General features: G+C 43.8%; 6 protein-coding genes across 14 annotated transcripts in view; 1 reads left to right on the forward strand and 5 right to left on the reverse strand.

The window, feature by feature from the left end:
* Positions 1–3,835: 3,835 nt before the first annotated feature.
* CLEC3B (C-type lectin domain family 3 member B) lies at positions 3,836–10,820 on the reverse strand. The gene is made up of 3 exons (XM_048075869.2): positions 10,528–10,820; positions 6,910–7,008; positions 3,836–5,638 (listed from the first exon to the last, which is right to left on the reverse strand). The coding sequence occupies exons 1-3, from the start codon at positions 10,631–10,633 to the stop codon at positions 5,238–5,240; spliced, it is 606 nt and encodes a 201-aa protein (XP_047931826.1). The 5' UTR covers positions 10,634–10,820; the 3' UTR covers positions 3,836–5,237.
* Positions 10,821–18,860: 8,040 nt separating this feature from the next.
* EXOSC7 (exosome component 7) lies at positions 18,861–40,240 on the reverse strand. Of its 2 annotated transcripts, none has more exons than XM_048075867.2 (8): positions 40,149–40,240; positions 37,564–37,665; positions 36,783–36,877; positions 33,220–33,385; positions 28,862–28,932; positions 23,054–23,177; positions 21,976–22,131; positions 18,861–18,996 (listed from the first exon to the last, which is right to left on the reverse strand). In XM_048075867.2, the coding sequence occupies exons 1-8, from the start codon at positions 40,206–40,208 to the stop codon at positions 18,892–18,894; spliced, it is 879 nt and encodes a 292-aa protein (XP_047931824.2). In that variant the 5' UTR covers positions 40,209–40,240; the 3' UTR covers positions 18,861–18,891. The 2 variants fall into 2 exon arrangements, with proteins under 2 accessions (XP_047931824.2, XP_066848111.1); XM_066992010.1 differs by lacking the exon at positions 40,149–40,240 and adding an exon at positions 39,439–39,601.
* A 584-nt stretch (positions 40,241–40,824) lies between these two features.
* On the forward strand, positions 40,825–73,091 carry ZDHHC3 (zinc finger DHHC-type palmitoyltransferase 3). 6 transcript variants are annotated; one of them, XM_066992007.1, is made up of 8 exons: positions 41,950–42,162; positions 51,342–51,404; positions 52,297–52,626; positions 55,233–55,357; positions 58,692–58,788; positions 60,667–60,748; positions 62,568–62,698; positions 70,143–73,091. In XM_066992007.1, the coding sequence occupies exons 3-8, from the start codon at positions 52,321–52,323 to the stop codon at positions 70,386–70,388; spliced, it is 987 nt and encodes a 328-aa protein (XP_066848108.1). In that variant the 5' UTR covers positions 41,950–42,162; positions 51,342–51,404; positions 52,297–52,320; the 3' UTR covers positions 70,389–73,091. The 6 variants fall into 6 exon arrangements, with proteins under 6 accessions (XP_013040219.2, XP_066848108.1, XP_066848107.1 ...); XM_013184765.3 differs by lacking the exons at positions 41,950–42,162; positions 51,342–51,404 and adding an exon at positions 40,825–40,849; XM_066992006.1 differs by lacking the exon at positions 51,342–51,404 and having other exon boundaries at positions 41,951–42,162.
* A 1,181-nt stretch (positions 73,092–74,272) lies between these two features.
* TGM4 (transglutaminase 4) lies at positions 74,273–86,531 on the reverse strand. Of its 2 annotated transcripts, XM_013184859.3 has the most exons (15): positions 86,443–86,531; positions 86,170–86,357; positions 82,149–82,328; positions 81,961–82,067; positions 81,616–81,745; positions 81,134–81,252; positions 80,061–80,168; positions 79,427–79,601; positions 78,784–78,922; positions 78,414–78,517; positions 77,519–77,770; positions 76,507–76,866; positions 75,447–75,616; positions 74,993–75,129; positions 74,273–74,619 (listed from the first exon to the last, which is right to left on the reverse strand). In XM_013184859.3, exons 1-15 carry the CDS (start codon positions 86,508–86,510, stop codon positions 74,478–74,480), a joined length of 2,379 nt encoding a protein of 792 aa, XP_013040313.2. In that variant the 5' UTR covers positions 86,511–86,531; the 3' UTR covers positions 74,273–74,477. The 2 variants fall into 2 exon arrangements, with proteins under 2 accessions (XP_013040313.2, XP_013040314.3); XM_013184860.3 differs by lacking the exons at positions 86,170–86,357; positions 86,443–86,531 and adding an exon at positions 83,129–84,720.
* A 10,242-nt stretch (positions 86,532–96,773) lies between these two features.
* TMEM42 (transmembrane protein 42) lies at positions 96,774–103,760 on the reverse strand. Of its 2 annotated transcripts, none has more exons than XM_048075870.2 (3): positions 103,602–103,760; positions 98,861–99,007; positions 96,774–98,062 (listed from the first exon to the last, which is right to left on the reverse strand). In XM_048075870.2, the coding sequence occupies exons 1-3, from the start codon at positions 103,707–103,709 to the stop codon at positions 97,919–97,921; spliced, it is 399 nt and encodes a 132-aa protein (XP_047931827.1). In that variant the 5' UTR covers positions 103,710–103,760; the 3' UTR covers positions 96,774–97,918. The 2 variants fall into 2 exon arrangements, with proteins under 2 accessions (XP_047931827.1, XP_066848116.1); XM_066992015.1 differs by lacking the exon at positions 103,602–103,760 and adding an exon at positions 103,105–103,356.
* A 1,124-nt stretch (positions 103,761–104,884) lies between these two features.
* KIF15 (kinesin family member 15) overlaps positions 104,885–140,626 on the reverse strand; it is a 36,943-nt gene continuing 1,201 nt past the window's right edge. Inside the window, exons 2-35 of the mRNA XM_048075829.2 lie at positions 139,081–139,120; positions 137,563–137,746; positions 136,020–136,096; positions 134,898–134,935; positions 133,850–133,947; positions 133,295–133,474; positions 132,339–132,548; positions 132,115–132,240; positions 131,078–131,200; positions 130,190–130,313; positions 128,513–128,604; positions 127,561–127,770; positions 126,263–126,440; positions 125,820–125,961; positions 123,330–123,471; positions 122,814–123,008; positions 121,813–121,920; positions 120,084–120,189; positions 119,379–119,544; positions 117,886–118,036; positions 116,803–116,888; positions 116,289–116,364; positions 115,953–116,039; positions 114,617–114,721; positions 113,698–113,820; positions 112,090–112,236; positions 111,116–111,223; positions 110,652–110,816; positions 110,081–110,190; positions 108,953–109,025; positions 108,318–108,355; positions 106,491–106,656; positions 105,920–106,051; positions 104,885–105,608 (exon numbers count right to left, since the gene is read on the reverse strand). Of these exons, the coding sequence (XP_047931786.2) occupies positions 105,546–105,608; positions 105,920–106,051; positions 106,491–106,656; positions 108,318–108,355; positions 108,953–109,025; positions 110,081–110,190; positions 110,652–110,816; positions 111,116–111,223; positions 112,090–112,236; positions 113,698–113,820; positions 114,617–114,721; positions 115,953–116,039; positions 116,289–116,364; positions 116,803–116,888; positions 117,886–118,036; positions 119,379–119,544; positions 120,084–120,189; positions 121,813–121,920; positions 122,814–123,008; positions 123,330–123,471; positions 125,820–125,961; positions 126,263–126,440; positions 127,561–127,770; positions 128,513–128,604; positions 130,190–130,313; positions 131,078–131,200; positions 132,115–132,240; positions 132,339–132,548; positions 133,295–133,474; positions 133,850–133,947; positions 134,898–134,935; positions 136,020–136,096; positions 137,563–137,746; positions 139,081–139,120 (4,169 nt within the window). The 3' untranslated portion in view covers positions 104,885–105,545. The remainder of the gene's footprint in view (positions 105,609–105,919; positions 106,052–106,490; positions 106,657–108,317; positions 108,356–108,952; positions 109,026–110,080; positions 110,191–110,651; positions 110,817–111,115; positions 111,224–112,089; positions 112,237–113,697; positions 113,821–114,616; positions 114,722–115,952; positions 116,040–116,288; positions 116,365–116,802; positions 116,889–117,885; positions 118,037–119,378; positions 119,545–120,083; positions 120,190–121,812; positions 121,921–122,813; positions 123,009–123,329; positions 123,472–125,819; positions 125,962–126,262; positions 126,441–127,560; positions 127,771–128,512; positions 128,605–130,189; positions 130,314–131,077; positions 131,201–132,114; positions 132,241–132,338; positions 132,549–133,294; positions 133,475–133,849; positions 133,948–134,897; positions 134,936–136,019; positions 136,097–137,562; positions 137,747–139,080; positions 139,121–140,626) is intronic.

A 140,626-nucleotide genomic window follows, 5' to 3' on the forward strand; every position in this document is an offset into this window, starting at 1 on the left:
AAGCCAGGAGGTGGTTTTGCATCTGGCTGTGGGTGCTACCTATATCTGCAACTCCAGCAGGTTTAGAAAACAGACTACTCATACAGGCTGGCAAAACAATTCCTGTAAATGTTTAAGTTATAGAAAAAATTTCAATAATGATTATTTTTGCCTGCTTTCATGCTTTTCACATTTCATATGTAAGGCTTTTTTTCCTTGGCACCATGCTTTCAGGTTTGCTTACCTTTTTCCTGTGGTACACTACAATTGCTTGCTGTGTTTGCATCCCTTTTTGTTGTGTACAGTTTAATTTAGGAGTGAGAAGCACTGGTGGTTGTTCTGCTTCATTTCTGAAAGCACACTGAGTGTAGGCTGTGTAGAAAGCTGTCAGTCACTCACTGTAGGTACACAGTACCCCACCCACAAAGCTCCTTCCAAGTCCTTGCTCTTCAGTGGAGCCAATTGTTTCACCGTGTTTATAACCAGTGCTATTTCTGGACCATTTCCTAAAACCTGACTGTTTTAAGGCCTACCCACTTGGCGGTTTGGCTTTCTGCTCTGACATATTACAGAATAAAGTACAAGAGCCAATTTCCATGGGTGTATGTTGCAGCCACTAGTGCACAGGCAGGTGGGACCTGGGACACCTCCCGTAGTGTGGGGCTCAGATCCCCCATGTTGGGTTGGCTTTGGAGCTCAAGGGGTGTGGGTTTGGATGCAAACCTTCCAGCAGTGGAGGTAGCATCCAGGCTGTATGTGAATCTGTATGAAATTCAAGCTGCCCCAAATGCAAAGCAGTATATCACTGCTGTTGGGCTGATCCACAGCTGCATCTACCCCCTTGCTAATTGTGCTTGAGGAGCGATCATTTAACATAAAATGTACCTTGTTTGCTTCCTGGGGCTTTGGCGGAGTTGTTTCAGATTTGTATTGGCTGAATTGTTGTATGAAGGTTCAGCTCTTGTCTTCTGATCGCAAGTAGCAATGCAGCAAGACCTGCTGTCTAAAGCTATGGCAACATCACAGTCCAAAAATCATAACCCATAAGAGAATATTTTATCAGCTTCCCTGTTAACTTTTTTCTGTAGGAGGACTTTTACGTGACATCTCGTCCCTCAGGTGTCCGAGGTCATCAGTCGCACCCTGAAATGCCTGTTTCTCTGCTCTGCCTGTAGAAGAGAACCCACCTCACACAACAGATGCCCCAATCCCTCCACCATCTTCGTGGCCCCATCACTGTGCTGTTAGGTCCATGTCCCCTCCCCGTGCTGAAGAGCCGCAGACTGGCCCCGACCCTCCAGATGTGGCCCCACCAGTGCTGAGAATCACAGAAACAGGGTACAAGAGTGAGTGACAGAGACCTTGCTTTTGGGCTCCCCGTGATTCTCTGCCGATGTCACAGAAATAAGGAGCATCCTTGTTGCTGCAGTGGGACACTCAGGTGCCCTGAGGGTATTTCTGCAAAGCAGGAGGTGCTGTGGGTGTTGTTACCCGCGTTGCATTTTCTGTTAGAAGACACAGTGCTTCCAAAACTGCTTTTGTAAGCATTGCTTCTTCAGGCCTGTCCTTCACTGCCAGCCTGTAGGGCTGCTGCTTCGTGCTGCCCTTTTCAATAGGCTCGGGGCTGGCTCCCTGACGGGGCTGAGCAAAGCACAGCTGCACTGCGACCAGCTCTCTGGCTGCAGGCACGGGTGGTCCAGGCCCCCAGCGTGAAGGTGGCACAGCCACCATCCTGTCCGTGTGGCACAGTGAGGCTGACGGACGCTGTGGGTAGGATGTTGGAGAGTTTCTCTGGCTGCATTTGCAGCAGGCCCCAGCCATTACCCACACACTCCCCCTGGGTGCTCCCCTCCCTGAGATAATTTGGGGTGCTGTTAGGTCAATAAAGCACCGCGTTTTTTTTTCACTCTGTACACCACAGTTTGATATTCTCTCTCCTCTGCTTTATCTTCTACCCCCAAGGTGATGACTTTTATGCTCTCAGTGTAGTGACCCCCCAGCCGTTTTATATTTTTGCTCCCAGCAGTTGTTTGGCTTACTCTTGTTTGCTGATCTTCACAGATCTGTGACTCTTCCCCGCATGCAGCGGCTACCGAGATTGAGAGTTGTGTCTCTATCTGTTATTTTATTTGCAAAAGGAGAGACTGAGAGGTCAGATACTGAAGTGGGGTTCAGTACTTAAGTAGGAGCTGGACCAAAGAGCAAACCCCATAAAAATAACAAGGCTTGGTGGTGCAGGGGTGGAGGTGCTCCTTCCCTTTGAGGGTTGCCAGTGCACCCTGCCAATGGTCTTATCCCCCAGACTGAGGTGGGGAGTGCTTTCTTTTCTTGGCAGGCCTGAGCAGAGGTGTTTGGGAGCAGTTCCTTGCTGCTGTTGTACATCCTCTCCTCTTTCCTCCCAGCCATCACATCTCCATCTAGCTCTGATGTTGGGTTTGGGGATGTCAGAGCAGCCTCGATGGGCTGTGCTGCCCCAGTCCTGAGAAAGGAGGAGGTGGAGCAAGGACAGAGGGAAAATATGGACTTTGGCCTTCAGAAGGCCAAAGAAACAAAGAGGAGTACTGTGATAAGCAAGGATGAGGAATCTTCCAGAGATTGATGCAAACTCTGATGCAAACCCTCAGCTCCTCCCTCTGCTAAGAACAGTGCTTCTTTTTCTTTGGCTTCTAGAAGGAAATCCATAACTCATATGTTGTGTACAGTAAAGAGAAATGTTAAACACAACCCTGAAACTGCAAGGTCAGGTGTGGCATCCTGGGTCCAACAATGATGTCAGGAGCAAAGTTGCCTTTCCCTGTGCTCCTCCCAGCTTCAGGAGAGCAAATGGTCTGTGAAGAATGGTGCCTGGCAGGAGAGGAGTGGTGTGAAAATAGAGAGCAAGATAGATATGAGCGAGAAATCTGCTGAGAGCAACTTGTTGTTCTCTAGATTTTGACAGATCTACTCCTTAATGTTCTCATGGGGAACATCCTTCAGAAATGATCTCCACAGCTGTTTTTCAGATTTGCACTCCGTGCAGAGAGCTGGTCCAGCTAGGGCACCTGCATTTTCTCCAAAGCTCAGCATCACCAGGACCTGAGACATTCACATCACCACCCTGTAGTTCCTGGCCTCCCCTAAAAGACCACTATTTATTTCTTTGACCACACAGTTGCATTTTAAAACCTTGTGGTTTATGATCAGTCAGGATTAAAAGCCAGCAAGCTTCAGTTTTTGCTAGTTTGGCTTCATATGTATCTCAAAAAATTGAGAGATTGTCTACCAAGGGAACTAGAGGGTACATATTGAGACAAGCTGGCTTGTGGGGTATAGCCTTGACCTGTTGTCAAGCACTGTCTTCCGTGGAGATGTGTTGGCTTTTCTTTGGAGGATGCTGAGGAGGAGAGGGAGGAAGAGGAGGAGGAGGGAGAAGTCCCCATCACCTCAGTGAGGGAAGGAGGGGGATGCTCGGTGTCGTGCTGTGGCATGTCTGCTGGTTGTGAAGGAGGTGGGAGGCAGCCTGGCAAGTGCTGGCTCTAGGCTGGGGCCTGAGGCACTGCCACTGCTGCCAGATGTGAGCGAGGGAAGGACCTTTCTTCTGGGCTGGCTCCTACGTCAGAGTGAAATTTCCCAGCAGCAATGGGAAGGGAGAAAGGAAATCTTATTTACCAATCAAAGGATTCCCTGCCTGTCTTTCACTTGTGACTGGGATGATAAGAGCAAGGACAATCCTACAAACAGTGTCACAGAGCCGGGGACTCTCGCTTCCTGCTCTTCCCCTCTGCCTCCAGTGCCTCCCACCATCAGACAGATCCCTGGAGCTGCTCTGAAGAGAAACGCAAGGAGTGGGAGAAGGAAGCAGTCTGACCACATTGACTCAGCTCCATTCCTTCAGCAAGCTATATATATATTTATTTTATATTCATTTGAACAGCAGAAAGTTTGGCAATAATGACAGCCTGGGAAGTATGCACTGTGTTTGTGCTTTTGACCCCTCCGGCTTGGCTCTCCCACACGATGTTTTGAAGACCCACCACTGTGCTGTTTTTAAGCAAAGCAACAAAACAAAATTTGTCTCACTATGAGGCTGGGTCCTGTAGGGATGCCCTCTGTCTGGCTATGCTAGGGACGTGAAGCCTGAAGGGCAGGGCCAGTACCAAGCGCTGGACTTCAAGGAACCGCTGATGCATTTCAGCCAGCAGTCAGCAAATCAATGTCAACGAGGCTGTGTTAAGCTGTCAGGGTGCTTTGCAAGCCTTTCCCATTGTTCCTATTTCTTTCTTTCTTTTTTTTAACCCTTTTCTCAGCAAAAATTTACCGAGGCCAGATCTTCAGCTGGGGGCAACTCTACGGGCACAAACTGTACTCAGCAGGTTTGTGTTTACCAAGCATTTCAGCTGGGTTTCCATCACTAAAACAAGCTATATGATTCCTAAAGTGGCTGAAGTCAGATTTCTCAGGATTCATTTTTGATAGACAGTTGTCTTTTATATGGCAGCATATTCCCTAGTAGCTTTACATTTTTGTTATTTACCTAATTACTTTCACCTTCTACTTCCAATAATGCATTTGACTGAGTATGCTGCAAGTAATCACTGCTTCCTCCATTGTACAGGAGTGTAAATAAATCTTGTGATGGGATTTTTTTTTTTTTTAAAAAGGTGAGATGCTGGGGCTAGCTCCCCTACTGAAGTCAGTGAAATGTTTTCTTCTGACTGGTGAGAAAAGGGTCAACAAAATGGGGGATGCTTTTGGGAAGGACACCCTTCTTCTCAGCATATCAGCCCATTAAGCAGAATGGTACTGGGCCAACAAGCCCAACAGCATCTCAGCATAAGGCAGAAATTAACACCCTCTGCTCTCTGAAACAGGACCTGATCCCCAAATTGGGCTTGCAGGAGAGCAAAGCCGGAGGAGAAGGCACAGACTGGCATTGCCGGTGTCCCAGCAAGGTTCAGCGAGGTGGGAATGGAGACTGCAGAGTAACAGCCCGGGCCTCTGAAGTGGCTGTTGGCGAGGCCGGGCTGTCACGCTGGTTCTTCGCAGAAACCACCTCATAAATTCCCTGTGTACAAAAATATATCTATGGATCATGCCTTAGGGGGAAGGATGCGAACGGGGCTGGATGCGGCCGAGTGAAAGGCAGCACAGCTCTGACCCGAAGCCGGGCTGTGGTGGCTGCCCAGGCCGTGGTGCTACGTGAAGGTGCGTGTGGGCCCACGCGTGTGCGTGCACACCGGCGTGTGCACGTAGCCACCCTATAGCTCTATACAGCCCTGCTACACGATCATGAACTGGCAGACGTACGGCAGCTGCTCCTTGCACCTCTTGTCAAACCACTTGCCCACCGCCGCCCCCGACAGGGCCGCGCAGTTTTCCAGCTTGCCACCGTCGGGCTGGGTGGTGATCTCGGTCTCCCAGTTCTTGTAGCGGATGGGGCCGCCCGCCATGTCGACCCACTTGCCCTCGGCCGCCATGTCGTTGAGGCCCAGCCAGATCTCCGCCTCGGCCCCGATGCTCTTGCGCATGTAGTCGTAGAGCGCGTCGTTCTCCTCCCCGTTCTGCGGCGTGCCGAGCGTGCCGCCCTGCGAGATGCAGTGCTCGCTGGCCTCGTGGTACGTCTTGCTCTCAGAGAACGCCAGGTAGCATTTTAGGTGAATTTTGGTGCCTTTCAGGCAGACTGAGAGGTCGCCGCACGGATGGGACAGAGAGAGAAGAAGGGAATTGGTTTTAAAATCGGCACTCATTTCTTGGGCAAGCCGTGGTGCTGCTGCCAGCAGCACAAGCATCCCTAGGGGGCCCCTCACACCTATGTCCCATGTGGGAAGGATGTGGCCTCCACGTTTGGAACCCCCCCCAAAGAGGATCTGAGGGTGCCCATGTCTCTGTCTGTCTTCAGTGTCCCCTCTCCCTGTCTGTTCTCTTTCCGAAATGGAGCTGTGCTTTCTCGCCTAGGGAGGCAACATTTGTCTCTGCTGGGGGCTGGAGTGTTTTGGAAAAAACAGCCTGCAATTCCAATTCAACCATCTTGATTATGCAAGCGTGGAAAAAAAATCTTTTTTTTTAATAGGTTTTGATCAGAAGTGTTGTGCTTGCATAGCTTGAGGTCTTCAGAGGAAATATCTACTTGCCTCTGATTTTAATGTTAAGAGCAGCGATTTTTAAAAATTTTTAAGCTTTAAACCCTGAGAGTGCAGGGTACTCTATCCAAACAATAGCTAATCAGAGCCATTCGTTAATATCCAGACCAATTACATCTCAGTGAATGTGAGCTTGGATCTAAAGCCTTGATTTTGCTTGTGTTTCTTTCTTTTAGGGAGGAAATTCTCCCTAACTTGCATTTTTAGCACATTTCTGTAGCATGTTCTGCAAGTCCCTCTCCTACTGATGTCATGGAGTTTGCAGAGAATAACCATGGAGCAGGTCTGGAAAATGAACATTTTGAGACCATACTCTGTGCGTGTCACACAAGGCATGGTGGGACCGACCCCCAGCGAGGTTCCCTGGGCAAGACCACGGTATGTATGAGGGATCAGGTAACAGTCTCATTGGGCTTCAGCCAAAAGACTGCAGCAAACAAAGAGTAAACTGTGTTTGACTGAAGTGCAAAATAATCTATTAACCATCCCGCTGATTCATGGAGGAAAATGAACATCTGGCTTAGTGTCATGGAAATATCAATAGCTTTAGAAATGGGAAGCTCTAGCACATAAAGAAGGGGGCCATATGCTGCACAACTCATGTCATTAACTGCCTGAGGAGCTTCCTCTGCCTGAAGGAACTGCAACGAGGCCATGCATTGCTTTGATCCCCAGCTCTCTCCCTGTGATGGACACCTCATTACAGAGTGCTTGGGCATCCCTTGTCGATATGTATGGAGCAATGGTAACTGCTTTATAAGCAGCTCATCTCTCAAAGTGAAAGCCATGCCTTCTTCAAGGACTCCTTTACCTGTCTGAAGTGCTTGCTTTTCCTTCAGTAGAGCAACCTCCTGAGAGATGTTGTCAATCATGGCCTTCAGGTCTTCAATCATTTTGAGGCTTACACCATCTGTTGGAGAAATCAAGGGAGGAGCATAAACATCCACTGCATCCCCAAGGGAGGCAGCTGAAGCTGTTCCTATAATCAAAAATCCCCATTTCCCTGCCTGCAGAGAAAGACAAATAAAAAGCATCCACAAAGCTAACGTCTGTCCCCTAGCACACCCATCAGAGAGGATATTTGCTCTCTAGCCTGGTTGCACCAGCAGCCTGGATTCCTACACTGGCAGGCACGCCATCACAGCTACCTCTTCCCCCTCCCTGCCTGGGGACAGGTACCAAAAAAAGAGCCAGAGCTGGTCTTCTGCCATGAGAAGATGCTTCCTTGGCTGGGGAGTTGGTTGTGGCCTCCTACCAAAGCCTGTATCTTGCTAGGTGTGTTGCCTCTGGCATTGTAGATGCTCTTACCCAGCAGACAAAGTGCTACTAGGGGAACAAGGAGATCACAGAGATGCTTTCTTACGGAAATGCGTCTTGGTCTTAAATAACAAAGACTTCTGAAGACAGCTTCCTCCTGGAACATAAAGGACAAAACCTTCTTTGCAATGAGGACCCACCCTGTTTTCCTTGCAGCCTCCTTTGTAAAGCTAGTCAGGCTCACACACTCCCTGCTGCAAGCCACCATAATGTCTCCTAAGACAAGGAGATGCGAAGGAGCTGAAAAAACCTTTGGTAAGATTTTGCTAGCCTTGATCAGCAACCTGTGGCTTAGCACCAGCTGGTCATCAGACCCTGGTTTCTCCTGCATAGGAGCAGAAGAGCCAGTTATGGCATGGAGGTGGGAGATCAGACACTAGGGAATTTGTATCATTGCACTGTCCCTGCTCAGGTGCTGCTGCTTCATCTCTCCTGGTGTAAGCAGCTGGGAGTCAGAGGGATCAGGAGGAGGGCTTTAAGCTGCTTTACTCCTTGCTCAATTAACTTTAACGGGTCCGGTTAATACTAAGGCACTAGCTATTATTTTGGTGCCTTCAATGAAACGCTTTGTGGGAAACAGCTAATTAACTAACAGTCTTGTTCATCCATGTCTCTTGCAGCACAACAAATGTCCCCCAGGTTTAAGTAACATCCGAAGGCCATGGTGAGATATCCTTAGTGAGCCTTGGGGCAGCTCCAGCTGGGTTTGCTGTGCCAGTCTCATGCTGGAGGGTCCCTGACACACTGGAAGGTGGACACATCTCTTTGATAACTACCCTGTCCTGCTCACTGCCAGGTTTCCAAGTCATTGGCTTCCAAGTCATTCCTGCAGCAGTAACTTCGCCTGGGGAGAAGAGGGATCCAGCAACAAAATCATTAATTTTTTTTTTGGTGAAAAAGGATTCATATTTCTGGCAACTCCTTTCCACTGGTTGATTTGCACTTCAGCCAAAAAGCAAGTGCCATGGCTATGTCAGCAAATGCTGATTTTTCTATTTTTTATTCTTTTTTTTGCGAGCCATATTTTCCTGTGTACTTCTATGTCCTCAAGGCCCAGCCTGTCCCTGGAGCACAGGAGGGGCCGGAGCACCCCCGCACAGGTTTTGTATTGCTGGAAATGTTCACAGGCACTTTCTGAGGTCCCTTCCTTACTAACAAGAAGCTATGGGATCACACAAGAATTTGGGGCAGATTCAGGAGCCCAACTCAGCCTCTACTCACTGATTTAAGAATCTGGACTCCAAATACCTTTAAAATACATGTGAGAGCTACACAGAGGTGCTCCCCCTGTGCCCTCATGGCCCCTGTCATGGCCGTGATGAGGGGTCCCCAGCCTGGACCCCGGAGGCATCGCCCCAGGCAGGGCTCAGGGGGAGTTCACTGAACTGCTGTGGCTGGAAAAATTACCGGGCAGCAATCTGAGGGGGGAGGGAAACACAGGCAAAGCGAACGTGTTATTTCAGCATTTTCGAAATGCTGTGTTTTGGCTTTTTCACATTGAAATGGCACCATTTTTGTTCTGAAGCGGATCCAAATGTAAGCGATAATTACATCATGTAAAAAGAAGAAAAAGCCCAAGAAAAGAAAAGAAAAAAAGAGAACTGAAGAAGCTTGGCTCGAAGCATCATTTTCTTTTCTAACACTCGTGGCTTGGCCCTGCAGATTAAAGAGCTCGAACCCAACAAAAAGCCTGACCCCGTGATGGCCTCACCCTGCCCAAACCACCCGGGAGAAGGGCTGGGGACAGGAAGGTGACATCCTGCCCTTGTCACGGGTGGGCTTGGAGGTGGCAAGGGGTTGGGGCCAAGAGGAGTCCCTCCAGGGATTATGAGTGCTTTCCTCACTCCTTCTGCACCCCCCTGGTGCTTGTCAAAGTTGGAAATCTGTTAACCCAGCAGTGCCGAGCACTTCCAGTAAAGGCAGGGTGCCTAACCCACCACGGGGCTGGATGCAGCCAGCCAAAAAATGCCAGGCTAGTGCGGATTCTTCTTTTCCCCACAGAAAACTTGACCTCTCCTGTGGTGAGAAACCCTGAGGAAAAACAATGCCTCCAGCTCTTTCATATGGCTTGATTTCCAGGGGGGGAAAAAAAAATTGGCCCCTCAAAAAAGTGGCTTAGGTTGGAGATCGTTTTTCCTGTCCCAAAGGTGATGTTTCTCCCATCACGTTTGGTTTTTTTTTTTTTTTCCTCCCACCTTCCTGTCACCCGTTGGTTACAGTCAGCATTTCCAGTGATATGGAGAGAAAGATAAGGTTTCCCTAAGAAATGAGCTGCTCTCCTGGCACATCCCAGCAGTGCAATGCAGACAAATGCCCCGCACCAGTCCAGGCGGGCACTTCTGCTGCAGAAGGCAGGCACAAGGCACCGACGTGGGCTCAGCAGATACGGAGCGCTTTCATAGAAAGATCCGCTGGGAGAAAATGGAAAAGTTTCTCAAGGACAGGACCCGACAAAAATAGCCGCCGGGAGAGCGTGCGGGGCAGCCCGGCCAAACAAAATTCCTGGGATGCTTCCTCCTTGCTCTCGGGTCTGCTCCAAAGGGCAAAGCCAAGCGCAGGCGACTGCAGCCGGACCCAGCAGCGGGCAGGATCGCACGCCACGGGCTGCAGCACCGGCCGCCTGCTTACCTGCCCTGTCCTCTGCGCTGTGCCACGGGGAGGAAGGACTTTAAATGCTTTAAAACAAAGAGCCCTGCTGCTGTTTAATGAGTGATACAGCGCTGCTTTTGCCTGCCTGCTCCTGGCTGCAAATCTGCAACAGCTGTCTGGCATCCAGCGCTTAATGTCTTCCGAAAAATGAATGAGTAGAGGTAGGGGTCGTAGAAACGGAGACTTTAGTAAGGGGAAAGTCTGGGGAGAACCTTAGAACATGGGAAATAGGGTGCCCTACAACACTCAAAACGAATGTAGTCAGGGCAGCAATGTGCCCAAACCATTTCAGTATCCTTGCTAATTTACAGAAGGACTACACAAGCACTCCCGCGGGAGGTAGAAAAAAGACACCCGATTAAGTTTTAAATGCTTTTTTTAAAAGCTTCATCACAACACTCTTAAACAACCAGACTAATTGCATCCCCCCCAAGCCAGGAAGGGTCCCCGAGGCTCTGCTCACCTTTCTTGGCTGCTGCCGGCTTCTGCCGCCCCTTGCCGTTTTGCTGGCCGGAGACCTGGGCGAGGGAGACGAGGCAGAGGAGCAGGCAGGCTCCCCGCAGCACCATGCCGCTGCCGTCCGGAGCCGAGAGGAGCTGGAGTGAGGCTGCTCTGCCCCTGGACAGCCTGCTTAGCACCGGCTTTAATCAAAACTGTCTGGCCAAGAAAGAAGTCTCCAGGCTTCCAGCAGCCGCCCGGCCGCAGGGAGGGTTCAGGCGGCTCCGGCCAATGCTGAGAATGGCCCAGCCAGCTTTCGTTTCTCAGCCCGCTGCTTGTTTTTGTTATAAAACAAAACAAAACAAAATAAACCGAACGCAAAACGCCACAAGCCTGCTGAGAGGCGACTCGGCTAAACATAAGGGAAAGGCTGGGAATATAGCTGGGGTGGTTTCCTATGGGTTTCTGCACAGGGATTGAGCTCACGTTTCAGTGATGGAGATGGCGACATGAAGCACAAAAAATGGGGTTTGGGTGGCAGAGAGAACACAGCCCCTCTGCGGGGCTGCCTGCAAGGGGTGCTGCCAGTGCCCAAGCACCCAGCTCCTGCCACGGTGCCACCCCAAGCACCCCAGGGAAATTTTGGGCTACCACCCTGCAAAGGGCTGCTGTGGACCCCCTGCTTGAGTGCAGACAAATAGGGCTGTAGGGCTTGCTTTTCTAGCTCACAGTAGCTTCTGTAACTTTATTTTTGGGCCCCTCTCCCAAAGGGGGATGCTGCGCACAGCATTCTTTTGGTGCATGTGCCCCCCATGTTTCTCCCTTCACTTCCCTCAGAAGCTGTAGCATCAGTGCTTGTTCTCCTGGGGATTAAACAAAGGCATCCACACAAGTGTTCTTCCCACAGCTAACAAAAAATAAGACCAAGCCAGCTTCCCTTGCTCGCCAGGCCGGGCAGCAGAGGCTGATGATAATGCAGGATAAGGAGGCGCTGGCTCTGTGCTGTGCCCTTGCTGGTGGCTTGGTGCCCGGCGTCTGGGACCTGCCTGGGGCTGACCTTGTTACCAGCACTGCTGTTCTTTGTACCCGTGAGGCTGGGGACAGAGCTCTGGGCTTTTGGATCTCGGTATTAACCCCTGTGTGCCACCACGGGGAGAGCTGCCGGCTTTGTCACTGCCTTTATTGCTTTTCCCCCCTCTGGCGATGCTTGTGCTGTTCAGAATCAAAATCTAAGAGTGCTCTTTGCACTTAAAAAAAATGGTATGTGCCATTGTAGAGCACCCAAAGCATCTCTTTGCCAGGTCTGCAAAAGCACTGAGATGCTTGGTAAGGCTCAGGGGCTGTGAAACCCCAGCTGATGCTTTACACCCACTGCGCTGGGATCAAAATGAGCACCTGGGGGTCTTCCCTGTGGCCACCCTCATGGTAGGTGACAGAATACACTTTGAAACTTGTGTATTCACTCAGTATAGGGAATGTTTAGTCTTCTAAATAACCCTGAGCTGTAGCAGACAAATGGGCTGCGCTTGACTTTGGGTGGTGGCAACGTGGCCCACAGAAAGATGCTTTGCCCTTGCAGGGTCCCAGGTGACTTCAGAGCAACCTTAACTGAAATCCCTGCCTGATTTTTCAGGTGCTGCAGTGGCAGCACAAGCAGGCAAGTCCTTCCTGCAGCAGGAACAGGATTCTCTGAGCAAGTGGAAGAAATTCGTGTGAGGAGATGAGAGGGAGCGCAGACACGTAGGAGAACAAAGCGCGCTCTGTATCCGTCATTAACCGTAAATCCTTTCCGAAGAAGGAAGGCAAGATGCTGCCCAGCACACTGTGAACCACTGGAGCTGCTTGAGCATAAAAGGCCTGAGATAAACAGGGGTGTGCCTGGAAAAAGAGCTGCTGTGGATTTAGTTTGGCTACCGCCATGTTACACTCCCCAGCGCTTGTGTTGAATAAGCAAAACCCTGCCCTGACATCCCACCTGAACAGAGCTCAGCTGCAGTCCAAATTTCGAAGCCAAGGAAGTGGGTTTGGTTTCCATTCCCTGTCACCACACACAAAATCCTACTCAGACTTAAACAGGAGAACAAATATTTGGGGGGATTTGCCGTCCTCTCTCCTGGACTACCCCGAAGTAGGATGGAGCCCGACACCTACGCACACATGCACGTTCCCTTCCCTTGACACCCAAGCAGCATCTCTCTTTCCAAAAGTACTTTGGTCAGCTCAGCACCTCCTGGTTTTCCTTGGCTCCAGGTTTGCTCGCTTGTCATTTCTTTGATTAATGTCCTGCCACATGGGGGAAAACTGAATTGCTCTTTGTTGCTGCCTGTGAAACTGACAGCTCTGATGTGGAGGCACCTGAACCCTAACTGCAGGTTTTTGGGTGGCTGTGGTTTCCAAAAGGAGGCGTTGACTCAATCCGTAGCTGCTGTACGGTGGCCTGCTTATATGGACTGAAAAAAGAAATGCTTGGCCCCGTAAACCTCCTAAACCCACAGGAACTCACCCAACAGGACCGAGCTGCTGTGCTGCTGCAGCAGGTCCAGAACAGGGGATGCTTTGGGGGAAGGGACGTGTAAAAAGCCAGAGGGCCCCTGCCTCAACCACACACCCACCCTGTCCGGGCTTCTGCTGAAGCCAGAGGCCGTGGTCCAGCTGAATGACACGAGTATCAGTGGTCTTCTGCGAGCCGGCACTTTGGCCACAAGTCCTGCTTTTGGATCCGGGTGACTCACACATACTGTGTAAGCGAGGCGTGGGAGGTGGGTAGAGGTAATCCTTCTCGTTAGATGAACTAATATAAATGGGAGACATCGGTGAGGTTTTGGCCACTGTAACGTTTCCCCTTGGGGGCTGAAAGAGAAGCAGCAAAGTCCAGAGCTGAAGAGCAGCAGCTGGGAGCTTCATTAAGCACGGCCCACCCAAGGGAAGGGAGCGGGGGCCTGGGGAAAGAGAGGGGCAGGTAACTCACAGCAGGGCTCACAAGAGTGAGGAAGGTGACAACGTGCCAAGAAACCAATTTTTGATCGCAATTAAAAATAAAGATCTGTGCAGCTATGAATTTTCCAGTAAAAGCACTTTACTCCCTTATTTCAAGCCAGGTCTCCCAGTCAGACAGCAACTCCCGTCAGCTGTAAGGAAACTGGTCTGAGATGAAAAAAGAGGGCAAAGGAAAGCACGCTGAGGGAACCTGTCCCAGGGCTGTGAGGAGCTGGGGGGAAGCAGTCAGAAAAGTTGACGTGGCTCTGGGAAACCCAGTAAGCAGGCTGGGATGCTGGGCTTGAAGGGATTTCAGTTCGCAAAACAGTGGTTGGAAAAGGCCCATGGAAGGAAGCTGGATGCTCCTGGCAGTGATGCAAAGCTGTGATGTCGTGCCCGGCTGGGCAAGGAAACGGGCAGTGAGATCAGAGGTAATTTTGATTCAGCTCCTAGGAAATGAGCGGGGATTGCCAAGGCAAGAAGTGCGCGAGTGCCGCCGCACAATGGCTGGAAGGTGGGAGGGTGGACGAGGGAAGGTAACAGGTTTCACACGGTTATCATCGAGGTGGGCAATTCCCAGCCCGGGCTTTTCAAGGCTAAGACATCAGTTCAAAGCAGCCTCAAAGGAACAGGAGAGAAGCAGTGGTGGACAGTAAAAAAGCACGCCCCGAGGACATGGGGATAACAGGAGAAAGTCTCTGGTGCTGGCCACCTCGTGAACTCGTGCTGGCATTGCTCCTGATTTCCACCAGCACAAACAACATCAGAACAGGTTCAAATGGAAAGAGCTGAATCTATGGATCATTGTTTGTAAGACCAATAGAGAAGGAACGCGATAATAGTTCAGGAAAGGGTGGTTTTCATGAGGACAATGATGGGGAAAATCAGGGAGTCAGCACTTTGCCAAAATGTTCTCCCTAGCACCAACACTAGGAAACTGGCTCCGAGCCTGGGGAGGGAGCTTTCCCATCCCATGCCACAGCAGGCATGGCTCACTTCCCTACCCTGTGCTCTCCAAGGGTCACAGGACAGAAGGATCTGTGCAAAAAGACATCCTCGGGCCTTAAACTGAATCGTTTAAACCAAACACGGAGAGCTTGAGTGCCAGCAGCTGCTCAAAATGCCCCTGTTTCCAGCAGGAGCAGCACCAAAGGACTTAACCTCCCTTCTGCCTGGAGCACGCAGACCCCGCTGGGCTAGGGGCAGACCTGGCTGTCTTCACTGCTGTTATTTGCTGCCCATCATCCATACCCCAAAGTCTGACCGGCCTCAGCAACTGTGATCTTTTGAGTCTAAATCAAGGAAGTTGGATCTGATCTGCAAGTGGTGTGACAAGAACTTGGGTGCCTGCATCGCTGATCCCACTCTCGTCTGGAGAGCAGGATGACAAGAGATGTTTATGGAGCTCGTAAGATAACCTTAGCCTTATTAAAGCGTTCCAGTGGATAAAACTGAGGCTGAAACCATCACTGGGGAGTCATTAACAACAGCACGCCTATGAGCCAAGTGCTGTTGTGCAGGAACAGCAAAAACACGTTAGCGGACAGCGAGAAATGCAGCTAATTAAAGAAAGAGCAGAGGGGCCATGGTCTCTCTGCAGAGATAGGTGCCCAAGTGCCCAGCCTTTAGCCTGGCTTTGTTCTATTTGCAGCTCCATGAAACACACGGGAACTGCAGATGGCTGGGAAATCAGGCCACCGTGACTTAGACTGCTGGCTTGCAGGCTGAAGCACGTCAGCGTGGATGCTGACATTGGCCAACAGACCTAGGAAGGAACACCAACTCCTGCTGTCACAGGACGTGGGCTCTGGAGGCAGAAGAGGCACTTCCATGGGGATAGCCATGGTCCTGGATTTTACCTGGTTTTGGTTGGTCATTATAGAGAGACCGGCTCAGAGAGTAAGCAGCAGCAAATCCCCATTTATTTCACCAGTCACTGAGCGTGCAGCAGTGTGTGGTCAGGCCTCTCGATGAGACTCTGGGACTCCAAGGCACCACAAAAAGAAACAGGCTGGAGGGACTGGGCGTTCAGAGCACCCGCCTGAAACCTGCACCACGCAGCTGCCTCCCTGACAGCGATGCCGGTGAAGGCTGCCTGCGCGAGGCACAGCCAACAGGAGCACCCACATCTTGTCTTCGTGGCAGCAGCTGGCTCATGCGGGAGTGTGAACGGGCAGGAGCCTAGCAGGAGACGAGGGGTCTGGGAGCAGGATCAGCCAGTGCTGAAAGAAGTTTTCATAAAGCCTGACTGCGGGCAGGATGGCCCCTCGCCTCCCCGTCGCCTCGCTCCCCCCTAAGGGGAGAAGCAGCTCTGCTCCCTCCCAGACTAAACGCTTGCAATGCTGAACCCCTGCTGTTGTTGCAAAACGTTGGCTGGTCGGGTTTCCCAGGCTCGGAGAGCCTGCTGGGTGTCACCCCGACTGCAAGCACAGATCAGAGGAACACAAGCAGCAAACCAGCCACATCTGCTGACGACAGCCTAGCCATCTTCTGCCTCCAGCAGCCTGTGTCAGACCTTTGGGATACACAGGGGAGGTGGGGGGACACACAAAAACCAAGCTAACGAAAAGGTAAACTGCAGCTGGGTGCTTTTTGGGCAACACAAGCAGAAACCTAGCTGGAGTCACCATCTCCAGCACACAGCTTTCAGCTTCTCGACACTCCCAGCAGAAGCAATTAATTCCTGGGACAAACACAGAGCTATCCTGCTCCACAGATGTTTCCTCTTAGTCCTACTGGACTCAAGTCAATGAAAACGTGGCAGTATCTGCACAGCAACACATGGAACTTTCCACCAGCCCAAATGGGAACAGGAGCAGGCTCAGTTGAAGCCTTTATGAAAAATCTCCAACTGCTATTTTTGTTTGGGGTGGAAGGGAGGAGTTAAAGAGAGCTAAGAAAATAGAAACGGGCAGCAGAGGCCTTTGCATGCCTGAGAACCACGGTCTCAGAGATTTCTTGGCAGATGTTGTATCAACTGGGAGAGCTGCAGGCCCTTTTACCCCTATCTGCGCTTTGTTTACCCATTTGGGACAGGAGTTGGTAGCAGCAAGTCCCCAGGGGCAGCTGAGACGAACCAGCAGCTGTGCAATACTTCTGGCTGGGCTCATTATTTACATCTCAGGGGTAGAAGCAACCCCGGGCTGAACCGGGGTCACACTCCGCCCCGCTGCTTTTCAGTGCCGTTAGGTGGGAGGTAGGGAGCTTGTGGACGGAGCAGGACCCTTTGAAGACCCCCAATTCATCCTGTGCCTGCTTACACACCTACAGAACCACGGGGAGGAGGACACGCGTGGTTAGAGGTGCTGCTGTGGACATTTGCACCACGTTAGTTTACACTGACACTCTCGGGAATTGCTTGGAAGCATTTTATGACCAAGGTGGGCATTTTGGTACACACATCTGCTCCACAGGTGTCCCTGTGTTGGAAGCAGACACAGATGCTCAGGTAGCAAGAATTTGCTTTTAGGTATGTGAGCACAAAGCCCAGATCTCAGCCGGGCTAAGTATTTGCTTTCCCTACTAAGAAGTGGGTCAGTTAACACACCTGAAACATGGTGAGGTGAGGTTTCTTGTTTCTTTTTTCCCCAGCTCCCATAGCAATTAATTTAAAATAAAAAAGTCCTGGAGAGGGGAGCAGGAAGCATCCTACCACCACCAGTAGAGCCCCACTATCATCAGTAGTTTGCAAAAAATTTGAGGTTCCCTCAGCTGGAAGGCTACATAGATACATACTATTACTACCATGTTACAAAATTCACCCTGGAAATAACTCTAGGCAGCCTTCTGGTACCAAATCAGAAATCTATAATAAACCAAGCAACAGTTATTCAGAGAACAGCTGTGGTTTAAGACTCGCAATCGTCATATAGATTAACCGTTTTCTGAAGCATTAAACAATACACAACTAAACAAAAACTACCCGTGATATGTTTAAGGTACTGTAAATGTTTTTTCTCCCTTCGGTTTTCTTTCTTCCTGCATTCTTAGAAGTATTTTAGGACCTGAAGGGATTTTAAGACCCGAAGTACATCATATACTTTAATACGAGCATGATTGCTTTCTCTTCTATCTACAGCTCTTCTTCAGCAAAACCCTTCCCCTTCTCCCCACCAAACATGCACCAGTCAAGAGATTTTATTTATCTGGCATTAAGAAATTAAAACAGGATATTGAACAAACACTTTTTGATTAAGAGGTAAAGGATTTCTGGATTATTATTGTAGCTTTTATCAAAATGTGTATTCAAAAGGAACCTTCTAATACAGCTGAAACACCTTGATAATTTTTTCCTGCAACTTCTCCAGTCTGATGCTTCTTCCTGTCCTGCAGGAAAAACAGCTCTTACTCTTTGCTGCACCAGCCAACTGATGTAGGTATCCACGGCTTTGAAGACCTGGTGATACAACTTGATTGCATCTTATCTGTCACCTTCTCCTGTCTTTTTCAGCTTTGATGAAATCCATTTCCAATCTTAGTGAAAGTGTAGAAGGACAAAGGTTCTCCTCTTGTTTGAACCTCTACAACTGTCTCCGTGTTCATTCCAGCTCCAGCCCAGCGAACCCAAGACCTGCATTCTCTCAGATGTCTCCTTTGGTATTACAAATTAAGATCTAGCAGGACAACAGTGGAAGTGAGGCCTTAGCCCTGTGCCACTGCTGCCCAGCACAGCACGTAGAGGATCTTTACTGAAAGCCATTATTCTTTTCCAGCTGAACTACCAAACTCAGCAAAATTAACTTATTTTCCCTTCTACGCTAGTCATGCCCCTCCTCCTTAGCCACTGTAAGAGGTTTCAGCTAGGCTACTGTATCTGTTGGGAAAAGGGACAGAGAGAGCTCTATTAAACAAAGACATTTTGGTTTAAAATATGATTTATAAACTTGGGGCCATGTTGTATTTATAGTAAAATCTAACTGCATTTTATTCAAAGAAAAGTAAGATAATTTGAAGGAAGACTTCCAGTAAGTGCTGCTTTCTTCCTCCCATTAAGAAGAATTATCTGGATGATGAACAAAAGTGTTTTAGAGACCCAAAATCTGGCTTGTGCTGTACCAAGGACTCCCCCATATACGTTCTACAGGACAGCAGCTGGCCCGCAGAAGTGGAACACATGCAAACAGAATTAAGTGAAACCCACACCCGTCACTCTTTAAAACAGACTTGAACATTTCTCAGGCAATTCCACCAATTGCTGCTGGTGTGCCTCCTAGGTGCAGGCAGCTACCCATATGGAGAACGATCCATATTTTCTCATTGACATTTAACTACAGCTTTCTTTCAGCTTAGTAACATTTTAAAAGCTTTTAGCTGGAAGAGTGTATGTACTGCAACAAGAAATACCCCTTTTCTATATACAAACTGACACAATTGCACAATCAGTTAAAAACAGCTTTGAGCATTTAATAAAAACTCATCCTAGAAATCCAACTTTCTGCCGTGTGGTCCCCAAACTTTCTTCTTCATCCAAAATCTTCTGAAGGGATATGTGCAATGACTTTCCTACTCTCTTTCCTGTCTGCAAAGTAAAGAAAGCAAAACAAGTCTGAGACATATGCTTATTAACAGGAAGACAACTCTCATGGATCACTTTCTTTTGACAAATATTTTCCCTTTAATGATTAATGTATACCAGCTGGTGTAATAAAAACATGTTTTTAATTAAGAAAAATAATGGTGGTGAAAGTTTCATCTTAATTTGATTAAGTTTTGGAAAAAACTATGCATAAAGGCAGCACTCCAGTTCATCAGAGAAGCATTCCACGATCATCAGCACCCGATCCATGCAATGCTGGATCACCCAAGGGTACAAATTAAACTCACATCAGGTACAAGCACACATTCAAATCAGCCAGCACATGCAATACGAAGTGGCATGCTTTCTGCATAACACACTACATGTAGCCAGATGTTCTGGTCCAGTATTAAAAGCCCCAAATGCACATTAGCTGCAACACCAAAGCAATTTGTGGGCCAGATTCTTCATTATGCTGCACAATTCTGTACTGTCCAAGGGCCCTGAAGGAGTCAGCAGAAGGCTTTCTACGCAGAAATAAACTCCAGCAGTGGAAAACCACCGCGGTTAGCTCTGATAGCAGCCCCCACCCTCCCCACAGGCACAAGTGTACTGCAGAAGCTGCAGGAATGAGGAGCATTGGGCAGTGCTGAAATAAAGATCTTAAAGCAGCAGTGACCATTAGCGTTCTCCTGGGGTTCCTCTAGATGACCTGAAATACCGACCCCATACACAGCTGAACAGAGCCCACCGGTCCCTAAATAGCCAAAGCCAGGCTGTATTAAACTGAGTTTATCAGTTCCTGATCTCTGCAATGAAGCCTACGCCTGCCATACAGCTGAAACACCACAAAGTTCTCTTTCATTTGCTGGTGACAATTCCCAACGCTGTGGGTGCACAAACCTTAAAGTAAGGTACGTTTCTGACTGAAGAACCAGGTGACAGAACATGGTCCGTGATACCAAAGCAAATCTGGGATGAGCTCTGAGGCAGCAAGGTGGCTGTCAATCCTAAACAGTAAGAGTCATGCTAAATAAAAGACAGCACGCAAGAACTGCTGCTGCTCTGCACTGGGACGAAGACCACAGCAGCACTCCGGAGTCTAGAGGGGTGATGTACTTTGCTCACTCTTCTCCTCAAATGTAGGATAACATCACCCACACCTGGTCAAAGTGAACGGGAACTCTGCAAAGCTCTGGTGTTGATAAAACACACAATACTGTGGCCATCCTATACCTGCTTGCCTCCCTTATGGACCATAAACTCAGCAAAAAGCCTAACGCTGACAGCTTCCCAAAACTTCCCCATGCAACTTCCTTCCTAAGAGACATGTCCTAGGCACATCTGTTCTCTACCAGGCAGGGAAAGCTGAACACACCTTCTGACCTGCTGTTAAATCTCACTAGGGACAGGAAGTGTCAAGGAAGGATTATGCAGCTCCTCTGCTGGACATTCCCAGTCCCCTCCTCTTTTTTTTTCCCTTGGCACTCTAATCAGTCTGCTATGTTTGAGTCAGTCTCAAACAAAACAGAACCTCTCACCTCCCAGAAAACATATTTGTTTCTTCTTGTCAGTTTTCTCCCTCACACCCTCCAACTGCTCACCACCCAAGAGAGAACACTTCTTCCAAAGCAAGTGAGAGCACAATTCACCAGGCGTTCAGCATAAGCTTCAACTCCTTCCACCAACACGAAGGGACAAGGAACTCTTAAGTAGAGTAAGACAGTTGGAAGGTTTCCAAACACATCTCCTCAGGTCTTAGGTAAGCACTGGATAGTCTCAAGCATGGCCTGATAGTAGACTATACAATGGAACCACCGAAGTTCATTTCCTAGTTAGGGCTCAACGTAGAGCAAAGTTGGTGATGAATGTTTTCTGCATTTGGACACCAAAAAATGCGTGGGGGCTGGCTTCTACCATGAGCCTGTAGCTGACTTAAACACCCATCTCTCTGTAGCAGCCCTATACCCAAAACTTTAAGTCTTGTGACATTTAGTTAGAATTGGACTCAAAATCCACCCAGGAAGACACATCAGATGTCCATACAAAGTTTGGTTTCTTTAGAATGCCAGATTAAAGATAAACCCTGTGCACATCTACCCAGCCAACAAGGGGGTTAAGCGACCTCCCTGGATGCAAATAAGCAGACCACTGGTACCGCCACGATTAGCACTCTGGACTGACATCACGATGCACTGAACTTCCATCCATATATATTCGGCATGTAATTTCCACTTGAGACCAACTGCTTTCAAACCTGGCTCCAACTTCTGCATTCCTCACTTTCACTTTAGCCATGCTAAAATTAGTTCTGGATCTCTAGGAAACTGAGCCAGTTTTAAGTATTTAATTTTCATTCTGACTCAAAAGTTCAAAACTCATTTCTGTCTGATGCTCAAGGCCAAATCCAGGCATGAGAATTTATATGGGAAGACAGTTTCAAGAAAAGCCTAAAGAAAAGTTTAAAATGGAATTCTCATGTGGATGTGAAAAACACCCTGATAATAGTACTTTCATGGAGTAGGGGCAGATCAAAAACTCAATAAAGGAGCCAAGAAAAAACAACAGTAAAGCAAGAACAGAAGTTTATGACAAAACAAATGAGTTGTGCTAGAAGAGAACACCACGTACCAGCCCTTCAAACTACTACCTCTACTTCTGTGGAAACATTACCATGTTAGAGGTTTCACTCTTTCAGTCTTCAGGGGAAATAATGAGATAGGAAACATCTTATAGCTCTGAGTTACTTGACTGAAACAAATGTGAGTACAATACATTTCAGGGATATTAAAGTTTTAGATGACTTCCACTCATATGAGATTCTGTTTCAAAGGAACTGTCTGTGACCTTCAACAGCTCCCTTATTCACCTAATAAAAGCAACAAGGTCTCTGCTTTTAATGTCCTTACTCTAGCTTCTCATATACTCAAGTTCCAGTTCATCCATTATCATGCAAGATAGTAACTGCTCGAAACTCCTTACCTCCATCATTTCAAAAATGCTCTCAGGATCAAGGCTACCTTTCCCTATTTTCTTCATGCAAGTTAGGGCACCCTTACTGGTCACAGCAATAAGCAGGCTGGCCAAAGAACAGGCTTCTTCCTGAAGGGTAGCATCCACCACATGCCTATATCCAATCTGTAAGTTAATGACAAAACAACATATTAGTTTGCAGTTGTCCAGGTTCTTTATTAAAAAATTTAACTGTACGGGTAGCTCAGTTAGTTGTCTACAGCCTCCCATCCTAATCTCATGTAATCTTTGGTAGAGTTTAGAGACTGAGTTGATAGTACAGTACTTCAACAGCTTCTGACCCCAAATCTCATGTACATACAACAGAAGTGAGATAAGCATGTCTCTACTTCAACTTGTTTTCCTCCCTGACCATCCTTTCACTTATATGAAACTCCTTATTTTCCTTTCACCTCACCTCCAAGGACTGGCTCCCCTACCACCCAGGTGAAAATAATCTTGGTGCTTAGGTGAGGTCCCACTTCAGTGATGGACTTTCTTCTGTTTATGCTACTTGCTTAAAAAATATGTCAAACTTCCCAGTAACCAAGCAGATCAGTAACAGATGCTATGGAAAACACATCATCCAGGAAAACAACTGTTAGTTGAGTGCTACATATGGAAAAGAAAAGGAAAAACCCACTTGAAAGGACAGTATTACCCCCATGAAAACAGAATTCTGTCCCCAGCAACAAATTCCAGGCAGACCACTCAACTTTTGAGCCTTGCAACGATGCCCATTTGTTTTAACATATTGGAGTATCTACTGCTCTGGATGTTGAGCAATGAGTAGCTGAAAAATAAAGATTTCTCCTTGCATGATAGTTTACAAGAATGCATTGAAGGGAAATCTCTAAGCTGGAGGTGGAAAAAATGCCTTATTCAGTAAAAGCTTCCCCTTAATCAGAGTAATTCCAAGGATAAACAAATGCATACAGAGTGACCACTTCTGCAGCACAAGTTTTATCTCTAGGGAAAAATAAACAGTGGGTGAAGTTAACAGAAACTGAAGTCTCTAGGAAGAAGGTCAGAAATTTGCCAGGCTTACTTTGCTTAACGTGACAATGCAGGGCACATCATCCACGTTAAGTCGAATACAATCATAAGGGTCATCAGAGAGCTCAATTTCTTTAGAGCCTTCTTCATCCTCCAGAACACGCACTTTGGGTATTCTGCAGAAACAAAAGCGTGTGCAAAATCATTGTCAGAACGGATAATGAGTACAGGCGTCATACAGACTCGACTCCAAGAAGTGCCCTTTCCTCTAAATGAGGCTACATGTTTAGAAAAAAGATCCAAAATGTTATCAGAGTATTAACAACTCACTCACTGAAAAAAAAAAAATCTTCAATAAGAAGATATTCAGGATAAGACTCCGTGTATCATTCAAACTATTAGCATTTAATCTAATTTCTACACTAATACATGAGGAGAGATTCAGTGCTGTCTTTTTGAATTTGCACATTTGAATTCTGAACCATTCTTTGCACCATCTGCCTGGCAAAGCAGGAGAGAAATTGCCAAGACTGAACCAGTTCATATTGTGGCACCCAACCTCGCACACAAACGTTAAGTTGTCGGAATTACAGCAATTGCATTGCCTAGGAAAGCCATGACATCAGTAGAAAATATAAGCAGTTCAAGAAAGAATGACATCAGCTAAGGAGAGGTGGGGAAAGGGATGACAGTAAAATCCTCTCTCTTTAGCAGGTTGAGAAGATTGACAAGATCTTCTCATTCTTTAAGAAGCAAGAAGACTCTACTGCTCTAAGGACAAATATACAAAAGCAATGGCCAGGGATAAAATCTCACGTAGGAGTCCTAGAAATGCTTTCTTCTTAATTGTGAATGACAAGATTTCTCACAAAGGAGCTAGATAGGCTCCTTATCAATGGTATACACAAAGTATTTGTTATAGCCATTTAATGGGAGTTTCAGAGTATAATCTAATGCAGCTTTCTTAGCGTAATGAATAAAATCATTTAAAATAACTTAGTAGAAGGTGGTATAGAAGGGCTTGGGTTGGAAGGAACCTTAAAGATCATCTAGTTCCAACCCTCCAAATTCTCAAAAACTTCAGCATCTTCAATATCCTCATTTATCCAGGTGTCCACTAAAATGGAGCACTGACTGAAAGACTTCGCTTTGCTGGCCAGCAAAACCCCCCCACAGCTCAGCTAAACTGCTCCCATTTTTACATACTCGCACGTGAAAACATAAAATATTTCAAGATATCCCTGGAAAGCTAACTTCAGTAGCCATGTGGATCGTAACCGCAGTCTGTTTTTATGTTAGCACTTTTACAGTAGCATTGCTTGTCATGGTTAGACTCCTGAGGTTACATTCTTTAATGCATTCTGTACCAAATCTCTTTTAAAGGAAGAGATAGAGACTGACTTTTTTTCCAGGAAAGCAAAGTGATTTTTGTTGCTCCCTAGACAAATGTTTTAGTTACTCGTGGCTAGGAATCTGAGAGCCAAGTACTTCATAACAGCTCACTCTGCTTTAGTAAGATTTCTTACAAGAATGAACCACGCTAAAACTAAAACTTTCAGTAAGCAGACAACTACGATGTGTACTTTTTCAGGAAATTCAACTCAAAATGCTTTGCAGTTATGTAACAACCCAGTGGAAATGCATCAAAGCCTATTTTCAAACTAAAAATATTCCATTAAAAATTGATGGAATAAAATCACAAGGTGTCTATTCCTCGAGCTACACAGGACAATGGACAACACTGGATATCAGCCTAGACAAGAAGTTTACATGCCAAAACAGTGTTTAAAAAAGAAGGAAGATCAAAAAAAAACAGTCTATAAGATTGATTAAGCAATTTTAACTCCATCCTAAAATAGCTACGAAGCCACAGCAATGTCTGGTCTGCAACAAGAAGCCGACAGAATTAATACCTGAAAATCCCTGCAAGGAGCTGTATTGGCCAAGAACAGACAAGACATATAGATGAATTAGAAATACTGCAAAGGCAAAGAGAGCACTGATCAGATGCAAGCATCACAGTAGGAGGAAAAAAAGGGTATACACACTCAAAAACTACGGATCCAAATGGGCATAGAGCGTGTTTGTAACACAAAGAGAATTCCAAGAAAATTTGATATTTCCTCTCCCAGCTTATGAAGATTTATCTTAAGAACTAGCTGTACATGTTTACTTTGTAACTTTTATTCTTCTGTTTTGATTCCTGTAAGTAATCAGCGCAGAAATCTGTACCGCAGGACTTAGTCACATAATGAACAATGCTCTTGTCTGCGTGCTGGAGACCCAGATTTAACAACTGCAAAACCTGTTCTACCCTCGCATGCAGGCATCAGTTCTGCCCCTACCACTCTGCCCAGCAAAAAATAATTTAAAAAAATAGGACATCTACAAGGCTACTGTGTTATAAACTCTGTAGCTTTTGTCATGTGCCTAGTTTTTGTTGCCTCAGTTGCAATGAGGCACATTCCACAAGACTGGGTTTAATGCTGAGTCCTGACATGGTGGATACTTGCACATTTTGCAGTATCTACTTCAATCATGGATAAATCCGGCCTTAAGCACTTCGGAGACACGGTTAAGAATAAAGTTAGATATCAGCTATCTTTCACACATGATCTTGATTTAGTTTTTAAAACACAATGGACAATGCAAAACTCCAAGGAGTAAATATTCCCCCACGACAGTCATATTGTCATTGTTCCATGCCTGAAGGGGATACAGTGAGTCAGGCCAGACATAAAAAGGATTGAAATCCCATAATTCTTGCACAAAATTCCTGACGTTACTACTATGGATTTACTCAGCCCTAAAGAAAAGTGTGCCATAGCTATTATAAACAAAATAAATGGTTAGGAGCAAGATTTTAAGGACGAAGCTGAGCTTTTCAAATGCCTATCTGAACATCTGAACAAAAAATCTGTGGCTTCAAAGAAGAAAACAGCATCCTGAGCTTCCTGCTCTTGGTTTTAAGGCTGAAGTCAAAGGCAAACAAAGATCTGAGAACACTTGCAACAAAAACCTGTAAACAGATTATGAAAGGCAAGTAAGACTCAATGAGGGACACGTATGTCTAGCGAAGTTCAAAACACTTAATCTGAAATGATCTTCGAATTGACATCTTGTCTTACTCAGACATCAATGTTTCAAGGAGACTGGGCTGCTACTCTAAACAACCTTTGTATCAATCCAAAGAAAATTCAGTATATATGGAGGGAAAGAGGAAAATAGCAGATAAGGACAACAGCTTTTCACTTTGTATTTCAGCTCTGACTTTCTGAGCTCTGATTAGATGAGATGTACTCGTGTTCCCTGCACAAGTCAATAAACAGGGTTTTCACAGGTCAAAATCAGCACGCTTTGTGTCATATCATATTGTACCACGTTTTGGTCGGATATCCTGCTTCCACAAGACTGAGGATGACTGCCCACAGATTGTATGAAGGATACAGTTTCCAGAATAATGAAAACAAAGCAGAATCATCAAAATAATTACACCCTCCACATTGTCCATTTTCTTTTTATTTTTTATTATTTTTATACAATGTTCTCTCTTTACTCAAAACTAGAACTCTAGTTGAAATAAGAAAAAAGGCCATTATGCTGCAAATAAAGTATGCATCTTGGATCTGCAGAACAACCCACATGGGAGCAACTGTTTTAACTACACAACTTTCTCATCCTGGCAGCCCCCACACGGAGACATAGGCGTTTCTTCCCTTTAGTGTACTGTCAAGTCTTTGTGAGCTATTGCATTTGCGACAGTATTTCTTAATGCTGCAAAAACAATCTACAGTTAAAAGGTACCACTGAGAGCTTGATTAAGATGGGAAATTTCTCAGCCACGTATACAAGTCGCAGTCTCAGATGGGCTCTCCCCTCCTCCCAACTTTAAAGTGTGTATAACGTGATACATTGCCTCCGTCTTCAAAAGCTTAATTTCTTCTTCTTGTGGGTACTTTTCCAGTTCTAGTACTGTGCACTGGTTCCCTGATGAATAAACAAGAACTGTGCCACTGACTTCAGCAGATCTCTGATTTACAGAGAAAACAATTTGAGATTTACTTTAAAGCATTTGTGCCTGTAAGACTCAAATTTTTGCACCTCTTCCAGCTTTTTTTTTTTTGCTATGTAAGATTTTTTAAGCAAAGCCATTCACTAGTTTCTTTCTCCAGAGTGGTACAAAACTCTATATTCCCTTTCATCTATAGATAATGAAGATAAAAATTAGAAAAATATTTAATATTATCAAACGCATTCAAAAAGCATTTGTATCAATGATTCTACTAGATTTTATTTTTCCATTCTTTGAACTAAAATGCATGGGTGTCCTGGTTTCAGCTAGGATAGAGTTAATTTTCCTCCTAGTAGCTGGTATGGTGCCATGTTTTGGATTTAGGATGACAATAATGTTGATAACAAACTTATGTTTTAGTTGTTGCAGAGCAGTGCTTACAGTAAGCCCAGGACATTTCAGCTTCTTGTGCTGCCCTGCCAGTGAGGGGTCGGGGGGTGCACAAAAAGCTGAGAGGGGACAGAACCAGGACAGCTGGCCCAAACTGGCCAAAGGGGGATTCCATACCTTGTGGTGTCATGCTGAACAATTAATATGGGGTGGCTGGCCAGGGTGGGAGGGACTGCTGCTCAGGGACAGGCAGCAGTCAGCACCGGGTGGTGAGCAATTGCATTGTGCATCACCTACTTTGTGCATATTATTATTATTACCATTATTATTTCTCTTCCTTTTCTATCCTATTAAACTGTCTTTATCTCAACCCGCAAGCTTTTACTTTTTTTCCCCCGCAATTGTCTCCCCACTATGTGTGTGTGTGTGTGAGCAAACAGCTGCATGGTGCTGAGCAGCCTGCCACAACAGTGACACCCAACATGAGATTTGAAAGGGTTGAGATAATGACAGATCTGACTATAGCATGTTAAAACAAAATTGTTATAAGCATTAGATCAGTTTAATCACAATGTTGCTAATCACAATGCTGATTTTTTCGATCTCCAGTCTGCTGTGCCTGTTTTCTGAACTGTGCTATCTAGCACATTGCTTACTGTGCGTGTTCCCTGTCGTGCTGTTTATCATTTCTGGGGGCTGGTTTAAGGTTATTATTTTGCTGTACTGTGTAACACTGGCGTATGATATGATAAAATGAGACTAATTTGGTATTTGTACAGAGCATTGCCGTCACCTCCATCCTTCAAAAACCGTATCTCAGAAACTATTAATAATTACACCTTTTACCTTTTCTTCTCCAGAAGCCAATCAGGGGCGGGGGAGAAAGGGGATACTTTTCCCCACTTCTTCACACTCCCTTTCTTCTTCACCTTCCCCTTCTCCTCCAGCCTAGTTACCATAGCTCTCTAGTTACCACAGGTCGTCAAAACTTTGAATATCATTGGGACGTTCAAACCAGCACATTCCTATTGTTACGTCTCCTGAATGCGTTTCAGGTTTTGTTTAAAGGTTAAACAACTAATTAAGAATGCCATCCAGATATCTGGACGTCAGCAAGCACTTCGTATTTTAAACTCACATGACATCAACACAAAGGCCTCCAACTACTTGCAACAAAACCATATGGTCAATACATTTTTCTTCTGGATCTGGCTACAGAACAAGAGTTACATTGAGAGCCCCGTTGTGCGTATAATGCAACTCAACACTGGATTATTAGAAATGTGTAAAGACATTACTTCACATTACATGCTTGCAAACAGACCATCTTTTATCCAAATTTAAGTTGCCTTACATTTTTCTTACTCAAATATATTAAGCATAAAGATGCCTAGCTCACAGAAAGAATTTCTCTTCCCACACCACTTCCACTCACATGAAAGAAGAGCTGTGCTTTACCTTGTGTTAAAGAGAGCTGCCTTCACCGCAATAGAGATTGCATCAAAGAGGTTCCCACCACACTCCAATAACTGGGGAGGAAAAGAAGAATCTCTTTAAAAGGTACTAAACTAATTTTTCTTTAACTCAAGTCTTTATTTTACTTAACCTATTGTTCTTAATTTTGTGCTTTTTCAGGTAAGTTTAAAAACTTGTCTTTAAAGCCTATCTATGAAAAATAAACTCCAAATACAAAACTAAGATTTCAGTTGACTGTATTATGCATGAAAAATAGAAGAGCTAAAGCACTTCATAATAAAATTAATAACATCTAGTAATAGAAGCTGAAATGAAATCGCTGTTCTTACTCTTCTCATGTTAAATCTCTGAACTAGACTACGAACAGAATATTTCTGATAATACTCAGCACATTTGTTCTTTCATGTTAAAACAAGACAAACCACCTTCTATACTTTATTTCAATGGGGAATCTTTTTAAAATAGTTTTCAAACAAGCAATGCCAATTCTCACCCAGAACACTGTATGAAATTATATAATAAAGTTATAAAGGAAGCTAATTACACAAAGCATAGTTTCAAAGGTACATCTTGATTTATTCTCTATTCTTTATGGAAAAGGAGTCATCTACGAGTTTCTCTTGTAGATGAAAAAGATTTAAGGAAATCCTGATTTCAAAGTCTACTTGTTGATAATACTATCACTTGAATCAAAGCCTACGGAGGGAACCTAGCTTAGTTTCTTCCCACTGAGATCAGGAGAACAACCAAATAGAAGATCAGCACTGCACACAATATAAAAAGGCAGGACTCCCGTAACCACTACTCCTCACAGGCTGACAGACAACTCAGAGATGTATTTGGTGACAGCCTAGTGATAGTTCTCTGACAAGCTCCATCCTGAGCTTGTCCTCAGCCAGCACTATTCTACGAACACACACATCCCCAGCAAGCACTGGAAACCACACCGATAAGAACATACGTATGCTTCTCCGTTACATCCATCTATGCTGGACAATGAGAGCAAAACAAGTTTTACAACACTGATTGTATTGATTGTTCCTCAAAATTTATTTAAGAAGGAGATAAACTCCCACGCTAGGAACAAATCATTAATCAGATATTCTAGAAAGACAGCTTATTTTTATGAAGACAAACTGAATTGTGTAAAAGGAATGACAAAAGTTGGGAGAGAAAGCTAATACAAAGGTGATCAAATTATTTCTTTCCAAACAGCTGCTGGATACAGAGAGGTTAACTTGCCACTTTCAGTCATTATTGGATTTTACTGGATAACACAATAAGCTCACAATACCTTTGTTATTAAAACACAATAATGGGATGTGCCTGTACTGTTGCCAGGGTTATGTTCAGGCTGCTTTTCTAAAGCCTTATCTATATTACAGTGGCACCTACAGGCTAGGAACAAAGTCTGTATCGAGCACAGTACAACAATTCCTCCAAATATAAACGAAGGCTGAAGCATGTTGTGCAGAGATTCCCCCGCACCCACTCCATTTTTACTTTTCAGGGGTTTCGTTTGTTTTGTTTTTAAAGGATTGAAGAAAGTCTGCTCAACTGTGTGTTTTTGGAACAGATTTATAAGTTGTTGGCTTTCTTTCCTCCTAACAGTGCTGAGGCAACGTGGGGATAGAAAAGATGAAGGAATCCTCTGAAGGATGCTCAGCAGTGAACCAGCAGAATTTCAACAGAACCTAATGCACCCTCCCTAACACCCAAGCACACAATGTAGCGCGTTGAGGTAGGGAATGAAAAGAGATCGCACAACTTCAGTTCTCCTTGCTCAGTACGGCAGGCTGCTGGTGCAAACTATGTGAAGGAAGCTATGCAAGTACCAAAAACAACCCCCTAAAAAACTCCTAAAAGCTTATTTCAGATATCAGTAACTTGGAAGGGGAGGAAAAAAAGACAGAAAGAGAGGGTGAGAACAGGCTATAGCTTTGCAGTACTGTATAACTCACACTTCCAAAGAGTAGCTCATGAATGCAAACATCTACTGTTATTAAGAATGCGTGTATTTTGAAAAGTCAAAGTACATCTTATTGACCTTTAATTCACGTGTGTGCAGAATGGTGGTGATGGGCAATCAGTCTGCATCTTCACAGCGTGTCTGGTTGAAGTTTCCTTTTTCCCGTCTGACTATACACAATTGTAGCTCTTCTCAACTACACTGACCACCAGAAAAATCAAATATGAGAGATGTTTTCAATCTACAAGCCGCATGGCTGTGCAAAATATCACTATTTTCTCTTTTGAGCTTGCATATCTCAAATTTTATTTACACACAGGAGCTCAATATAGATGCTTTGATCAATGTGTGCATGGCTAAATCGCATAGCAACAGAGTACCTCCAGCTTCGTAACTCTTTTTAGGGGTTCTTGTCTGTCAGAATAAGAGGCTTGGAAACAAGAACTTTTCCATCTGCCCACAAGGTACCAGTATTTTGAATCTTAAGACAGATTTATGACTTATTTTTCCTCCTACTTAGCTATGTAACACAAACACTTCCATGAATTCTGAAGTACAACATTATGCAAAGGACTCTCAATGGTCAGTTATTAGATATAGAACCTGCCTCCCTCAAAAGATGAATACTAAGACAAAATATTTTATATTAGCACAAGTCTCACACTTCTACCATCAAAATAGAGCTCTAGAGCAATCACTCAGCAAGAAGAGCTTCATGAAAACCTGTAGGTATCAAGCGCCTACATCAAGTATAAACTATCACAAATGTGATATGTACATCTTCTACTTGGAAAAGGAATTAGTACAAATACCTCACAAATGTTAAAATACAGATGCTGGGGGCAGGGGGGGGAAATGGAAGAGTTCTGTTAAAAGTATCTGTTTTATCTAACACAGCAGCTCTTCAATTGCTCTCACAAAAAAATCTGCAGGTGACATCATCAACTTTTGAGTCCTAGTTATGAACCTACAACAGATTCTTTGCTGATACTGTAAACACAGCTAAACAAAATATAACGCATACCATAGGCCTCGCTGTTCTGATACAACTAGCAGCGTGTAAACACCAGGGCTATTTTCCTCTGTAGCTGTGGACAATCAACAGATTTGTCCAGGACAAATCAGATAACGACCAGTTATATTTCACACAACAGTTACACAGAACTTTATCTGCAGCAGTCAGCTTTATTAGAAGTCCTTGTTTATGCTGCAGAAACGGTATGTTGCTTAAATAAGCACTGCATTTAATATTCTGTACCTCTGCTTGTAATAACCAAGCAACTCAAGGTCACGGTGTGATTTCTCAGAACTAGCACTTCATCCTCTATAAACTGTGCCAAGCTCCAATAAGCTGGTGACTAGGATTGTTAACGCACTCAGCAGTGGTACATATCTGATCATGCTGTATTTGGACTGTCACGTCAAGTACCATGCCTATTGTAACTAGGCTAACGTATTGCTCTTTAAAAACTTAAGGGACTCATTTTTACATTTAAGTCTCAGTCTACATGTTCCTGTTTTGTTTAATAAAACCGTGTTTTTTTTTTTTTGTTTTGTTTTTCTTTGGCAATGCAGCTTAACATTTAGTAAATCATTTCATAGACATTGATTCCAGTGAGTAATATCTCTCAACATGTTTTCAGTTACACATTTGACAAATGGAAACTCAATTTTGGACCAGTAAGAGTTGGAAACAGAGCTCAGAAGAGTCTGACTTACAGACTTCTATTAAATTCCCATGACAGAGCACTGTAAATACAGCATTGTTTGGAAATTGAGCTGCTGCATGCACAAGATTTACATGCACAAAATTCAGTTTCCATTTTTTAATAGGCACAAATATTCAGTTTCTCTTCTACATTCAATACATGTATACAACTTCCATCAAATATTGCCTAGGCCAAATGTAACTTTTGCTAGAAAAGTTTCTGCATTACTTCATTGACTTAGTACTGATTATAGCACAAAGAAGTAGACAGCAGGGAAAGTTATGTTAGGGCTAACATACATTCATGCTCAATTACGTTTGTTTGAATGATACACTCACTTGGAAAAAAAGTTCAGCTGTCTTGAGCTGCAATTTCCTTGTGCGTGTAAGATTACTGATTTTTATGGGAGACAGATTTGGAGTATTCAGTGCTTTATTAGCTCTGCAGTGGAGCAGCACCACCCAGAGAGTAGAAAAAGAGTAAGCAAGAAGTAGTGATTAACTATGATACGTAGATTCACAAGAAAATGGCCATCCATGCTGTGAAGCATGATGTCACATTATGAGAAGCATTTTTATATGAAAATACACATGGCTATGCTCAGTCACCCAGTGCCTTGAAAACCTCCTAGAATTCTTAATAATTTTCGTTTCCTTACTTACCAATACATCAACATAGAGAACCCAGCAGTGCTCTCTAGGATTAATACAAAGAGATTTCAGGTCTACACTCCCTTCACTGCTAAATATTCTGTAGAGTGTATTTGCTATCTCTGTGCCAAGTTCTTCTCCTCCCCGGCCTTCAAATTCAGGAGTAGCATTTGCAGAACTAGATAAAGAAAGGAGAAAAAAAAATACTTTCACTTCTGAAGCTGCCAATATCCAAAGCACATTTCTTAAACATAAAGTACTAGAAACATCCCCATGGATTTATTTGTACAAGAATAAGCACATCATCTGTGAAGAAATTATTCCCATTTTGCATAAGAAAATGTTTTAATGCAGATAATATACCTATATTTTGTTACTAAGTGATACTAATTAAATTCCACTACTATCTTCAGTTCCTAAGACAATATTAAAGCTGGTGAATTCTCCCTGGGACTAGTTCTTTAGTATTCTCATCTTCTATCACCTCAATCCTTTCAAGAAAAAGAAGTGAGAGAAAATTGTACTAAGTTCAGAATGGCTAACAAGGCAGCCTGTTAGAGATGAATGTGAAATTAATAAGGTAAGAAGGTAATTAATAAGGTAAGAAGAGAAAGATGTGACGCTAAGACAAGTAGAATATGCAGAATTGACATGGCTGCCTGGCCTTAATTGGTAATTTCTTTTGGTGAGCGTACTCTCTGCTACCAAGGCACTTACAGACAGCAGCTCATTATTTTCAGCAATTGCTGCTTTTGGATAGGAACAACCAAAGAGCATTTTTTCCAAAAGGGAACACAACAAAAAAGCGTGTGGTCTTCATTTCACCAATTCTAACATAGGAAACTCTGATTATGAGGTCATGCAATAAGTGCTTGGGTGCTGGGACCTTGTTCACAGCCAACTGGAAAACAACAACTGCATGAAGCTCCAAATCACAATGAAATAGAGAAGAAATGCCCAGAGATGAGCACACAGCAAAATAAACGAATATTCTGAACCTAACCCCCTACTGTAGAAAGAGGGCAAGAGCATTTTCAAGAAGTAGACCTGTGGCAAACGTGGCAGATCTAGTTTTTAAATAAACTAATCAGATCTCCCCCAACTCATTTCTCTTTACAGAACATGGGAAGGGAGGGGATCCCATAGGAGTAGTTTGACGATACGTTCAAAATCTGTTAAAGCAAAACCTTGAACCCTACTTGGCTGGGCACCTCTCAGTGCCAATTTCTCATGTACGTTTTGTATTGCCACGATGATAAAAATCCCCAGCTTTCTTCCAACACCAATGCCACAGGAACGTGAACATACAGCAGAAAATACGCTCTTGGAACAGAATCACTTCACCTTTAAAAAAAAACAAACAACTAAAGACCCACATTATCTACTTATGACTTTGAACATCAAGTGAGCTGTGTCAACAAGACTGCAGAGCCTGTAAGGAAAATCCTTGCCATACGGTAATTCTCCCAACTTGTTCTTTTGCAGAACTGACGATAATTCAGAATGCCCCAAAGAGCTACTGGATTTTATAGGAGTTATTTGCCATTTCTATAAACAGACAGCACTATACACACTGAAAAGGTAAATATTACTGCCAATCAAGCACCGACCTATGCTTCCAGACCACATTTACCACATGAGTAAGCACTTAAAGCCTGACACTATTATTTGCAGTTGCATTAATATTAGACACTGATTTTAGCAGATAGGGCCCTATCTAAGTATAACTAATTCTGGGAATATAGCCAAGTCAGGCCTTTAGGCTGTACTAAAGGAGCACTTATTCACAGAATCTGTTTTTTGCAGGTTAACTAGACCACTCGGTTTAATCTGTTCTGTTTAAAGTACGGTTATGCAAGCATTATGCTTCCTATGATAAATTGAAAAAAAGTTATACAAACCTCAATCTATATCTCATTATTTTTAAGCAGCAAATTCCACCAAATGCTGTAGCTTTTAACTATGAATGGCTACTTTCTTTGACAGTGAGTAAGAAGAACATAGGACCTAACTGGAAAATAATTGCAGGTTTGACTGCATCTTAATTCCAACACTATTTTTAACGCTCCAGTTCCTTACAATCAAAGTGAAATAAAGAAATAATGTTGGCTGAGTACTAATACAATAACTATTTGGTAAACACTGCCACCCAACGCTCACAGAATACTGCAGTAATTTTCACTGGGTAAAATCTGAAAGAGGATTGCCAAGCACTCAAATAAATGAAAAAGCCAAAAAGCTTGTTTTATGAAACACAGAAAGAACTTAGTAGTGGCCATGGTGAGCACAGAGCACACAAAACTACAGAACATAGTTTTGAAGACTTTCAAAATTATTTCAGTGTCACATCACACAACAATCAAGAATCTTCTCAAAGCACAAACATGCTTCTGCCACGGATACCTGCTTTCAAAATCTCTTGCTGTTACCAGCAAAAATGTTTCATTCACAGTAAATATTTCTCTTGTTTTTCAATAGAAAATAAATACTTGTTGCTCAAGCCCTCGATAAACTGTCATCTACAACATAAGTAATTTTAAAAGAGATAAAACGATTAAACAAAAGACCATCTCTGAGGCCAAACCAGATATATAGGTAACAACATGTGCTGTCTGCACTTTACAATTGCTCAAAGACTGGCTTAAAATCAAATTGGTTTTCAACTCCCAGTTGAGTTTAACACAAAATATGTAGTTAGCATACAGAGACAGATTTCCATTGCACTGAAAACAAAAGATTAACTGGATTTTCCACAGAAAGCTCACAGCTTCTTTCCTGGTCTACAAAGACTTCATCGCAGAGAGGATATTCTTCACTTAGAGCTGTATTTACTTTATTAGTTTAAACACCACAAAAGCCAAGTAGAACACCTAAGAACTTCGCCACACAACGTGGCGTATCAAATTGTGCTCAGTTACTACCACCCAGTGGCAGCCTGGAAAAGCATCAGAGTACCGAGGGCATCTCATTTCCCTATAGGGGGAACAAGCTGCTCTCACTTCACATTTTGTCTTGTGGATCTTCCTTGAAGCTAGAAGTCACCTTTCCCTCCTAGCACAAGCATGGGGGCAGTGACTACCCTTCTCTAAAATTTAGGCTTTTGGTCTATGTTCTTAAAGAAAGTGAGGACTGCATATTTCTAGAACTGACAAGATCCATTAATATTGCTATGCACCTCCCTCCCAACCCCATCCTTGGAATACTTCATTTCTGAAACATATTTTCTATATTCAAACACTGTAACAAAAAAAAGGCAACTGACATTATAGTCATGAAGTCATGTTAAACAGACGTAACCAAACCATTATTCTTTCCCAGCTGTAGTGATGCTGTGCAATTTGGGATTGTTTTATTTAACGTGGTTAACTCCTACTGTTTTGCTTATTTTGGTTTTGCAGAACGAGCAGAAAGTTTCTAAACATTCACCGTTATAAAAACAGTGAAATAAATTGTTAGAATTATTCAGACCCTAGCAGCAGGTTAGTGCAATGAAGGTATAAATTTCAGAAGAATGTTATTTGGAATAAACGACTAATGAGATTTTAGTCTATTACCTTTTCTTCTAGTATACTAACCAGTCAACGAAGAATTCCAGATAACCTTCATCTGGTTTCTCCAGCTTTGGTGTCCCCATTTCGGCTTTTACGCCTACCAAGATATCAGTGTGTCCCTGTTAAAACAGAAATGTATCACACACAACTAGAACCATATTCACAAGACTGTGTAATTTAGATGCCTACAGCAAGCTGACATTTCCACCTAGAAAGATTACCGACAATATCTATCACAGCAAACTTGAAATCAGGTTAGTGTTTTGTTTTTTTTTTTTAAAGGAAAGACTTTAGAAGAAGAACATTATGCCTAGGTAACTTCTTCACATATTTACCATACGTATCAGCTTTCTCTACGTTTAGAAGACGCTCTTATATCCAAGACTTGTTATCATTCTCATTCTGGAAACAGCTACATCTGCAGAACCTTTATAATACTTCAAAAAATCTATCTATTTTCTTTACATCAACAGATGCCAGAAATAGCTTTGCTTTGCTGTAAAGGCACAGAACTGTGACTTTTTCACAGAAAATCACTTTCCTGTGACAACAGTGGTTCCGTTTTTCCAAAATTAAATAGCAGATTAGTTCAGATTGAAGGCCTTCCAAGTACTCCACAAGAAATCTAGCTCCAGTGGGTTAAGCTGGCCTGAATGACTTATATATCCTGTCGTTATTTCCCTAACCCACCGTTGCTGTTGTACATGTGACACACACAGACACATCTACAGACTGCAACGGCTTATCTTAAAAGAAGTCCAATAAGCGAGCAGTTTCATCAGCAGCGTACAAGAAATTCACCTACCAGCTTCACTCTCGCAGACCCACTTGTGTTTGACACAACATCTGTTTCTACTTCTGCACACCTGTAATCTTCGCAGCCACGGCCATCTACACGCAGGTCCTCCTAAGTACGACAACCAATGCGTTTTGCTTAGGGGAAGCACCAATGCAAAGTGAAAATAAGAATTTGTGATTTTACAGTTTCCTTTTCCCATGCCAGCCACAGCAGTGAAGATGAATATAAAATCAATGGCTCCTAGTTTCATCACCAACTTCCGCGTACAAGTGTAAGGGAACCAGCTGCACTTCTCCGTTCACCTCTCATCTGTCTAGAGCTTGCAACAAGCGCTCTGTGTGCAGACCTCAACTCTTGCACTACGTCCCTCTGGTTTCAACAGAAAGTGTTGAGGTCTTGGCTTTAAAAGGTACATTACCTAACACAACACAGGTCTTCATTGCAATGCCCGAGTTTTCTACCTTTTAGGTATGTAATTAGGACCCAGCAGACAAAAATGCCCACCAGCCTTCAAAATGTTTTTGTCTGTTTGCATTTCAAACACACATTGATTTGCACTCCTCAGATGCTACAAAGCTCGTCCCCATAAAAGCACAGTTTTCTTCACTGTAAAATACAGAATCACAGAATGGCCGACACTGGAAGGGAGCCCTGAATATCATCCAGCCCAACGCCCCTGCTGAGCAGGGTCACCTAGAGCACGCTGTGCAGGGTGGCGTCCAGGCGGGTTTTGAATATCTCCAGAGAAGGAGACTCCACAACCTCTCTGGGCAACCTGTGCCAGTGCTCTGTCGCCCTCACAGTAGAGAAGTGCCCTCTTGTATCCAGTCGGCACCTCCTGTGCTTCAGTTGGTGCCCGCTGCCTCTCGTCCTGTCGCTGAGCACAACTGAAGAGAGACCGGCTCCATCCTCTCGGCACCCTCCCCTCAGATATTTATATGCATTGATGAGGTCTCCCCTCAGTCTTCTCTTCTCCAGGCTAAACAGGCCCAGCTCTCTCAACCTGTCCTCAAATGACAGGTGCTCCAGTCCTCTCATCATCTTTGTAGCCCTCCTCTGGACTCACTCCAGGAGCTCCATGTCCCTCTTGTACTGGGGAGCCCAGAACTGGACACAAGACTCCAGGTGTGGCCTCACCAGGGCTGAGTAGAGGGGGAGAATCACCTCCCTTGACCTGCTGGCAGCACTCTTCTGAATGCACCCCAGGATACTGTTGGGCTTCTTGGCCACCAGGGCACATTGCTGCCTCGTGGTCAGCCTGCTGTCCACCAGGACTCCCAGGTCCCTTTCTGCAGAGCTGCTCTCCTGCATGTTAGCCCAGCCTGTACTGGTGCTTGCGGTTATTCCTCCTGAGGTGCAGGACCCTGCAGTTGCCCTTGTTGAACCTCATGAGGTTCCTCTCAGCCCAGCCCTCCAGCCTGTCGAGATCCCTCTGAATGGCAGCACATGGTATCAGCCACTCCTCTGAGCTTTGTGTCATCAGCAAAACTGGTGAGGGTGCACTCCACTCCATTGTCCAGGTAGTGGTAAGAATAAGCTGAACAAGACTGGACTGACCCTTGGGGGACGCCGCTAGCTACAGGCCTCCAACAATGCTAGCTGCAGGCCTCCAACTAGACTCCGCACCCACCACTAAGCACAACCCTCTGAGCTCTGCCGTTCAGCCAGTTATCAATGCCCTTCACTGTCCACTCATCTGGGCCACACTTCCTGAGCTTGTCTATGAGGATGTTATGGGAGACAGTGTCAAAAGCCTTGCTGAAGTCAAGATAGACCACATCCACTGCTCTCCCCTCATCTACCCAGCTAGTCATCTCATCATAGAAGGATATCAGACTGGTTAAGGCCCTTGGTGAATCCATGCTGACTATTCCTGATCACCTTCTTATCCTCCACAAGCCTGGAAATGACCTCCAGGATGAGCTGCTCCATCCCCTTTCCACGGATGAGGCTGACTGGCCTGTAGTTGCCTGGGTTCTCCTTCTCGCCCTTTTTGAAGAACAGCATGACATTGACTTTCTTCCAGTCCCTTCAGGCACTTCTCCTGCTCTCCACGACCTACAGTTTATCTGGTTTGCAGAAAGCAGAGTCCTCTCTGTCTGTCCTTCACTATTCCTCTCCAAACTAAAAAAGGGGAGATCTAGATTAGATGCTCAGAAGAGATTGTTTGCCATGAGGGCGGTGAGGCACTGGAACAGGTTGCCCAGAGAAGCCCTGTCCCTGGAAGCGTTCAAGGCCGGGCTGAATGGGGCCTGGGCAACCTGGTCCGGCGGGAGGTGTCCCTGCCATGGCAGGGGGTTGGCATCAGATGACCTTAGAGGTCCCTTCCAGCCCACCACACCAGGCTGCCCAAAGCCCCACCCGGCCTGGCCTTGAGCAGGGATGGGGCACCCACAGCTCCCCCGGGCAGCCCGTGCCGGCGCCCCGCCGCCCTCCGGGCGAAGCCTTCCTCCCGAACGCCTCGGTTCTACGCCTCAGCGCTTGGGATTACCCGCGTCCCCTCTGCCCAGCAGGGCACCTCCCGGCGGCCCGACTCCCTCCGCGAGGTCAGCCCGGCCCCCGGCGCCCGGGAGACCCCCGCGGGGCGGTACCTGCACGCCGTGCACGATGTACAGCTTCTCCGCCTCGCTCAGCCTCACCGCCGCCATCATTCCGCGCCCCCCCCCCCCTCCCGCCGCCACCCCGCCGCCACCCCGCCGCTTCCGCTTCCGCCCCCCGCGCGGAGTGACCCCCCCCGCTGGCTGGCAGGGGGAGGGCTCCGCGCATGCGCAGCGCCGCCCGCAGCGGGCGGGAAGCGGACGGGGTGGGCGCAGCGGCTGTTGCCCCCCCCGCCCCTCGCTGAGGTGATGGCGGGGAGGGGGGGGGTTACCTCAGGGAGAGGTCCGAGCGCCCCCGGGCTTCCCCCTGGGAAGGAGTAATTAATTAAGTAATTAAAAGCGTGCCAGGCATTAATTACGGGGGTTGTTCTCTTTGAGAGCTCCGTGACGAGGGGCGGTTGGTGGCAGGTTCCCGTTCCTCACGCAGCTCTTGTGCACAACCTCCAGGCTCCCCTAGGAGCTCCCAAGCCTCGTCCTGATGCACACCCGCTGGCCAAGGCCTTGTGTGACCGTGCTGCCACGGCTCCTGCAGGTGCCTGCAGCCCCCGAGGCTCCTCGCTGCATTAAACGTGTAGGGTGCTGGTGGCTGTGCCCAGAGCAAGGAGCACAACACAACAGGAGCAAGCCTGCGGTGTGGAAGGCGCTTGGGAGTCTCGCCCTGCAGCGCTTCTGGTGGGCTGTACATCCACTAGCAGGTGCATATCTGGGATGCGTCCCACGGCTCACCTGCAGCGCCGTTCCTGTACGCAGGGATCACGGCGTGGTGGCGGCTGACCCGTTCCCTGAAAGGAGAGCCGGCAGCGGAGCCTCGGGTGGCTCGCCTTCCCCACTGACCTGGGGAGGTGAGCGGGGCCAGGTGACAGCAGTGACCCTGTGGGAAAGGGGCCAGGGTCACACGCTTTCCCTTCGTCTGGCCCCGCAGCGCAATTTTTAGGTCCTAATATTCTGGCGTGGGAGGCAAACAGTGGGAAGTGGAAATTGGGAAGTGCCTTATAAAATTCCGTCCCGATCTGACCTCAAGTGTTAATGCAGGTGCACTGTGTGATTCCCAGCGAGAGCACAGGTACTGTGGCTCCTGGTTCTGCCTGGCTCACAGCTATAAATGCAAGCCATAAATGCAAGGGAAGATGATGGTTTTTTCCCCCCTTTCCGCTATCCCAGCCTGGAGCCTACCTAACGTGGGTCAAATCCTTGCATGGTTCAAAGCCCAGCGAGCCGCTCTGCAGCATATACATGCAAACAGCAGTTTTCCGGAGGCTCGGGAATTCCAGGTCCGGCTCCCCATTTCCTCAGGGGTGGCAGGAAGCATCCTCTCCCTGCGGAGATTGCTTCTTGGTGTGTTTAAAATCCTTTTTCTAAAGAAAGGCAACCCCGGAGGTTATCAGACAGAAGGACAACGGTGTTTTTTTCTAGGGATGGCAAAGCGGCGACTTTCTGCCTAACCTCATTACGGTACGCGACAGCACGCGGTGGCTGAAACTAAAAAACCCCAGCCAGCCAGACCCAGCCCGGGGGGAGCCACCCGGCGCTCCCCGATTCACGCCACCACGGGCACCAGCGCCTCGCCCCGTGCTTACCGCCGGCGGTGGGGGCCGCAGCGCTGCCCCCCGGCCCCCACATTTCCCCAACCCCCCCGAATTTATCCCATTTAGCCCTCGGCCAGGCGCGCAGAGGGCAGGCGGGGCCCTGCGGCAGGCGGCCGGGCCGGGCCGGGCCGAGCCGAGCCGAGCCGAGCCGGTGGCGGAGCCGCTGCCCGCCCTGTGCCCGTGCCCCGGGGCGGGGCGGGGAGGGACCGGGGCCGGGGCCGGGGCCGCCGCTCGCTTCCTGGTGGCTCCCGGCGCCGCCCCGCCGAGAACCGCGTGAGGGGGCCGGGGGGGGGGGGCGCCGCCGGGGCCGCGTGTGCGGGGCTGCCCGCACCGGCACCGGGACCCGCACCGGCACCGGGACCCGCACCGGCACGGCAAACGGGGCCGCTGGCAGCTCGCAGGGCGGCGGGGCGGCCTGCGGGGTAGGTGGCGGCGGCGGGGCGGTGTTTACCGGGAGGAGGGCGGCGGGGGGGGGGGGGGCCGCGGTGCTCCGGGAGGAGGTGGGGGCCCGCTGGGAGGGAGGGGACCGCGGGACGAGGCCCGGTGGTGCCCCCCCCCCCCGGGGGGTTTCGGAGCCCTGTGGGGTGCCTGGGTCCCGGCACAGCGAGCGGGAGCTGCGTCTTGTGGCCAGGAGGGGTGCTGGGGAAGGAGGTTGCCCCAGTTCCTAGGGGCTGGGGTGGTGGGGAAGGAGCTTGCCCCAATTCCTAGTGTATGGGGTGGTGGGGAAGGACCCTGCCCCAATCCACACGGTCTTTCGGGTGGGAAGGATTCGCAGGGTAAGGAAGGGCTGCCTGCCTCTGATGCCCAGTGTGGGAGATGGCAACGCTTCGGCGCGCACCGCGCTTTTCTCGCCCTGCGAAAGCAACACACACGGCTTTTGTAGAGCACCGCAGACATTGCCACGGTAAGTGGAGCCACGCGTGGATTCCCGTCTTTAAGATCGCAGCCCCGTGTGCGGCAAAGATCCCGTCCTTCAAACACTACGACTACGGTGCCGTCTCTCTGACGCAATAGTGTTTGTCATACCAATGGGAGCTGCTTGTGGTAGTAAGTTGTGGCTGACTCGTTGAAATTTAGGAGGTGCGATCCAGAAGCTCTGTGCAGGTACGGGTTTGTAACAGGGAAAATGTGAGGTCTGCCTAAAAACTGAGGGTACTTCTACACCCCCAGCACAAACGGGGTATTGATGTGTTTCTGTTATCATTTTCAGAAGTATAGTTGCAGACAGGGTATGTATTTCTCTTTGAAATTGGCTTTTGGTAGTAGACAGAAGTGACAAAACATGATTTAACCCAGCAGGCTGTAAGAAGATGAACGCCTCATTCCTCAGCAGATGTGCACCCGCTATGCCCAGGTAGTTGTGTGTCTTTGGGGCACAGTTTCCTTCGCCCCCGCAAAGGGGACAGGTGACAGTCTAAAGGAGCGTGCGTGTAGCCCAGGCAATGGTAACCCTGCTTTGGTGAATCCCTGCTGCTTACCTGGTGTGAGTTTGCTTTTCAGGATAGCTGGGTTTCTGTGAGTTTCAAATGGAACAGGAGCTAGCAGTGCCACATGGGCGATGTAGTTTAAAGCCACGCGTTGCTTTATTTTGTGGAAACTTGCTGGCACAGCCATGCTGTTAGGACAGTTCTGTGATTCTGTGGTAATGGGACATGTATCCTGTAGAGGCGACCACAGTGTCAGTGATGGGCACCCAGGCTGATTCAGTCTGAAAACGGCTTGGCTGTAGCTCAGCTAGTTGCTGCAGATGTGAACTGAGTGAGCTTATGGCTGTCTCTGGTCTCTCTGCAGCGTAGACATGACCTTTTTCTTAGGGTGATACCGTGGAATACAGCTTTTCTGCCTTTGTGAAAGAAGACAGAGGGTAATGTAGTATGTGACGGGGTTATAAAAGCTTCTTGTCGCTTTTTATTTCCCCTGCCCTGTGCTTAGCTGGCTGAAGCAAACCAGGTATGAATGATGGTACTCAGAATAACGTATTTAACTGAAACTTAAAGTTGCTGTGGAGAAAATGACAAGTTAAAGCTTTCCCTACGAGAGCTGCATGTTTCCTGGGTTGTGCAGACAAGAAGAAAAAAGAGCTGCAACTTGACTGGAGCTGCAGTGCAGCAAGTCTGCCAGTAGCTCTTTGCTCATCGTCCTTTTGAGGGAGCCCAAAAGGAAAAGCCAGCTCGCCTCTGCAGGCTGTGGGTGCCAAAGGCCTCCCCCAGCACCTGCTCCCAGCTGGTAGGTGCGAGGTGTTACGGGACGGGGCAGCCGTGCCCTGGCTCTTACTGCAGAGCAGCACGGGCAGGTGACCTCCTTTGGCCCGGAGCTGGGGGTCCTTGGGAGAGCTGCTGGCTGCAGCAGCAGGGTTCAGCCAGAAAAATGTTGGGACTCACCGCTCCATGCGCTCTAGTGGCAAGTAAGGACACAGAAAACTCAAATGTTAATGCCCCGTGGGAAAGGGGAGGATGTTGAATGGGAGGAAACGCACGGCCCTTGTTGATGTTTTTGCTGCGAGGCTGGTGGTGGATGGTGTGTTCGTGAGGTGCAGCTACAAGCTCTGCCGTAACGCAGGGACCAGTCTGAAATGTGCAGCTTTCAGAAGTTACGGCGGATGGGCTCAGATGGAAGCAGTAAGATTGAAAATGGGTAATGTGAAGCACTACACTATTTAATAATAATTTAAAAATAAAAATGACAATGCGAGTTAGGGTCCTATTCTCCGCCCTAGTGGAAAGACAGCAGTACCATGCAGAGAGATCAGAAATCAGAGGGCTATAGCAGGGGATTAAAGGGAGATGGGAATGTGATACGCACCTTTGCTCTTTGCAATGACTGCTTCTATCACTGATGTCCAATACGGTGTAGGATGGACAGACAACACATCCTGCATTGCAGTTAGTCTGGTCTCCAGGTCTCGGTATTTCAAAGGATAACAAAATTAATGTTTACCCACAGAAATCTATTCTTTGTGGAAAGAGAGATCACTTGTGCTTGCTAGTGCATCAGTGAGCAAAACAAATACTAGTTGCCAATCAAAAAGTTCTTTGCTATGTTTTAAAAACTTTAACGTGGGGCAATCTGAACCTGCAGGTTTTTCCAGTTCCCTGAAGCAGCACCATAGCTTTCTCGTAGGCTGACTCTTAACGTCATAAAGTTGGATCGTGATAGTCACAATTTTCATTTTAGGGTAGAGGTGATTTTTTTTTTGTCACTGTTTCATTAACGTGCTATTTTAGTGTGTGCCCTGTGTCCTTCTGTATCTGGTTTAGGTAGCTGCTTAGGTGCAGTACTTAGATTTAAAATCTAAATGCCTTCAAGCTCTCATACCTTTATCTTTGAAACTCCCTGATGTGGTAGGGAAGAAGTGTAGACTACAAGTGGGGGAATAAAGTAGGAGAGGCAGCAACTTGCTCATGCTTTTGAGGGGGGGCTGTAGCAGAGGCAGGCAAGAGCCAAATCCCGGGTCAGACCGAGTGAAAAGGTATGTCTGGTAGCTAAGGGGCTCTTTCTGCCTTGAAAGGTAATACTCTGAATATTCTTTAGACTGGGATAGTTCTGCCAGTGTCTTATTAGGAGCAAGATGAAGGAAAAAAAAAAAAAACCCTCTGTTCTGCTTCTCAGGAAAATAATTTTAATGCCATGAAAGCAGCGTAGTTTTTAACATATATAACTGGTATTATTTTTAGTGTCTAAGCAAACCATCCTCCTTTAATTTCTTCTTTCCCTTTTTTCAAAAGGTTTACACTAGACAAATTGAGAGTTTAAATTCCCTTAATCCAGTGGATTAAATTCCTTTAAAACAATGGCTCGCTGTTTTAAGTCCTGAGTCAGCATCAAAATTGGAAAGCTGTCTAGAAGGCCAGGACAGCTTCTCCTGTCTCGTATCTCATGAGGCTGTCTGTTCACAATAACTGCAGCGCTGTGGGAAAGCGTGACATCCCCAGTCATTTTCTGTTTCCCAGTGCAGTCCTTTCTGCAAGGTTGTTCTGTCCTTCTAGTCCTTATTCCAGGTAGGTGATGAGGCCACAAGGGTGGCTTGTATTTGCAGGTTGAGCTCTAACATTTCTCTTTTTACATAGATTAGTGGCTCGCATGTATTTAGTCTGTCAGGAAACTGAGATTGAAGTGACAGAATTTCTCAATGGCCCTTGCAGCTCTGATAGTGAAAAAGTTGTGATTGTTCTGTGATGGTTCTTACTCAGTAACAGCTTTAGGAAGTAGCTGACATCTCTGCAGTGCTCTGGTCAACTGCTCGTGGAGATCGCTGAAATTGGGATAAGGCCAAGTCAGATCCAAGCCTGACCTTATTCTTTACTGTACTTCTGACTTGTGTCCCGTTCCTTCTTGTTGTCCCCATTTTGTCACCCGTCCGTAGTGGTTCAGTGTTCCCGTACCTTGGACAGTAACTTTGTCGTGTCTCTTCTTTGCTCCGGCTAGCAGCTAACAAGCCTTGCAGGTGGGGGTGGAATCATTTACCAAATAACTCAAGACTCGTAGGTGAGTCTTTATTGCATTATATTTTACTTAACACAACGTATATCTGTTGGTTAAACAGAAATGATAGGGGCATTAACCAGGAAACTGTTACCATCTGTCCAGAGAGACTGCGTATCACAAACATGCTTTTATTAATTGAGAAAACATGGCCTTATTTTCCTTACAGTTATACTAATGGAACTCCACTGACACTGCAGAGGTTGCTTCTTGCTTACAGTGATGTCAGTGAGAGGACTGGGGGTTTTGTGCCTTTTTAGGCTACCTCTTTCAAGCCCGTCAGCCTCAGCCTTGAGGATGGAGTTTCTAGATCTGACAGATGTCTTTGAGGTAATTTCCACTCCTCCCTGCTCTCCTTAGGGAAATCTTCCCTCTACATATTCATATTCCCATTCATACATATTCTTCAGGAATACACACCTTCAATTAAATCTTCCCTCTAATAAGATGCTTCCAATAAAAACAAGGAACAAACAAAATATCCCTCACCTCTTTAAGTGTGCTTTTAGTGATCCATTTTTACTAAGCTGTTGTTAATGCATGGACCCTTCAAAATAATAATAATTTAAAAAAAACTAGGTTATTCTTGAAAATAGTGAAATGACATTGTAAACAGTTTTCTAAACTGTCTATAATGCAGCTTAGTAATACAGCCACTCACTACATTTGTGTGTAGAAAACTTTGTACCTGTAGTACCGTGTGGTTTTATGTGCTCTCCTTCCCTTTTCCTAAGACAAGTAATGCAAGTCTATGCATTTAGCCTCAAAAATACATTTTTTTAAAGTCTTGTCACGTTTTAAGATTATTTTTAGTGGTTTTAGTATAATTGACATTCTGATCCATTTAGGCCATTTTCATTCAGTATGAGAACTGAAACTGTGTTGAAATGACACAACTTCAATAGCTGGAGGCTTCAGGTGAATCTGAGATGTTTGTGAGCACAAGGGTAGCTGGTAATGTAGTGCCTAGGCTGAAACTGTACCTCTCAATGTGCCTGAATTTCCAGAAGAAAAATGAAAACTTTTCTGCACCAGGCACAATCCTGTTACCCTGCTTCTGGGGCGGCTGGAGTAGGGCTGGCAGAACTGACTTTGCACTGTGACATTTTGATCCCAGTACTCAGGTGGCTTGGCAGTGCAGTGTTAAGATCCCAGTGCCTGATTCTTCCCTAATGCTTTTGCCATCTTAACCAGAGAAAAACAGTTTTTAATCCTTTTTTTTTTCACTATTTTTTTAAACTACTGTTAAAATATTCCAATGGAAGTACAGCTTTCTATAATGAATATAAGCCTGCTTTTTTCAGTTGCCATTCACAGACCTGTTAGAAAAGTCCCATTGATCCTTCAGGGTTTTGTATACCAGCGGCTGAAAACTGCAAGGCTGATGGATATCTGGATGAATCAGCAGGAGACTGCCAAAAATTCTCAGCATTCTCATTCCACTCCCGTTGATCTGATAAAGCCTTTCAGGTCTTGCAGAAACCATTAGGAAAGAATAGACAGAATATTGGTATTTCCTTATTATTATTCCTGCTAGAACTTGCTTTGGCAAGTTTTGACAGGCTTGTTGCTAGACGTGGACTACGTGAAATCATGGCAGGAGAAGCACAGGTAAATACCCTGTTAGTTAGAAGGCATACTTCCACTTCTGTTGCAAAGAAATATAAAATATGTAATGTTTTAATCAGTGTGATTTTATGTACAGAAAACTGAAATAAACTTCAAAGTGACATCTCACAGTTCATATATATTTAAGTAAATATATACATATATATATATAATATAGGTTTTAATTTTTGTTTTGTATAAGGGGATGTCCAGTGTATCTAGATCACCTAGTTTAGCTGCGTCATGAATATAATGTGACTGGTAACGTATGTTTGCTTCCTTTTGATGACAATAAAAAGTTAACTTTAGAATTATTTATCAGCTCTCAAAGTGCTGGCAGTGAGCCCTGGTTCTGTGTGTTACAGAAACTGTTCCAAAGTACCTCTTTAAAGTGAATAAAAGACCCGAACTGACCCTCCTCAAAAAGCTGAAATCCCTTCAAACTGAAGCCCCTTACAGGGTCCTCCCCTTGTCTGTCTATCTCTTGTTCAAGATTGTTTTAATAAAATAGGCAGAATTTGAAATTCACTTAGTTATTCTGACAAAACAGAACCTCTTCCCAAAGTTGAATGTTAATGGAGTTCTAATAGAGGAAATGGTTGCAATGTCTACGTGGTAATACTGCAGTTTTGCAAATCATACCGATGTGCTTCGCTTTTCCAGCGTGAGTAATTACATGAAAATCAGCGGGGTGACGATGATGGCGTCATTTTTGTGTACTTTTTATAAGATCAGGACGTCAGGTAGCCTTCAGAAAGCCATTGGGTGAAGGCCCAAATCATACGGTAGTTCACTCTTAACACGTCATTCAGCAGTCGCAGGCCATTAAAAATAGATTTTAGGCATGACTTAGGTCAAAAGACAGTTACTTAATTTATAAAAGGTGTAATAGCATATTGTAAGCATTCATTTGGCAGGAAGTGGGTTTTAATTTATTTTGTTTGCATTTCTAATGTCTATATTACTTATGTCTTTGATTATTCCTGTAATGCTAAATGCCTCCCAGATTAAAAAAACAAAAAAAGGTTTTTGCTCTGACACGTCCTTAAGCTAAATGGATGTGTTTGCTGTCATTACATCTCACGCTTACCTGCCGGCCTCTCCTGTAGCCTGACACCATGATTAAGTTCTTCCCCTTCCTCGTTTACATAGTGTTTGCTCCGGAGCAGGAGCGACTGACATACTCCAGCTGGGGGTTGTAAATTAAGTTTGTGTGCGGGGTGATTTGAGGGCAGACTCACCAGGGCAAGCTGCTACCCCTGCCACAAGCTTCTTTATGTATGTATGTACGTAAGAACAAGGAATTTAAAAAGTTAGCCAGGCTATATAAAAGAGAAGCTGAGGCTCTGTGCTCCTGTAGCTTGACTCTAAGATACTGTACGCTGAAACACGAACGTGTGTATCAAATAATGAATGGTGTTTATGTAGTGATTACTGATTTTTCATTTTGTCGCCTGATGATGACTGTAAAGCCAGTATTAAATAACCAAGTGCATTAAATAACACATCTGTCCTCCAGGCAGAAGGCAGCGTTGGAGGCCTGCGCCAAGGCCTTGTCCGCGCTCCCTTACTGCTCCGCAGGAGCTGGGCCCCAGCTGCAGACCGAGGTGCCTCAGGGGTCCTCTCAGGTTCTCCTTGGACGGTTCCACAGCAATAGGTTTTTATTTTCCTTTAACTCAGTAATATTTCTGAGAGAACTTTCATCGGAGTGAAACCACTTCCTGTATTAGCAAGAGGTCTGAATTTTCTTTTGGCTGCTGAAGCGTGCTGTTCCAGGCTAAACCCGCAATTTTAATCAGCATGCACTTGTCTAGCTTTCAGTTGGTCTCTACTAATACCGACCTTAACGTGACTTGTCAGAATAATTCCTCTGTTAGATAGGAGTTTGCTTTTCTTGTGACTGTTTCATTCCTTTGCTTTGGAAAATAAAACCTCAGGGGGGGAAAAAAATGAAAAGCCTCACAGAGTCTAGGCAGAAAATCCTGGAAGTCTGTGTTCAGGACTGTCCCACCTGATGCGTCAAGCCTAAACTTTTAGTTTGAAAACTGAACATCTATATCACTGGTTTTTTTTAATGCAATATGATGTTACTGTCAATTAAAACGTAATTGTCAGGCATGAGTCTTTTATCAGATTTATTTTGAGCTGCAAAGCAGCATGACAATTTAAATAAGATTATTAATGCATTGAAGGTTAAACAGTTACGTTTGGGGGTGATTGAGTCTTTATAGACTTAAAAGGTATTTTGTGAATGTATAAATATATGCATCCATACACAAATAGTGAAAATATGGGGAAAAGGTATGGATTTAGTAGTAGGTGTAGGTTTAACTGAATTTAGGCCAGCAGACTGTATGGGTAATTGCTTCTTCTGAAAATTATATGGCTTCTCTCCCTAAGTATCAGGTGTCATGAGGCTAAATTATAGCTGTGGTTAAAATACCAAATAATTACAACTTGATATGTGAGTTTTGTGAATGAGAATTTTTTTTTTCTTGCCAAAGTAAACGAGACACGAGACACACGTGCACGTTTTTATCTTGATTTTTCTGTTGTGTGATATAGATATAAATACAAAGTTGGTATGCTCTAACATTAATCCATGTGACTTTTTTCAGACCCATAAAACATCCTGAATTATTTCACTTGGCAGCAAACTAAATGTTAAAAGCGGAAATACAAGGAAATACCTATTTCTCCTAGCTTATTTATACCGGTTATGCCAGAAAGAAAACAGTGTGGTTATCACCTGCTGGTCAGGTGTTTGCTTTCATAACCCTCCTGGTTCATCTGCTGCGTGCTAGCTAGAAACTGCGCTCCTGAGTTCTGCCTCTCTCTGTGGCAATACCTGTTCCTTTTAAGTATCCAGTCACCTCTGTGTCACTTGCACTGAGACACACAAGCTCATCATTTTTGTGCCGGAGTTTAATTAATCATCCTGCTCATTAATAGCTTTAACTTTTGGCTGTGAGAGACTCCCTGTCTTGAAACAACACTTAAAAAGCCAGCTATCTTCCTTCTTGCTGTCCAGGTAGGGGCAACAGCATCTCCGTGTAGGTTGGTGGTATGCAAAGTAGAGCTTTTCCCCTGTACTCGAGAGAATTTAGCCATAAATGTCTTGAGAGAAGTTTAAGGTCCTGGATATGTTTGTGATCTTCTCACCACATTTCCTGTAAAATTTATCCATTTTGTCTAGGCAACAGCATTCATTTCTCTTGAACAGTCGAACACAAAAATAGCTTCAGTGTGAACTGTTTAGGCAGAAAACGTAACTAACTGTGAACATTGTCTCTCTTTCTCTGAATTAAAATGGAAAAATGCACTCTATTTTTTGAAAAGAGGTGAGAATAATGCTTACATGTCAAAATAGGAGGTGGCTGTTTGGGTATATGAGGTTCAATGTATTTGGTACCAAAATCATTGTATCCATTTTTGTAGAAGGTGGGTCCTTGCGCAGAGACCGTGGCGTTTCTGAGCCTTCAGAGCATTGAGCAAATATTTTTTTTTTTAGAAGTGTCTTTTGGAAGAAGTCGCTGGGTGTGTGAAGAGCCACTTTCAAAGCGTAGCGTCCCAGGTGTGTGCTGACATTTGGAGTGGCGTAAGCTCCCAGCGCGGGCCGACTGATCCCTTGCCAGAGTTGTATGAGCACCTTTTTTTTTTTTCTCAAATGCTTAAGTTCAGTGGGAGTTACGCTGAAACTACAGCAAGGGAAGCAATTTCTGCTTCCACAATGGACCTTGCCGTCTAGGTAGGTAAGGTGCCTACAGAGATGGAGAGGACAAGGCGATGCAGCAGGTGTGTTGTGTTAGTGCCCATGTTACAGTGGAGGGGACTTAGCTGGGAGCACTAACGGGGAGGCAAAACAAACGCCATCAAGGGATGGAGCAAAGCTGCCAGGGTAAGGATGGCAGAGCAGAAGGCTTAAGAGGGTCATAAAGCCAAAGGAGAGAAGAGCACAGGGCTACTGCTTCAGTAGTTCCTGCCACTGTAACTCCTCAGCAGGCTGTTTTTGCAGTTTTAACCCCAAGGCTCCCTTCCCTTCCTCAGGTCTGATCCAGCAGAAGGGGACTCTGCCAGGTCTTTGCTCTTTTCCCCGTGGCAGTGGCCAGTTCTTGCTTCAGCCCCAGCTGTGGCCGCTCCCGTCGGCACCCACCTGATTGCTGTGCTCTTCATTAAAATACTTGTTGCCTTTCCTCTGTGGGAGTGGAGGTGGCATGCTGGTGGATTTAATGTGTAATTAAGCAAGTCTTAAAAGCACTTAGAGTCTTCTGGGTAAGAAGTGTTCTGATAAGCGTGAGAGTCTGGTTTCCAAATCCATTATTTCTCGTTGGATTTATTTGTCTTTTCTGCTTTTTTCAACTTGCTTTCAGCAATTTGGAGTTTCTCATGTGATCCCAGTACCACCATGTGAAAAGATCGCTGCGTGCCTCGCAAAGCGGTGAACGCCGTTTCTGGTTCTCTTTCAGATGCAAGTATGGACATAATAGCCTATGATGCTTACTCCAGTCCACCGCTTCAGAGATATTGAAAGGAAACCTGAATACCTACAGCCAGAAAAGTGCGTTCCACCTCCTAGCCGCGCTTCCCTGGGAACAATGTGGTTTATTCGAGATGGCTGTGGTATTGCATGTGCTGTCGTCACCTGGATGCTGGTGTTCTACGCCGACTTCGTAGTCCTTCTTGTCATGCTGGTTCCATCGAGAGATTACGTTTATAGTGTCATCAATGGCACGCTGTTCAACACCTTGGCTTTCCTCGCTTTGGCTTCACATTTTCGAGCTATGCTGACAGATCCAGTAAGTATATCTCTCTGTACGTCTGGGAAAGAAAAAGGCAGTGTTTTTCTTATCTGATAGATGTTGGGTAACTTGTTTGCTGAGTGAGCGGCAGATTTAAATAACTTGTGTGTGTCAGCCTGCCGAGTGAGGCTGCTGATGTGCTATGCTAATTCCTCAGCCCACTCAAGTCAAACGCAAAGTCAAGGACCCAGCTTTAGATTTCGCCTCGTGTGAGCAGCTCCTCTCTTCATGCTGAGGAGGCGAGCGTTTCTCTCTGACACTGTTTTCTCACCGATGCCAAGTCTCATGTTTGTGGCTTGTCGTGTCTTGAGAAACAGCAAATCAGGAAAAGCTGGTTTTGGTTGTCTGCCTTGTCAAGTATTGCTCCAGCAGAATGGAGTAGAGTTGGTGGTGTTTTGAAAAGCCACGCTGCCACCTCTCATGCTGGTGATTTAGTGGAGTTTATTGGACCATGCTAAAACAAATATTGTGTGAGTATGCTAGGAGCTGAAAGTTTGTGGGCAGGCAGGGAGCATAAGAATTTTAGCAGCCCCTTGTAATGTGTCTGTAGGACGTTGCCTTATTAGAGATACAGTTTATTACCATGATGCTTATTCTGAATGGCTGTGTTTGCTTATCAACCTCTGGACAGGAGATTCAGTTCAAAGCCCCATCCCCACTAGTCATCGGAAGGAAATACAAGCTTGGACTCCTCTTGGCCCCTTCCTACTAATTCTTCTTGTTTCTGTTAGGAACGACAGTGGGTGTCTGATACTCAAATTGTTCCTTTCAAATGTAATTTTCGACTTGAAACCTTGCATTAAAACTTCAGTGTAATATTTATATACTAGTTTTCAGCTCTCCCAGAAGCCACAGCACTGCAAAAATGTCTTGATTTGGGGTAGTTTGACAGCTTATGGTAAAGCAAAGGCTGACTTGTTGCATGCTACTGCTGCTGGACACAACTTTGAGCAGTAGTTGAGACTCTGAAGCTTTTGGTCATTGGGCTGACAAACACAGGACTGTAGCAATTTATGATATAGTTTATGTCCTAAGGGTTCTCATTGTTGTTAATTATTGTACGTTGTGTGGCTTTAATGCCTGGGGACCTTCAGGTCTCTGGAGTTGTTTTGCAGAGTTAGCAGTAACTCTTGAAACAAAAGCTATATTCTAAAGCAGACGGGGCAAGCACAGTGTCAGAAACAGATACAATCTCTCTGCAGAGAAATCTGGAAAATATATGTTAATTACCAGCATGTGGTGGGATTTTTGTGTGTGGATGGAGAGAGCCAGTGGGATTTTGTTTTGTTCTTTGTAGAGACTTTAACGAAGAAATCAGCTAGACAAAATGGAAAAGGGAACATAAAGAGAAGGGATGCAGGGCATCCACAGGGCAGACGGTGCAAGTCTGGGGTGGAAGAGGCCGCTAGAAAATGGAGAACCAGGGGCACATCCAGGATCAGAATGGAGCAGAGAACGCTGCTGAGGCAAACAAATAGGAATTCTTATCATAAATTAATTAAAACCCGGATTCTTCAGAACTGTTAGGATGCGTCGTGCTTTTCAGGAACTGCTTCCTGCGTGTTCTTGCTAAAAACATACCTAGGGTTTTGAGTTTTGCTGTGTACTAAAAAGAGAGAACATTAACAGTAGCGTTTTGTAGAAATTGGTCACAGTAATATTTAAGTTTGCCTGTTTGTTGAGAGGTTTAAGTGGAAAAATACAAAGACTGCTCAAGAGAACTTTACAATACTGATCTAATGTGCAGTTCTTTTAGTAATATCCATTATTCCTGTTTATTGCTGTTGAGAGGTTGTACAGGTGCATTAAAGATAGACTATTCCTTCAGAAATCTGTTAAAATGTTAAATCCCTGTTTTTATTTCAGTATGTACCAGCAGTGATTTCATACATCACATTTTGTGATATTTTTTCTTTTGATCAAATTTTATGGCCATAGAAAGGCTGTGGAAACTCTTGAACTTTTTGAAAACTTTTGAAAGTCCAGGCTTCTGCAGCAATTATATGTCACCTGTTTAAAGATATTGTTTTTAATGTGGCATTTGCACAAATAATGTTTTATCTAGTCTTATTTGGGGGGAGGATTCTTAGAAAGTGTGCTCCGTTTGAAAGTTAAACCCTGATTTGAATAACAAATACACAATGGAAGCGTAGCTATTAATACATGAGATGTTTATCAGCAACTGTTAATGTACGCAATGATACTTCAGAAGTAGCAGCTTCTAGTGGAGTTAAAGCATCTGATGTCTCCAGTTTGTGACGTGAAACACTGGGGTGATAAATCCATTGATTGGTGTGAAGAGAGGGATAAGGATCCTTAAATATTTTAAGGTTACCATGTGATTACAGAAGGTTGATTCCTTAGGCGAGGACTTACTGGTGCTGCTTATGTTTTTTAATTAAAAAAAAAAAAGTGATGTTTAAGTATTTGGTTCCATACATTAGGACCTTGTTTTAATTTCTTTTTCTTGCTCTTCCTAAAACTCTGCTGATATTACGGAAGTTTTTTATCTCTTTCCCTCCCCTTCCATAATTTTAAGTCATCTCTATTCTGAGCACTCGTAATGTCCACAGGTTGATCTTCTTTGCTTTCTTTTTCCACAGGGTGCTGTACCCAAAGGTAATGCAACAAAGGAGTTCATTGAGAGTTTACAGCTAAAGCCAGGACAGGTGGTTTACAAGTGCCCAAAATGTTGTAGCATCAAACCTGACAGAGCACATCACTGCAGGTAAAGTCTTCTATGAGAATTGCTCTTTTATCAGGTACGGCTGGACCTCAAGTGTTATACAGTGTGCCTGGATCTGAATTATTACTGGAGTGTGAGACTTGAGTGGTTAAATTGAAAGATTAGCAGCCAAATTCTGCTGCTGGTAGTGCCAAACACATTTAAGCTTCTCTGAAAAAATCTGAGGCCTTTTCTGGGAATTTTTCACGTACAGCAGGCTAGGGCCACCTCTTGCAAAATGAGAAACGCTTCACATAAAAGCTGCCTTGGCTTCAGACCTGTGATTGACACTCCGTAAATGTTCTCAATACTGGGTATCATGTAAAAAGAAAAAAAAAAGAAAAAAAAGGCTTTAAAAGAGACTTTAAATGCCGAAATGTAGAGGAAGCCATAAAATGTAATGTCTTTGTAAGGTTTGTCTCCTTTTTTTTTTTTCTTTTTAACAGACCCATTTGCTTAATTGTAATTTCTATTTAGAATTGATGTTTAAGTTAAAAACTAAAGTTTGGGTAACAGTGTGTGTATATATCTATATTATTATTTTTTAAATAGTTCTTTTTTCCTCATTTTCTTTGAGTTCTGTGGCTTTGTTTTGTGCTTTGTGATAGATCAGTATGCCTACTGATCTGTCATGTCCTTTCTTTTTCTGTTAGGATAAACTTCTCTGAAGAGAGTAACTGGTAGTGAGCTTTTTAGTACTAAAGGCAGCAAGCAAAAAAAAATAACTACTTCCTAAACTTTTCTTCTGCTTTTAAAACAAGCAGACCTGCTTTCCAGTAAGTAGTTAATGAGTTTGCACTGGTATCCCTTCCTTTTCTACCCAAAAACCAACGCGTACTGCGAGAGCTTGTATCATGGTTACCCCTGATTCAGGCAGGGGTCTTGTGGGGAGGGGAGCACATGGTGCCGAGCTGAATGAACTCTGCTGTTTGTGTTTTTCACATCTCAGAGCTTTAGTTCACAAATTTGTTGTTATTGGCTTTTTATTTTAATCCAAATCAGGAGTTGGTTATTCAGTAGGAGCAATGTGATCGTGCCTATCACTTATTAATGCTACTGTAAAATCCCCTCTGACAGTTCGTCAATTATGAATGAAACTTCACATCTAAAATGCTGTCTTGCTGATGACTCACAGCACGGGCAAATGAAAAAAAAGGCTGTTTGGCTGAACACAAAACCTCATCTCCACAGACCTTTTTTTGTATGCTTTAAGTTAATTTTATAGACGCTAAGATGTGGGAAACTGATCCACTGAGCTGGTCTGATGCTGCTGAGAATCTTCAGTCAAACATTTCCTATAGGGTAGGGAGATCTGTTGGATTTTCACACACCAAGGTCGTGCAGGTGCATCAGCAGGAGGTATTGCTGGAGGGAATACCAGGGTGCTTTTTGATCCCCATGCTATCTTGTGAGAGCCCATGCCCAGCAGACAGCTCCTTGCAGCATTTGGAAGCCGGGTTGTTGAGGGGGAGCATGTCTGAGTACGGGCAAGCCCTGATGCTGACCGTTACCAGCCTTAGGTTCTGTGTGTCCTTTTCCACCAGCTAGTTTCACCTTCTGTTTCCCGTCCATCCCCTTTTGGCACATTCATGCTGCGTGAAGAGACTTCTCTCAGCCTTCGTTAGCTACCTCCTTCATGGAGCTCCTTGATTTGGCTGCTTCAGGCTGGCCCTCAGGGGAGCTAGGGCCTAGGAGCAACTGGAGGGATTACTTTGGTACCCAGCCTGCTTCAGAGCCCTAGGGAAGCCTGCATGCATGCGCAGAAAAATGCAGACTAAATTAGACTACAGGGAGGCATCTTCCTGCTTTGAAACCACCTGCCTCCCTCTCCCTGCTTTTTTCCTTTTTTATTTATTTATTTTCCAGAACAAGTAATTGATGCTTGTCCTGTGTCAGGCAGATAACTTGTTTTTACAACACCAGCTGATTTCACTTCCCGTGTATGTCAAAAATCACTTCAAGCTGCTTATTCTAACAAAACGAGGCTTTTCCTTGTTGTCCACTGCGTCTGGGGCCAGCAGGTAGCAGGGTACCTGTGCCTGCCCGAGGAGAAGCAGCCCTTGGCCTGGCCACCTGGTGAGAGGCTGCTCCTGCCTGGCCAGCCTTCCATGTAGCATCAGGACTCATTTGTTGTTCAGGCATGGCAAGTATCCTTGGGGATTTACTCCTCCTGCAACGCAGGCGAGCGCAAGGCTGTTCCGAGAGAGAGGTTTCTTATTATTTATTCATATGCGCTCATAACAACATGCTTATGTTCTTATTTGAGGCTCTCTCAAGTTTTTGGGTGTTGTTTATTGTTTCTATTAAGGTTCGAATATCTCTAATTCTAAGAAGAAAAAATAAAAAAAATTAGCACAGCCCTTAATTCTTTCTGTTTTAGAGGTGCCAGAATTGTTCTGGGCTTGCTATTGCTGTTTCCTTTCTGGGTCTATTGTTTGTTTGGTTTGGGGTTTCGTGTTTTTTTCATATTTGATTTCTGTGCTTGTTTGTGCAATGTGGTATCAGGAGACTGCCTTTCGTCTCCTATCATATGAGAGAGCAGCAGAGAAAAAGACTTCTTTTATTATGTGAGTTGAAGCAGTTACTGACTAACCAGGAGACTGATGTTCAGACAAAGTAATAGTCTTTTAATTATTTGACTTCAAGCCACAGTGTGCACGCTGGCAAGAATTTGAATTTTGATTTTTATTAGTGCGGTTTCGTGAAGTACTTCAACATCTAATTTTACCTTGAATGTATATTGTGGTACTGTCTTCCTGACTGACTGCCACAGCTGGTTTATGCCAGTATGTGGCTTACCTGGATGTCAGGAGTCCTTTGTAATGTTTGCTTGAATTTTGTTTTCCACAAGTTCCTGCTACAAGCTAGTGAGAGCGAATAAACCTTAATCTGTTATTAGCAATTCTGAAAAATATCTTTATTCATTACTGCTTTTCATATCTGTGTTGTGTGGATTTTTTTTTTTGGTTATATCTTAATCTGTGGGAATTTTCAGAGACTGACGAGGTTAAAACTAAACTAAAATACAGATTTCTTCCATCTGCCCAAATGTATTTTTTCAAACCATATTTTGGCAGAACCACTGGTAATGTTACGATAATGTGTCTTGCTTGGCATTAACTTTTTGCAGTGGTCGTTTGGTATGCTATGGTTGATTGTGAACAGACATAGTCGGGTGAGCAAACCAGAAATATTGATGTGCTGACTAGTAAATAAGTTGAGGTTCAAATTTCATTTCTGATCCCTTCCTTTCATTTCTGTGTGTTCATAAAACGCATGTGAAATCTTGTATTCCTGGAATGAGATGTGCTATAAATAAAGATCTGTATTTTTTCAGTGTTTGCAAGAGGTGTATTCGGAAAATGGACCATCACTGCCCGTGGGTCAATAACTGTGTAGGAGAGAATAACCAGAAGTACTTTGTACTGTTTACAGTAAGTATTTCACAAGTGGTGGTAGAGGTTGTCCTGTGTCAGTGAGATGCTGCGTGTCAAAGCAGCTCCAAAAGCTGCCTTTCTTTTCTTTCCTGTTTCAGAAGAGCTGTACAGGGAACTCCTGCAGACTTGTATTTTACTAGTTAGGGAACACACACAGTACAGCAACCGGGGGAAGGCAGAACAGGAAGTGTTTGCCAGGGTTTCGTGGGGTTTGTGTTGTTAGGTGATTGGCATGCTGTTCCATAATTCAAGCAGTTTGTCGTGATGTTGAGCTCTTTGAGGCGTGGACCATCCTTTTACACTGCACTGTTTCTGGTAGGGTCCTAGTCCGTATGTAGGGTACCTAAATGTTGTACCTGTGTGAGTACGGTGTGGGATCACACAATAACAGCTGGTGTCACATCTTAAGCAAGGAGTAGCAAAGGATTATCCAATTTCCACTTGCAAGCAATTTATTTCTGTATTTAAATCCAAGGAGGTGTTTGACTTTTTGTACTATAAGTGTGGCGTAACGAGTAAGAAAACAGGAGTGCAGACTTTGATACTACATATTTATGGAAGGGTTGAAGTCTGTTCATCAAAGCAAACTGCAAATATCCCGTGGGAGTAGTGTGAACGTGGCGAGGCTGAGTTTCAGTGATGCCCTGTTTTATTAATAAAGCTTTGGAGAAATCTGTAGGTTCGAGGAAGAATGTTCTCAAATTACCAAGTAGAAAGGGAGAAATTTTCAGTTAAATGAAAACCTTCCTCTTAAACTTATTGTAGAAAAACTTGTTTTCTATACTGTGGTTTGTTGGGGTGTGGATTACAAAACAAAATGAATTCTTTCCCCGAGCAAGGATTTTTTTCACTGTGAGGAACGAGCTGGATGTTTTAATCCTATCAAAAGGTTTTCTGTTTCTGTTGAAACTGACGTTGCTTTCAAGTGGGCTGTGTTAAACAATTAACGTAGTTGAGAGAGAAACCAAATTTTGTTTTTGTTTACTCTCTTGGTTTTGTTTTTGTTCAAGTAAAGACCTGGGGAGGTGAAAGTGTGGCAGCACCTCAATTTCCAAGGAAAGACAAAATGCTCTCCTGCCACCTTTTCCTGCTTCCGCAGGGGCGTCTTGTAACAAGCTCTCTGTCACACACATCCAGTATCTCACGACTCTGTTGTCTGTCTGCATGTCCAGGAAAGCCATCTTTTTAGTCTGTCTTGGAAAATTGTAGAATGTATGTGTAGTACTGCAAATAGTTTAAAGCATTTTGTTGCAAAGATGTGACAGGATTTTTTTTAAAAATAGATTAAGTACAAAGTGTTAATGCTTGACAGAAATTTTCCATGCCAGTGTCTGCCTCAGAGAAAAACACAAATAATTAAATAAATAACAACACTATTTCAAACTAATGCTGGGAAATAGATAAAGTGCTTATTGTGGCTAAAACAAACTAGCTATTGTTTCACTGGTAAACTGTAGTGCTCTCTGGCTTGAGAGCACAGGCGTAAGCTTCAGCAACATGATACCTCCATGCCAGAGTTGCTGACCTCTGAGAGTTGCGCTGTACGCAGCAGAGACGAGGGCAGTAGGCAGCGTGGAGGCCACACTGCGGCGCAGGAGGCTGGGTTTTGTGTCCAGCTGGCTTTGAATTAAACATGCTCCTTCGTGTGCGCTCAGAGCTGTTAGCTGGGCCAGAATGAGTTTTGTGTAGCCTTGGCATTTGCCAGCTTCAGGGTACTTGATTTAAGGGGGTGGGGGCTGTTGATTTTTTTTAATTGTTATTTTAGTTATTTGTTTAACTCTTAACATTCCACTTTATTTGAAGTGGTTGGAACATTTAACATTTTGGTCTTTGAGCTTTGCCTGATGCCTGTATTTTACATCCTTTATTTTTCAGATGTATATAGCACTGATTTCCCTGCATGCTCTAATTATGGTGGGATTTCACTTCTTGTATTGCTTTGAAGAAGACTGGACAAGTGAGTACTAACGAAGTATCTCATTAAAATACCAGACTAGCCTATGAAAAAGACCTTATAATGCAGTTTGCACGTAAGGCAACCCCTTTTATGCTGGTTTTAGAAGAATGCTATCAAGGCTCTGCTATGCAATCTTTGCTTTTTTAGTTATCAATTCTGGAACTTCATAATTCTTTCTGACCTGCTCGGATCTTTGTCCTGAAAAGTCCTCTTTCAACTTAAGGCTGATACTGCCTGAGGAGAAGCTGAGATACAAAGACTCCTAGACAGTATGTGCAGTAAGCTAGTGTTTACGTGAACGCAGCACTGATGTGCTGAATGCCAAAGCAAGATAAGAAGAGTGTGTATGCTCTTTTTAAAAGGGTAAAGTGAGTCATTCTTGCAAGACTGCCAGGAAAACATGTTAACTCAGTTCCAAAAATCCACCCTCACAAGAACAAACAATTCCTTTCCGCAAAAAATACCAACAACAACCAAAATAAACTACCAGCCCTCATTCTGGAGCAGCCAGTGAGTAAATTTTCACATAAGCGCTTGAGATACATTTTTAAAAAAATGTGGTTGTGGGAAATCCTCTAGGTAATGCTGAGTCAAAGAGCCAGGTGCCAAAGAATGTCTGTGGAGATTTGTGTGCTGCTTGCAGATTTTTTTAGAAGGACATTAGCTTTGTTTTTCTTAGAATTTCATTTGTGTCATTCAATATAAGGACTGGTTTTAGCTTATAGTACTGCAGAGGATAGGTACATTTACACATACAAGGTGAATTTGACAAGGCTGTTGTGCAGTTCAAAACTTTGGCCAACAGCTGCCAAATGACTGAGAAATTCTGGATTTGACTACAGTGGATACAACTATAGTGGAAGGACCCATCAAAATATAGTTTCCTTTGCACCTTTTCTCCAAGCATGTATCTGTGAGGGAAGCACTTCTCCACCTGTTCCAGATTTAGGTGGCAGAACAGAGCATGTACAAGAGGTGGATGGATCTGTTGTTCCAGCTGCCTTGGATGTATGCTGATGGTGTTAGCACTTGATTATTGCGTATCTGTTGAAGCTTAACGTCTTCCAATGGGGAAAAACCTTTTTTTTTTTTTTTTGGTGATACTTACTCTTTGATTTCAGAGCAGACTAGGAATGTTCCAACACAACATTCAGTGAAACACTAGGATTTTTGATCTATAACATCCTTCTCCCTTTTCCATTCTTCTTTTCCTCATTTATAGGCTCCTTTTCAGACTCTTTCAGCTCTCACTTCAGTTTGCTATGAGGTTGCACTATAGGTAGAGTGTAAGGAAAAGATAAGAAATTGGATAAGAATATACTTGTCTTTTAAGTTATGACTTAGAGAAGTTATAAAAGGAAGCCTATGTTGTTTTTATGTTGGTGCTGCTGAAACAGTCATCCTTGTGTCCTGACAACTAGCTTGAGATTTCTAATGTGATTTTATTATTACGAAAAATCCTGGAAGATGAAACTACAGGTGAAAGAGTGCAGGAGTAGACTGGACTCCTGGAGAGAGTGTGGGAAAACCCCGAACTGGAAAAGAAAGCTGCATTCTTGAAGTGTCACAGGGGTTTTTTTTGTTGTTGTTCTTGTTGTTTTGTTTTTTTTTTTTCTTTTGTTAAACTTGTAGGAGCAATCATGTCATTGTTGTCTATCCTCAGCAATGTCTGAGCTTCTCTGTGCACCTTTTTGAGTATGGTCATCATATAGTTTATTTTGACAATTTTAGTATAGAAAACTTGTGGCCTAGCAGGTGTTCTGCAGCTGCTACATTACCTGATCTCTCCCCTTCCAACTTGATTGTTTTGTCTTCACAGAATGCAGCTCCTTCTCTCCACCAACCACAGTGATTCTCCTCATCCTCTTGTGTTTTGAGGCTCTCCTATTTCTCATCTTCACTTCAGTTATGTTTGGGACCCAAGTACACTCCATCTGCACTGACGAAACGGTGGGTGTCTCGTGCACTTTCCTTTACCCTCTCTCTTCCCATTAGTAGAAACAGTGAAGCTTTACAGGGTTTTACTTCATTGCACGGGGAGCTCATGTGTACCCTTTGAGGAAAAGCTCCGATGTAATCAACTGAACGAGCACAGCGGTAGGTGTTGCTCTCTGAAAGTCACTGTGAGAAGTAGTGTCCACCTGTGTTTTTACTGGCTGGGATTTGTGTTGACAGTACCTGTGATAAGGTAGGCATTGGTAACTGGGTTTACTCTGTACAGAGTACTTGTTCGTGTGGATTTGAAAACATTTTTCCCTCAATGAAACGCTGTTAGGTTGGTATTCTTTTAAATTTTGGTCTGTGTCCCCAGGTGTCACTACTTGCAGCTTTACGTGCTAGAAAATGTTCCGGTTTAACTGCTTGTTAAGTAGTTCAAACACCCTTGCCAGGGAGGAGGAAAAAAAAAAAGGGTGGGGTGGGGTGGAGAGATTCCTGGAAACATGGTAGGTACAGTCTGCTGCAAAACCACCTTGTCACCCCAGTTTGAGTACAGCATCGTAGAGCTGACACAGTAATGTTGCTGTGCCTCCTCTGTCACTGCATTTGCCTGCTTCTGTAAAGATGGAGCTGGTGACTCCTGGTGATATTCCCACACGTGAATACTGCTGGCGTTCACCAAGCACGCTCAGATGCGTGATAGCTCAGACCAAGAGACTGGAATTAGCTGGAGTGGTTGAAGAGAAATGATGTTTTTAAAAGAGTGACAAGAGTCCCCTGCCTCATCTAGTTTTCCTTAGCTTCCACTTGTTTGCCCGTGGCCAGTTGAAGCTAGAATGGGTATTTTTGCTGCCACTGGAGAGCTATGGCTGGCATTATACTGTGTAAGAGCCCATCGCTCCTGAGTCTTCTTTACAGTGCTTGTTTTTCTGCCTGGCTTCTGCAAGAGGCTGGTAGTCACACTGTGGCTCTTCCGTGTTCAGAGGAGGACTGCAGCTATTTCTGCTGGGGAGACCCCTAGGATGGAGTACGGTGTCATAAAGGAACAATGAGATCCTGCCAAGCTTGAGTTTATCAATACGTGTGTAAGCTAGCAGTGCTGTCTGTGAAATCATCTGAAATTCTCAAGCTTTGAAACCTGGCAGGAATCTTTAGAAGCTGCTTCCAATAGCCAGGTACACAAATAATTATTTTCCCTTCCCTTCAAATTCTGCAAACTCTTAGGTATTGAAGGACATATGCGACAAACTAAAACTAAAAATGAAAGATGGGCACTCACTGTTTGGTTGTGGGTTGTTTTTTTTCTTTTTTTTTTTTTCCCCCCTAAATTCTTTCCAGTAAGAATTTTGCTCTTTGGAAACTTCTGTGCTCTCTGCGATACTTTGCATTGTTGATTTTGCTAGCATTGAGCTAGCTGTGTCTGGCAAACAATCTGTTCTGAGTGGAGGAGTTTTTCCAGGTGAAATTCTTCTTGGTGTGGTCTCTTTCAGTGTTTTATTTCACATTTGCAAGACAGGGCTGTGCTGTGCCTTTTCTCACCTTCTTCCAGCCACTGGGAGACCTCATTCCCCATCCTGTGTATGCTGTCCCTCCAGGTGGTTTATTTCTTCCTGAGGGGACCCAGAACCCTCGAATTTTGCTGTTACCTCTGGAGGTGACGTTACCAAGGGTCAGTGCAGCTCCTGCAGTTGGCTGCGCTGTTACTGCAGAGCGCACAGAGCTGGTAATTTGAGACGCACAGATACATTAATCCCTAGCACAGGAGAGCCATGTAGGTCAGGAGAAGCTTGCCTTGCAAAAGATCGTAAGTTACAGAACTTTATGACCTGCCTGCTGCTGCTACCCGTGGAAGAGTAATGCTCTCCGGTGTCTGCAGTGGTTAATTTTGTGTGGCAGCCAGGCGTAGCTTTCCTGGAAGACCCAATTCACTTTCTGGGTTTTAGGCATGATACAGATTTGTTTTTTTGTTTTTAATGACTGACTAGTGAATGTTTCAGCTGATTGCTTTGATGGCTTATTTTTGTTTCCCCTCTAACCTTTACTAAACAGTGCCAACGGTTTCTCTCAAATTGGTATCTTATTTAACCTTTTCTCCCTGCTGTCAGCCCATGCATGTTTTGGCAGTGATTTTAATGAAACATGAAGAGGCACCAGGTAGACTCAGCCACGTTGAGCCATGGGCGCTTCCTGAACTTGCTTGGTGAATCTGGGAGCATTATAGAGATTATCTTGTTGGGTTTTTTTGTCTGCAAGCTCATAATGGTTTCCTCTAAAATTTTTCCATCTGGTTAGCACATATTGCTTTCAGCCATTAAAGCGCATACTTTGTATTTGGTTTTATGTGGTGGGTTTCTAATTGACATCAGAGGCAATTGGAGGGCAAGTCTTAAAAGGTTTAATGAAATTTCCAGACCTGAACAAAATTAAAGCAATTCTATTTCCAAGAAATATTTTTTTTTTTTAGAGTATAAAACGATGAGAAGAAAGGGAGAGGCTCTATAAAAGCAATTTTATTTTCTTACTCCATCCTTTGGATAAGGGGTAATTGAGAGTAGAGCTTTCCACAAATCCAGAACTACAAAAGCTGAGCGTTTGACTGAAAATGTGATATTTCTGTTTTCAGGGAATAGAACAGTTGAAAAAGGAAGAGAGAAGATGGGCTAAAAAAACAAAATGGATGAACATGAAAGCAGTATTTGGCCATCCGTTCTCTATAGCATGGCTTAGCCCATTCGCAACACCAGACCAAGGAAAAGCAGACCCGTACCAGTATGTGGTCTGAGGAATTCCTGACCAGCATTTCCACTAAGATAGAAACATATTACAGCACTACTGTTATAAATTTTCCATGAATGTTTAAAAGAAAAAGCAAAACGAACTTTTTTTTATGTCTATTGAATGGCTGATAATTGCAGAGAAAAAAAAGCCCTGTATTCCACAATTTTAGATCATTCTATATCTCTGGCTGAAACTGCTGCTGTTGCTTTTTCTTTTTGTTTTTCTCATTTCTTTTTTTTTTTTATTTCTTTAATCTTGTTAACTTTACTGGCCTTTGTTTCTCTCTGCTTTCTGTATGGCATAACTAATGTGGAGGGGATCCTCTTTCTCTGTTGTGACCCACCTCTTCTGAATAGATTCTCATGCTGTCTCCTGACTGTGATGAGCTCTGTGGAAGACATACGAGTGCCAACAGTCCTACACAGACACCTTTGGACTTCCTGAAGGAGCGCGTCGCTCTTTCATAAGTGAACTTGAACTGGGAAGTAGACACTTCACTTTATCAAAAGGTGCGAGACAAGAACACGACACAGCAAGAGAGCCAGTTGACCTGGTGATCACACACAGTTGAAGTATTTCAAACAAATATTGCCAAGACCACTTCCCCCCCCTTTTTCCTTCCAGCCTCGGAATTGGTTCCATCTTTCTGGCATTATTTTGTCTGTTCCCTCCCTTGTGCACAGGAAATTGTTGCCGTCTTAGGGTAACTGTGGCAGATTAAGAAGATTGTTTGGATTTTTTTAAATGCCTTATATTTGCAGGAAAGAAAGAAAGAGATCGAATTTTCAAGTGTTTAGAGTAGCAGGATCATCTTGTTTGTGTGTGTTTGTCTTGGTAAATGAGTTGTTAGAGCAATGCCTGCTAAACAGTGTTAACGTGAAAAACTGCTGTGAATGCTCAGAGGCAGACAGATTATTATAAAGACTAATATTGACAGGATGCGTAGGTATACCAGGGCGATTGAGCCTATATTCTTAGCATTGCCCTGGTCTTAGAGCTTTGTAAATCTTTTTCTCATATTAATGCATACATGTGTATGTGTGCAAATACACACACATACGCGTATGCACTTTAAATTGGGAAATGTTGATGGTAAGGAGCATGCATACTGTTATGAACCGTGTGGTGATGAAAGTGGGAGGGACAGAAGGCATTCCAGAAACGGGTAAAGCTAAGCCATTTATAGCTGCAACAGGCATCTTGTGTTCAGGTAGGAATTTTATTATATTTTTGGATCGTGACTCCCATAGGCTCATCAGAATACTGCAAACAAAGGAAAAATGCAAATCGGCTGTGTCCATGAATTCCAAGGAATCTTTTCTTTCCTTGGTTTAAATAAAATCATATTTTTGAAAGATGACCTGTTTAGACTGCTTCAAAGCCATGGGGGAAGGGAGGGAAATCAGGGAAGGAGAAATTTAGTGGATGTCTCATTTTGGAAGTAATGTGAATGCTGCATCTTTTCAATCTGTCAATGCTTCCATATGGAAAACAAATGCAATAAAACTTTTCCAAAAAAAAAGTTTGCTGTTCTTATTTTCTTTCTTCGCTTTAAACTTTGGGGAAATCTGTATTGGCTTTCTGAACTTTTGCTTTTGGCTTTAGTCACCTAGATAGGTGAGAAACTAATGCGTCTCACTGTGTGGTTCATTGCTTTAAAATTGTGTTGATATATTCCAGCTTTGTTATATTTACCCTTCTTTACTATGTATTTTGGAGGAAGACTGGTTGTGTTCTGGCGTTGAGATTGCTGTGGAAAAAATGTAATTACTCATTGTTTCAAGCAAATGCAAAGTGTTGTATGATACAGCGTTGATATTTTCAGACAAACTTAATTTTCAGTGAGGCATCATCACAGCTTGCAGAAGTGTCCTCTGATGCCTGTTGTGTGTATCCCAGTGACTGGGGTCTTCTGTTTTACTTGCACTGTATGATTTGGCGGTGTGATTTGATGCAGTTTGAATGGTACTAACTGGGGGTCAGTATCAACATGAGAAAGGCAGACTTCCTGGCTTGTATTTTCTTGGACAGGACTACCTGATTTCGGGTGCTGGTTCTGCTGTAGCATGGCCAAGAGAAATTGGAGGACAGACTTGATGAGAGGCAGAGCACTTCTGAGGGAGACGTGACTTTGCCCGTTCATTACGGCAGGCAAAGCAGGAAGTTGGAGAAATCCCGGAGTACAAATAAGCTGCTTAACTGATCCTATGTCCTATGAGAACAACGCTGCATAGGTTGTGGCAGTTTCTTTCCCAAACTGGCATTTCCTAAATCATGGCCATGGTTTTCTTTTTTTTTTTTTCTGAAAGTTTGTGGGCGCTGCAAGCAGAAGTGATGCAGGGAGCTCCTGTGCCCGCTGTTGCAGAGGGCCAGGAGGGACTGCCAGGAAAGCCTGCCTTGATCATGCTCTCAGATATTGAGCAACACCTCCTGTATCTCACCCGTAATTGATGAATGGTTGCAATGTTTGCCGGTTCTGTTTCCGCTTCCCTTCTGGATGTTACAAGTGTATTAAAGGAACCTAACGCGTTTCTTGTAACACGTGCGAGCTGTCCTGCACACCGCTGCTCCCGCTGACAAGCGGTCAGGTCTTCAACTGTCGTGCATTCCTTCCTTCCTTCCCCTTTAAATCTTATTTTTAAAGCTAAAACCAGGTTACAATTTTGGTGACTCCTGATTATTTTTTTAAGGTAAATTGCACAATGTTGCAGGTAAAGCAATAAGTTACTGATTATGATTTTTTTTTTCCCGCCAGTCTCTATCTGTGCTTGCACATCGCAAATTAAACTTGGATATCTTGGAAACCTTTCTTTATCTTTCCCTCCCTTCCCATAACCTTCCTCACACCCTACTGCCTGTGGGGCGGGCAGCCAGGATGGGAACAGGAAGGATTTTTACAAGTTTTGCTCATTTTGAATGTGTGCCCTAAAGGGATTAGCGAGGTTGGGCAAGGAGAGAGAAAGTACGCCCCTAGCTGCTCCGATTACCTGCTCCCTAAACTGGCATTAGTGCAGCCTCGGGCTGACCCTGCTTACCGCCTCGATTAGCAGATGCTAGCCAGAGTGGGCGAATTATGGTGGTTTTTTTTTTTTGTTTTTTTTTTTTTGGCTGCTGCCAAGAAGCCTTAAAGATGCTTATTCCCAATTTAGATGGCAACATGGATCGAACCGGATTACACATGTGTGACTGAAGGCAGGATTAAAGCTTGGGCTGCTGGGGAAGAGCTCGAATGCCTGGAGTCTGCTCCTCCTCCTGCCCTGTGCTGCTCGTTTTCCTTCTCTCCAGAAGCTCACACAGCAAGCGCTGCAGCCGTGGTTTGTTTCAAACACATTAGCAGCCCCTCTGGCTTGCCAAGGAGCAGCTGAGGACCAAAGCTCTTCCTTTGCTTAAGCAGTGATCGACTCTTCCTCCCCGCTCCAAAGTCAGCAGGGGAAATGCGGCACAAGTAACGTTTGCAAAAGCTTTGCATTTAATTTCTCTGTTTATGGTGCTTTTTCTCCTGGGCCAGCTCTTGCACACTCAATGTTATTGAAAAACCAAGCTGCTGCTTTATTAAAATGTCGTGTTATTTACAGGGCTTGCTGTGAGCCCAGTTGTGGTGCTGCTGGGATATTGCATGTAGTTGTTTTTTTCGCCCTGCAAAGTTTTTGAAATGATTTGTGGGTACTTAGAGACAACCTGCAGAACTAGAACACGTGTGGTTTTCATCCATTTATTCTAAAATGGTGGTTTAAATGGTTTTAACTCAACGTGCTCATTTTTCCTTGAATTTCTCAAAGCCTTGATCCAGTACCCTTGCTTCTCGAAGGGCAGAGTTTCTACGTTGTCACCTGCATCATATCACGCTCGCCTGTAAAGCTGACTCCTCTCTTGCGTGATGGAGAATATTGGTGTAAAAATGTGGGCCCTGCTTCACCTGGGGTAGCCTTAAAAACAACCATTACGAGTTCCTTAGTTCTACATGGAGAAGACTACCAGAAATAAAATGTTGGCCCCAAAATAAGATGGACCTGGTCAAAACGTGTACTCTAGTGATGCTCTTGGAGAGAGGAGGAGTTGGAGCTGGCTGCCCAAAGCTCCTTAGGAAAGACAAAATTGCCAGTCCTGCTTTGACATCGATGTAGGTTTCCTCGCATCCCAGCCTTGCACTGCGATTTGCCTTGGACAGTTTGCTAAATGGAAATTGTGTTCCTAAATATTCGCTCTTAATCAGTGCAAAGTAAGCTTGTTGTCATGTCAGCTTCAGGGGCCAAGCCTAGATCTGGCTGTGGTAAATTCCTGGTGACTGGAAAAAGCCGTACTATTTTGCCTGTATCTGAACTCCTGGAGAAAAAAACAAACAAGGTGGAATTTCACGTTGCAGTTGTACTTCATTACTTGATGAAGGGATTCAAAAAACACTGGGAGAAGATATCCAAGTATGAAAAAGGAGTAGTTTTAGAAGCCATCTTTTCACCATAAAAACTAATGCCAACGTATACCCAAATAATTCACTGGGACTCAGATTGTCCATGAACTGGGTGGTGTTTAAGGGTTTCGTTGTTAAATACAAGGCTGAAACCAGCAGTAGATCAGGATGTCTGTCTTGTTAGCTGGACCGTGAACACCCTGTGCAGTGGTTGTTGCCCAAATACTTGCTTAGAACATGAAACAACCTTAAACTTTTCTCTTCTTGCAGGGTATTGAGCGTCTTAAAAACCAGAAACCCACCTGGGAGAGGATCAGCGGCTGGGAGGGGATGAGAGCGGCCTTCGGCGGTGCTTTCTCCTTGGCGTGGCTCAGTCCTTTCTCGAACCTGGACTGCAAGAGCCCGCCGCCGGCTGGGGCAGCGGCGGCAGCAGCCCCCGCATCCGCGATCATGACCCAAGAAGAAATCGAGCAGTTCCTGGCTCGAGACGTCGCCATCCAGGTGTTACATGAATAAGCGAAGCGTCCTCAGAAGTGTCAAGGGACGGTTTCAGGTTCTTTTGTTTTAGTAGCTACTTGCGCTGGAGAGAGGTAGGGTGGGTTTTTGGTTGGTTTGTTTGTTTTTAATGTACTTTTGGTGCAGAAAATAATTCAGGAGTATTTATCGGGGAGCCAGGTACGGCACTAGCAGAAGCAGTGCAAATCTCCAGCCAAAGCTTTATAATGGTGAGATTCATAAGCTCCTCTCCTGACCCGTGTCGCCTGCTGTATTGAGCATTTCTGACATGGCCTCTAAGGAAAGCTGCCAGCGTGGTCCCAGAAGGAGCAGCCAGGAGGGGTCTGTGTGCCCTTGTGTCCTTACAGCCCTTCGGAGGCTGCGCAATAAGCGTGGCGTGACGGCCGCGTTAGCCCAGCTCTGAAGGTTTTGCTAAAAACACCTCCTTTTGAGCTCAGCCCGTGGATGCCAGCTCTGGACTGTGAAGGAGGCCGGAGCTCAGCTCCTGGCAGAGGTGGATCTAGGTGGATGCCAGGATCTAGGAACGCCGGGGCTGTTCCTGCACTCAAAGAGAGGGAGGCATCCACACCCCGCCGCTCCATTGGGCTTGCTCTGCTTACACCTCTTTTTCCTTCTCTGGGTAGCCGGGGGGAGCTGGGAACAAACATTGCCTCTTAATCCTTCCTCTAACATTGTCCTGTCAGTGTTTGCTGCTAATCAGGGGCTCCTTAAGCTAAGTTTGCAGCCAACTCCTGGTGAATGGTGTGAGCACAGAGAAGGACCACGTGTCGCCCAAGGAGGATGCTGCTGCAGGTGGCAGTGGTCACAGCAAGAGCATGCGGGGACCACTCTGGTCATCAGTTACAGCAGCTTTATATTTAGAATATTTTTTCCGTCTGTTGTTGTTTTGTTTTCTTCTTCATGTCATCTTCCTCACCTTAATTATCAGTGAATTTTGCAGGGTACCAGGGAGATGTGCTCCTGGGTTTCCACCACAGGTTGTGCTTGGCTTTGAGCCCCCCTCCCCATAACGTGGAGCAAAGATAATTGCTTCCTCTAGAGAGAAAGATAAAGGAGTCGGGGAGGAATTGTGGGAGACTTAGGTTAGGTTTCTATTATTTATTGAAGCAATACCAGGTGGAATTTGTGCAAGATTTTATTTTATTTTTTTCATGACAGTGAGAAAGGAGCTTTGGGGATGAAAATGTGGTAACAAACAGAGTCTGGTGATTGTAAGGAGTACAGTTTGGCTGAAAACCAGGAAAAAAAAAAAGAGTAGATATTAACAAGAGCATTAAATGGACATCAGGGACATACACAGATCTGTAAGGGATTTCCTATAGGGAGAAATAGAGACGTTTAAGGAGGACACTAAGACTAGCTCATATTTCCTAATTTTGGCTTGCTGCTCAGCCTCTGTCTGCTCCCGGTGAGCTTCTCTGCCCCTGCTGCCCAATCCATAGGGTGGGAATGGTGCTACGGGGTCCTGCAGGAGAACCGAGGTCATGGCTGGAAACCAGCGCCAGCAGCGTGAGAAGCAGAGAACTTGGAGGTAATTTGATGGCTACGTCCACGGTGTGACTGCTGGGGTGGGCTGCTCTTGGTGGTGTTTTCCAGGCGGCTTGAGCTGGGCCGGGAGCAGTCGTGGCCCTCGTTCACCGAGCGGGAGCGGTGCTGGCTGCCGGCCCCCTTAGGAGATGCTCTGCAGACGTGCCCGATGCCTCGGCTGAGCCGCGTGCTTCGCCTCTCAGGCACGGTCTGGAAAATTGTTCTTGGATGGCCTGAAATGCCAGGGTGAAGCTTGCATCAGGGCGAGCTCGTGAGGGCCTCAGTTTGGGAAGAAGTGCCTTGTGCCATGTTTTGGTGATGCTCCTCGGGTGCTGCTCTCGTTGCTTTGGGTGGACGCGGGTTGAGGTGGCGTGTTTCGGCCTCTGCTCTCCGGGCTGGTGCACCTTATTGTGTCCCACCTCCTGCATTGCTCCTCAGGTGCTGGCATTTCCTTGTTTTGTTTTGTTTTTCCTTATTTTTTAATAACTGAAACTGGAAAGCAGCGTGAAGTGAGGGGTGAGGCTGCCCCCCTCCTTCCCCTACACACTCCCACATTTTCACCCCAGCCAAGGGGCAGGAGCTGGAAACACATCAGGAACCCAGCGTATTTCCTTCACATCCTCACTATACCTCCTGCCCTGCCTCGATACAGCGTGACAAGAGTTGGAAGTGGCAGAAGCCTTCGGGAGTTGGAGAAACGTCCTTTATTGCTGGCTCTGCCACAAATCTCATACTTTAATTACCACCCACCAGCTTGAGACCAAATGTGATTTCCGTGAAATTGAAACCAAAGCCCTGGTTCCCCTCCCCTTCCCTTTGTGTGCCTGTTGCCCCCCCGTGCCGTGGTGCCTTCGCCTCCAGCCCTGTGTGCGGCAGCTGCCCCGGGGAAGGCCGGGGGCCCTTGAGGATGCTCCCCCGGTGAAGGCACCGCAGTGAGGGCACCTTCCTGGGCTGGGGCTCCTGCTGCTGCTCCGGGGTGAGGTTTTCCTCCGTGGTGGGACAGGATCGTGGCAGCTGTGGGAAGTGTTCCTCTACTCCGGTGTCTTCCACAGCAGGTTTTTCTATGCAAGTTGAGCACTTACACCTCTTGGAAATATATGTATTTTGGTAATTGTAACTCCTGTTTTATGCCTCTGGTGGCTAAGTGTACTTATTATTAAAGAATTAACACTTCCACCCGTATGCTCCTCCCTTCCCTATGCTCTGCTCCCGGTCCCACCTGCACCATGCCTGGGGTGGCCCTGGGGGGGACAGAGGGGACAATGTGGGCAGTGGGGCTGGGGGCTGCATTGCTGCTGTTGCTCCCCAAATCTTTGAAATCCAAGGGCATGAACAAAGCCTTTTTTGTAATTATTATTTTTAACCTTTTTCCTCCTATCTTTTTTTCCTGGGGTTCACATTGGGGTCCTGGATTGTGCCTTTCCATGGGGCCGGATCCTGGCATGTCCTCACAGCCAGGCACTGCCCTTGGGTGCAAAGTAGGGGGGCTGCCCGCTGCTTTGCTTTGGCTGCTTGCTAGTCAACAGCCGACTTGTTTTCTTGGCTAAATGAGGAAATTTCAAAGCAGAGAGATGAGAGGCCCTGGGGAAAGATTAGGTCTTAATGCAGAAAATATTTCATCTCGTTGCAAGATGGGATGGGGATGACCGGGTCCCGTGCCGTGCTCTCGCCACTGGCAGCACCCCCTTTGCTGCACCCACCGTGCGTGGGCAGCCTGGCATCATCACCCTTTCTTTTTCCTGCTGTGCAGCCCTAAGGCTCAAACATTTGCTTTTTAAAATGCATAAATAATAAGCCTCTGCTACTGCATGGCTCAGTTTGCTCTTTTCTCACAGAAATACTGAACCCCCCTTATCTGAGCTCTGAGACTGGGGGATGTGCGCAGCTCCAGCTGTGCACAGCTGCTCTCGCCTTCCCCACACTGTGGCTGGAAGCACTCCAGAAGTATGCTGCCCTCCAGTCCCCCAGCAGCATTTGGGGTGGGAGGGGAGAAGCAGAGGCAATATGCTTTTACCAGAGCTCTGGTAATGGTGTTGGAAATGGCACTTCTTCCAAAAATGTCCCGGTGCCAATTCTTCCCCACCTCTCCCCAAAAAAAGGAAATGGAAGTGGGTGGGAGGGGAGGAAGATGTATGAAAAATGGTATTTGGGGAAGACTCTGCCAGGTTTCCTCCTTTTGCTGTCTGAAGCATTTGCTGGGGGGGGGGGGGGGGGGTAGGAGAAGCATGGCCCAGGGGAGAATTGCTTAAAATGTTTCTTGAGCCCTTGTGCAGTGGGGTCTGGGCAGCCTGGTGGGCCCACAGCAGCTGCAAAACACCCCCTACTCCAGCACAAATATCAGCCACACAATCAACACGTTGATTTCAATGATCTTTATTGAATCACAGTGAGCTGCAATCAAAGCAGCTATGCCCTTTATCTCAGCGTAATTCCCTTCACTTAATGGGATTTTTGCTCTTTGCTCATCAAGCGCTATCCCGCAATCAAAGAGGCAAGCGGCGGCAGCAGAGCGCAGCTGTGGCGCATCTAGGGTCCTCTTCTGTCCCGACTGAGGCACTGCTCCTAGTGGGTGATGGTGATGGCCTTCTCCACCGAAATCCCTTTGACCTGGTTTGAGGTCAGCTTGGCCACAATCTTCTTCTCTCCTGCTCTCGTCGGAGTGCAGATTACTTCAGACTTAATGATCCTACCAGGCTGTACATCCCTAAGGAGAAAGGAAAACAGTCCCAGCATGAGCTGCTTGCACATCACGGGTCTCATTAGCCAATTTCTCATGGTTTCTCTTAAAGAAAAAGCCACTATCTGTGTTTAGCATGGGTATGCTCCTTCTCCCATGACCAAAGTGCAGCGGGCGGGGCTTGGCACAGCAGCACTGGCTGGTGGCCCTGGCACTCTACAGAGACCTCCCCCAGGCTGCGAGCCCCTGGTACCATTTGGACGTGGCTTTGAAGGGTTGCATTGCATGCAGTCCCTAACTAACTGTTTCGTCAAGGAGAATTTAAAGATAAGCAGGAAAGGGCATTCTGCCATGCTCATCAGCTGCATGGGGCTCAGGACTGCTCGAAACCTCTCCTTACCCTTCCTCAAATGTTGCCATCTTAAATATGCCCAAGCCCTCCACCATCAGCTTGCAGTTGTCCAGGGGCACATTCAGCTTGTTCTTGAAGATGAAGGCGCAGGTGAAGTCCTTGTTCAGCTTTGCTGTTTCTGGCATCTGACATAGGAGGAAAGAGAGATGTTAAGGACGCTGGAGATGCTGCTGGTTCACTCTGCCAAGGCAGGGTTTTTTGCACAACCCCCTTGATTTTGGAGCACCCGTGCAATGGAGCTGGTGCAGCCCCAGGAGACCAGTCTGCATCGGGGTCAAGGTCAATGCCTCCTTGCAGCACCACCATGCACAGGGCAGCCCCGCTCACCCTTCCTGATGCCTAGTTTCATCACATTTTCCCTGCAGTTTCGGGACTTTTGCCCGGGATGCCAGCAGAGCTGAGACCCTAATCCCAGCCGAGCCTGGGGGGGGTGCCGCCTCACCTGGACCTGGATGGGGGGGTACTCGAAGCTCAGCGCCGCCTCCTTGGTGAGCTTCTCAGGTGTCCCCTCGATCTCGGCAATGGCGGTGACGTGGACATGCTCTTCGTCTTCCGCTGCAGCCAGCGCCTTCATGTATGCATCGGGCGCGATCTTCAGAGGGACGCGCACCTCTGCAGGAGGGAGAACACGACTTTATCACTTTCTATGGCACCCAGGAACCCATGGCAGAGTTGGCACTGGTGGCAGTGCCTGGTGGGACACGGGACGAGGCACATTTCCTGAGGCCACCCTGCTTCTGGCCATGTGGCCAGCAACTGATGCCCTGCACTCCCCATCTCCCCCAAAGCAAGTGCTGGCTCAGGCTCGCTCAGAAAGCACCAGCAGCAAAGATTTTTATATATATTTTTTTCAAGGGTGACTCATGCTTGGAATGAGCAAGTGTTGTTAATTATTCATCACTCGTTAGTGTCTTCTTTGGCACATTGCAGTCACACTGCTGGGGATCAGCAATGCAACCCAGGTTGCTCCAAGGTACGCAACAAGCAGCAAACACCCCCGGGGGGACTAGGCGGGCAAGCAGCCCTTCAGCTGGAGTTTGCTTGGGTAAAGAATTCAGGAAATGCCACTCACAAGCGTCACAGTCAGCTCATTGACATTACAGCAGCATGACCAAGGAATTAAAATTTAAAAAATAATTTTAAAAAAGGCTGAGATGTTCAGCTGTCTAAATCCTGTTCTGGGGTCTCTGCTGCTTGATGCTCAGGCAGTGAGGACTGCAGTGGTGCACGCCTCACCTGCACAGTGCAGATGTCTGTCTGACCGCACTGATGGTTTCTAACCATCGCAGAGCCTTTGAGTTTTGATCCCTTCTGCAATGGGATCACAGTTTGTAACTAAGACTCCCAAATGCAGCTGCAAGAGAGGCAGGTGACAGGCAGGCAATTTCTGCTCTTTGTGCAGCTGAGCCATGCGCTGACCTGTAGTTATGCATTGGCTTGAGTGAAATCCCAGACTGTCACGTTAAATAACCTATAAAACATATCACAATTCCCATGCCTACCGGATTTGCCTTCCAGCTTGACGGTCTCCTTGATATATCCAAGGTTGACATCGACTTTCCCAGTGTAGGACTGCAGCTGGCAGGAGCCAGCAAGAGCAACGGTCCAGCTCCCAGCAGCAGTGCTCTTCACTGTGATGACCACTTCAATCGGCTCACCAGGATACAAAGGTTTTTCATTGGTTATCGCAAGCTCGACCCCGCTCTTGGGGACCACCTCATTTTGGACCATAGCCCTGCCATCCACGTCGTCTAAGCTCACGGACATGGGACGAATCGCACCGAAGCCTGCACGAGGTACCAACCCTGAAGGTTGTAGGAAGGAGATCGCTCTCTGCATGGATGCCCTTTCCTCTGAGCTGCCTGGGTGAAGGAAAAAGCTGTTTGAGAGCTGTATCCCAGTACCCTCAGCCAGAACCACCTTCCCTTCCCTTTATTCACGTTTCTGCTGCTGAGCAGGGAGGCTTTCAGGGCACCAACCGCCTCCAGCCTCAGCTCAGGACACCCTCTTTGTTTATGTCACCACTGGTAGCATTTTGGACCAGTGAGCAGCTGGAAAAATTTCCTGAAGGAGGCACTTTTAGAGGCTGGATGCTGCTTAAATTTTCTAGCCTGAGACGTTCCCACTCCTCACTGGGAAGGGTTTAATAGTCCAGAACAGCACGGCTGGATCTGAGGCAGGGAGAACCATGGGGAGGGAGTTATCATCATCTTTTTTTCAATATGTTGTGGGGAATGGAAAGGAAAAAAGGAAAGAAAGAAGCTGCAGTGTGTCAGACCACTAGGTTTGTCACTCAGCCCCTCTCTCCCACAGCCTGCAGGCTTGCTCGCTCCTGTCCCCAGTGAGCAGCCTATAGATGTCACTGCAGCTATGAAGATGCCCGGGAGCAGAGCTGCCTCCCTGGCTCTCCAGCCCCGATGGGGTGGGTTTGGCACAGCAGAAGACACGCATTGTGGGGTGACCCACGCAGCCGGGGACCTCCTCAGCACTGCTTTGGAGGATGGGGGCAGTCACCTTCAGGGAACTTGTACTGTTGGGTGATGTCTTCCCGACGGTTCTGCCCCACGGCTTTTGTGCTGATGTTGGCGCCAATGCTCTGGCTCTCCACGTTCAGCTTGATGTACTTGTTCCTGCCGTTCTCCTCCGTCACACGCCAATAGACTTTGTCGGCGTTCACTTCCGCATACACAAACTTGCTGTCGTAGGGCAAATACACGTCCCCATCTCGGATAGCCTTCAGTGGGCATGGGCCGCACTGGAAAATACCTAAAAATCACATTCAACACCATTTGCCTTGCCAAACACGAGCAGAGCCTCAAAATTTTATTCCACCACCCCGAGCAGGGTTATGCACCCATTTTAATAGTAAATACTCCTCCAATTTGGTTATAAAGCCCAAACCCCCCTACAATAGTCCTTTGGTATTTTTTTTGATATAGGAACAAGGTCTGGTAAGAGCTTTTATGTGTTTTCCCCCACTTAAATCATCTGAGGTGCTTTTGCCAAGGCTGGGCCCTTCCCGGCCCTAGGTACTGGCTGATTTTCGCAGGTGCCCAAACTCACTCAAGCCCACTCAATTTCAATGCACCCATGGCCACACCATCTTTAGATGCACCCAGAATGTGAGGCCCTCAAAAACGTTTTGTCAGCATGAAAACATATGTATTTACACATGCACATCCCCACAGTATCCTACTGGGCTGGTTTTCTGCCTGCCAGGAAAAACCATTCCCCCCTTCCTGGGCTGAGACAGCAGGAGTGGGACCACCAGCTTTAGGGTGTCACCGCCTGGGTGTGGGAAGACGTGCAGGGGCAGCATGTGCTTTGCTGACTGGGGACCACAATTTCCACACAAAACGTCACCGGCTCCCTCAGGAGTTGCTGAAGAGCCTTTCTAGGCCAATCCTACCTTGGCTTTGCTCCTGAGGGGTTGAATCGATTGCCTGCCAGCCATCAAACCCTGAAGGCAAGTCCCTCCGCTTCATCCAGACGTCGTTCCACACATGGAAGTTCCTGCAAGAGTTCGGGTTGCAAAGAAGAGGAGTGCACCATTATAGGCAGGAGTTGTGATCTCCTCGGCTTAATCCTTCCAGGGGGCAGGTTTAATGGGGATTTGAGTGTAGCCCTATGAAACCCTGTGAGCTTTCTCTCTCTCCCCAGTAACAAACCCGAAGCAGTAGGGCAGCAGTCAGAGGAAAGGCTACTGGGGCTGGGAAGCGCAGCGCTGCGGGGCAGCGCCACACGGGGGGCTAGGAAGGGTTGACCCTCTTTGTCCATACCAGATGGAGTCGACGGACATCCATTTCAGCTTCTCTCCCTTTTCGTTCAGGTAGACGTCAACCCTCAGGTTCTCGTCCGTGTCGTGCGCCGAGTTGAAGTTGCTCACACTCCGGGCTGGGATCCCCAGGCAGCGCATGACTGTGACAGGGACAGACAAACCAGCGGGTCACAAAATCACCTCATCCAAGCCTCCACTCAAGCAGGGCTACCTGGAACGGGTAGGCTAGGACCACATCCAGGTGGCTTCTGAATATCCTCAAGGAGGGATCCCCAACCTGCACCAGTGCCCCACAACCCACACAGCACAGAGGTGCTGCCTGGTGTTCAGAGGGAGCCTCCTGTCCTCCATTTTGTGCCCATCGCCTCTTGTCCTGGCACTGGGCACCACTAGGAAGAGTAGGGGTCTGATGTCTTTACTCCCTCCCGTGAGGTATTTGTACCCATGGATCAAGCCTTCTCCACACCAGGCTGAGCAATCCCAGCTCCCTCCTTACGTGACAGATGTCTCAACCACTTCATGAAAACGCCAGGACCAAGAGCATGCAGAGGTTTCCCCACCACCTCTGGAGCCTGGGGTTGTGGTAATTTGGGTCACTAGCGCAGTAATTAGGATATCAGACAGAGACACAGTTCACCCTTTACCTGTAGTGAGGACTCCTGAGAAGACCCAGCATTGACCAAAACCAACTGGCTTCTTCGTTTTGTAATACTGCTGCAAAATGGCAACGCTCCCGATCCATGCCATGGGAGAGGTCCCATTTTCATACTTCCCTGACCAGTTCCCCAGCAGGACACCGTTTTCATCATTGGCATTCACCTATGGCCACACACATGCAGAGGAGACAGATTCAGGGATGAGGCCAAATGAGGTTTAACCTCAGGGTCCGTGCCTGTTCCACGTTTCCCCAACAAGGCTGCTGACACCAGCTGGGGGCTTCCCTGCTTGGAAACCCTCCAGTTTCCAGATATCCAGACCTCTGGATATCCAGAGAGGCACTGCTGCTTGGGGCTCCCAGAAGGATCCCACCACAGAGGGAAGTTGCCCCCCAAAACACAGTGTTAGCTGGGGAAGGACAACCGCCAGGGCAGCTGCAAGCTTTAGAGATGGGGAGATGTATTTCGCTTGCCTCTTCCCTCCATTCAAAATGCCTCTGGCTCTTTCCTTGCAGTTTTGGATTCGTCCTGAAATGGTGTTCAAATCCCCAGGGAAATAAAAGCGAGCAAGAAAGAGGAGCGAAAGCGGGAGGGGCAAATCACTTCTCTGAGAGAACCGTACCAAAGCAGACATGGCTCTGGACACAATCACAGGATCCCTTCTACTGCTCATCTTCAGTTTACTTTTGTCCAGCAGGTACATGCAGGCATCCAGGATGGATTCCTCAAACTGTTTTGGAAAGAAAATGGAGGCATTTTTACATATGGCTCTGAAACAGAATTTGCTCAGTCAACATGAAGTCTGTCTAGGTACTTGGAGGAAATTGACTAGACTCAACTTCTGAACTTCCTTTATGATATTGAATGAACCTACTTCTGAAGCCTGTGGGGCTTCACAAAGCTGTTCTCTCCAAAGAAGGGCTTAAATGAAAACCCACCATGGGAGAAAAAGGCCTGTGCCGTGTGTCTTGCAAGCACAGGTGGAACCTGACCCAGCAACTCTTTACTCCTGTGAGTAGTCCTAAGTCACCTACGTCATCTCCCTGAAGCCTTGGACATTACTCATTTGAATATTGAAAATTCAAGACAGATACAGATACTCAGTCCATTGGCATAGGTACGAAATAGACTGGGGGAAAAAAAAAGAGTACCTAAATGCAAATGATTATAGTAAAAGATTCCTAATTAGCAATTGCTGTTAAGGCTCCCTTAGGTTGAGCTCATACAGATGTCAGATATCCTACACACTGAAGCCTGGCAGAATATCAGTGTCAATTCTCTTTGCTTCATGGCAGAATAAATATTAGGGTAGGAACAGCCCTTTGGCACCCTTTGTGGAAAAGGCATCACTGTGAGGACTTTTGCTGCACTCTGCAACTGCCAGAGCAGAAAGGATACCTTAGGGGAACCTTTCGGCCAGAAATGCTCCGTTCTCAGTCTCCATAGCCTTTGCCAGGCATCTGCCAATCTGCTTACAAATGTGCTGCTAAGCTCTGTTCTCAGGCCGGGGCTGGGGAAAATGCTTGAGTAGAAAGATTACTCTAAGCAGGTGAGCTTTTCCAGTGAAACTAGGGGGATTACTCAAGTGCTTTGAGCTGCTCATGGGCTTAACTGTTTATGGATTCGTTTAAACAAATGCCAAACAGAGAAAGAGTGAATAGGGGTAATAAGGCCAAGGGGACGGCTGTGCCTTACCTGCCCAAAATTCCAGGGTCTACCGTGTATGTCGTATGCAGACCCAACATAGATGTAACCCGTATCGTTGAGCACATACTCATTTCTCTCAGCCTCATTGGACAGGAAGACGATATCAGCTTGACAAAAAAAAAGTGTAGATGTTAGTCGACTTTTCACACCTGCTATAGGAAGATTTTCCTGGAAAGTGAAGTGGTGGTGGGAGCTGGTGGTCTGTAGTGCTCACAGCATTTGATGCCTGCGCAGTACTCATGCTTTTCTGCCTATCATTGAAGGGTTTGCTCCAAGACTACTTTTTATTTTAAGCTCTGAGGGCTCCCCAGCAAGGAGCTTGCTCATGGCTCTTGCTCCATGGGGATGCTGCTTGCAACATTTTAGGGGGAAGAAGGGATGCACATGGGAAGAGGAAGAGGAGAAGCTCCCCCAGGGACAGTCCCATGCAGCAGTAATTATAACCCCGGTTGCTGGACTGCCTTCCTTACCTTCACACCAGGGGTTGAACAAAAGGTAGACAGTGTTGTTTTCAGGCTTGTGAGTGTTAGATCCAGTCTTTACAGACAGGCCGTATTTTCCCACTGGGGCATCAGCCGCGCTGGTGACGGACAGCAGGCACTGGGGAGGTGACAAGGAGACAGGACATGACCAACCCTCTGTGATGGCACTGGTGCAGCACCGCGGGGATGGGGCGCATCCTGCATGCCCAGCAGAAGGGCTGGGAATTAAATGGGGCAAAGCTGCTGCCCGTCAAAAACCACGGGGCAGAAGGAAAATAGGATGGGGGCTCTGGGGGCTTGCTCAGTCGCTCCCGGTGCCGCCACATGCCCTACCTCCGTGCCGCTGGACTTGGCGATGGTGATGTGCCACCCACTGAGATCCCTCGTGCTCCTGGGGTTCAGCGACATCAGGGTCCCCAGGGGCTTCATCGGCCTCTCCCCTGGAAAAAAACATGACACGTTGCATGGGTTTGCAGGGACTGAGCGGTGCCCGGGGCGCTCCTGTTTTGTGCCACGCTTACCTATGCTGAAATGCAGTGCCAGCTTGTCAGTGGACCGCAGCTCCCTGCTGAGGGTGAGCTGCAGCAGGAAAGGCTGTCCTCGGCGCACCACCAGGCTTGTCGTTTCGTACGCATCTGTGTGGTGCTGGACCGAGTTCTGGCTCTTGAGGAAGTCAACCTTGGTGACCTTCAGGTCGCTCGCTGGAAGACCGTGTGCAGAGAGGGAGAAAGAAAGAAGAAATGGGGGGTTTGTTGGTAAACTGGTCAGCACAGGCAGTTTTCTTCCTATCACAGCTGTGTGGGTCATGAAAACATCTGGGTGCATGGCGATCCTGCTAGGCTGCTCATCAGGGGACCACTGCATGAAGCAGATGGCACAAGAGCAAAAAGCGATGCCACCCTCGGTCCTGCCCCTGGATCTGGAGCATCCCACCTCATGATCCAGGCATGGGGGACCAGGGAATTGTGCTGGCAGTGACCAGAACCACCCTCCTGCAACACAGAGCGGCTGCTTTACCAGAAAGCAAACTTGGCCTTGGCATATAAACACCTTTTTATTGTTTTTTTTTCTTTTGTTTTGTTTTGTTTTTGCAGCTGTGGAGCAGATGCCAAAGGGAATGATGCCCCAGGCACTCTACACACAGCAATGCATTTTCCTCACGTCGCTTCCCTTGACACTAGGCAACACCCTACACAGCCCTGTCCCCAAAGAGATGCCAACCCCTGGGAGCCAGCTCCTGCTGTCCAGGAAGATGCCATGACTGCCAATTTTGTTGCAACACCGAAACTCTTGTTTTTGCAATGGTCCTGGGAAACAGAGCGGGGACAGCACACCCGCATCCCTTCCCTGCAGCTGCTGTTATGCTCCTGGATCACCCCCGTAGTGCAGCCCCCCAAATGTCCTGACCCCCACAGTGTCCCCATGGGCAATGCCCATGGTCCAGGACCCCTCTTGCTTTCCCCCACCAGCCCAGCTGCTCCGCTCGTGATGACACCAACACCTGTTTGCTGTGTGCCCATGCCGTGCTGAGCTCCTGGAGTGCTACAAATGGGTCTTTGTTACTGCAGGTATCTAACAGCAGCAATAGCAGCAGCAGGAGTAGCAGTGAGAGGAGGAGGAGATTTAACAACAGTCAAAGGTGGTGCTCCCAAGTGGCCCCCGATAGCACAGGGCAGCTTAAAAATTAATCCCAGCTGCTGTGATTTTACCTCCGAGTCAAAGACTCGCCTTATATTGGTGTTGAATGCATCCGTCATGATTGTCAGATAATGATTAACAGCAGCTGTAATTGCTCCTGGCAGGATGTAGCGCACGCAGCCAAGCTGGAAGTGAACCAAATGTGGCCCCCCCCGACTGCTGAGCTGCCCATGTCTCGGGGATGCCTAAGACCTGGGAGATGGGGCTCAGGACACTGAGGCTGGTTCTTCATATTTCCCCTCAAAAACTAGTCCCAGATGATATAACAGATGTCATTAATCAACCTCTAAGGGCAGCCTGTGCACATGAACCTTTGCAAGGATTTTTTTCCCCAGCGACTTGGTTTCTCCATGCAGGAACAAAGAGAGACCTCTGCTCTCCATCAAGGTGGGGACCTGGGGGTTCCTGTGCCAGGCTTTGGGAGGCTGCCCAGGTGTGGCAGGAAAAGTCAGAGCATGCCAGGACGTGGCTACAAATCTTTGGAAGTGTCAAACCTTGTCTTGTCTCTGCCCATGAAGCCTCCTTAGAGACTAAACACTGTGTAAACAGCAGGGAGTAGCAGTGTTAAACAAGCACTAGGCTCACAAGTGATTCAGACACAGATGTGGGAGAGTCAGGAAATTTGAAAAGGTTTGTGATAACTTAGGAATAAAGCAGTCAAAGGTATAATGGCTTAAGGGATTAGGTCACAAAACGGCTTGACAGTTTTACACGGCACCCAGCAGCTGTGCCAAGGTGAGCATCACCAAGAGCCAGCCCTAACGTCGGGGAGGCTGGGATCTGCTGGTGGCAGCTGCACAGACAGTGTCGTGGGAGAGAGGCTGCGGGAGGGGCTGGGTCCACCACAGGCTGGGATTGAGGCTGAAGTCAAGGCTGCAACCAAGGCTGCAATAGCTCTGACTTGTGCTGCATGGTGACTACAGCTCTGAGCAAACCGAACGTACCGTGCAGTGGTCCACACCATGTTCCTGCCTCTCTGTATTCCCTCATGTTTACTTTATAAACCATATTTATCTTAAACGTGAAAAAATTATCAGAAGTACAGTAAGTAGACTTAAAATTAACCATCACCTTTCACTCGCTGACTGCCTTTTGGAGTACTTTTTGTTTGCTTGCTCCATGCCAAATGCCAGTCTCGGGCTCAGTTTGCACGATGGGGCCTGGAGGATGCCAAAAATTTCAGCAGGAATTGGCCAGCCCCTTTGGTGAAGTAGAAGTGGCTTTTCCTCAGAATTAACTGATCCTCAGAACCAGAGCTGCTTGCTCCTGCTCCTTTCTAAAGCTCTGGTGAGCCCTTGCCTTGGAGCCCGGCTGAGATGCTAGGACAGAAGGTAAGAGCCAAACACAGCCTCCTGCTGCTCAAGGAATCCATCATTTTGGCTTTCCTAACTTAGGGACCATATTTTCATCTCTCTTTTTTTTTTTTTTTTTTTTTTTTTTTTTATATATCATTGATGTTGAGGATGCAGAGAGAAAAATGTGCAGAGAATTTTTTTTTTAATTATTTTTTGAAGCACACCCTGACAGCTCAGAGCACCACGGGGGAGCTGTGCCTGCCCGGGGCCGCGTGCCAATTGTGCCACGCTTATTCCTGAGAAAACATACAATGCCCTACGATCCGGCTGGCTTGGTTTTTCCATGCTGATGAATGCCTGAATGCCATGGAGCTGGGTGGCAGCATTCCCTCTCTGCGTCCCAGCAGGCTTCGCCACCACCTGCCTTCCCTGGGCATCTCTGTCTTGGGCTGCTTTCCCCTGCTGCCTGCAGGCACCCCAGCTGTGAGCACGGGAATTAGTGGTTTATAGCAGATAGGTGCTCTAATATATATTTATATTATATATTTATATTTTTTTCTCCTAGTTTCATGATTTATCCCTCACAGAGGCATCACGACCTGACCGACAGCCTCATTGTTACAGCCCCAAACGCCATATCCGTAGGTCACAGTAACGGGGTTTAAAAATTAATGTTCTGGGGCAGGGTGTTTATAGCCAGCCTGGCTTCAGTGGGAGTAAGGGCTGCTCAGGAGGGAAGTGGAGCAGGAAGTGCAGGGTCCGGCTGCACGAGACAGCAAACTTTGGACACCTGCGTGTACTTCCCATCCTTGCCCAACCTCCAGGCGAACACTCATCCCAGAGCGAAGATGCTGCTAGCTGAGACTGCCTGGGAAATTTCAGCTCATCCACACCCAGGGGGCGGAGGTGTGAAGCAGAGGGGCTGGGAGCAGCATCAGGACACCCGCAGCCTCCCTCCCTCCCTCCCAGCTGCCCGGCTATGCCCCAGAGCCCGAGATTTGTGGGCACCCTGGGGTTGGGGTGGCCCCAGGACCGCAGGTTGTGGTGGTGGCTCAGCAGCTGCTGCAGGAGCTCAGGCAGCTCTCGAGGTCAGTGCAAGATCTTCTGACAATAGTGCAAGCCACAGGACAGGGTGAAATTTCAAATGAATCCCTTCTCATTTACTCTGAAACTTCTGACAGATGCTGTCAGCCAGCACTAAAGAGCAGTAATCTACACATTTCAGTAGCCTGAAATAAAGAAATTCCCTCCAGCTTGATGCAACAAGATTTTTAAACCCACATTTCTTCACTATTATCACCGCCAGAGCCAGATTTCTACAGGTTGTTGAAAAGCGCTGAACATTGGTTTGCGTTTTTCAGCTGGCTTCACCGAGTCGTCAAAACCACGACCAAAAGCAGCACTTCCCTAGCGGCACCCAAACTTTTTTCCCCAGGTCCCATGCATGGCAGTCAGAGGGATGGGTCTCCCTGGCTCTGCTCGAGGTCCCATCCTCACCACAGGAGACCTGCCAAGCTGCAAAGCTGCCGTGCATTATCGCAAAACTCACCAGTCATGGTGCTTGCTGGTGCTGTGACCCGAGGTGTCTGCGATGCCGGTGGCTGCTGAGCTCCCGAGTAGCCTCTGCCACTCGCCTCTGAGCATGCAGGAGGAAGACGGCTGCCCTTTTTATCAGTGTCTGGCTCTGAGGTGTCAGCAGGTCCACTGCCAAGGGGTGGTGTTAGAGAAAGGAAGTTCCTGCGGGAAAAAAAAAAAAATGACTACAACTCCCTCTGCACATAGTCAGACCCTGAAAAACAGCGAAACTTAAATCCCGACTCACATGGAAGGTGAATTTGCACAATCGGATGACAAGTGGACAGACCCTTCACTGACAAACAGCAAAATCATGGATTAGATGAGTAACAAGAATGCACCTATGCCCTGAAATCCAGGTTACCGGGACTGCAACCCTAGGGCTAGCTTTAGGAGGCAGCCCACAACCGTTTCCTCCTTAAGAAATCGGAGTTCCCCATTAGTACCAGGCCGACATTCCTTGAGGTTAATGGGAGTTCTGTCATGGGGTACGGGACAGAAGTACATGAAGCTATGGGCTAACATCCAGCATTCCTACCTGCAGAAAAGCCCAAGGTCCCTTCCCTGTGGGGTCAGGTGGAGGCTGGAGAAGAAAGCGAGTGGGAAAGAGGAGACAGAGCTGGGTCCAGGTGGAGCAAGAAACGTGGTGTATCAGGAGCTGTATGTGGCTGGTGGGGGTCTCTGCCCAGGAGGTGGTGGAGCCTCCTTTGCCACCCCATCGCCTCCCTGGTCCTCAGGCTGACTAAAGGGGGAAAGAAGAGCCCAACCCATCGAGGGGACAACTGATGGCACATGTGGATGTTGACAAGGGCACAGTGACAAGAGGCAGAGGGAGACACAAGCATGCCAAGTACCCAAAAGTGAAGGAGTGGCCAAGCTGTGGGAGCAGCCTCAGACCCCAGCTGCCTCCCTGCGTGGCAGCAGCCCATGCCAAGCATGTTTTGACCACCGTAGGGTTCAGGCTGCGAGGCTGGCACCTCTGAACGTAGGCTCTCCCTAAACAAGATCTCCCAGTGGAAGCCTTTGAAGGCACCAATTTTTCTCCATCAGTTCAGGCAGCTGGGTATTTGCTTTAGGAGGACCTATTTCATTTGGTGCTGAAATGTCGCTGCCAGTCGGGTGCTGAGTTAGCAGATCCCACCCTTCGAGCATGTCACGGCTTGCTTGCAGGTGTAAATTAGATGTCCCTGCTTGAGAGCATGACTGGCATCACAGGGCACGGAGGGTTCAGTGCACTCTTCTAATCTCGCAGGACATCTGTACGAACATCGGAGCTGGCAGCATTTGCAATAGCTGGAGTATCACTCACCATTCAGAGCCAGACACTGTGCTGGCAATCGAATGGTTCTCTATTGAAAAAGCTCGAAAACTCCAATTCACCTTTCAGCGTTGCTTTTATTCTGCACTTCTTTCATCCTAGAGGGTGAAAGACACTCTTGTTTAGGACCGGGATGGGATGAGGCAAAGTCTGCACGGAATGCCCACACGATAACACCACCAATAATACGTGCAATCTGAACAAATGTGACTCTTTTCCAGTTGTTTGTAGCAACAGAGTAATCCACTTAATCTGCAGTCAATGACAGTAGTTTTCTAATCCAGTCCCAACCTGCTATATACATCATTCCATGCTTGGTTGAAGACAGCTTAAATTGTCTTGACATGGTAGTCTTACAGCGAAAACTACAGATTTTTGCAAACAGGAAGGGGCTGATGTCAGTAACGCTTTGCTCCTGAAAGAAAAATGTATGTAGGTATGTGCTGGAGGGTCAGTAGAGACAGGGTGTGTATTCATCAGGGATAGTCATATTTCTAGACCCGTAGGGTTTTGCAAAAGGCCAATTTCGACAACACGCATGTTCCGATCCTCACTTTCAACCTCAGAGTTCAAGGCAAGGTTGCCGAAATCAGATGGGTGTGGGTTCTGCCCTGCAAGGAACCTATTTTGTCTTCAAAAGCAGCTGACATTGGCACTGTCTGCAGGAATTTTGGGTTTATGCTAGCAGATGGGGTCTAGCTTTCATTTCCCCTTTCACTTTGTGCAGCTGCTGGTCTTCCCCGCTCCCGTTAGCTTCTTCTGTGCTTCAGTAACATCTCAGATCAGCGGCGCTAAACTTGGCACAGGGTACAACACTCCCACACGGGAGCATCCTCCCCTGGCTTGTACAAACTTGCGCTGCCAGAAAAGGCTATTAACTTCAATACACTCGGGGACAGGTGTTGGCAAAGTCTGAGAAAAGGGATTTCAACTTAAACTGCAGGAATGTTTTTCAAAGACGTGGTTTTAGCTTGCTCCGTGCTGTCAGCAGGTGATCTCCATCCTTCCGGCACACAAATCTCCTTTTGCCTTTGCTGGATGGAGTGGACGGAGGGGCTGGCTGTGGTTCAGCACTGTGGCTTTTTTCCCTCCTTGGCTCCAGGCTGTCAAAAACATCAGTCTTTCTGACGTTTTTTTCCCCAAACTGCTATAACAGTTAACCACTTCAATCGGGCTCATAAAAAAAATAATACACTCTTCCAGTTAACAAAAGCAGGAGATGATTTTTTTTTTTTTAAATATATATATTTTTTCCCCCTGGCAGTCCCCAGCCTGTTACTTATCACTTCAGAAAAGCTGAAACCCCAATCAGGCTCCTGCAACTCACTTCCCAGCTTGCAAAATCAGACACCACAGGCTATTAGCCTTATCTGCATTTATTTATCTACAGAAAGGTTAAGTCACCTTATTAGCTGGCATAAGAAGGCAATACAGTGCAAACAAACACAACTAGAATTCCCCAGTGGCTGCTCCCCTATTTGCAAGCTTTTCCTTTTCCCGGGTTTCGTTTATTTTGTGTATCAAAAATGACGAAAGAAAGGCAAACTTATAGAGCATTTCCAAGGATATTGAAACCATGTAAGAACATGAAGTGCAACCCAATCCTTAGCTTTATGGCTTTAGTCACTTGTAACCCCAGGTCTGGTTATGGGGAAGTTGCTTTTTATAACAATGACAAGTGCCTCAGTTTTCCTTTCTGAACTCTGGGAAGGTGGATGAACCCACCCAGCCTTGCTGGGAAGCTGCAGGGAGAGGTGAGAAAGGGCAGCCTTGGTGTTTCGGGTGGTGAGCGATGCACACACAGCCCATGTTTGGGTCCTGAATCAGCGGGGCGGCAAGGAGAGAGGGTGCTTTCCACTGACCAGAGCAGGACTGCTTCCACGTATGTCCAGTCCTTCCCAAACGATGGTTTATAAACAATGAGAAGTCCCAGGGGAATAAAAAAAAATTAAAAAATAAATAAATAAAAAGGGGAAAAATTGCGCAGACCACGAATGGCTAAGGGTCTGGCCTATCTGATATGCCCTGGCTCTTACTATCGGTGCTGTTTTGGTCCACCCCTCACCGCTTCATTGCATCTCTGTCTTTAGGAATTTCCTCATAGCGAGACACATCTCTCACACGTAATGAACCTGACATGCTGTTACTCTCGAGGGAGCACGGATCCGATCCCGTCTCACTCATGCCCTTTAAACATGTGCTGTGACAGTGGCCTGTCGGCTACGCCCCACGGGCATCCCGTCTTCCTGGCAGGTAAATTCTCCTCGAATGCTGCATGAGCTGACTTGTGGCAGGAGATCGAACGTCAGGGGTTGATGTAAGCTGACCAAGCCCAGATTGCATCTGGCCATAACTCACTGGTAATGAGTTTCTGAGGCATCTGGTAATGAATTTCTCATTGGCAAGTGAGATGCAATAGATGCCAATAAGGTTGTAATGGAAATCTCATTGTTACCTTCTCGTTTAACCTTGAAAGAGGGGTTTTGTACCTAATGTTGTGGGTTTAGGTGCCTAGTTTTGGGTGTTCACCTCCAGCAGGAATGAGAACCTGTGCCTGTGCCCAACCCAGCACCACCCAGAGAGACTGCTCCTGGAGAAGACAAAGAAGGCCTTTTGCTTTAAAATGGAGACCAAAACTACACATACACAATGTGTTGGCTTACGGCCTTGCAATCCTCACTCAGGCAAAAACCTCTTGGGTAGCGGCTTCCCTGCCCTGAAAGAGAAGACCTGTGGTCATCACAGAAAAGTGAAGCTTTAGGCCAGGCCATCTGCAAAAATACAGAGGAGCTTTAACAGTAAGCCAAAATGCCACAGTGCTAAAATAGCTTTTTCTGGTTATTTTTGAGGAGCCCTTTCTCCTTCCCCGAATGAAATGCACAAGGAAAGGTTGGTCCTGGTATATGGAACAAGTGAATGTGGAAATTGACCTTGGCGTTTCAGGCTTACAGCGGTTTGAGCCTTAAATATTGCACTGGAAACCCCCAAATTAACATGTTGCAGTGCTGAAATAGTTACATTACATATCAGACTAAAATGACTCAGGAGAAGGTACTTCTCAGAAAATGCTTCTTCAGAATTTTGAGCAAGAGTTGATGAAAATATCGCCGCTAGGCCACTTCTTCTTTCAGCTGGCGGTTTGCTTTCTCACGAAATTGTCCCCGTTTTGAACCCAACTAAACCAGCAGCTTGTGCCGTGTCCTGGGGGCAGGAGTCCCCTGGGTGAATTCTGCTCCGTGTGAGGAGGAAGCTCCTTCAGTTTTGGAGCTGCTTCGTGCCTGCTTTGCTCGCGGCCCCCGTCCCTGTGGTGGAGAAGACAGCGTGCAGCCAGCACGGCTTACTTTCCCTGTGCAACCTGCGGTGTTCTCAACCCCTGTGCCAAACCACCACCATCTGCTTTCTAGTTCTAGCCTGCTGAATTGCTCCTCACACCTCCATCCCACCCCGTCAGGAGACCTGGGATGTGGGGAAGGACTCCCACCCAAGGAAGGGCTGTACATTGCCGCAGGATGTCCTCGGAAAGGGTTCAGCGGGGTGGGTACGGCTGCTCTAGGGCCCTTACTCCACCCTTGCGCCGCTGAGCCCTGAGCCAGCTTCAGGCGTGCAAGTATGACCACGCTGACTGATTGCAGTGTGGACACACATCCACAGCCTACACCTAGAGCAAACAATATGAAAAGGCACGAGGAAAAATAAAGTAAGAGAGGTTTTAAAAAAAAAATAAATGGCAAGGGCAAGGAAATCAATAGCATAAATATTGACTCAGTGATAAAATAGTTTATCCATGTATTAAAGAAACATTTTCATAGAACAAGGAAAATAGTGACTGAATGCCTTCCCGCCTACAGGATATGTGTTTGGTTGCACACATCCAAGGTCATAGCCCTTCAGAGCCCTGTTGAGTGAGAGCTCAAAAGCTCTCGCTTTGATGGGCAGCTGGAGCAGCTCCCAGCCCACTTGGCTTTCTTAGGGAGCATCGAAGTGTCTTCCTGCAGCACCAGTTCCTGGCAGAGCCGTGCCTGCCCGTTGCCTAACCTAGGAGTGTCCTCAAGGGATCGAGTCACTCAAAAATGCCTCCTTGCTGGATGAGGTAACATTCACTTGGCAGCAGGAAACGTGGAATTTGTAATGGCTTATCCTCCCCGGGGGCATAGCTCACTGCTCCCCGTGTTGCTGGTAATTACGCTGAAGCCCTGGCTGCTGCCCAGACCGTGCACACGCACGGAGAGTAGGTCGTGGTGCCAAGCACAATTGCTCAATGCTTATCTCTTGCTGCAGAACGGAGAGTACCAGCTCTGCTTTTGCCAGAGGAGGTGAGCACATCCAAGCCCCAGCCCCAGCTACCACAAGTGGGACGAAACCACAGGATGAACCAAGGAACACTGAGCGATGGGTTCACAATGTGCGCGCCTCTGCCAAAAAGTGGCGGTGCTATCCGCCACGCGCTGCCTGCTCCCGTTCTTCCCACTGCCCTCCCTCCCGCTTATTGCCCTTGTGGTGGCTTTGTCACTGCAGGGTGCAGCCCAGCCTCTGTGCTGGGCAATAGTAGTGCCAGGACACTGGTTAACCCAGCACCAGAAATCCCTCAGGACTTCAAGGGCGTGCAGTAGCCCCGAGAGATGCTTGGGAAGCCTTTGCAGGTAGTAGAGGGTTTTCTTTGCTTTCCCAGTCTAGCCATTCGAAACCACTTTTCCCTCATCTCTGAGAAAAAATCAGAATGACTAGCAGGGTTATGAAGCAGTTAGGAACTGAGAAGTGTCCTTGGGGAGTTAGCAGACTGGCTGGTTGTCTGCTGAGTCTAAGTGCCGTGTATATGCTGAGTGTCACTGCTGTACGTGCATTATTGCAGTGCTGCCTGCAGCTATGGGACTGAGCGCTGCAAGGTCAACATCTCCAGGCGCTTCGCCTAAATCATGCTGGGTTGCTGCAGTTGGTCAGTGTTACCCTGCCCAGGGAGCCACGGCTAGCACTGCAGGCAGCAGTCTGTCTCTTCAGCTGGGAAGAGCCTCGTACGCACCTCGCTGTCAGCAGCCGAGTGTGATGGGATCCTTCTCCTTTGATGACAGTGTCTTTGTTTTCAGGCCACAAATGCAAGCACAAGTGTCTATTGTGGTTTCTATGGTTAGCTATCAAGCCTCTGGTGACCCATATCTTATTTCAAGGAGGAACCTCCTTTATGCAACGCAGCAGCACTTACTGGGGACTTCCAAATGTGGAGGCGAACAGTTTGTTACAGATGGTGTTCCCCAGGAAACCCGCCCACAGGTCACAGAAAGCCCAAGCTCCCACCCGAAAGAAACCAACACTACATTGGGTCATTTGAGGTCTTGTCCAACTGGGCATTGGAAACCTCCGTGGATGGAGACTCTGCCACCTTGGCAACTGACCTCCTGGTGACATTTTCTTTTCCTGACAGTCCTCTTGAAACTCCCAAGACAACAAACTGTGCCTGTTGCCTCTCCTAGTGGTGTCTGTTTCTACAGAGAGGACATACAGAAGCTCCACTGCCTCTGCAAGTCCCCTTCAAGCACGTGTCGGCTGCTGTCACGCCAGCCTGAACCTCCTTGTCTGCACCCAGACAAGACCACACCCTCAGCCTCCCTCCACGGGCCCCCGACATCTTGGTATCCCTCTCCCAGACCAGTCTCCCAACACCCCTCTCGAACTGGGGAGTCCAGCACTGGACGCAACATCCCAGACAGAGCCATTGACCACATCAGGACCCTGAGGATACCACCCTGTGGTAGACAGTGCCCACCCTGCCCAAGGCCCAAGACCCTACTGCAGATTTTACAGCCAAGTTGGTGGTGTCTTTTTTGTGTCTTTTTTGTGTCAAAGGATCTAGAAGCAGAAATATCTTAGAAAGAGCACTGGAAAACCTAGCCTAACAGCTATTTTGTTGAAGTTAGAACATATTCCTCTTCAGTCTAAAACATGTAGCTTCTTCCTCAGGACCACATTTTCAGAAATGTTGTCTTCTTGTAACCCTTTCTTATAAAAAAAAAAACAAAAACAAAAAACAACATGAATCAATACTCTGCACACTCGAATTTTAGAGGTAAACTCCTGGCTTTTTATCACTGGTTTAAGCTCATCACACATTTCCCTCTGTGGCTGTGTCTTGTGGCTAAGAAGTGAGCTGCAGATATGATGTTCTATGGGCAAATTCCTACCTTACATAGCTCACCTCCACACCTCTCAAACCTCCCAATCTAAGGCGTGCTGCTCCTTTTCTGCAGAAAATAGCTGTGTGACTGACAGAACAAAGACAGCACTGCTACCCATTTATTCAGAACTTGCTGGTTTGTGTGCAATGGTCAAGGTCAGATCCATGGCATCATTCTTCTTGCGTTTTGAGTCATCAAGACTTCCTTCTTAAGAAACACACCACAATTTGCGGTGTTTTAGTGCAATTAGGGGCACATAGGCAACCTTGCAATGTCATCAACGTTCAAGGTCTCCAGAGGGTCACAGCAGGCATTGATTTGCATCCCTTGGAATGTCATATACACCAAACCCTGCAGAACAATCTATCTCGCTTATTCATCATATTCACTTCTACTACATATCACCCTTGTAAACATAATATCCTGTAAGCCATCTTGATAAACACTGTGACTGATAAATGTTGAACTAATCTTCCAAGTTTCAGTGACTCACTGACAATGACAACAGGGACATTTCTCTGGTTTTATGCATAGTCCTCTACCTAATCAAATCAAACTATGCTTTAAGGTTCAACTGCAACTATCATTTCATTTGGCTTGGTTCCCTGTGAAGGTATACAAGGCATTATTTATCTTAGAATATAATACTCGTGGATCTTGCTCATACAAGAGATTTTTCAAACACTTCCCACCATTAGCTCAAGAATACTTCAATCTTTGTGCGCGACATTGTGAGACTTGCTGTTAACCACGCACCTGATTGTTCTATGGTTTGAAGCATGACACGGCATAGCCCTGCTTGAGGAGAATCTGATCAACAGGATGCTTAGAAAAATAGGCTTGTGTTTGACATTGAGGGGAAGGTGCAGGAAAGGCTCATTACAGCCAGTGCCTGAGAGCATAAGAACAGTCCACCTTCTGGCCTTGTAAGCCAAGGTCTTATGGCTGGCCATGGTCTTCAGCCACCTTACAAGGTCTACCACACTTGAGCTGCTCAGTCTTCAATCAGCTCGCTCATCAGTTTCTCTTCACTTTTATTTTGTGTGTGTGGTCTAAATTACCTGTAAACAGAAAATTCCAGTCATTGAGCTTTGGACAGCATTCTCATTTGGAAATGCCAGTACCACTTTTTGAAACCATCTCCAGATGTATTTTGGATGACCACACATGAACTATTTACAAGAAAAATCTTAAAATCATAGAATCATAGAATGGTTTGGGTTGGAAGGGACCTTGAAGATCACCTATTTTCAACCCCCCCTGCCAAGGGCAGGGATGCCACCCACTAGATCAGGTTGCCCAGGGCCTCATCCAGCCTGGTTTTGAACACCTCCAGGGATGGGACACCATTTGGTTACACAGTGATTGCAGCCCTGGCCCTGTGCTGACAGGTACCACCAGCAGACATGGGCCAAACCCTGTGTGCATAGAAGAGAGGAATTCTGCCCCTCAAATGCACCTTGCTCAGCAATCTTTCGCTCCCACAGCTGTTGGAGCTAAAAACCTGGTTTCCATTCTGGGTCTGGAGTATTTATGAAGTCTTAGTGTATTCACAGTCCTAGTTTATCTTCTTCTGCCTTAGTATCACAAATTAAAACATTGACCCTGTTTTCTGCAGATGTACAAACATCTCCTAGACCTTGACATGCAACAATGACTCTGTAATAAAGAAATGGGAGTTTTGAACTAATCTGTGTTAAAAAACCAAACCAAAACAAACAAAAACTTTCCAAAAGGTTTGTTAGGAGGAGGGACAGCAGCCAAAACAGCCAACAAGCTCAAACGGTAACAGGGAAGAATCAACCTCTACTTGTTCCTGGGCCCAAAAATAGACTTGGAAGCGAGCTCAACTCCCATTTGGTACAAGCCCTTGCTCATGGGCAATCACAGATAAGGAACAGGCTACAGTTTCTGCTGAGCCTGGCAGGATATGGCATAACTCCACATTTTGCTTTTGACCAAGAGCGTGCACTGAGACAAGGCCAAGGGGGCAAGGCACAAGTGGATGCATCACAAAGCGCAGCAGGTCCCTTGGCTATCTGCAGGCCAGAAATCTCCCTCGCTACTAGAGTCTGGTCCTTCTCTGGCCATTTGCATAAACGCAGCCACAGCTTACAGCTGGCTGGGAGTCAGTCATGCTTTCATAGTGACACACCAGGGCAAACAAATCAGGCTTGCAGCCTTCGTTATTTCTCTATCATATGGGACTTCATATGCTTGGAAATATACACTTCTTGGTTGTCACCTCTGCAGACAGATGAGGGATGATGATGGGCCTTAGTTTCCCTGTGTTCCTAGCAGTTGTCTTCTGCTCCAGCGGAGGGTTCAGGTGTGCAGGAGCCGTGGTTGCTCCAGGCTCACCGCTGTTTCAGCTGTTGGCTGCAGCAACTCCCCTTCTTCTGCCCTGAGTCACTGCCAGACCCTATGTCAGACTGAGTCTGGCCAATGTTTGCCTTTCTGCTTGTCCAACGCATGTGAATTAAACCAATTCAAACCCAACCATTGCCAGGTATCAGCCAGCCTAATCAAACAAGAAACACTTCCTCCTCTGTCTGTCCCCAGATGTGACAAGGCCCTGCTTCCCAAGCAGAGAGAGGTGTCCCACTCATCCTGGCCCCGCTGGTACCCAAAGAGCCTTCTCCACGTTTGTGGAGAAAAGGCACTGTGAGCACTCTGCTCGTTTCCTGCCCATTCCTCTTTTTGGAGGGAAAGACTTCTGAGCACACCAGGGGGAAAAGCACCTCTCAGGACACGGGTGGCAGATGTGAGGAGTCAGGGCACTCTCTTGAAGCAGGGGACCTAGTGCAAGGGCACAGGGACTTCTTGCTTTCCGATAAAAAAAAAGGAAAAGGCACAAACCCATCTCCAGTGGCATTTCCACCGGCAAGTCTATTTTTACAATCCTGTTGGGCACAGAGCCAATCTGTCAGTTGCGACAAACCTTACAGGTTCCAATAACGAGGCTCACACAAACGTGTCCTTGGGTTTTCTGCACATGCCACAACCGTGACTCACCTTCTGCAGTTACACGAAGACGTGGACAGCATGGCAAGCCCAGAGCAAACAAGTGGTATCACCAGCATGATGCATACATTTTTAGGCATCATTATGATTCTTTATTAGGATTGCAATAAAAAATTACCAAGGATGACAAGCATGTGCAGGCAAGGGAAAGAAGCCAACACCTTAGAAAGGATGATTCTTGACACATGTGATGTATAGACAGGCATACATTGTCATCCTGACAATGAAGAGCAATCACCCACCCAAAATTTAGCACGAGTGGGGTACCAATGATCTATTTAATTACATTACACAAATGGAAAACAGTATAATCCAGAGGTGTAAAAAAACGTTGCTTGAGAAACTCCATTTCCACTTAGAGCAACTGTCAGCTTAAATGGGGAGTGGAGTGTGTCAAACACCGACACTCTTAATGAAAACAGCTGACTGTTCACATGTATTCTCCCAAAATTACAGTTTGACCTACACAAACCAGGAATGGCGATCAAAAAAATCAGTGCTGGTCAAGAAGTTAAAGAAAAAAGCAACCTTACAATGAGTAACATGTCAGGAATGGGAGAGCAGAAATTACGGACATCAGATGTAAATGGCAAGTTAACAGGTGTGTGTGATAGGGGAATCTGAAGGAATTATTGGAATGCTCCACCATCTTCCAGGCAATGGGAACATGGGGCAAGCACGGGGCCTCTTCAAGAGGCAGCAAGGAAAATCATCACCAGCAGAGCAGAAATGTCTGCAGCCTTCAGCACCTAATTCTGTTTGCTTTTCCATTTTGGGATAGTTCATCTTATGGAAAAGTACCAATGCCCAGGCACCTTCCATAGGCACCATGTTTACTTTCTACCTTCCGTCCCTGAACTGGGAAGGCTCCATCACCGCAGGGTGTGAAGAGGAGGGGTGGCTGATAAGCCTCTGGCTCCAGTTTCCAGACGACTGACTCAGAACTGATCAGCTCTTTCCCAAGTAGTCGCTGTTCCCACACCTCCACCAGGCACCTGGGAACGGCTGCACCGGCTGAACACGGAAGATGTAATGTGCATGACTTTGCAAATCGACGGAGAAGCGTGCAAGGGGGGTTAGCAAGTCCGTAGATGCCTGGCTGGCTCCAGTGCTGAATTAGGAGAAAGTGCATGGGGTGAGGATCTGGTTAGGACCTGGCAGTGCCAATAGCTGAGGTGTTATCTGGGCTGAAAATGGAGAAGGAGGAAAGACCCTCACGTCTCCTTCTTCTCCGCTGGGAGCGGTGCTGGCCGGGGCGCAGCAGTGTGCAGCAGGACGAGGCCGCAGAGTGTCATGGCGAGGCCAACCCACCACACAGGTGTCCACGTCTCCCCAAAGAGAAGCTTGCCCAGGATGGCCTGAAGGAAAAGAAAAAGACAAAGCTTTGCTGGGCTGAGCTGTCCCAAAGCCTTCTGTGCTGCCAGCTCCTCCGCAGGGCTGTGGGGACTTCAGCTGGGGGAGCCTGCCTAGGAAAACAACACCACAGAAAAACAGCTGCTGATGATGCTGGAGACAACCTACTGCATCACCCAGCCTGGAAGTGCAGCCATATGGTGGTCCCCAACCAGGATTCTGGTAGCTACACTCGTGCTTTGTTGCCTTACCAGCACCTCTCAGGAACCAAATCTCCACTCCAGTCAATAAAAACACAGCCCCTCTCATCTGAGAGTGTTTCGGACAAGGTTGTGAGCTGGCTGCAAAGTGCTGGAGCACAGAAACAAGATCGACAGCTTGTGAGACAGAAATGCAAGCAGAAAAAAACCTGTGGGTCAAAAATGTTCCTACTGTCACTTAGAGAGAGTGCGTCCTCACACACAGTTAGGGTGGCTTTGGCTTGTCACAGGTGAGGTTTCACTAAAGCAAAAGCAAAACAAAACAATGCTCCCGGCCCAATCTCTCACTGGCAATTAGAAAATTTCTTTACTTGTTACAGCTGCTGCAAGGTATGGTTCTTGGCAGCAATGCTCTTCGTCCTGCACCACCCAGAAAATATTATAGCCTCTGTGTGAAGAACAGGTACAGCAGCTGAGGGCTGATATAATTATTTCACAGCTGCTTGTGCAGGCGTACTTACATCTCCCTTTGCAGCCAGCATCACCATTCCCACATCTCTATGCTCCTCTAGGCTCCAGCACCTCGGGAATGAATTTACTTACCGAAGAGATGAAGTTGGAGGCTGTCGTTGTCACAGAGGCAGTAGCCGAGGAGGAGGAGAGTCGCAGGGCTTTCGCAAAGACCGTCCACATGACTGCATTGCAGGCACACACCAAGCCAATGCAGCCTACGCGAAACAGCACAGGCAGCTGTAGGACAAAAGGGGAAAACCCACTTATTTTTACTGACTGCTTATTCAGCCTCGCTATCTCATGGGCACTTTGGAGCAAAACCAAATGGCATGGGCTTGAAACTGAGTTACAGATGGTATCACATGAAGATGAATACATTAAGCCACAGAAGACAACAGAGGCGGGAGAACAGCTCTGGATGGAGTGTGTCTGAGGCGTCCTGCTGTTAATCCAGCCTCAGACTATAAACTGAGAAGAGCCAGGACAGCATATAGAGGCTCTCATACCAGAAGCCAAAGTCCAGAAAGCTCCTGACCCCATAACCTGGTGCACACACAATTCAGTGAGATGCCCTTCAGTCATCACCAGACATATGGAAAAGGGTCAAATTCATCCCTGCAGAGAGGAACGCAGACACTGTACGTGCCAGCACTGTGTATGGCCCGGGATCTGCCCATTGTGTATTTGTGCTGAGTTCTGTGTGGACTCAAACCACCGTCACTCACCACCTCCTGCTGACCTGGCCTGCCTGCTTGCGGCAGTAAAGGCAGATCAGGGTCCTCCGGGAGGAAAGTGAGAGCTAAGGGGTTTTGTGCCTTATTTTACATGCTCTCTGGAGAGCAGGTTTACTGAGAGCGCCAGCATTTAATAGCAATGAAACCACCTCTGAACTCTAGGGCCCTCAAAGCCAACGAGGTTCTCAAGAGAGAAAGGTTCTTAGGTGACCTCACAAGACATATAACAGCCTCAGTCTGGAAAAAGGGCACAGGTTTGCTTAAATAGCCTTTACCATCTGCTATCTCCCCCACATCAGCAGTTCTTGCAGCTGTGGCCATCTCCGTAGCCCCCAGGTGTTGTGCAGCTGACGTGAAGGCACCAAGGGAGGAAGCCACAGGCAGAACAACTCCTGCAAACACTCAGGGAGCACACAACGATGAGGAAAAGCAAAGCTTTGCCTCAGCCCATAGCGATCATGCCTTCATGGCCCATCGCCTCTCTCGGTCAACAACAGGCCGTCGTGGGATCAGCCTCGAGGCAGACGGAACTGGAGGTGTGAAGCCACCCACAAACATGGCTTGGGTGGCACCTGCCCTGCAGGAAGGGCTGCACTGTGCCCTCTCCGTGCCAGCCATCCTGAACACTGGGGCGAGCAGCCACCTTGTGCTCCTGCCCAGAAGAAGACATTATTAACCATGAGCCAGGGCAGGTCACTGGGCTTTCTGAAGCAAGTTCAACCTTAAAGGAAAAGGTCATAAAGGAAAACCCTGCTCGACGGCTAGCGCTAGCTCTCCAAAGATAACCCCACCCCACAGAGGTCATGCGTTTGGCCTCCTCGGTGGCAAAGGCCTCCAACTTTATCAGGGCAACAGCAAACACTCCCGAACAATTCCCACCTGCAAACTCCTTTGCGGCACGAGGCCCTTCGCCCCGACACACCGCCGTCCTGTCAAACCCTGCCTAGAAGGATCACAGGGCCAGCCGTGCCCACATGCTACTGGTCCTTTGAGGAAGAAGCCTGCTGCCATGTTATGGCTCACGGCAGGATGGGCTTTGCCTGCTGGCCTCTGTGGTGGCTCCTTATTCCTGGCCTCATGCTCTGCTTGGGTTGACAGGTGGTTCTACCTTTCACCTGTGTGTGTCCTCGTATGCTTATAGTGGGTAGGCAGATTTAGAAGACAGGAAGAATATTCTCCATGTTCTACCTAAATTCAGTATATTCTTCTCTGGATCAGAAAGAGCCTACCAAGGTTGACTGTTAGGAAAAAGGGCCTTAGGGTATAAAGATCTCGTTGCTATCTCCAGCTGCCCACCAGAGCGTGTAGAGAAGGCAGAGACAAGCTCTTCTCTGAGGTGTGTAGGGATTTGACAAGGGGCAGCAAGTAAAGGTTAGAAAAGGCAAAATGTTGATAAAATAGTGGGAAAAACAAAGGTGACCAAACACTGAAGCAGAGATTATGGGCTCTTATGGGCTCTAACCTTGCAGGCATTCAAAACTTGACTGGAGAAGGCCACGAGCAACCAGTTAGCCCTGCTGAGGTTGGACCAGAGACCTCTGGGGGTCCTGCCTAACCTGAGTTATTCTGCGAGTCTACCAGTGGTGGAATAAAGCTGCCTCCCACCATCACAGCAGCTATGCTATCTTCACAAGCTACCCAGAACCCATCGCTGAACTTCTATCGCAGAACCATGGATATCGGCTGCGGTGTGCTCTGGAGGTGGCACAGGCCCAGAAGGAAGGTGTTCCAGAGAAGTCGAGTCCCTCCGCGTCCTGGGCAGAGGAGTGGTCACTGCAGTGGCACACAGGTGCAGAGATGGGAACATCCCCGGGTGCTCCCCACAAGGAAGGACGGAGGTGTAATTCCTCCCCTGCCAAGGGCTCAGCAGAGCCAGCCCAGTGAGTCAAAGATTACTGTTCTGATTGCTTTTCTAAGACGAGATTAATTTCAGTGTACATTTCAGATAATCCAGAATCACTGATGAAATGGCAGAAGTAAATTTAGATGGAATTTGGCAGGGCTGAGGGGAAAGTAAAGAAAAGGTTTTGTTCAAGTGAAATGACCCCTTGTGGTCAGGTCGCTCTCAGGCTGGTCCACCACAACACATCCGTCTGACCTGGAAATCCATCCTTGTGCTGCTGTCGAGTATCCTGATACTCTACATCAAAACCTCTTAGAGGTGTTAATATACTTTTAACATTTGCTGTCACTTTCCATTCTGTACAAGTGATGGCTACTTACTTGGTCTGTTTTTAGATTTCTATATTTCTTCCTCAAACACAGAACTTAAACCTCTGTTACTTTGTGGCTGCTCTGCAGAAATGCCTTCAGACCAAGTGCACAGGAGTCAAGCAAGTAGTGAGCCCTCTGAAATGTTTAAGCGTCTATGGTCCTGTACAATTTAAGCTACTTGGAAAACTGGTATTTACTTGAAACTGTTAGTTTTACATCTGGACTGATTAATTTGATTCATAACCATTGCCTAGAATGGGCCTAAAAAATAACTGGAGGAACCAATTTGTTCAGAAAAACGAAACACAATCACGGAATAGGAGCGTGGTTGAGGTTGGAAAGGACTTCTGGAGCTCACCTTGTCCAAGCTCTCAGCTCAAGAAGGGTCAGCTAGAGCTGATGCCCAGGATCATGTTCAAATGGCTTTTTAATCTCCATGGAAGATACCCCACAACCTCTCTGGGCAACCTGTACCAGTGCTCCCTCACCCACACAGTGCTTCCTGGTGTTCAGAGGGAACCTCCTGTGTTCAGTTCATGCCCATTGCCTCTGGGCACTGGGCCCCACTGGAAATAGCCTGGCTTCGTCCTCTCTGTACCCTCCCTTCAGGTATTCACAGACACTGATGAGATCCCCGAGCCTCCTGTTCTTCAGACTGAACAGTCCCAGCTCCCTCTGCCTCTTCTCACAGGAGAGGTGCTCCAAACCCTTCACCAACTTCGTGGCCCTTGGCTGGACCTCCTTCAGTAGCTCCACGTCTCTCTTGTACTGGGGAGAGCTGGACGTGACACAGCACTCACCAGTGCTGAGCAGAGGGGAAGGATCACCCCCCTTGACTTGCTGGCAACACTCCTCGTGGACACACTTTCTCATGTCACCTTCAAAAAGATCAATAAATGGGCAATATTTCTGTACATTTCAAAGGAGAAAAATAATCAGAAAATATGCTGTCCGCATTTACAGTAATTCCATGCTCTGCTTTTCTGTCAGTGCAGAGCACAATCTTTTGGGGAGGGATCACAGAGAGTAACAGGATTTAAAATTTTTGATTTCCCTTCCTGCCACTCATTTTGATATATCATAAAGGATCTACAGGATTGGTGAGTTGTTGGTTTTTTTTTTTTAACCATCTTCAATAAACACACAAGTCGATTTTCTTTTATCTTGACACAGGGCTGATTTTTTTCAGATATATTTTTTCTTCTGGGCTCGCCTTTGAATTTCAAGTCCAAGTGTATGTTTGCCACATGAATACCAACGCCTGCTCTTTGCCTAATCTCCTCGGTGTGTTTTTAGGATACGCTCCTGCTGCCTACCTCAGCATCTCTCCCATACCCAACATGTTTTGTGCATCTCCACCTTTGCCGTGCCTGTCCTAGAGCTCACCTGTGCAGATGAGGACACCAAACACTTTTTAAGGTGAAAGGCCAGCAGCCCGACGTGACCTTTCGCACAGTGGGCTTTGAGAAACACAGCCGTGATTAAGATCATCCCCCGCGCACAGCCGACCCAGAGCTCGCCAGATGAGCACACTGGATGAGCAAAGTTGACTGCTCCACCTCCTCACCGCTCCTGCCACGAGCGAACAGACACAGGGAAGGTTCCCCACCGCATTCCCAGACCCGCAGACTTGCTTCACTCTGCTCGCTGTTGTTCCTACGGCCAGCCTCCCCGCAGCTCTCCGGCACCAGCCCCACGTTTCCCATCCAACCCGTGCAGGGCAGCACCCGATGGAGCACGAGGAAGAACCCCCGCGTGGGGTTTCTGCGCGTTTTCCTTGTTTCCCCCACCCGCCGTGCACCCGAAAGCCCCAGCAAAGCCTGTCGGGAGGGAGGGGCCGAGCGGCGGCCATTTCGCCCTGCTCTTCCTTCCCCCTTCCTTACCCAGCCTCCGGCACCCCGCAGGGGACGCGCCCCCAGCGCCAGCTTCGCCGCCGCCGCCGCCGCCGCCCCCAGCAGCCCCGCGGCCGCCGCCGCTACCGCCGCCCGCATGGCGGCCCCGGGAGGGGGGGCGGCGGGAGGAGCTGGGGGGGAGAGGGGAAGGGCTGGGCTCTGCGCTGCTCGGGGACGCTCGGAGGCGTTATTTACAAGGATACAGCGTGAGGAGCGGCTGGGGGAGCCGGGGTTGTTTAGTTTGGGAAAGAGGAGGCTCGGGGGAGACCTTAGTGATCCCTCCAAGTACCTGAAAGGAAGGTGTGAGGAGCTGGGGGTCGGCCTCTTCTCGCAGATGACTAGTGATAGGACTAGAGGGAATGGCCTCAACTTGTGCCAGGGGAGGTCAGGTTGGAAATTAGGCAACGTTTTGTCTCAGAAAGAGCAGTCAGGCATTAGAATGGGTTGCCCAGGGAGGTGGTGGAGTCACCGTTCTGGGGGTGTTCAAGGAAAGGCTGGATGTGGTGCTTAGGGACATGGTTTGGTGGGTGACAGTGGTAGTAGGGGATGGATGGACCAGATGATCTTGGAGGTCTTTTCTAACTTTAAAGCAGGTGGAAGTCAATGCCCCAGGACAGGCAGTTGGGCTGAGGCAGGTTTGGTATTGCCATCTTCTAGGGCTGCAGCAAACACCCACAGGGCACAGGTTTGTGAGCCTCACTCTGCCCTCTTAACACAGATTACAAGCCCTCTTAATTCTAATTGGCTACTATTTGTCTACAGAGCAAACAAACTCTTCAGTGTACATTCAGCTTCTTACTTCTATACTCCACAGTTAAAGTGGGGAAAAAAAAGCTGGAGCATTAGCTGACCTTTGAATGTTTAGATGAGCGCTTCCTTCAGTCAAATACTGAAGAAGCTTTCTAGGAAGTATAGTGCCCTTTAGTTCTCACATCTTACATTTTGCCCCATTGTTTGTGGGCACACACAGCATTGTACAAAGTAGCCAAAATTGGGACTTAATGACTGTGAAAAACTGTAAAAACTAGCATTTACTGTCACAATATACATCAGAAGTTTGTGTTCTGCTAGTAAGTTTGTTATTTGCAATAGTTCTCTATCTTAACTGTGATCAAGGCAGTTTATACTATATTCCTAAAATGTTTTGCATATTTTCAGATTTCTTAACATTTCTACCTTCTATTTGATCAGAAAATGGTTTCAAAACGCTTAGAAAGCATATCCTACAATGCTTATATAAAAATCTGGTGGAATTTTACACTGGAGAAAAATAGTTTTGAAAGCGTTTTAATTTCAAACAGAGAAAGAAGAATACAAAAGCCAAAATATATTTACAATATTATTTACAAATCCATTAAGGTCATACTCCTCCTTTATTGAACAAACTACATATAATGTGCATTTTGAAAACGAGTAAGTATTAACAGTTATTAAATTTGACAAGTTCATTTTTACCCACTACAAACATCCCTCCTTTAAGATAAAAAATCACAAAGAAATTATGCCTTTAAAAATTCAGCTCAGGTAGAAAAAGTAGCATTTCAGAAGATTTCAGCAGGGACCTGAATAAAAGCACAAAAGGAATAAGGAGTCCTAGTATGTTTCCAGAGAGAAGGCTTTTCCCTGACAAGGTACAAAAAATTCAAGATGTATCTTCCAGCACCTATACAAAATCATATTTTGAAGAGTTACAGAACCCCTTCAATAGGAAGGTATTAATATGTCGATGAAAGCTGCCCACTTAGTTAAGTAAAGTTCTTCACTAAAAGTTGTTACTAGCAAAAAAAATAATTTTGATTGTTCCGAGTATAGCAGACAACATTCAGGAACAACAGCAAAAGTGAAGTTTGACAACTGGCTTTTGCTTATGCTGTACACTTGAAACACAGAGCTTTGCAGTTTTTTTTGTGTCATTATAGCTGATCTGTATGATACCTACATGTGACATCTTTTAGTCTCTTTTAAGAAAGCATTTTCAACTCGTAGTTTTTCAGTCTCCTGTAAAACAGAAAAAAATGGTATTTAGAACTATATAGGTATTAGGGAAATCATATTCACTTCTTTCATATTTGTAAGTAAATGATAACTCTATTTGTCCAAGTGCTTTGAACACTTGAGGAAATAAAAAGGTAGTTCTTGTTTGGGGGACCATGAGGAGGGCAGACTGGCCACGACCTACACAGCTGTATAAAATCAGGGGTATCTATTACTCCCAAACAGAAGAGCAAGACTGTTTTGGAAAGTTTTGAACCTTGCTGTCCTCTACATCCCATCATTACTCCATCTGTATTGTACTCTCTGAAACTTACCTCAGTAAGTTTAGCGTAATCTTTCTTCAGTTTCACAAGATACTGAATCTTCTGGTTTAGATTTTGATGACCAAGTAATTTCCCGTTCTCCTCAGCAAGAGTGTCAACTTGCTTCCTCAGCAAGTCCATTTCCTGTAATTAGTAAATACATAGTGTACATCTTCTTGCTTTAGACCCTCCTTCCCTTTTAGGACAAAATATCTCGTTTAGATCTGCTTAACATAGTAACGTTCAACTTTGTTGTAACATATGATGCAAGAGTTAGTTGTCCAGGCAATACGTCTTTGTTGCATGTCTCCTTGGGTACTACACTAGATGCCTCTAAAGGTCAAATGCATTATTTGATTTGTACTACAAACTTTAACACTGAGTTCTGTACCCAGAGTTCCACTGGTGTTTCACCAGTGCACCATTAAACAGCATTACAAATATAATTAATCTGTTACACAAAACATTTTCAGAGGCAGTCTGTGATTGCTAATTCAATTCTAATTCAGAATATTATTGAATTAGTAACAGCTCCACCTCTGCTGAATAAGATTTTACCATAAAGACAAAAATTACATATAACCTTTCCAATTCTGTCTCTCTCTTCATACGTTTCCTCCAGTTTTGATCTAATTTCTTCTTTTTCATGAAATGCTTTCAGCTCCAAAGCTCTAGTTCGTTCCATCTCCTGTGTCATTTCAAGACAAATATTCTCCTTGATTCTGAGAGCATTTTTGGTCTCTTCTAATCTGCCAATAAAAAAAGCATCATAAAATATTGAAAAACCAACATAAGTGGCATGCAAGAGAAATACTATGTCAGCCTCAGACACAGAAGCAGACTTTTAAAGACATCCTTTTGATAGAATTTATTTTCCCTAGAACTCTGTGCGAGCAGAAGGAAAAATTACATCCTGCTTCACAACTCTTGTGTTTGATACTCTCTTAAACAAGGCGTTGTTTTGGAGTTGACCTCTTTGGGAAGCGTGCTCTTTCTAATCCAGGATGAACAACTCCACTCACAAAACAGAAAATAGAATCAGACTACACGATAACGTAGTATTCACTTAAGGCATGTAAATTTGCCCAGTGAACTCTGTTGCAGTTCAAGTTTCCCCAAAACCGCTTGATTGTACATAGCTTTTCCCTAATGCCATTTTTGCTCAGAAACATCTCTGAACAGCACAGATGTCCAAGTTTATCTGGCCTGATAAAAGAATAAGGGCTGCGCCTTTGAATAGACGTCTTGTCTGCTGAAAATATTTTAATTCTATCAGTCTCACAGAATATTAAAATCTTTGTCATCGAACTTAGCAGCATGTCTACTGATATGAACAACTGTAGTTTTGCATTCAAGTATTGTATAAATTATAATATTTCATGTCATCAGTTTTGTTTCACCACAGCCTGATATTTAAGGCCAACTGTATGAAAATAGCATTCATTTACTATGTTTGTCAAAACATTTCCTTGATGACAAAAGGAATCTTTTTCCTCTCTGTACGTTATTTGCTCATATGAGACACTGTAACACTATTAAAAAGCACGTTTCAAAGAGCAGACAGGTATGAAAAAGCAATGCATTGAATAGTAAAATAACCCCTGCCCAAGACTAGGGCTTCAGTAAAAATGAGTATGAATTACTTTTGAAATGACTGTGTTCATAAAAATAATCTTCATCCTTAAAAGAAGTTATTAACATAGAAAGCACACCATTAAATGGCAATAACCCAAATAATTAAGAGATTCAGCCACTATGAGTCCCTGAAGCAATACAGATTAGGCTAAGAATAACAGGAGAAGCATCTTCAAACTAATTTAATTCTGTATTTTATTTCTTGACTACTATCCATCCTTGGTGTGGAATATGAATTTCTAGGACTCCTTACACATCAGTGCAAATACACTCTAGAAATACTTTCATAAGTAGTTTTCCCTAATCACGATAAAATGGGAAAAAAAACTTCAACAAATAGCATAAAAACAATTAGATGAAGTTTATAATTTAAAATATTTACAGTGCTAGTAAAGAAGCAAACAGTATTTCAATTTCATTTGAAAAGGAATGTGCTTAGAAGTCATCGCATATAGAAGTTTTCAAAACTCTACAGCGTAGGTCATTTTAAACAATTCAAAGTTAAGTCCCTTCTAACCAAAGCTTTTCCTATGGTTCCACCTATTTCAGAGTATTTCGTGATTAACTGTTAACCTTTCAGAAAATGTAGTAACAGGTGCTACCACCACCTACTGATGAAAAAGAGTAAAAACTTGATGTATTTTGTAAAAGTGTTAACATTTCTAAAATGTATCTTTTATAACTTCAGATCTTGGACTTCTATTCCTTAAATGTAACATTTGGTATTAATGAGTTTAATACAAGTCTCCAGTTCAATGAGTAATATTAAACTTACTCTGCTTTCATTTTCAGCATCTCCTCCATTGCTTTATTCTGTAAAAGTTCAAAATATTAGTTATATTCATAATTCTTAAAGCATGTGTATCTATTTAAAATGATTTGTTATTTACCTGATGCCAAGTATCTAATTCTAAAAACTATCAAAGTCATCCTACCACCAAATAATTCACATCTCTAACATTCACTATAAATTCATCTCCTAGCTGTATGCACATATTTCCATTTCATGCCAGCACAAATGACCCACAGCAATATCTCTGCTCATTCATGCACAACAGAGCTCTAACAGGAGGTTCCTCTCCTTGAGAGATCCGTGTCAACCTCTACTGTGACATTAGCTTCCCTTTGGCAGAGCCTTGCTATTAGCAAATGACACAATCTTCACTTTCCGACTTTGTGGAGATGAGTCACATTTAGTGACCCGAATTTTCTTTTTCTTATTGTGCAATCTGACTCCCAGTTTACTGCAGTTAGACCAAGACAGAAAACTTATGAGGTGAGTACCAGGCTCTGTATCTGTTAGAATTCACTAAAAATCAGTGTTTGTTTTACTGGCATGAAATAGAAGAAAACATGAGTAATATTTCACAACAGGGAAACAGCAACTACTGCATGAAAAGGGTAACGTACCTTGGCCAGTCGTTCTTCAGCAATCTCTTCCTCTTTCTCTTTGAGTTGTTGAACATCAGTATGTTTCTGATCACTGGGAAGTCCAAGAATGAGAAAAGATTTTCGCAAACATAGGAAGCCAGTTGTAAAAACTACCAGTTTAATCTCAGTAAGCTGTTATGTATGTAGCTGTCTTGATGCACGTTCAGACTCAGAATAATGATCATCATAAAAAAAATACTAGAAGGGTTTAAAACTTTTACATTCCAAGAACGTCAGATTTTCCTTAGGTAGAGTGTAGTGAAACCAGTGCTCTAATGAAAACAAATAACGTTGTAACTATGCAACTGTGTATTTTGGACAACTTCGTGATTAAGGTATATTTTTTATTAGTTGATGGTGCTCACTTGCAGAGACGTTTTTGATAAACTTCATAGGCAAAGAAAATTCAATTCCTAATTCAACTTAGCATTTAGTTAGCATATGGTTGTCTTAAGCTAGTGTTTACTAAGTTGCCCCGTAAAAATGATTTGTCATTAAATAACCAGTTATTTGCTGTCAATTAATATTTCTTTTCTCAAGACTTAAAACAGTGGGATATTTACTCCTCTACAAGATTGGAAAGAAAACCAAGAAAAGACAGAATAAAAATAATTCTGTCCAAAATTAAGTAGTACAGATTATAGCTCAAACCAAAGCTTATGAAATCTCCCATTGAGGTATACAGCAGCATGCCATCTTTTCAGAGAAAGTTCATTCCTTACCCTCAAAAGCATGGATGGAAAACAAGTTCCATTTATCTTTTTAAAAGAAATTACATTGACTTCATTTGGACATTTTGTATCTACTGAATTAATAACTGCACAAGGAATGTGGCAATATAAAATACACTGTAATGTCTACTTGTGTAATTATTTTAGATTCTGTTTCCCATTTCCTCTACAAAACATTGTTGCATTTAGTAATAGGTGATTTAAAGGCAATACAATTCACAAGTCAGTATTGGATTTTCATAGAAAAGGCTGAATCAATCTCTAATTACATGAACAATACACAAGATTGTATTTCAAATAAAAATTGTACATTTCAGTTTATTGTACTTTACTGCTTCAAGTTGATAGTTTTTTTTTTAATTTTAGTTTCCTTTACCTGTTCTTGCTTACTCTCTGAGCTTCTGTAAGCTGGCTCTGCAAATTCCTGTTGTTTTCCACTAATATCTGCATTTCCAAACGCAAGTTCTCCAATTCATTTAGTTGTTCCTAAGCAAGTGAAATTGGAAACAGTTTATTTGAATACCAAATTGAAATTTCTGTTTTCATTTTCAGGTGAACATGTTTCTGAGTAAAACAGAAGACAAAACTATTTGTCAAAAAAAAAAAAAAAAAAACAAGCTGAAAAACTGGCAAAGATCTGCATGACCCTTCCATTTACAGCTTCAGTACAGATTTGGTTTTGAAGAAGTCAGAACAGTTCCATTAGCAAAGATGTTACCATCTGACATTCATGAACAGGAAGCCATTCAGTCATTGGGAAAAATGAGACATATGAATGTCTTAAGCAAGTTGTCTCTGTCTGTTACGTGCCTAGGTAAAGGGAAGACCAAGAAATGCCTTCCTGCAATAATGGACAGACTAGGAAGCAGAGCTCATTAAAAATCTGAACTCTGTACTCGGTCTTACTTTAACCTTACAAATTGCCTGTAGAGCTTAACTCCTAGTACCTTCAGCCGTAGAATTTCATCGTTTTTAGCTCTTCGTTCTTCATTCAGTTCACGTACAAGGTGCTCCAGAGTTATTGCAGAAGCCCTCCGATCAGCTATTTCTTGCTCGTGAGTTTCTAAGATTTTTGCCAAATTCACATCAAAATTTGGGGGAGTTTTTGGACACTGGCAAGTTAAAAAGCAAAACAAAAAAAGTCCAAAACTATTAGTAAAGAACTGTTTCCCTTATGTATTGGTTATGTGCTTTAATAGCTAATTGGAGACATAGGTTAATAAATTCCTAGCACAAAAATGATCAATAATACATTAAAGTTGCAAACAAGGTATATAGGATTTGACCATTCTTAGATATACTGTCACTTCTGCTCCCAGTCTGAAGCCATGCCATAAAGTTTATTAGTCTTTTTCAATGAACTCTAATAGTTATTATCAGGAAAATGTTTCTCTGAAGAATGTTATCATACCTGAGGAAATGTTACTGAAGATGAGTCCACAAAAAAGCAATCTATTTGCTTCATTTTTAATTCATACTCATTCTTCTTCTTCTCTAGTTCTTCTGTCATTCTGTCCAACTATTAGAAATCCCAAGAAGAATTAAATTAGCTCATAATACTCACAAAAAATAAAGCAGCCATCTCTATTTTGAGCAAGCGAAGTACACAAGTGACTTCAGATTACCTTTGACTTCACCTTCCTAATTGTTTTATATATTTACCTAATAAATGTTAATCATTCAGCAGTTGCATGTAAGCTTTTTTTAAAGCGTACATACATTATGTATCGTATGTAGCTAACCTGAATTTTGTTTGTAAAAGTTACTTGTCAAAACATGACTTGATACAAGGATTTTATGCATATAGATTTAAACAATTTCCTCAAAAAGAATATGCCAACATGACAAAAGGATTTTTCTTTTCAAAAATAACATATCCCTACTAGAGTGTTTGCCAACAAATATATATTAATTAGCACTATGACAGTTATAGCAATTAAAGTTTGCATAAAGGCTTAATGTAGCTTTTTGGTCTGCAAAGGCTCCAAATCACTCTCAGTCTGCATCACATAAAGAGCTCAATTATCTCCATTACATAATGATAATGTTTGTGGGTAAGCGTTAAGCAGAGAAGAAAGTAACCCCATAGGTTATATTGCTTATAACCTCAGGTTACTCTGTCATTATATGCACTGATAATTTTACTCTACAAAAATATTTTACTGTGAAGGCAATCTCAAGATATCATTACCAAAATATTTAAAAGTTACCTAGGCTTTTTTCAAAAGCTTGTGAACTGTAATTTTACAGGAAGAAGCATTGCTCTTCAGGAGTACTGTGCACAAGATACTTTAAAACTTTACAAGTAAGATGTTTTCCAGAAGCTATTATTAACCACAACTCCCTCCCACAGAGCTAATTATCGGAAGAATTTCCTTGTTTTACCTGTTCCCTGAGTTCCTGGATTAAAGCTTCTTTCTTTGTTATGTCTTGCTGTGCACACTGAAGCAATGCATCATGTTTCTTAGAGGCCTCTGTCAGTCTTATCAGCTGATCAGTGGTATGATGCAAGTCTTCACACAGAAGGTCTTTCTATTTTAAGTCAATGGATAGGTAAAAAGACAATTACTACTCTAAAGCAGTTGTTTCAAGATGTTTTATCCATCCTAGCAGCAGTGACAAGAGCTACAAGCACCTCTTTTCCCTCCACTTTTTCTTCATTAATTGTAGCATTCATCTACAAATTTCTTATTTTGGCAAGTTTTCCATGCCCATTATTTGGGTTGCACAGAAAAAAATATGAGAACTTTCTTGCAATATAGTTGCAGTGAGATACTTGTGGGAGATGTTTAGAATTGACAACTGTTTTTAAGTTTAATATAAACTTAAAATGAAATACAATTATGTAAATAAGGAACCAGAAAAGAATGTATAGATTTTAATCTATACTGAATCAATGATTACAGCCCTTTTAATGTACTGCTATTGTGCAGATACCTCTCAATTCATTCTAGGATCTAGACTCCCGTCCCTGATCTGGTAGGGCATCATACTTCCACAAAGCATGCTAACCTGGAAGGAGAAGCAATACCTAGTATTTTAAATACTACCCTGGATTAGATTTGACAGGATCATGATGTCCACCAAGAAAGCATGAAGGAGTATCTTACGTACAAAGTCAAAGAGGGGGAAACTGCTTTTATCAGTAGATAGATACTACACCATTAACCTTGAGTGTATGGAATGCATGTTAACCTGCATGTTAAAAAACACAAAACAAAGCGATTCATTTGGCCAGCAACTTGGGTTTGGATGTCAATGTCAAAGTTAGGTATGAGAATTAGTGAAGATAATCTGTTTATTAAACTTAGTGGAGATGTATTTAAGAATGGCTTTTGGGAACCAAACACTGGAAGACTTCATGGGTGCTATATGATTGGACGAAGCGTATGTAATATGACTGATTCTACAAGATAAAATGAAATTACTTTTAAGGACAGGCTGTTGGCTTTGCCTGAATGACATGTTTACCAAAATAACGGGGAGGGGAGTTAACAGGAAAGACCAAATTAAAAAAGAAAAATACAATTTTAAAAAGCAAAGCTGTACTTGAATCAAGCATGCTTTCTAAATCTGTTTCCAGCAGGTGGAGCTTTTGGTTAAAATTATGAGTAAAGAAAGGAAGCTATTGCATATCATAGCAGTGGTGGAAGAGACTGTTAAATATATGTTCTTCTACGTACTTTAATTTCTTAGCTGCATCATCTAATATTGCCATTAAATTCAGCTGATGACTCCTCAGCAGCCTTGAAAAAATTAAACCAGGCTTTTAGCATAGGTTTTTAATGAAGTAGCTTATAAAATATTTATGTCAAGTAATGTGATAATTTAACAGAATTTGTCAGGTATCTCATTAAAAATTCCTTTAAGAGCAGCCTAGCCAGCTTTAGCTTGAATTAAAACGAGGTTAAGTTTTACACAAGTATTTTAAGCAAAAAACACATCCAATTAATCTGTTAAATAACCATAATACACCACCATAAATGTTTTTACCTCAATATTTTCTGCTATTTGTTTTCTCTCCAAGGCCTCCCTCAGTTCTTCAATCTTCTTCTCCTGATCCTCTATGATTCTTTTGCTTTCTTCTTTTGCAACCAGAACAAAATTATACTTGCACTAAGATTAAAATAAATTTAGAACATTTTAGGAAAACATGTTATCAAACACAGCAAATATAAATAAATGCGTATCACACATCTTATGCTAACAACTACAAAACAATGTTTAAAAATCTCATCTGTGTCAATGACTTGTGCCATATCATACTTGTTAAATTGTACAAAACATTATTAAAAATGAGTAGTCAGAAAAATAGAAAATACATATTAACCATCAAAATCATTATTGATAAAAAACAGGTAATACACAGAAATTGTTCTCATGAACATTTTCTCCGTAGGACCTATAGCTCATACGCATATGGATGGAATCTAAAGCATTCCATGGGTTCTCTGAGTCTGCAATCCAAACATTTTAATAAAGATGCATCGTATTTATTAATGGTCATGTAGACAGCTTTAATTCTTTATATATGTTTTCAGATGTAGAACATGGTCATCTCAGCTACAAAAAAACCTCACTCGTAAATGAATTTACAGTTCTGCTTCAGTTGTTCATGTCTTAAATCGCCAATTTCTGAGAAAATCTAAATGTGACTGTCAGCTGAGCACAGTTTACAGGATGTGAATAGGTCCCTTTAGAGACACTGCTCTTTACCCACCACGTGGAAAGAGTTCAGTTTTCAAGACAGCCTCAGGCATAAAATGTTCAGAAGATTTCAACATGTCAAAACAAAGAAGTTTCCTTCTAAAACACTACAGCAAGTTATGCTGTTTGAGACCCATGATAAGACATGTCATTGCCTTCCATTTCTGAAAAATGACACCATGTCCTTCAATATGACAGAACGTACATTTATATCCTCCAGCTCTCTTGTTAGGCCATCTATGGACTCGGCTTTATGATTAATTGAAGACCTCAGCTCCTGGATCTGTCTCATCAAGTCAGTTACAACTTCCTGCAACATAAAAAAGTTAATCCCTTTTTTTTTAAATTTAAAATAAAATATATGCATAAAATACATAAAATATATGTATAAAAATAAGATATAAACAGACTTTTTTTATTATTAGACTTTCTTTGGTATATTATTTGTCAATCCCAAATTTCAAACACATTTGAAAATGAGGTCCCAATATGCACGTTTAAATGAGTAACAGGAAATTTGTTGTTAAATTATTGGCTTTTGTTCTAAGCACTTATATAAAGACTTAATCTGCCGTGTTCATTATAGGAGAAGATTAGCCCTCAGATTTAGTCTCAGGCTGTCCTGAGTTTCTAACAGAATAGAAGTACTATAGTTTAAGGTTAATGTGTTTGTAAAGGAAAAAGGCACACAAGAAACACCACTGCACTGACAGACAGTACCAGATTCTTCTGACCTTACACGTTGAATTTTTAGTTTTAGCATGAAAAATCCATAATTTATCAGTGTATCATTCTGGATAATGACAGCACTATGTGATTTCTTATACCTATCTTACATACAGCATAAAAAATGCTTGTGCCATGGGAACTTCTCCTATGTAAGCTTTCAAAACACTGGAGCAATCTTTTCATGTAGGAGTGTTTTGATTTTCTAAGATATAGTCACATTCTTATGTTACCTTCCTTACCTTTTCTATTAGCTCATTACTACATGAGACTAGAAAGCCCTATTATTAATCAGGGGTATTATACATCATTTCTGCATGGGATGTTTTGTTCAGCAGACAGCTGAAACTGACAGGGGCAGTTCAGGCCAGGTGCTAGGAAAAGGTTCTTCACCAAGAGGGTGGTCAGGCTCTGGAACGGGCTCCCCAGGAAGTGATCACAGCACCAAGCTTGCCAGATTTCAAGAATCATTTGGACAACACTCTCAGACACATGGTCTGATTTTTTGGGTTGTCCTTTAGGGACCGAGGAGTTGGACTTGATGATCCTTGTGCATCCTTCCAACTCGGATATTTTATGATTCACTCTGTTTTCCTTCAGTTATCTTGTTTTCTCTGAATGCATACCAGTTTCCTATCATCTTGCAAACTCCACAACAGTAAATGGCAGGATTTATATTACCTAGATATACAGCTAGAATTGTTTAGAATCACAGAATTACCAAGTATCATAGAAAGGCTCTGGACTTTCCGCTCTACCACAGAGCATAGATTTACCTGCAAAACTGAGTATCAGTAACAGAAATAAGCCCAAACCTTATCTGCATCATTTGTCTTCTTCAAAGAAGCAATAATCTCTTCAGCAGCAGCCAGCTCCTGTTCCAATTTCTGCAGTTTTTCTTCCTAGAAGAAATAATAATTATGAAGGAGAGACTTAATTACTTTTGAAATATGATTTGTATAAGCTCAAAGACTTAAAAAAAAATTGAATGAACTAAGTTGTTTACTTTACCAGAAAAATTAAGCAGTAGCTTAGCAAAACAATCAGACTTGCTGGTAATCTACAGAACAGTCAGTTCACCAAAAAATTGCTATAAATGTACACAGATATCTATGAGCACATGACTTAGTCATTCAGTTCTGCTGTTGTACCTGCTGCTCACACCGTGTCACCATGTCAGAAGATGGTGTCTCCACCTGTGCTTTTTCAAGTACTTTCAAGAGCTCCCTGGAGAAAAAAAAAAAAGTATTTCTGGTGAGAAATATGACCAGAACATAAGAGAGCTTTTACAAGAATCAAGTCATGTAAGTTCATTCTTGTTTGCTCTTATTTTTTGAAGAGTTCTCTAACTATCTGCTTCTCATTGTTATATAAGACTAATAGTTTAGTTATTAGCTATACACTGTTACCAGTAGTGGAATTTTATCTTCAACATGAAGAACTATACTTGTAAGGAAATTAAACTTGCAGTGCAAATGTACAACTGAATAGAACAACACCTCACTTTAATATAGGTTGGATAGAACAAGAAGTCCATTATATCTCCATCCAGCTCGGGAAAAAAACACATCTACTAACAGGGTCAACTACCGAATACAAAACCTAGCATAGGACAAAACCAGTGAGGTCAGATAAAAATAAATGCCACAACCAAATAAAACTCACTTTGAATTGTTTTCTTTGTCTTCTTGTAATTGTAATGTTAGTTTTTGATTATGTTCTTTTTCTGTTTCCAGGAGTTTCAATAGGTTCTAGAATATCAAAATATACATTGTTATAAGAAGCTACAATATAAGGCCTTTACAATAATTGAAGCCAAAATAAAACTCTAAACAGATCCTAAGGTGACTGAAAAAAAACCACAAAACCTTAAATGGAAAAAGATATTTAGCTTTGTCCTGGAGAAATTACAACCAAAGTCTTATTTATATTAAGCTATCAGCTCTTTTCACCTGCCATTGATGATTATTCCCTTTCGCTGCAATGTTCCCCAATATTCAAATCTTTAAAGGAAAAAATCAGGATTTTCCAATGTAGATTAATTGTGGGTGGAGAAGCTGTTTCAAATTCTAACCGGCAATTCAAGATCTTTGACTAACAGTAATTTAAAACAATGATTTTTCAATCTGTTAGTATTCCTTTAAACACTGAAAGGGAAATCAAACTTGCTGAGTAGGCAAACAGTGTACGCTGCAGAAAACTTGGGAATATCATTTGCAAGAGCCCTTGAGCAACCTTATTGCTGTTTTGCAGTCATTGCAGTCTGACAGGCTTTCAAGGACAGTATCAACTAAATTGCAGGACAACGATCCCCCACAAAAAGGCATAAAGAATTTTAACAGGATCACATCCACTATACAAAGCAGTTTATTTAAAAAAATCAAGATGGAATAAGCAAACTAATTTTAGTTAGCACTAAGATAGGAGATCAAGAGCATTTAGGTGTCGGGGTTCTTTCCTGAAGCAGTTTCTTATTCCTTTGCTAATTAACCCATTTTGCTCAAAATTTCCACTGCAACTTCTTCAGCCAAAAAAAACTGCTAGTAGACCGTGCTGATTATTTCTTCTAGCCTGTATTTAAAAAATCTTGCACTAAATTTTAAAAGAAATCTGTTTTTATCTTCAAATGAGATCACTAGGAAACCTACTATCACTGTGGAACCTATTATCGCTAATATAACAGGAATTAAACAAACTGGCTATATGAGTAACTGTATAATAAAGTCTTTTAAAAGCTCTGATTCTTACACAAAGCTCAGTTTTCATAGCTTCAGTTTCTTGTCTTCTGTCCTCAAGTTGTTGCTTCAGCTGATCTGTCTCAAATTTTGCTACTTCTTGCACATTGTCATAGTCATCCTGAAGGCTTGCTTTTTCTTCAAGAATCTTCTCATGTTCTAACCTTTATTTAAAAATAAACAAAAACAAACCACAGTATCAATATCTTGTTTCCTTACAGAAACAACCCAATCAATTGTATTTACAATCTTCAGTGAATCCAGAGTTACTTTCAAGAAAAGTGACTATAACAATTTTTTCTTTTAAAACACCCAAACCCAAATTTATGAAAGGCACAGGAAATTTAACAGGCACTAGCAGAGAATGCAGAGTACTCCTTTTGACCCCTAGAAATAATGTACTTCTTGCCAATTTCTATAGAAATTTCAGTCACTGTGATTTGATAATGGTGTTCAGCCATGTTTTTTATTTTTATCCAGCTGTTGGACAAAAAAAAAACTCTGTAGCTATTAGAAAGTTACTGAGCACCTAATCTGCTTAGCTGATATGTGTTATTTATTCCATATAAAGCCTTTATATATTCTAAAAGGAAATAACCCAGACTTTCCCAAATTGTTATCCTTATTTCATTTGATCTTTCACAGAAGTGAAAAGCAAAGAAGGGTAAAAACTGCTAAACAGGTGTTAGGAATCATGTTATTAATGGAGAGCCTCTAGTAAGAATATTTACTGTACATCCTCCAAAGAAGTCAGTACTTTTGCTAACACAAGGCATGAAGGAGACCACAACACTGAATTTCAATTGCTGGTTCCCAGTCTCACAACGCATCACTCAAAAAATGACTTCTGCCAAGACATTACCCATTATAATGCAATAATGTAAACTTTCCAGGCAAGAAAAAAAAAAGCCCTCCCCAAAGAAAAATAAACAAACAAACAAAAAACAACAAAGAAACATCACAACTAAGTCACACTAACGATTAAAAACCTCACAGATTTCCAACTCCCAATAATACTGAATGTCAATTAATGCATACAACTGAGCAAGCTGTTCAGGCTTCAACAGACAGACTTCAGTTTATTTTTATGGTTTCTTTCTGTTTGTATTTTCAGATCAGCATCATCCTGTCACCTGTTTCATGTGAACAGCCTGAGGAGTGATAGTTATTTTTAACGCTAAGCTGGGAAAAAAAAACAAAGTATCATGCTTCTTTACTTAACTTTTGGAGATCAAAAAGCTTATAGGTTATCTCCTACTTAATGGGAAAATACTACAAACAAACCAAAATCAAGGAAGCTTCATTTAAATATCTTTCTGCTAGTTTCGCCATGTTTCACCTCTGAAAAGAATTGAGCAAAGAAATAAATAAGGAAAGAACATAAGCACACAATAACAACCTTAAATAGGAGATGCAAAGTGCAAGTTTGAAGGCAGAAAAGAAGAACTAAATCAGAGGATGCATTCAGAAGAAAGGTTAAGACATTTTACCAAACTGCCAACATACCTGACGCTGTCCAGCTGAAACTGTACATCCATATGTCTGCTAGAAAGCTGACTCATTTCCTTTTCTTGCTTTTCCTTAAAGGCATTATATTCCAGTTTTACAGCAGACAGCTCCTTGTCTGCAGACTGCAGGACAATGCGTAAGTCATGGACTTCACTTTTTAATACTATTGAAAAACAAAATATTTTTCATGTTATTGATTTGTAAAACTGCTAGATACAGGACATGTAACAGTACGGGACATCCTGGGAAAGTCTTACAAAGCCTTACACACTTTCAGTGGGATTAGCTTTGAAGGTCACAGACAAGGATTTACTACTCAAAGTCAGTAAAAACATTGACTTTGAAATGAAGTGTATGGACAAAATCAAAAACATTCTAGAAGGTATCATCAAAAATGACTGCATTTACATACACTGACAGAGAATTCCCCTTTATTTTTAGCTAATGTTTTCTTTTTAAAATACTGTGTCCTGTATTCTATTCATATCAGAGTCAAGACAGAACGATTATCAATATTGTATAGTGTGCAAGACTGGGCAGAGAAAAAACTGTTCTGCAAGTATTATAGTTTTATTTTAAATCAAACCTGTGCAACATTTAACATCTTAAACCCAAATAGTTACTCAGCATATACTATTGTTGACTCATAAAATTAAGACACCTCAAAACTTCACATGGGATTTCAGTATTGCATAGACTTACTATCAGCCTTGCTTTGAGCATCTTGGAATTGTTTTTCAAGCAATTTTATCTGCTCGAGTAGCTCCTGGCGCTCTTTACTCCAGTCATTCCTTTCAGATGAAAGAAGCTGGAAGAGAGAAGTAAAAATTGTAAATGGAAGGAAACATAGGAGGTTAAGTCACAGAGCTTTAACGATAATGTTTAAGAATAGTTCATTAGCTGATCCTAACACTTGATGTAGGTGAATCTGAAATCCACAGAAGTCCAAGAAAACATACTTCAACACAACTGAAGAAGTTACCTTATGTAAAGGGAAAAAATCATTTAAAAGCAACCACAACTTGAAAGCTGAAACCTACCCTAAAACAGAGCTAACAGAAATGGCACTGATAGAGGAAGAGAACAAGCCTTACTCTTCCTTTTCTATGTTAAATCAAAAAATGTTTCACAGAATCGTCTAGGTTGGAAGAGACCTCCAAGATCATCTAGTCCAACCTCTGCCCTAACACTAACAAGTCCTCCACTAAACCATATCACTAAGGGCTACATCTAAACGTCTTTTAAAGACCTCCAGGGATGGCAACTCAACCACCTCCCTGGGCAGCCTATTCCAATGCCTAACAACCCTTTCAGTAAAGAAGTTCTTCCTAATATCCAACCTAAACCTCCCCTGGCGCAACTGTAGCCCATTCCCCCTCGTCCTGTCACCAGGCACGTAGGAGAACAGACCAACCCCCACCTCGCTACAGCCTCCTTTAAGGTACCTGTAGAGTGCGATAAGGTCGCCCCTGAGCCTCCTCTTCTCCAGGCTGAACAACCCCAGCTCCCTCAGCCGCTCCTCGTAAGACTTGTTCTCCAGACCCCTCACCAGCTTCGTTGCCCTTCTCTGGACTCTCTCAAGCACCTCCATGTCCTTCTTGTAGCGAGGGGCCCAAAACTGAACACAGTACTCGAGGTGCGGCCTCACCAGAGCCGAGTACAGGGGCACAATCACCTCCTTAGACCTGCTGGCCACACTGCTTCTTATGCAGGCCAGGATGCTGTTGGCCTTCTTGGCCACCTGAGCACACTGCTGGCTCATATTCAGCCGACTATCAACCAGTACTCCCAGGTCCTTCTCTGCCAGGCAGCTTTCCAGCCACTCATCTCCCAGCCTGTAGTGCTGCTTGGGGTTGTTACGCCCCAGATGCAGGACCCAGCACTTGGCCTTGTTGAACTTCATACAGTTGACCTCAGCCCATCGGTCCAGCCTATCCAGATCCTCCTGCAGAGCCTTCCTTCCCTCGAGAGTTTAAGACTTGTAAATAAACTTAAGACAAGTTTAAGACTTGTAAATATTTTATGTATTAATGACTTTTCAGTTCAGTTCCAATTGAGGCAAGCAATATATTCATGCGTTCTTAAATTTAAAATTTCCTTTTGTGACTATTCCTGTTTCTCCAGAAATCATGAAGTTGGCCAAAAGCAAGCATGGGCATCTTGAATGTTCATTTACTTATGTTTTAGTTTATGATCAAGCAGGCTCAGAATCACAACTTATTCATTTATTATTTTTAAACTGCAATGCTATTTTAATTTAAGTCCCTGTCTTTCTGCATAGTCCTGAGCTACGATTCTAGTAAATTTTTCAAAAGTCAAAATTCTTGTAACACTTCTGACCTCACTTAGCGACACAGTAGTTCAAGTGCAGTAGATAGCACCTTGCCATAGCGACACTCAAATATAAGCCTACATTACATTCTCCTCTCACCTCCTGTATTTGTGCAGAATGATGCTCCAGTTTATTAATTTGCTGCTGGAGTTTCATATTCTTGCTTTCCTCTTCATCCAGCTTTGTCTGCATTGTGCTCAGTTGCTCCTGTGACACAACAGACACCCAAAATTAGAACACTCATCTTCCAGTTACTCTCACATGCCATATGGCAGTCTGTGCATATTAAAAAAAAAAAAGTTGACATTTATTTTTAAATGACCTAAACCAACATAAAGCAGAACATTCAAAAATAGACTGGTAACCTCAGTAGCTGATTTCTCCTATTGCCAACTAAACTGCTAGAACACAGGGAAATCCATCAGAGAATAATACACTGAATCCTATGAGCTCTTATATGTGTGCTTAATTTTCAGACATGCATCTGTCTTACAGATATAAGACTTGAAAACAAAGTTACTAAACATCAACACTGAATAAATTCCTTAAAAGAATTTTGTCTGTTTTACAAGGTGTGGGGTTTTTGGGTTTGGTTTTTAATATCTGCACTGACCTTAGCTCCAGTTCTAGAGAGTAGTTCAGATAACATTGTAGCACTCTACGTCAAAAGACCCTCCCTCTGCTTTAGGAAAGATACAAGACAATGGCAATATTTGGCAGGTTTCTTAAAATAATGCACTATTCTATACCACGCTTGGGTATTGTTCCAAATGTTGCTGTCACCACAGAACCATCAGGAAGTTTCCTTATAAACAAGTTATCAGGCTAGAATAGTAAAAGTTTAAGTGTCCTGTATATCTCAAACTACAGTTTAAAAAGTAAATAGCTATTATACAGACAAAATGCATAGCAAGTTTCAGCTCCATATACAATTAAGACATACAACATATAATTAGAGAGCTTTTTAGCAATGGCTCAAGTATTTGTATGCATCAGTTTTCCAAGCACTTTGCAATATACTTGGCAGGAGCTACTTTTATGTCCAACTTGCTTTATAATAAAGTTATACACACGCTTCAGTTTTTATTCAGAACGTTCACCTGTGCTGCTTTGAGCTCCTCTGCAATGGCCTCATATGCTTGTTCATTCATCTCTGGGGGAACTGGCTCTTTAAAAATGTCATCCATCTCTTCAGAACACTGGAAATCTTCAGAGTGATAATCTGAAATCTCTGGGCTTATTCGTGGCACTAGACGAGATCTTAGCTGGTAAGCTTTTGTTGGAGTTGTTATGTTCTGTTACAAAGATTACAAAGCAGTCTTTATTTTAACCGCAAAAAGGAATTAGACTTTATCTAGTATTGTATTTCACAGTTCTATAGGCAGAATAATGAAATAAAATGCTCGAAGGCCGTTAGTTTTAAACCACTACACTTTCAGATTTGTCATCTGATTACAATAGCAGTCATTTAGGAAATACTTCAAAACACAAAAGCAGCATTCCTCGTTTACTACACAAACATTACAGTAGCAAGGCTAAGGGATCACAGAAATGAAGGCCTATGCTCTCACGCAACTTGGAGTAAGTACATGTGTTTTTTAAACTTATTTTCATACCTTAAGAGTTTCTCTATGTAGCTTATGCAACTGAGAGACTTCTCGGCGCTTGTGTGCTTTAGTTGCCTCCAAAATGTTCTCAAGATGTTGGTTTGCTTTCCGAAGGGATTGAAGTTCTGATTCCAGTTCCATATGCTTTTTCCTGTTCAGGAAGTATTTTAATACTGTGAAAAACTCTCCATCAGTATGAACAAGCTGTAGCACTGCCAACGAGCATCATACTGAACAGCTAAACTCTTGGCCAAACACTGAAATACATTATTTTGAGAAGAAAGCCACCACTGCTATATTAAAAAGTTTAAAAAACAAAAAATAAGCTAAGAAGCTTATTTGTGCTTGCGTAATGAAAAAAGCAGATGGATAACTAAATATGTAAGAAAAAATCCATTACATGGTAGAAAATAAGCTGAGAACTCTGCAATTCCTTTTATGAGAAAGTGATATCACCCATACCAATATGGCTTTAAGCTTTAGAAATGTTATCCAGTTATACGAGAAGTCTGAACTGGTACTTGCCAGGATTAAAGAAAATCCTTTAAAGATTTTTTTTTCCCCTTCTCTGGAAATGCTGCTCTTTTAAGATTATTTTGCCTTATAGGAGTACTTTAACTGAAATCCAACAGTTGAGTAGAAATTTAGGAATAATTTCCATTAGGCATTTTGCAGAGCTACATGCTGTTACTGTGACCATGGACCTTACTGACCTAATTGTAAGGTCAAAGTGTACAAAGGAAATATGCTATTTCATCTTTTGGCAGTTTAATGTTATCATTTGCCTCATGATTTTAGCACCTGCAACAAAACATACGGAACAGATTAAAACTCTAGTTCTGACTGCTAAGTCGCAGCAGAAAATTAGCAGGGATTTTGTGAAATTGTTCTGTTTTGTTCTACTTATTCAGTTACAGCACACAGTTATCACTTGCATGCAAAATTAAGCATCCAGTTACTGTGAAACTGGAATCAAGTTTAATATTTAGTGAAATCCAGAAGCGAACCCAGTGTGAATCTAAAGGATCAAAAGCACCTTCCTGTTTGATTGCATTCCACTAAGACAAATGCTAATAACTGATAACAAAAATTGCATACATACTATAAAGAAAGCAAGACATGCATAAATACATTGCATGGACAGGAAAATTATATATTTAGATATGAATAAACCTTTCTAACCGATGATACAGGACAACAGATATATTGCTGAATTGGTAGACTCAGTAGATCATAACAGCATGACTTATAAATATAAGATTTACCATACTCAAATCTAAGAATAAAAACAGATTCGTACAGTTGTCTGAATACATAAAAAGGACATTACAAAGTTACTTTGTCAAAAAAAATGGTGAGGCAGAAATCAAAATGTTGCTTTGGACCCAATGCTTCTAGAATTAAACTCTAGATTCACTGAAACCAATAAAAACGTTATGTACAAGCTAAAAAATAAAGATAACAAAAGAGCATCAGGTCCCTTTAGCCTTCCAGATTAATATTGCATTCTTTGAAAATGCAATTATTTTTCTTGTATCTTCAGTCACAGGACCTGAATTTTTCAGTAATGGGGTTTATCAAGTTAAACCATGCAATATCCACTGGCATGTGAATGTAATATTATTATTACTAATAATAAAAACCTTGAAGGTACTATTCAGGGCCTTTTACATTATCTTCTGCTGGCCTCAAGCACTGACAGTAAACTTTTTAACTATGTTAGTAAGGCCTAAGTAGACCCGTATCTCATGTGTAGATGTCAAAGCAAGTGGACATTAAATGAGCTATTGACACTAAGCCTTTGCTCTCGTCTGAATTAAATCTTTGTTCCAATAACAAGTCTCAGGACGCTGGTATTATCACCTTCTTAAAAATCTTTGAAGTGGAGACAGAAATTAACAGGTTAGCCCAAATTTTCTGGAATGCTTGGATTCTACATTTATAGTGACTCCAGCTTGTAATCTTAAAAAGTTATATTAAAGTCTTGTAGCACTAAAAAAAAACAACAAACAAAACAAACAAACAAACCTCCCCTCTCCTGCCCCAGAAAATACATCAACTACTAGTTCCTGTTGTTTCCATCTGTAGCAATTCAGTTACTGAAAATATTTGCTAGACATTGCTGACTAAGCCAAACTCTTCCTGATACAGGAAGCAAGTGACTTAGGTGATTTCCAGGGCATGTGCAACTCCTGCATGCTGTGAATCATCATTTTGCATCTTAGGATCAGGAAGAGTTTTTGAAAAGACAGAGAAGTTTGAAGGAACATCTGCACTGTTGCTGATTGCTTCACAGGTGTTTACTACTTTGGGAGTAATCAAGTTGACAAGTTGAACTGGAACAGATTCTGCAAGCATGCCCTGTTTTTCATAAACTGTCCCTCTTATACGCAAAGAACGTACTTTGACTGTATATTCAGGATCTGAATTGAACTTTTAAAGATCAATACCAGTAATTAGACATTTAACCGAACACATTTCTATACTGTTTTGTCTCACTTGGTTAGCTCTTTAAATTCTTCATATTCTTGTTTTGAACTTGCCAGTTCGCTTTGAGTTTGTAGCAGGCGTGCTTTCAGCTTTTCAACAGATGCCAGTGAGTTGCCTTCCACTGATATGGTGGTAGAATGTAAATGCTGACCTACAGAACAAACATACAGATGATGAAATCATAGAAAAGCTCTAATACCTTAAGTTTTATCAAAATGAAAACATTTTTAGGCTTTTGACCAACATAGTAGTAGAGATGGAAAATGAATAAAATGAACTAGAGATGGAAAACGAATAAAATGAACTAAACCTGTTTTATCAAAGTCTTCAAGTATCACTTTGAGGAAAGCAAAAAAAAAACCAAAAAAACATGAAGACATCTTCAACCCTACTTTGCACAAAACAGAAATACAGTAAGCCTATTTAGCTCAAACATATTAGCATATTTTTACCTCCAGTTGTTTTCTCTGTGGCTGAAGCTTGCAAAAAAGCTTTTTCTAGTTCTGCAATGGTCTGAGCATCAATTTCCTGTGCCTTTTTTACTGACTGTAAAGAACGAAGTCTTTTATTTTCCTCTCTGAGGTTATGATTCTCCATGGCGTACTTTGCAATTCGTGGGTGTTGTTCCATCTGTGATAAGCAGTATTTTTTTCAACAGTTTTTATTTTACAGACAACATTATGCACATCTAGCTGCTGCTCTACTATCTTTAATGAGCCTTGAGTTGTAATGGAAAAGGGAAAAAAAGGTATTCCCTAGAGTGGTTTTATCTTCCCAAATGTTTTCTATTTATTTTCTTACTCCCTTGGAATCTGCCCTCAAAGAATACAGTGGGTTTATATTTTCTTTGTTTATTCTTTTACTGGTAATAAAACAGCAGAAGCTCTCCTGGCTGCACTCAACATCCCTTTTCAATTTCAACTTTGAGCTTCGGCTTTCTTAACCCTATTCCTACATGCTCTATTAATGCTTCTGTAGTCTTTTAACGCCTGACCTGACTTCTGTACTACTTCCCCCTCCCCCCCTTCACTTTGGAGACCAGTTATGAGATCCAGATTGATTCAAGCTGATCTTCATATACAACTGTTACCCCTTTCCTTAAGTATAAAGAAGTTCTTGTGCTTGGAAGAAATTGTTTTTGAAGAACTGCCCTCTCTCCTGAGCTTCTCTATTCTTCAGAGCTGCCTCACAAACGATACCACCTACCCTATCCTATCCCAGTCCCTGAAAAACCTGAAGCCTATACCTGAAATATGTACTTTGCTATTTGCCTTCCTCAAACAGCTCCAGGGTAGTATCACCTCTCGTTGGCCCATCTAACATCTGTTTGTTACCCCTCAGAAACCTCCTGTATTCTTTGCATCCTGCTGTCTTGCCCTTTCAGCAGATGCCATGGAGATAAGTGTCCCATGAAGATGAGTATTTGTGACTTTACTGAGCTCCTTAAAGGAAGCTTGAACCCCTACCTAACCCCAACCAGGTTGCCTGTAGCATACTCCCACCATAACACCATCCTTACTAGCCTCTCTTATGAAAACTCATAAGCTCTCAACCTACCTGCTTCCCCTTCCAAAGGGGAGCTCTATGCATTTGAGATGCTTCTTTATGCAAAGGAGCAAAATTTTACATCCTATTTTCTCCTGCCTTTCTTTCCCAAAGAACTTGAATCCACCCATCCAAGGGCTCCGTCATATGAGCTAGTTTAACAAAACAAAATTGTTCTAGAAAGGAAAATAAACAGAAGACTTGCCTGTTCTCTGAGCATCTGCAATTCCTCCCTCAATTCACTGAGGAGATCATCTTGCTCTTTTGGCAATAAACTTCCGCCAGCTTCTTTATGCAATCTCTCCAAGCGAACAATATGGTCTTCACGGAATTTGACTATCATTTTATTAGACTGAATAAATTTCTCCTTCTTGGCACACAGGTCTTCTAGTTGAGCAATTTTTTCTAATAAATTCTTAGGAAGCACGTATATAGATTAATGGCAAAGTGACAATTGCACTAAATGAATTTGACGCGTACATATCACATACATATATTGACACAAATCATGCAAAACTCAGTTCAGAATAGTTTCTGTAAATACACAGACTAACATTCATTTGGAGCAGATCTGTAGAGAACAGATCATACTAAAAACTCAAATTCCACGCTATATTTATTGCAAAAATTTCACATAGAACAAGCTCCAGTATGATCCCATGGACTAAACGTTCACAGACAGTGAAGCACATCAGGCGCACCCCTAGAATGTCTCTTTCAGTTCAGTTTCTTCCGGAAAAAATAAATATTAATGATCCAGCACTGCACTATGAAATTAACAAAAGCACAGAAAAATGCAGATGACAGAGGTTTGCCTCAGAAAACACACTGTTGACCCAAACACTCAGATTTACCTAATATTAAGTGATAGATGTTTGTTGTTCTGTTCAAAATTTTCATTAAAAAAATCCAACCAACCAACCCACCCTTTAAGACTAAACATACTATGAAAGCTAGCCTATGGAATGAATTTGAGGTGAAAGACTTTATTTTAAGTGTCACTTGACCAGTTTCCTTGTTACCAAACCTTATTGTCTTTGGACAGAGTTTTTATTCAAGAACTGAGAAAACAAACACGGAGTCAATTTCAGTATGCTCACTTGTCCCCCATCAGAGAGTACACAGAATGAACATAGAAATAATTATTGCTTTCTTACCTTCTTCTCACCTTCCGATTTCTCCCAGAACAGCATTGCTTCAATAAAGTTATTCAAGTAATTTATGCTATTTTTCCCCTTTTCAATAACACCTGTAGGGTAAGTCAAAGAACCAAATGCCAAATTTATTAAAATACCAGTTAACCAGGTTTTCCTACACATATAACGTGACAATTGTGTAAAGAAAATTTCAGTAAATTCTTTGAATAATGTAATTCCTCTACAAACATCACGTCCATACCCACAGTAAAGAAGTCTAGACTATAGTTCTTAGCCACCCCCAAGTGCTGGTAAAGAATGGAATCAACATACATAATCGTATAATTAACAAAATTGTTCAAGCATTAAACAACTTCACAATGAACTTATTAAAATAAAAGAATCAGTTTGTTCTGCTGGGTGTATCTAATAAAATTCAAAACCTCTCTGAAATTAATTTGATGGACATTACTGGCAATATTAGTCCACTTTTAATATGTGCAAGCTGTAATAACTGTTTTATAAGAAGGAAATTCAGAAAAATGAATGTGAATTAAGTGGATAATTAGTGACTTAAACTGGAAGGAAAGTATTCGCACAAGAATTTAAACAGGCTTAACTCATCCATTTAGAAATTGAAAATAGCTTTCCTTGCCTCATCCAGGCAAGCCCAATTATTTGTAAGTACTAATCACCATAGTATCTAGGTATAAAATAACTACCCTATAGTCAATTAATAGACTAAAAAATGCCATTATGTTTTTAAAGCCCCCACTAAGCAGATTTTATATTTTTGTGTGATCAAATATTACAAATATCACAATTTATTTGTATAGACTAAACAAATCTTCTATAATATTAGGTTCTGCATATGAACAGAGGACCAACCTCTCTTCAGCACTGAAGCATTATCACTTGCTTTCCTTCAGAACTCTATCAAGTTTAACAACAGTTTTGAGCCCTCTGTCAGTATTCTGGGAGTGACACAGATTCACTGTCCCACAAAATCACTGACTTATTTTTACTGTGTAAATGTGCATAAACCCAGAGCAGTTATCTTTCCTTAGGAAAACTCAACCACAGATGCTTCATGTTAGACAAGTCTTTCTAACTTTTAGAGTAACTTTTGAAACTGTATGTATTTCTTGACAGGGTCAGAAAATAAGTGACTCAGGAACACGCTAAGAGTTACAAGACCAAGTTTACTACCTTGTAATCAAACAGTATACGGTAGCATTATTTCAGTGAGAAGAGATATATAAGTATTACACAGCTATGCTATGATCTGTATCGCACCTTCCTGAAGGGGCAAAAGAATAGGGGAGAAAGTCCGGTCCTGAGATAAAAAAGAATGCTGATTCATTTGATGGGCATCATTAGTACCTTAGTGCCCCCCCCCCCCCCAAATATACAAGTAAACTTTTGGTTATCGAAAATACTGGGCAGCATACCTCTTACAAAACGGAAAAATTAATTTCGGTATTATATAAATAGAAACACATCCCAGTACTCGAACACCACACGAACAACTTCTGCAAAATACTGGATATAAATACAGGCAAAATGATCTATAAGACACATGCAGTCTCTATAGGTCAGTTCCTACATTAACAGTAATTGTTGAGAAACTTCATGAATTACGCAAAGTTCCAACACACTTAGCTACAAAAGAAGTTCTCCCCCCACCCAAACTCGTACCTTGTGCTACAGAGATATCACGCATAGATGGTACTGATGTAAGTTGTGCAAGCTGCTCTTTCAGCTTCTTGACCTCAGCTTGTAGCTGATTCACATTTCCTTGTGTGTCTTCATTTACCACAGCCTTTCGTAAATATTTAAGGGAAAATTAGGAAGTACAAATGAGAACTGTATTTTAACGCATAGGATAAGAGAAAACTCAAAGACTGCAAAGCAATAAAACTTTCTGTCTTTGGAAAGGAAGAATTCATGGGTAAATGTTCAATTTACTGAGCAGCCAGTAAGTTACACTTTTGCCAAAAATAATGATTAAGAAATTTATTTTTTCTGGACAGTTTGCTTTGGATTAACGTATAATGCTTAGCTTTGCTGTTCAAAATGAAGGCGGTAGTTTCTAGCTTGATGTTTCACTTTCAAAAATTCATTCAAATTCACTGTTTCACTTTCAAAATTCGTTCAAATTCACTTTTCACTTTCAAAATTCACTCATGAGAAATTTTTATAAAGATATTAGCATATATAGAAACTAGATGCACTGAAATACCACTGAATATGTGTCATGTCAACATTAATTTTTAGTAGATTTACTTCCATTTTACATTTTCTAATGAAGTGCTCAGAGAACAAGCAAAGAAAAACACTATCAGCCATTATCAAGCCTCCAACAGTCGTAGTATATTCACAATCAAAAGCAAACAAGTCTTTTTCAAAAATAATTTGTCAAAAATACTAAGTTTGCTTTCCTGAGTATTTTAAAATGTTGTATTCCTTTCAATTAGTGATAGCACAAGATTGTTTCAATGAAGCTATCCCTGTTTGTAGATATGTCATTTAAATGACAAAAAACGCATTTGCTTCAATCATAAAGACACTGAGTAACTCATATACCTTGTTTTTAATCAACTTTGCTCGCTGAGCAAAATTAAGGGTGGACAGTGTTTCACCAAAACATCTGGATCCAGGATGGACGTTGGCAATTATACATGTTTTTGCATTACCACCAAGAGAATCCTGTTTAAAAAAGCAAAACACAACAGAAGATAGCTTTATCAGTAGGTTTTTGGCTATAGCAGGCAGCCTAGCACCGCAAAATAGCCCACAAGCCTCAACACTATTCTTTCTCTAGTAAAGATGGTCCTGTTTATGGACTTCTTTGTACTACAATCACCTTGAAAAAACAACAACTTAAGAAATTAACACCTCATACAGTTACAATTCTCTTCAAATTTCTATGCATTTTGTGTTGCATTGGAAAAAATATAATTCTGCAGAGGTTAACGCTTTTAAGATGTACATAAAACAGATGGAATGGTTGGGAAATTTTGCTGTAATTTCAATAAAACTGCATTGTAAGCAACATAAGTATTATGTACAAGTACAGTCTTATAATACAAAAAAGTCATTACAGTTAATAGTAACTGTTCACAGAATTCTGGTGAATGCTAGCATCTAATAGCGAAGTCCTTAAACGCTTCTATTTTATTTTCTGTTCATCTTGAGAAGAACCTATGAACTCTCAAGTAGGAAACAGTAGATTTGTCTAATTCTTAATTCTTACTAACCATTAGCACCCATCAGCTAATTCTGGGAATCCAGAACACATCTCAAATGTCACACCATAATAGTCTTTCCCAAATTATAAGGAAGAAAACATATGCTTCTTCATTAACACTTGAAAATATAAAAGTGAACAGAAACAAAGAAATTTCTTGTCTTCAATTAACAGCAGTAAAGCAACTAAATGTTCAAGTAAAAAGCTATTTTTCAAGCTTTCCTCCATCTGCCTGATATTAACACAGGCTTTTTTTCCATGTACCTGCGTTCAGCTTTTTTTTTTTTTTTTAAAAAAAAAAAAACAAACTTTTAAGAAAGCAAATGCTGTTTTTACCCCAATCAGCATATAAATTCCAGAGTCTATATATTACCCGTAGCAGAAAAGTGAGCTTGGAATCCCGGTAACAGATGTGTCTCTGCTTTCCATTACCTACATCAACAAGCGCTGTGATTACTTGGCCCAGGCAACTTAGTGATCGATTTATGTTACCTGCCTCCTAGAACAGAGAAGGGAATAGAAATGAGCAGACCTGGTGGATGGGACAGGGCAATACATCCGAAAGGAGAAAGATGCCACAGATATTATAGAACTAACCTTCAGTCTCAGTCCTTCTGTATGGGTGTCTTTTTGTCTCTCAGACCCTGCCAAGTCCACCAGGTTGAGCAGGGAAGACCGAATGTTAACAACCTCATTGTTTTTCTCCATGGATTCCACTGTGATAGTGAAAACTGCATGTGATCTTGAGGATTCTCTGTTCATTGAGGTTGATGCTACACGACGGTTTCTCCAGCCCATAGTTAATACCTAAGCATGAAAAAGATATTAAACAATATAAAGTACTTCCAGCAGCACCCAATATTCCCGGTCTTTACTTACAGATGAAATAAACAATAACAAACATATTTCGGTGCAACAGTTTTTGAAAATCTCAAGGACAAGGACTTTTTTTCCAATATTTTATGTAATATATCAGACAGAAATAATATTTATATAGGTATATATTATATAGAGATAAAGATTTGGGGCAGGGATCGGATTATATAGATACATAGTCAAGCTTAATAAAAATACTAATTAAAATTTTAATTTCTTTCCTTCAAGAGTGCCATTGCCATTTGAGAATATAACATATCCCATGCTGGTATATGCTAGCAGTACAAAGGAAAAAAGTATTTATCATCACAAGAGTACTATGTTTCATTCTTGCAGAAATCAACCTGACAATTTCTGGAACACACATGCCTCCTAATTAGCACAAGATGTAATTTTCTGTTGCTATTTGAGAGGTGTGTAAGATGAGCATTAGGGAAAGATTACTGTGATTGCAATTCATATGTTCCAAATTCTAGAATTGCATGATTTCTTACATGCGTTGGATAGTCAAGAAACATCACCTAGAAACAGATTTTTTCCACTATTTTGGAGGATGGAGTTGGGGGAAGAGGGTGTCAGAGACACTATGCATAAAAAAGTGCTTTAATCAAAGAAAAATATTTACCAAATAGGCATTATGACAAACAGCCCAAACATTAAAAAAATAGCAAAAATACCTGGTATGCTTCAGCAGCAGATGACAACACCTGTTCAACAGCACCATCAACAAAGACCCCCTTCTTGATGTGTTCTCTAAGGAACAGCCCAGCTGAAGCAGAATCTAGCAAGTCAAAAATCTGTTCATTGTAGATTTCAATAAACGAACATTTGCAGAGAAAACTCTTTCCATTGCCAGCCTGAAAAACACAATAATTTATACTATAAACACACTGGTTTTTATTAAGCAGCTGTGAGTTTATTTTTCATACATATAAAGCTTTAAGCTTGTATATTTTCAACATACTACGTATTTCTGATGCCTGATATTCAGATGACAATCATCATTCAGAAACCTAGACGCACTTTCAGACTCAAAATATAAGCATGCTTGTGTCTGAAGAAAGAGTACATGAACTTGGAAGACGCAATTTCTGATTAATAAAATTGGTGCAAGACAGCTGTAATCCCAGACACATAACTGCTACACACTATGCTTACCAACCAGTCTTAGCTAACCTTTAATGTGAGACATTATTTTCATTACATTAATAAGTATAAATAAATAAATGTACCTTTTCTTTTTCACGTTCAATTAGAAAAAATAAGTATTCGAAGCTCCGTGGAATTACACCTCTCAGACTGTGAGTGAAATTATCAGAATCAGATGGTCCTAAAGAGATTTTTAAATTAAAAAAAGTTTTAGTTAGTACGACTCGAGAGCAATAGTTGGTCTTTTCAAGGTGTCCTTATAAAAGGCTTAGGCAAGTTTTAGTCAGTTTATGGCAAAACCACAGAAGAAACTCAACAAAATCAGCTTTCAAGATCTAAAACTATATCCTGTAATCCAATCTAAATGAAATCTAAATGATGCCTGTGGATGGTTATTTTATCTGTCCATAGGGTTACCTAAATCTAAAATAGTATAAACAACATGAACATCCATGTAAAACATACATAGGTGTACAGATATGCCAATACAGCTACCTTAAGCCTGCTTTGAAAAAACAGAAAGATGGAGTGGTTCTGCCTCCGCCTCCATGTTCATTTAATTTCTATGCAGTCTTCTAAAATATGTCAGCCATTTTGGTTATTTCCTTATCTTTCTGATGTCAAGTACAATATTAATGCATTTAAAATTACTACTGTATGAAGAACAAAAATACAAGGGGCTCCATATACAGAAGGACCTTAAATTCCTAGCTGGATAGGAATCAATTATTTTGAAAATGTCACCATTATTTTTAATGTAGAAGTCTGTTACATACTGAAATATTTTTCTACACACACAGAACACATCAGCCGAACAGGGAAACGAGCAGATCTACTCATTTTTGAGACAATTTATTTAAAATGTTTGATTTCATTGAAAAGTTTTCTTTCCTGTTAAAAACAGAAAAAATATACATCCTCAAAAAGATGGAGGAGAGTACCTGTACTTCACTATTTTGATATAAAGAAAGAGTAACTGCACTGAGCACTACACCATTTCTTAAGCCTTAAGGATACCAGCAGAAAGACAAAAATCTAAACCGTTCCTGGCATTTGAGCAAGAAAACATTTCAACTCAAGACAAAAAATATCATGAAACCACTGAAAGATAAAGCTGTCTCATGCACTTACCCATCATAGTAAAAGTTTTTCCTGATCCAGTCTGGCCACTAAAAATAAAAAATAAAAATTCAGATAACAAAGCTTTATTCCAGCTCTGAACTTTTCATTAATCTGTAGCTTCGAAGGAAAAACATCAGTTTCAAATGAAAGAAATATTTTCTTTTAAACAGAAGATAAAATAAAGACAGAGGAAAGCTGAACATGTCTAAGCTAAAAAAATCAGAAAATCTGTTAGATAAATCACCTTTTGTTACCCCCATCCATTTTCTTCCTTATTTCTTTTGGAAAGGGAAATAATGGAAATCAACATTAAAATAAAAGCTTTCTAGTATATACATTAAACTAATTTTTAGCTCAATCTTCTGGGTTTTATGTCACTTGGTAACACACACAAATCAAAAATCAGAAAGAGCCTTTTAAGTTGAATATGTCCTCTTATTATCCATAGCTACTAATCACGCTAGAGAAGTTTCAGGGCAATTTCACTTCATTTTTCTATATTTATAAATTGGAACAAAATAGACTTCAGTTTTGGAAATGCTGTTCTAGGCTAAAAGAACAGTAAAGTTTTCATTAGATCAGTCATTCAAGTTAGCATTTTTGACCAAAGTGCTTACTCAGTTTTCGAAGTGAGAATTTTGGGAGTTAGTATGATGATATTCATGCTACTGGTCATGGATATACTTCTACCATGAAAACACTTTGAAAGTTAAATCTATCATTTATGAGTTCTCCCGTAGGCAGCTAAGACTAACTAAAGAAATGAGCTGGCCAAATATCAAGTCAGAGCAATTTTCATTCATTTTTATTATGGACATACTGAAAACAACCACCATTCTCTTTAACACCACAATAAAACTTCTGGTTTTAAGACAAAAAATAATGATGCCAAAATGAGTTTACAATTGACATTATTGGTCTTCAGTATTAGAAGCATAACACCTACAAATAGATTCCTTAAAGTACTCTTCAATATTGCATGAATATTCCCTATGTTGTTCTACACTTAAGCAAGCACTTTCAAAGCTTACTGCAACATTAAGCAGACTTGGGAACTTAAAACCACAATTATTCATTAAAAAAGGCTCCTCAAATATTGTAACTGGTATGAAATACCATTAAATTACTTACTATGCAAAGATGGTCCCATTGTAACCATTCATACAAGATTCAACAATATTTTTGGCCACACTTGAGAACACAGACTCCTGGGAACAAGGGAAAGAAAAGGCAATTGGCACCTGTGGTTTAAATCTCTCTTCTATCACTGTTTTCTATGCCATAACTTCACGATGTATAATAATTGCATTCTTTAAAGTCAGACAAGTATCATGACCTTGGAGTTCTCTCACAGCAAAACAATGTATCAGAAGTCTTTGTGACATAAAAACACTCCCTCTGCAAGTGATTTTGTTCCTTGTTGGGAACTGAAAGAAAAATAGTAAAACTCACCATAACATGGTTTCAGTTGTATTTATGTATAAATGTAAAGTATTAATAAATAATAATAATAACAACAACAACAATAATAAAAGTGATCAAAACTAGTTAACTTTTCACATTTACCACTGTGTGATGGTGTATTCAGCAAATCTGCACAACTGCTGTCCTCTATATATTTTCACGCATTTCTCTTAGACCTGGAAGAAAAGCCTACCTACAAATGATAGCCTATAGCGTTTTGTTTTCTTTTAGATATTTTGTATATATTGCAGGTTCTTATTATGGCATTTATTAAGAACTTTACAACTTCTTTGCAGACTTCTGCATGAAGATGGATGACTGGATGTGATCCTGAGCACAGTTCATTTCTCCATGTAAAAGACAGATGACACTTGAAAGATGACACTGTCCTTTTATTAGAATAAATTTTAAATCGGTACTGTTAAAAAGACCTCGTTCTTACTCCTTACAAGTGACCAATGCTTTATGGAATTATGGAACCCATCACAATTTATAAGGATATTACAGAAACCACTCAGTGTTCAAACTGATTTTAAAATGCTTGTTGAGATGGATTACTTTCAGGTTTCCCCATTAAGATTACACTGTAGGAAGGAAAGACTTCCTTAAGAGTATGGAAATTGAAGCATGGTGCTTTGGATATTAAATGGGAGTGAAGTCTTAGATGAATGAAAATTATGTTCAGAATTTCAAAACCACAATATTTTAAGGTATAAACTGGAAGATTTTCCTGATGATGTTACCTTTTCCAAGGTCCTAAGAGTATTAGGACCAAGTAGTGAAAATCTCTGAACAATGCATCTGTTTAAATACAGATGTATAAGAAGGAAATATAACTAATGGAATATAATGCCATGAATTCCTAACATACAAATCCCATCTTTAACATCAGCTACTGACTGTCAGCTATTTTTGTGTGGGTAGCTCAACAGGTGGTTATTTTCTGTCTATGCCTTTACTGTAACATTTACTAATAGAAGCTTTAATTTTAATGCAAACTTTGATTAAATAAATTAACGGTGTTAAAAACACATGAAAACTATTAGAGCAGAATTTAGTGCAACATTTCTAAACAATAACTACATATACCAGTCTGAACATAAAAAAAAATAAGACCTAAAGAATTACAGATTTAGAAAGGTTTAGTGTAGCAGTTGCCAAAATCTGGGCAAAAACTGTACTTCTGTTATGAAATTATGTAAGTTATTACCTGTGTTGTTTCCATATTTGCAACATAATCAAAAGTGAAGATCTTCGGCTCAGGCTTTGAATGCAGACGGATGGTGTTTAATGAAAGAACAGATAAACACAAGCCTTGATCTCCATCAGTTAACGCAGTTCCCTCTGAAGGAGGACGTACCCTTACATAAACTTTGATAGCATCACCTTCAACACTAAACAGATATTTATGCATTAGATTACTTCGAAATAGCTGATCTATCAGCTGCTTGATAAAATTAAATCACAAAAAAATCAGATTAAGCTACTGAAGTCATAAAAAGGTATCTCCTGAAATTATAATGAATTAATGTGTACAGGCAGAAGTAGTCACAGATTTATTAAAGGTTCCAATGTTGCGGATTAAAAAATAAAGAACAAGAAGTTAGTGGAATTTGTTACTGCTGTATGTAAATTCACCCTGTGAATTCAGCTCTAAGAGAGCACATTTCGCAATGAAATATACACACACTCACAGCCATAAAGAAACCACTGTTGTTATAGTAGGGGGTTCAGTAATTTCTAAGACCATGGGCTTCAGGCATCCTCCTTACTACTCAAAGTTAGAAAAAACTTAACAAATAGAACAGATGATGCTATATTACAACAGGAAATCTTTTAGCATTTTCTTTGCTAATGGGAGGGGAAAACAACACGTTTGAAATCCCGTTTGTTATGGGAGGGGAAAGAACAATCAATTTTTGATCCTTATTTCATCACATCTGTTGGCAGATGCACCAGTAGATATAACTTGAATAAGCAACTGTGCATGACTTATATTAAAGCTTGAAGGAGTTCTGGCATAAATAACCAATAATAACGTTTATACTAATATAATAATTAAAGAATTAAATTCTTACATTAAATGACAGCAAACTTGGATATCCTTTACTTAATTCTTTCACAAAAGGATGTTATAGCAACATGGTGTTATAACTGGCATTTATTTTTACTTTTGAAAATACGAAAGAAAGGAACAGAATAATTTTAAAAGTGGACTTCATGACAGAAATGTGGAGTGGGAGAACAGCGGAGGAAAAGCTACAAAAAAAAAACACAACAGGAAGCAATTGAGAAAGGGAAAACCTGACATTGGATCATTGGATTTGAGACATCCCACTAAATTGCCAAATATTTTGTCAGTATATAATATTTTGAGTTTTGGCAAAAACTGTGTGTATCTGGAGGAGAGCTTTTTTTTCCCCCCCTTTTAGCTGAGGATTTCTTCAAGGAAGTTTAACATCTCTTCAAAGATATTCTAGAGTCAGCTGAAGAGTTAGCAGACAAATGAGAATTCACTGCATGGCAACATTCCAAAAAGGAATCTGATGCCTCAGAACAACAATTTTATTGAGAACATTTTTTAAAACCTGAAAGGAAGTTTAGAGAGGTAGGCAACAATCTTGTGCATGAAAACATTACAAAATTACTTTCCAATGTTATACTATGTTTTGTCTGCACTTTTTCTACAACATCATTATTCAAATACGTGAACTGGCCAATACTTTACCTAGGTGAGTTCGGCAAAGGCAATGCAGAGTCACGTAAATCTATAAAACAAAAAGTGAAAAAAAATACAAAAATTAAACAAGATACAATTATTGCATAAAAATCATTTAAATAGGAAATACTGTAAGCAATACTGAGGGAGATAAAAAGAAAGCCTTAGAAACGTCTTTCTCATACATGATCAGAACTGTATGAGAATATTTAGTAACAATCGTCCTTTGTCAGAAAGTTTGCTGTTTCTTGCAAAGGTAGAGAAAGCTCCAGTCCTGCAACGTGAGCATTTGCACGCTTTCATCATGGATGACTTCCATCCCAGGGTCCTGAGGGAACAGGCTGATGTAGTCACCAAGCCTCTTTCCACCATATTTGAAAAGTCCTGGCAGTCAGCTGAAGTCTCTGGTGACTGGAAAAAGGAAACATCACTGCCATTTTTAAAAAGGGTTGAAAGGAGGACCCAGGGAACTGCAGAGCAGTGAGCCTCACCTCTGCGCCTGGGAAGATCATGGAATGAATCCTCCTGGAGGCAATGTTAAGGCACATGCAGGACAAGGAGGTGATCCGAGACAGCCAGCATGGCTTCACCAAGGATGAATCGTGCCTGACCAATCTGGTGACCTTCTACGATGGAGTGACCGCATCAGTTGACAAGGGAAGACTAACTGATGTCATCTACCTGGACTTCTGTAAGACCTTTGACAATAACCCACATGACATCCTAATCTCTAAATTTGAGAGAGTGGATTTGAAGGGTGGACGATTCAGTCGATAAGGAATTGGCTCAATGGCTACACCCAGAGAGTGGTGGTCAATGGCTCTATGTCCAGGTGGAAACCGGTGAAGAGTGCTGTCCCTCAGGGGTCTGTTTTGGGACCGGTGCTTTTCAGTATCTTCATCAATGACAGATGATGGGATTGACTACACCCTCAGCAAGTTTGCAGATGACACCAAGCTGAGTGATACAGTTGACACCAAAGAAAGAGATGCCATCCAAAGCGACCTGGTCAGGCTGGAGAAGCGTGCCCACGTGAACCTAATGATGTTCAACAAGTCCAAGTGCAAGGTGCTGCACCTGGGTCAAGGCAATCCCAGACATAAAGACAGACTGGGAGAAGAACTCATTGAGAGCAGCCCTGCAGAGAAGGACTTGAGGGCTCTGGCGGACAAAAAGCTCGACATGAGCCAGCAGTGCGCACTTGCAGCCCAGAAGGCCAACTGCATCCTGGGCTGCATCAACAGACGGGTGGGCAGCAGGGCAAGGAAGGGGATTGTGGCCCTCTACTCTGCCCTCATGAGGCCCCACCTGGAGTGCTGCGTCCAGGTTTGGGGCCCCCAGCACAAGAAGGATGTGGGGATGTTAGAGTGGGTCCAGAGGAAGGACTGGAGCACAGGGCTGGAGCACCTCTCCTATGAGGAAAGGCTGAGAGAGCCGGGGAGGTTCAACCTGGAGAAGAGAAGGCTCCAGGGAGCCCTCATTGAGGCCTTTCAGTATTTAAAGGGGGCTTATACAAAAGACAGAAAAGGACTCTTTACTCGGGTAGATAACGACA

The sequence above is a fragment of the Anser cygnoides genome, chromosome 2, assembly GCF_040182565.1.
Source record: "Anser cygnoides isolate HZ-2024a breed goose chromosome 2, Taihu_goose_T2T_genome, whole genome shotgun sequence".
Classification (NCBI taxonomy): Eukaryota; Metazoa; Chordata; class Aves; order Anseriformes; family Anatidae; genus Anser; species Anser cygnoides.

Bases quoted from the DNA above. Each gene is read 5' to 3' on its own strand.
- CLEC3B (XM_048075869.2), bottom strand. From the start codon at position 10,633: ATGGTGCTGCGGGGAGCCTGCCTGCTCCTCTGCCTCGTCTCCCTCGCC. The intron at 7,009-10,527 runs GTGAGCAGAGCC...TTTCTCCAACAG, and splicing joins GCCGGCAGCAGCCAAGAAAG to ATGGTGTAAGCCTCAAAATG. The intron at 5,639-6,909 runs GTAAAGGAGTCC...GCGACCTCTCAG, and splicing joins AAAGCAAGCACTTCAGACAG to TCTGCCTGAAAGGCACCAAA.
- EXOSC7 (XM_066992010.1), bottom strand. From the start codon at position 39,564: ATGCTGTTCTTCAAAAAGGGCGAGAAGGAGAACCCAGGCAACTACAGG. The intron at 37,666-39,438 runs GTGATCAGGAAT...TGTCGTACTTAG, and splicing joins GGCTTGTGGAGGATAAGAAG to GAGGACCTGCGTGTAGATGG. The intron at 22,132-23,053 runs GTAAGCCTGGCA...ATTAACTTACAG, and splicing joins GCATTGTCACGTTAAGCAAA to ATTGGATATAGGCATGTGGT.
- ZDHHC3 (XM_013184765.3), top strand. From the start codon at position 52,321: ATGATGCTTACTCCAGTCCACCGCTTCAGAGATATTGAAAGGAAACCT. The intron at 55,358-58,691 runs GTAAAGTCTTCT...GTATTTTTTCAG, and splicing joins GACAGAGCACATCACTGCAG to TGTTTGCAAGAGGTGTATTC. The intron at 62,699-70,142 runs GTGGGTGTCTCG...CTCTTCTTGCAG, and splicing joins CCATCTGCACTGACGAAACG to GGTATTGAGCGTCTTAAAAA.
- TGM4 (XM_013184859.3), bottom strand. From the start codon at position 86,510: ATGATTTTGCTGTTTGTCAGTGAAGGGTCTGTCCACTTGTCATCCGAT. The intron at 78,923-79,426 runs GTAAAGGGTGAA...TCCCTGTCACAG, and splicing joins CTCAGGAGTCCTCACTACAG to TCATGCGCTGCCTGGGGATC. The intron at 78,518-78,783 runs GTATGGACAAAG...GAACTCTTGCAG, and splicing joins ATGTCCGTCGACTCCATCTG to GAACTTCCATGTGTGGAACG.
- TMEM42 (XM_048075870.2), bottom strand. From the start codon at position 103,709: ATGCGGGCGGCGGTAGCGGCGGCGGCCGCGGGGCTGCTGGGGGCGGCG. The intron at 99,008-103,601 runs GTAAGGAAGGGG...TTTGTCCTACAG, and splicing joins TGCGGGGTGCCGGAGGCTGG to CTGCCTGTGCTGTTTCGCGT. The intron at 98,063-98,860 runs GTAAGTAAATTC...CTTTTCCTTCAG, and splicing joins CCTCCAACTTCATCTCTTCG to GCCATCCTGGGCAAGCTTCT.